Genomic DNA, 144,179 nt, shown 5'->3' with positions numbered 1-144,179 from the left:
ATGTGTGAACAGATACAAAGAAGCCGTTTTCCTTTTAGTTAAATAGCAAATGACTTAAATGAAGGCTTTGGGGGTAGTGTTTGGATATCAGAGCACAGAGTTTCATTAGGACATGTGAAGTGGTAAGAAAAGCCCTTTTATCATCAAAACTTGTAAGGCAATTTAGCTAAAATATTAGTACTCTTCATTTTCTAACTCAGGCAACCCTAGTACAAATAGGATAGACAGCTATCAATAGCTATGGAAATGAGGTGACCTGCCTTGACATTTGTCCAAAAATAACTGTCTTTTCAGAGCAAGACAGCAGGTACTTCATTGTAAGGTTACTTCTCAGGAAGCTATGAATTTGTCAGTTGACATGAACATGTTGTGACCAATCAGGAGAGCCACTGTATATCCATTTCTATAAATTCAACAGGGACACTGAGTAAGATGAGAATGTGCATGTGCCAGCTCTGAGCAGAATGTTCTACAGAGTAACTGTAACCATACTACTGTTCTAAAGTGCATTAAATAGCATTTTAACAGAGTTTAAATGCAAAAATGATCACAGAGTTCTAATGTAAGCAAAGATCCTTCAATATTAATGCTAATTGCCTTCTTTTTGTGATTTAAGGAGAATTAACTGATCCAAAATATCTAGGCACAGATTCAGAATTTTAAAAGACACAATGTATATTTCCAAAAGTTAATTACAGCAATTCACATACAGAAAAATACTTCTATATCAAATCCGAAATCTTTTAAAAATGTATTACAGCCATTTAGATGAAGATCAATGTTGCAGATTTGTGCATAACACTGAATTGCAGTCAATGGAGTAAAAACCACAGAGAGCAGATAGATGCCTTTTGTCGTTTCCATAGGAAGTAGCTCGGAAACTGTCATTTCTTTACTGAAAATTCAGTCAGCTAAATAAAGCGGATTATAAATTCTAAGTAGTCGAAACTGCAATTGTAAGATCTGTAAATCTGTCAGGAATATAAGCAAGCCCTTCAAATCACTCAGAAAACTTAACAGATTCCTACTGAAGACTTAACATTTTCAAGCAACGAACATTTTTAAAAAGTCTCAACATCAACATAAAGTGGTCTATAACAGCTGCTGTAAAGCTCAACATCAATTTTATGTTGGCTCAACTACTAAACAGCAATCACAATGACATCCCTTAGGAGGCATTTAAGGGCCCAAGCGAATAGCAATTTAAAAACTGAGCAGGAAATCAAAACTAATTCCTAGTCTGTTTACAAAAATACTTTTCCCTGTGTTCTTGTACCACCACCTAGTGGTTATATAGCTCTCAGTCTGGCCATCAATGGAAACCAAATAGAGAAGAGGGAAGGAAGAGAGGGAGGAAGAAGGAAGGACAGAAGGAAAAGAAGACAGAAAAAGAAAAGGGGGGGAAAAAACAAAGTGAAAGAAGAAAGTAAAGCAAATGAAAGCACAATTCAGGTCTTAAGACCTATTCCATAAAACTCATACAATGTTATCAATTTTAAAACTAAACATTATTTAGAACCATTTTGGTTTGTGCATTTACCAAGGACATGAAGATTCTATAGTTGATATAACAAATGCTTGTTCTAAAATTTCTAGAGATTTATTCTACTCTGTAGAACCTAAAGATATGTTGCCTGTGTGTGAACTGATAAGAGAAGATTCTACCATTATTTGTGATAGCTTCAATGTTATCAGGAGAGTTGTTTTCATAAGTTAGGGTACATCCATAAAGTAAAAAATGAAGTCAGTCTTCATGTCTTGTTATGGTACAATCCTTAAAATATTTAGTTAAGTCATGGTGGCGGTGGGGTGGAAATAAAAAAAAAATGTGTTTTGTTCGTTATCACGTGTATTAAAATATTTTTCTTTTATATGTTGTTGTGGTTTGGACGTGATGTATCCCCCAAAAGCTCACATGTGAGACAATGCAAGAAGGTTTGGAGGAGAAATGATCGAGTTGTGAGAATCTTAACCTAATCAGTGATTTAATCCCTGATGCGATTAACTGAGTGGCAACTGGAGGCAGGTGGGATGTGGCTGCAGGGAGTGGTTCATTGGGGGCGTGGCTATAGGGTATACATTTTGTATCTGGAGAGTTTCTTTCTTTCTCTCTCTCTCTCTCTCTCTCTCTCTCTCTCTCTCTCTCTCTCTCTCTCTCTCTCTCTCTCTCTCTCTCTCTCTCTCTCTTTCTCCCTCTCCCCCCGCACTCTTTCCCGATGATTGAGCAGATTCCCTCTGCCTTATTCTTCAGCCATGATGTTCAGCCTTACCTCAAGCCCTGAGGAATGGTGCTGGCCTTCTATGGACTAGGACCTCTGAAACCATGAGCCTGCAAATAAACCTTTCCTCTTCTATGATTGGGTTGGTCAGATCCTTTTAGTCACAACAGAAAAAAAAAAAAAAGCTGACTAAAACATGTGTACAGCATTTCTCTGGAAGAGACAAGATGTTGGAAACACTTGTCTCCACAGAGGACAGGATGGTAGGAAGTCCTGTGGAAAGGACATTTTGTAGTTTACATCATGTCAATGTATTACCTCCTCAAAACCAAATAACTTTTAAATCTAAAAAATAGCACATGACTAAATAAACCATCACCTGTGGCTTCTTCAAATAAATAAAACCTCCCCTGATGTTTTCCATTCGAAGACAGATTTGTCACATTTAATGTGAATGTAAATGTGTTGTAAATATGACATACATGGAAGCTTTACTTTTTCTCTATAAAGAGACATATAATAGTCCAAAGGGGAAAAATAGTTTGTAAAAGGCATAAAATTAAAGTGATGAAATTCTAAAACCATTTAACTCTTATACTATTACATGCTCTGCAGACCTGGGTTGGGAAAGACGTTTGTCAGGAAAGTCATAGTGTCTTAGGCCCTCCATGCTCTGGGCTGAGCTGCTCAGAACTGCAAGAAAAGAGCACTGGAAACAGCATTAGTTGCTAAGATAATCAGGTATCTAAAAGTAGAAAAGTTGAGACTATTAGAAAATGAAAAGAAGCAGGAAGGTAGAAAGGGTGTCTTCAATGGAGAAGGAATGAGATCAAGACCATCTGGATCCAGTCTTGACCTTCACAAGAGACCTCACCCCTCGTTTTCCAAAGGTGACTGCACCCATTGCCACAAAAAGGCAGATCAGATTGGCAGAACAATAAGGACCACTCCAGATTTTTGTGTTAAAATGTTTGTTTCCCCTTAGTAACATATACCATTATTTTCGTACTCCTAATTTAGCTGGTCTTTATTTATTTTTAATCTGAAGCCTCACAAAATGAGTATCTCTGGAAAGTCCTAGAGAAGTCCCTCAACACTCGGGTGAGGCTGAAGAGTAAGTGTGGAAAGGAGAAGTCTCAACAATTTTGGTTCCTAAGACCTGGGAAAACTATTGTAATAGACTGGAGAGAGCTCATGGGAACACCAAAGGGAGAAAGTCCAAGGGTGTGTGGCACTTGGGGCACCTTCTCAGATCCCTAAAAAAAGAGAATGCATGGGAATGTCTGAGTTTTATCCCATTACCTTGTACAAACTTTCTGCCACTGATGTGAATTTTCTCCTTTTGTCGATAGTCATACTATTCACTATATTTCAAAGGTCAGTATAAACCACATACTTTCTCAGATGCTAAATTCTATTAAAATATTCTTAGGTAAGTAAATATATAAAATATTCCATCTTACAAACTACAAAAAGAAAGTTGTTGGGAACTTGGCATGAAATCAATAGCACGTCCTATTAAAGTTAAAAGCTATCCTTAATTAAATTAATATGTGCTAAGACCCTAATATTAGAAAAATAAATTTTGCAAGACAGGTTTTTACTGTGTTGCCAAGGATGTCCTTAAACTCTTGGGCTCAAGAGATCTTCCTGCCTCAGCCTCTCAAGTATCTGGGACTACTGGTGTGTAACCTCATAGCCAGGTCAATATTTGAAATATTGAAAAACATTATTGAACAATTTAGAATACACGATAATCAAAAGTGAGTAGGTTCTCCTTGGGCAGAGATATGGGGAAGAACATGTCTAAGAAGCATTGAAACAAAGTGGGATAGTCCCAAGGAAAGAAGGGTCTAGTTTCACAGCTTTTACATAAAACTGCACAAAAGCTCTCTAGCATGTGCACTGATACTAGGAAACATTATAACAAACATTTCTGCATTAAACTTACATAATATTTTCAATAAATTTTTTTCAATTGGCCTTTTGTATTTTGAGATAATTGTATACCTGCAGGCAGTTGTTAGGAAATAATACAGAGAGATGTTGTGCATCCTTTACCCAGTTTCTCTTAAAAATAACAACTTACAGAAAAGTTGAATTAAAAAAAGGTTACAAAGTTATACTGCAATATCACAACCAGGATAGTGACATACAGACAGGATATAGAAGGCTTTCATCATCATAAGCGTCACTCAAGTTGATAGCCACAGCTAATTCTCTACCTTCACTCCTGCTCCCTAACCACTAATCTGCTCCCCATTACAATAATTTTATAATTTCAAGAGTTTTATATAAATGTCATCATTAGTATGTAACCTTTGGGATTAGCTTTTAACTCAGCATAAGCATAATTCTCTGGAGAGCCTCAAGTCTTTTTCTATACCAATGATTCATTCCTTTTTACTAAGAAGTAATAATATTTTTCCATCAAATGAAGCATATGAATGTACCACAGTTTGTTTCCCTCCTTTTTATTGTAGGATATCTATGAGGTTTTGAGTTTGGCAGTATTACTAGTAAAATAGCTATAATTACTTAGAACAGGTATTTGAATGAATATAACTCTTCACTTTTCTGGGATAAATTTACAGTTCATTTATAGAGTAGTTGCATAAAGTTTTGCTTTTTCCAGAATGCCATATAGTTGAGATCATACACTATGTAGCCTTTGGCTTCTTCCACTTAGTAAAATGAATGTAAGTTTCCTCCATGTCTTCTCATTGTTAACAGCTCGTTTCTTTTTAGGGCTGAATAATATTCCACTATCTGGATATACCACAGCTTATTCATCCTTTCACCTACTGAATGACATCTTTGTTGCTTCTAAGATTTTAAGATTATGAATAAAGTTGTATAAATATCCACGTGTGGGTTTTTCATGTAGACATTAAGTTTTCAACTCATTTGAGTAAATACCAAGAAGTGCAATTGCTAGAACATATGGTAAGAGTATGTTTAGTCTTTTAAGAATCTGCCACACTGTTTTCTACAGAGACTATACCATTTTACATTTCTACCGGCAATGTGTGAATGATTCTGTTTCTCTGAATCCATCACTTGATACTGTCACTTTTTTTTTTTTATTATAGCTCTTCTCATTAGTAAACAGTAATATCTCTAGTCTTAATTTGCATTTTCTAAATGGCTAGAGTCTTGAATATCCTTTAATGTGCTGATTTGCCTTCAGTATATCCTCTGGTGAAATGCCTCATGTCTTTTTTCCATTTTCATATTTTTAACACTGATTTTGAGGGTTTTTCACATAGTCTACATATAAGTTCTTTGTCAGATGTTTGCGGATATTTTATTCAGATCTGTAACTTTTTAACAGATTGTATTCCTATTCTAGCTTATTAATATAGTTGACTACCTTGATTGATTCCAAGTGTTGGAGTTGCCTTGCCTACCTGGCATGAACTCTATTTGATAATGATCAATTTATTTTCCATACTGATGAATTCTAATTGTTAATAGTTTTTGTTCAGTATTTTGGGACCTATGTTCAAGAGGGAACCATCTATTCAAGAAGGATACTTGTCCGCATTTTTTTATATTCTATCTTTGGTTTGGGTATCAGGTGATTTCTAGCATTATATAAATAAACAGAAAGTGTGCCCTCATCTCCTTTTTTTAGGAAGAGATTATGAAGAATTGATGCTAACTCTTTTTTACATTTTTAGTAGTTTTCTTGTGAAAATACTTGTACCTAAAGACTCATTCTTGGGGAGTATTTTCATTATGAATTAATTTTCTTAATAGTCATAGGGCTAGTAAAATTTCTATTTCACATTGGGTGAATTGTGAGAGTTTGTTTTTTTGTTTGTCCATTTCATGTGTTGTCAAATTTATGTATATAATATTGTTAATGGTGTTCTATGTCCTTTTGAGGTATGTAGAGTCCATAGTGATACCTCTTGCTTCATTTCTTATATAAACATTTGTATCTTCTGTTTTTCCCCTTTGTCAGTATGGCTAAACATTTGTAAATGTTACTGAATGTTTTAGGAAACCAGCTCTTTTTTTCTTTATCTGATTTTCTCTATCATTGTCTGTTTTTAATGTTGTTATTCTCTTAATTTTATTATTTCCTTCTTTCTGTTTGTTTAGGGTTAATTTTGCTTTGATTTTTCCAGTTTTTTTAGGTGAAAGTTTAGATTATTGATTTTCTTTCCTCTAGTGTATTCTAATAAAAATGTTCAGTATTATAAACTTTCCCTTTTGCCTTGCTTTAGTATTGTCCCAAATTTTTTGTTGTTTCATGTTTATGTCCATGTAGTTCAATGTACTTTTAAAGTTTTCTCCTAAGACTTCCTCTTTGACCCATGGTTTATTTCAAACTATACTATTTATTTTCCAAATATTTGAAAATGTCATTGTTATCTCTTTGCTATTGGTTTCTAGTTTGATAGTATTGTGGCCACAGAATATGGACTAGGATTTCAATCTTGAAAAACTTGTAAAGTTTGTGGTATAGTTAGAGTTTGTGTAGGATATGGTTTACTTTGGTATATAATTTGTATGCCTTGTGGGCACCTGAAAAAACGTGTACTCTGCTTTTCAGTGGGGTGTTCTACATTTGATTAGATCCCATTTGTAGATGGTGATAACTTCCCCCATATTTTGGATAATCTTCTATCTAGTTATATCAGTTGGTAAGAGGGAGTTGAAGTCCCCAACTCTGTGGATTTATTTATTTCTCCCTCCAGCTTTATCAACTTTTGCTTCACATATTTTGCATACATCTCTTTTGGTGCATGCACATTTGCAGTTTTTACTTTGGGGGGAGTTAGACTAACACTTTAACTTATTATACAGTGCCCCTCTGTTTCTGATTATTTTCTTCCCTCCAAATTGATTTATCCAATATTATTATAGTAACATCTACTTTTTTTTAAGGTTAATGGTAGCTCAGTGTGATTTTTTTCCATTCCTTTTCCTTCACCTTGCCTATATCATTGAATTTTAAGTGAGTTTCTTATAGGCAGTAAATAGTTGGATCATGTTTTTAATGTGCTGTACCAATGTTTGTCTTTTACTTGGTACACTTAGAACACATATTTAGTGTAATTATTGAATATATTAAGACATAAGTTATGTCATTTGATTTTTTGTTTTATTTTCCTTTTCCTGCCTTCCTAAGAGTTACTTGAACATTTTTTAGAATTACATTTTGATTCATCAACAGTGTTCCTGAGTGTATGTCTGTGCATGTCCTTAGTGGTTGCTTTAGGAATTACATGCTATGTGTATACATAGGACTAAACACAGCCTACTAGTGTTAGCTTTTGCCAGTTCAAGCCTTACCTCACTTTAGATCTCTGGACCTGCCTCTCTATATAACATAATTATCTTAAATATATCCTCTACACACATTTAGGGCCACATCAGTCAATACTTCTGTGCATCAACTGTCAAACAATTTAGAATACTTGGGAAGTAAATTCTATTTTATTGCCTATATTTTTGCCTATGGGAAGTACCAGAACTGGAACCACCTGTTGCTGCTAAGGCCAGGAATAGGTTAAGGGCATGGGTTTCTGAAAATAAATGTACTGATTGACAATTAAATTTCTGTAATCAGGAACTAGACACCTAGTCCTTCCACTTGACCCTGCAAAACCAGTCATCATTTCTTATCTTATAGGTGCCGCAGGAATAATAGCTAGGATATGCTGAGATGTCTATGGAAAATTATTAAACAATTATTATTCCTGCAAAGTAGCAGGAATATTCAAGTCTTCCCCTCTCTCTATGCTCAGTTCTCAAATTTTAGCAAATAAGATTTTATTCTCAGGCTGAAAACTGGAAGAATCCTCTGGTTGCTAAACTAAGCATGAAAGAAAATCCCAATACAATCCTGTACACAGAGAATCTCTAGTCAGCCATAGGGACTGACTCTGACACAGCCAAGAATCATCTGGCACTGAAGGAAAGCTTCTGATGGGAAAGACAGAAACAAAGAAAACACACGGGAAAATAAAAATATTAGAAGAATCTGGGGCATCACACTACAGTGTAAGATACCCTAAAAAGGAACATTCAGAGAATAAGAAAGAGTTCTTGAAAATTAAAAACATGACAAATGAAAGTCTTAATAACAAGTTGGGAAGTCATGTTGAGGATGTTTCTTAGAAAGCAAAACAAACAAACAAAAACAGATACAGCATGAAAACAGGATGAAAAAAAGAAAATAAGAAAACCAAATTAGAAGTTTCAACATCCATTAGTAAGAGTTCCAAAAAGCTACAGTATATAAAACAAAGAGAAGAAAATATTAAATAATAAATAGAGTGTGATTCAGGCTTTTACTGGGGGGATGGGGGCCTGGAAGTGCTGTTTTGACAGGGTAAAAATGAAACCGACAGATTACCTATGTGCTCAGTTCTATTAATAGGAGTTTTAAAGATCTAGCAAACAGTTTGGAAACAAGTTAACCAGAAGAACATAGAAAACAAGTTCAGGAATAAAATTAGGCAACTTTTAGAAGTGAAGAGTCCTATAAGAAAGAAAATGTAATTATGCTACAATATATCATTTTACAGTGGAAGACTTTAATAATGTAGCACTGAATATATTTTTAACCCAAATATGACATGATTTGAGGGGAATGGAGTAAGGGACAATGGAAGATGGTATGGGGTGGGGTATAAACTTCCATCCTCTACAGCAGAACCCCTTTTTCAATAGATAATGTCACAAATTAGAAATACAAGAAATAGTATTAGTTTGTTATTAGAATATAGAATTAAAAACCAGAAGAAGGAGCCAAAGGAACTGATATACCTAAAGGAAATGGGAATCAGATGTGTGGGAGAGGTAAACAGAGGCCAGGGAAATGGCTCACAAATTTAGAAGTACTATTTTACTTTAAATACTGTTGTTATTTTGCTTAAAAGCTAATTTGAAAATATAAGCAACAGTGATAACAATGTACAGCAAGAACATGTGAGCAATACAGAAGTGTATTCAAAAAATTAAGATTTGGGGCTGGGGATATAGCTCAGTTGGTAGAGTGCCTGCCTTGCAAGCACTAAGGCCCTGGGTTCAATCCCCAGCACCGCAAAAAAAAAAAAAAAAATTAAGATTTAACCATGGTCCAGGGTGACATATTTCTCTCTATCTACAAAGATTCTAGTGTATAACTTCCAGTCATTTTTCTCTGAACCCCCAAACCGACAGAAAATGAAAAGCAATACCTCTGGGCTGGGCCTGTAGCTCAGTGGTGGAGTGCTTGCCTAGCATGGTGAGGTACTAGGCTCCATCATCAGCACCACATAAAAATAAATAAAGGTATTGTGTCCATCTACAACCAAATATATATATATATATATATATATATATATATACACATAATACACACACACACACATAAAGCAGTACCTCAGCAGTAAAGTAGTTGTAATGGTTAATTTTAAGGTCAAATTGGCTAGGCCAAGGTAGCCAAAATTTGGTTAAATAGTATTTTAGATGTTTCTGTGAAGGTATTTTTGGAATGGAATCAACATTTAAATCAGCAGACTGAATAAAGTAGATTCCCCATATAGTTTTTCATTGCTGTGACAAAATACCTGAGAAGATTAACTGAAGGAAGGAAAGATTTGTTTTGGATCATGGTTTCAGTCCATAGTTATGTGGTGTCATCAATATGGGCCTGTGGTGAGGCAAAATATCATGGACCACATTGTAGAGCAAAACTGCTTCTATCATGATGATCAAGAAGTAGAAAAGGGAGTGGGAAAGGTAAGAAAAGGTCCAGGATCAACATACACCCTTCAAAGACACACCTCCACTGACCCACCTCTTCCAACAAGGCTTCACGTTCTAAAGTTTCAACCACCTCCCAATAACACGACCAGTTGCAGACCAAGCCTTCAACACATGAGTCTTTGGAGGACATTCCCGATCCAAACTGTAACTCCATGAGCCTCATTCAATCGGTGGAAGACCTTAAGAGTAGGTAAACTGAGGTCTTCAAAAAAAAGAATTCTACCTCTGAACTGTCTTCAAATTCCAAGAGCAACTCTCCTTCGGGTCTGCAGTCAGCCAGTCTACGCTGCAGACTTTGAACTTGTCTATCCCCATAATCACATAAGTTAATTTCATAAAAACTGTCTCTCCTCATATGGTTTGATTCTCTCTGGAGTGGTATTTAAACAGTAGTGTTTAAAGACACACAGAGAATGGACGACTGAAAGAAATGAGTTTGAACTGAGTAATAAGGAATATGCTCTAAAGAAACCTTTAGACAGAAAATGGGAAGATTAACTGGTTAAGTGGTTTCCATGGCCAGAGCACAGAGGAAGGCGTAACAAGCCTCATTAATATGAGGCATATTAGCTGAAAGATTTAAATTTTACTACTTTAGAGCTGACATTCTGCCTGTAATTCTTACAGTAAAGGAGCTGCAATTCTTTTAGTCAAGTCAAAAATCAAGGAAAAATTTTGGAGAATATAGTAGCAACTAGTAAGGAATCAGACTAACTCACTTTCAAATCCCTGAAGAGTTGGTTTCAAATACCCACTGCCTTGAATTTGCTGTATTGTCTTGGACAGGTTATTTCATTTCTCTAATCTTGTGTTCCCACATCTATCAAAATAGGGATAATTATACCTCTCATATGGCTATGGAGATAATTAAATAAGAGGATGTATGTGAATATAAAACCCACATTATGTTGGACAAGAAGTCGTTAAAGAATAATGAATATTAGTTGCTTCTAGGGAGCAGTTTAAAGGACATCAGGTCTTAAAATGACTCTTTCTGACAAAGACAGTTTAATATCTCCCTCTCAATCACAGGGGAGGGAATAGGTAGAAAGGAGAGAGGAGGTGAGGAAGAAAGAGCACTGATCACCCAGAAACCAAATAACAGCCACATGGAAAGAAAATGTGGGTGGAGTGTTCTCAGTGGGGAGGTACAGAGCTCCAGCTACAGGAACAAGAAAGCAGAAACTGAAATAATTTTGTCTGTCATCGTATGGGTGATGAGGTTAAAATATTAGAATTTTAATGCACCAGAATTTCTCTTAGGAATAGAACCATGTTTTTTTCAGGAAAATACGTTAATTGGTCACTTCTTCCCCACATGGTACAGACTATGGGTGTTAACAGGAAATAAGATACCATTGGAGGCTCTGCAGAAGCGAGAGTTTTCTCATTTATTTGTTTTTTCCTCTCTGGATAAAAGGAGAGGAAATGAACAAAGGTCAGAGAAAAGGAGGGAAGAAGTCAGCAAGATAAAAAAAAAAACACCTGGGAGGAGGCAAGATGAAGATTCAATGAGCCTTCAGGTAGGAGAGTACCCAAAGGACAGGAAACCAAGGGTGCGGGCTTTGGTTAAGCTGAAGAAACTAATGGATGCTAAGGGCTCTCATCTGTTCATTGGCACTTCTAGTCTCAGGAACAAACCTTTTGAAGTCCCCAGCACACAAGGTGTTGTTTGAATCCCTTAAGTCCCAAGGAACCCACTGGTTTTCAATGAATTTACTTTTCAAAACTTATTCCTTCTCAACACACATATTCTCCTACAACTACTTTTAGGCACCTCATCAACTAAATGCATTCTTCCATTATCATCAGAGGTATTTCTACTGTCTTGCCCAATCTTCTGCTCCTTAATTTAATCCTGTACAAGGTTTAGTTCAATGGCCTCTTCTTCCAGGATGTCTTCTTTTTTTTTTTTTTTTTTTTTACTATTTAAACAAATGGGATACATGTTCTTTCTCTGTTTGTACATGGTGTCAAGGCACACCATTTGTGTAATCATAAATTTACATAGGGCAATGTTGTTTGATTCATTCTGTTATTTTTTCCCTTCCCCCCACCCCTCCCACCCCTTTTTTTTCCCCACCCTCCTTCCTTCCTCCATTCTTACCACTCTCCTTATCCCTAACCCTAAACCTAACCCTACCCCTAACGCTAACCCCTCCTACCCCCCATTATATGTCCTCATCCGCTTATCAGTGAGATCATTCATCCTTTAGTTTTTTGAGATTGGCTTATCTCATTTAACATGATATTCTCCAATTCATCCATTTGCCTGCAAATGCCGTAATTTTATCATTCTTCATGGTGGAGTAATATTCCATTGTATATATATGCCACAGTTTCTTTATCCATTCATCAACTGAAGGGCATCTAGGTTGGTTCCACAATCTGGCTATAGTGAATTGAGCAGCAATGAACATTGATGTGGCTGTAGCTCTGTAGTATGCTGATTTTAAGTCCTTTGGGTATAGGCCAAGGAGTGGGATAGCTGGGTCAAATGGTGGTTCCATTCCAAGCTTTCTGAGGAATCTCCATACTGCTTTCCAGAGTGGCTGCACTAATTTGCAACCCTACCAGCAATGTATGAGTGTACCTTTTTCCCCACATCCTCGCCAACACCTATTGTTGCTTGTGTTCTTGATAATTGCCATTCTAATTGGGGTGAGATGAAATCTTAGGGTAGTTTTGATTTGCATTTCTCTTATTACTAGAGATGTTGAACATTTTTTTCATATATCTGTTGATTGCTTGTACATCTTCTTCTGTGAAGTGTCTGTTCATTTCCTTAGCCCATTAGTTGATTGGATTATTTGTATTCTTGGCGTAGAGTTTTTTGAGTTCTTTATAGATTCTGGAAATTAGTGCTCTATCTGAAGTATGAGTGGCAAAGATATTCTCCCACTCCATAGGCTCTCTCTTCACATTACTGATAGTTTCCTTTGCTGAGAGAAAGCTATTTAGTTTGAATCTATCCCAGTTGTTGATTCTTGCTTTTATTTCTTGTGCTATGGGAGTCCTGTTAAGGAAGTCTGATCCTAAGCCAACCAGTTGAAGGTTTGGACCTACTTTTTCTTCTATAAGATGCAGGGTCTCCGGTCTGATTCCGAGGTCCTTGATCCATTTTCAGTTGAGTTTTGTGCAGGGTGAGAGATAGGGGTTTAATTTCATTCTGTTGCATATGGTTTTCCAGTTTTCCCAGCACCATTTGTTGAAGAGGCTATCTTTTCTCCATTGCATATTTTTGGCACCTTTGTCTAGTATGAGAAAATTGTATTTATTTGGGTTTGTGTCCATGTCCTCTATTCTATACCATTGATCTACCTTTCTATTTTGGTACCAATACCATGCCGTTTTTGTTACTATTGCTTTGTAATAGAGTTGAAGACATGGTATTGCAATACCCCCTGCTTAGCTCTTTCTACTGAGGATTGCTTTAGCTATTCTGGGTTTTTTATTCTTCCAGATGAATTTCATAATTGCTTGCTCTATTTCTGTAGGGTACATCATTGGGATTTTAATTGGAATTGCATTAAATCTGTATAGCACTTTACGTAGTATGGCCATTTTGACAATATTAATTCTGCCTATCCAAGAACATGGGAGATTTTTCCATCTTCTAAGGTTTTCTTTAATTTCTTTCTTTAGTGTTCTGTAGTTCTCATTGTAGAGGTCTTTCACCTCTTTTGTGAGATTGATTCCCAAGTATTTTATTTTTTTCGATGCTATTGTGAATGGAGTAGTTTTCCTAATTTCTTTCTGAAGTTTCATCACTTATGTATAAAAATGCATTGGATTTATGAGCATTGATCTTGTAGCCTGATACTTTACTGAATTCTTGATTACTGTAGCCCAGAGCTACCTTCTTTTAATGTCTTTAGGATATAGTATGTCATTAATTTGATGACATCTTTTCAGATGCATGAGTTTTAGCTAAAAAAAAAAAAAAAAAATACTCTTTAAACTACTTCAGAGAAGTGGCTAGTAAATTCAGTAAAAGTAATTGGAAAAATCAGAGTGTTATAGCTTAATGTTGTAGACAAATAATGAGTCTGCCTGAGTTTTTCAACTTTTTGCTCTGTTTTAAGCAGCTATATGTTTTAAGCAGAACTATGTTATGTTTAATAACATGCAATTTGGTTATCATTTCTTTGAAAACTTATACTAATGCTGGGACACAATGACTAATAAATATTTATTATTAAATTTCATAAGTCATAAAACATTTAATTTAGGAAGGTCAGGACTCAGCCTCACCAATGAGTCAAGCACATCTATTGTGCTTGTTTATCAAATGCCCAATAAACTCTTTAAAGTATTCTCTATTAGCACTGTGTCCTGGGTACAACGTATTTTTGGCAGAAGTCTCCAATCAACAATGGAATAAAATTATTTTGTTGATCTAAGTGTAAAAATAACAGAATTTTGGAAATGCCAAGTCATCCCCAAAAACCATTTTGCTCTGCTTATTCTTGGTCAGTTGTTTCACATTTAAGAAATCAGGGTGATTGTGGAAAGATGGGCTCCCTACAGGAAATATTTTGGCTCCTTGTTTCATTGAAGATGATTGTATTGGGGCAACACTGCCCAGCACTCCCAGTATTACTTGGGAGAAAATATTCTTCACTAACTCCATAAAAACAAAAATAAAAAAATAAATCACCCAAGATTGCCACTACAGAAATATAATAATGCTATAAAAATTGAACCTCAGCATTTGTAACACAAAATAACCCTCTAAACTTCTAATTAGCAAAGGCATCCTTTTGGTGGGCTGTCCCTTTAACACAGGTGTGAAATGCAACAGTGATGCTTAGCAAATAAAAATGATGACTTCTTCTTTCTGTGCCCCTATCTCAAAATGTACAGAAGAAAAATGAACAACAAATGATTATAGAGAAGCTATTTCTAGGGACCTGTTTTTACCTACTATCCTGGTCTCCCAGGATCCCCCTGCTTTTGAATAGCACCATACTGTAACAATGGACTGTCTACATCTTGACTTATCATTTAAAACTAGTGTGTGTAAAAATCACATTGAATGTTTATTAAGATGCAGATTCTTGAACTGCTTTGCAATTTCTGTTACAGCAGATTTGGAGCAAGGTCCAGGCACCTATGTATTAACTATCACCTCAAATGTGAGTTGCTGGACCACTGCTTTGGATCTTGTACAATGTAGGTTCTATGTTCTTTATGATAGGAAATGGAAATTATGCTGATGAATCTCCTCCAGTATTGTTTAGGACTTGGGCCAATTTGGGCTCTAAGGCAGTTAATCATGTCTGAAGCTACATATTGAACTAGGTTAAAAAAAAATTCGAATACAAAAATTTCCAGGAAGGTTCAGTATATGAACCTTGTGAACCTTATGAAGGGCTTATGGCTAGCTGGTCAGTATAGGAAAATCTGATACTAAGTTTCAAGGTCTGTGGTCAAATTAATAATTATCAAAACAACAGCTGGGCATGGTAGTGTACCCCTGTAGTCCCAGTGGCTCAGGAGACTGAGACAGGAGGACCCCAAGTTCAAAACCAGCCTTCGCAACTAAATGAAATCCTTAGCAACTTAGACCCTATCTCAAAATAAAAAAAATTAAAAAGGCTGGGGATGTGGCTCGATGGTTAGGCATTCGTGGATTCAATCCCTGGTACTGAAAAGAAAAAAGTAAAAACAGTAAAACACTTCAGGGCTATATTTTTAGTGAATTGTGTACCTGCTCCTCTTTAAATATTCAGTGATGCAAATGAGAAAGTATAACTGATAGGTTGTTGCAGACAGAATCCTTGTCATGATTATTATTGCTTTTGGTATAGTACAGGTACATTCAGTAGATCTTTTTTTTTTTTTTTGTTTCCCCAGTTGGGGCAGAGCACTAGCAGCATAAGCACAGGTCTTACTAAGAGTGGCTTACATGTGTGTTCACCAGGACATTGTAACAAAAGGCTCTGCAGTTAGATCTTCCAACACCCAAATCATGGTTCCATGGCTTTATTTGGTAACATCAGGAAAATTAGTCACAGTAAAATCTCCTATATTGGGATTTTTAAAAAGGAATCAAAGAAACCACATCCATGAATGGGCAGGCACAGTCATAGTTGAATTCTCTCTTTCCTGCATTCCCTCTGTTCCCAGTAATCCTTCCTTTCTTCAGTGATGTACAAGTCACCTGAACTAGAAGATTCAGGGTTATTTTTAAAAATCCACCTTCCACTTTGCTTCTTATCTAAATAGTCATGAGATCTGTCTACTCTGCTCCTAAAACTGACTGCCATCCACTGCATCAGGCCTCCACTTGATCCATTCTTTAATTAGAACATCATTCCCCCTCTATTCCTCCATAACCCAGACAGAAACGTGGTTTCGTGATTTCACAGTGTCACAAAGCCTCTGATTACTCAAAACCTCACAGGTTTCTCCAGGGTTACAAGGCAGCTGAGTGACACAGTGCTAGGCAAGACTGTGATCCTGTGCTTCTTGGTTACTCCCTACAGCTGTGTTCCTTTCTCCCTGGGCAACTGAGGGAAGGAGTATGATCAATACCCAACCCTGCCCTCTCAGGTGCCCACTAAGACCATCTGCACAAAAAAGAAAGAAACAGAAAGCCCATTGCCAGCTCACCCTTTGGCAAAGATAATCAACCTTTCACAGGTATCACAGACTAGATAAAGTGAAGTCATTGTTTTAGTCTGTTTATTGAAGGGAATCAAGATGCAAATGATTGGAAATGTAGCTTAATAAGAAATAAGGAAGCCTAGAAAAACAGAATCTAGAGACAATTTCAGAGAAAAAAATTCTCTAAAACAAAATAACTGAAGAATGTATTTAAAGATGAGTAACATTTCAAATGATTTACCTTAAAGAATAGTTACCCTAAGTTTCTTACCTTTGTTCATACAAATAATTTCTAAAAGTTCAACAAAGACTACATATCACAAAACTAGTAACACTTATTAAATAAATGATTTCCAGAAATCAATGTATGTGTTGTGATGGATTTATATTAAAGAGCACGATTAGGCAAACTATAATGTGATCATCAAAAATCAAGGAATTTGTTGCCGCCTTCTTGATGCTGCCAATTCCAAGAAGTAAGGCTTGAAGTTTTGATGTTGATTATTGAGAGCACAGTTATAAAATTCATAGTGGCACACTTAGAACTACTGGCAAAGGAAAAGCAGGGTGCTGAGGCCCAGAAACAGGATTGCTGCATATGGTCCAAAGCCTGTCCTCAGAAGCATTAAACATAGTTAGGACTTAACAGTGATTAACAGATTTATTCAGACGTGTGCCAAATACAAGGTAGTTTCATGAGGTTATCACAAGAAGATGCTCTGGGATTTAGACAGAGCCATGGGTCCTTCTGCCTAAAGGATGACAAGGTTTTTCATGACAAGGTTTTTCATGACACGTTACCTGACTGATTGAATCTTTGATCTTCCATAGCATTTTGCTTAAGTTGATCTATGGTTGGAAATGCTTATGCCAAATTAAAAAAATAAGTCAGTGATAAGCTGAGAAAGTTTCAGTTAATCATGAGATTCTGGCAGAAAAAGGACTGGTCAGATAGTTAAAGAAAGAGAGCTCCATTTACAAAAATAGAGGCTTTAAAGAGTTGTTTAAAATTATGTTTTTATAATCATTATCCCATTTGATTCTTACAACCACTGCATGTAATAAGTATTGTTACTTGCATTCTACACATGAAAAATTTAATCCACAGAAGGATTAAGCCATGGACCCCAGCTTAAACAGTCAAAGCAGAATGGAGAGCTTACTGTTAACCACCACCCTAGATGCCAAGGCTTAATCAGCAGCTTCACCTAAGCAAAAGTTGTCTACTTCTCAGAAACTGGAACAACCAAACTCTTAAAAGGTGGAGGATAACTATTAGATCATTCTTCCTCTCAAATAAAACTAAAGAATTAATCCAGTTAAGTGGATTACACTGTAAAAAAAAATTCCATACAAATTAGATAAAAACCAGGATGGGGACGAACAGTGTTCTTAAGATCTAAACTAAAGTTGTACTTTCTAAAAACAAACTAGAGATGCTACAATATAAGACCTGGTTAACATATCTTTTTACTTTAAACTAATAAACTATTAGTTTCATATCTATACCCCACAATACCACCACTAAATGCAAAAATGAATTTGATGACAAATATGTTAGTATATATCCCCTCAATGTCACATTTTAAGATATGAATTAATGCTTCTATAGTCCAAAATTCTGTCTTTCTCCCACAGGAAATGCTATCAGGAAGTGAGAAACACCAGGCTAGAAAGCAGAGGATACAAAACATGGTGAGGTAGCACTGGGGGAGACAGAGAATCCTGAGGCTGGGCTGGGAACGGGAAGAAACAGCTGGAAGACACCTTCAGAAGCAGCAGGAACAGTGGATCTAGATGGCCCCTTGTGATGGACTCTGTGGGTTTCAAGTTTACCAGGGGGAACAAAATCGAAAATCTCAAGCTTCTGGCAGAGAAGCAGAAACAAAACAAAAAAACCTCAAATACATTTTATGCACAAAAATGTATTAGTCACCAGGCTAGATGCTGATTTTTTCTTAAATTTTATTTAAAAAAAAAAAATGCAACCTTTTGTGTCTGAGGAGCCTATTTGGAATCCAGGATGAGAGGCACACAAGATCCTCAACAGTTCCTAGCTATGGAGGGGTTACAAACTTGCAGGAAATGGAAACAGGGAAGTGTGGTTTCAGGATACTGAGGGGGTTCACTGTCTCATCTCAGTGTTCCTGTGAATACCTAATGGTGCAGGGGTGGAGCTCTGTGGCAGGTGGCAGGTGGCAGCCACAGCCTGTGAGTTCTGCGGGCCACTGATGGGAAATCAGACATTGTAATGGGAGGAACATGGCAGTTGGAAGATTTCTAAGCAATCACCCCTCCTTTATTTAAATAAGGGGGGAGAAATTTTGAGGGATCTAGATACAAAATAATTGTTAATGCACCTTTTTTTTTTTCTTTTGGTGCTGGGGATCGAACCCAGGGCCTTGTGCTTAGAAGGCAAGCACTCTACCAACTAAGCTATCTCCCCAGCCCCTGTTAGTGCACTTTATGGTTGGTCCCCAAAGCTGACAGTCTAGGGAAATAATACCTGTTACATGAATGTAGAAAATCCTTAATAGGAAATAACTAATAAGTACTTATTGAGCTACTATGAAGTCAGACCCTGTGTGGGGGCCCTGGAGATGTAATAAGAAGCCTTGGTTCTTGCACTCATATGCTTCAGAAGTTCAGGCAGGGAAAATAATGCAATCAAATAGTCACACACATGAGGAAATAGTAAGGTACAGACCTAAGTGACTTCTATTAGGGAGTCTGATTATACAAAAGAAATTGGTCAAAGTGGGAGGGCATGGAGGAGGTTTCCCATTTAGAATTTTCACATGGTGACAGTCTAACTTGTAATTGAACTATCAAAATTGAAAGCAGTAACTTAAGAGGTTTTTATAGGAGAAAAGAAAAAGGTGCTTTAGATAGATCTGTTGAGAATTGTATTGCTAAGTAGACCAGCCACTAAAAAGCAATATTTGGTGAATCTTATTATACTTTTTATGTAGCACATGTTTATATGAACCTGTGGTTGCTGAGCTGTTGCTAATTCTAATACCCACCCACCTGTGGCATGGGGGTACTTTATTAGTTGTTTCCCAAGTCTCCGATGAGGGAAGCTAATTTTCTTAAATGTATACTGACTAAAGAGAAATTTTACAAATCACAGAATACTACAGCTCAAATGGGATGGCTCTATATTAATGAAAGGTATTAAAATTTCTTTTTAAAATGCACAAATATGTAATCTCCACAATATGTTCAAATATGTTTGCAAACAAAAATTCTACATAATTAATCTTCCAGGCAAATTATCATACTGCTACCTGAAGGTCAAGAAAATCTAACTGTATTTTTTTTTTCCCACAGTAACAGTAATAAGAACGATATATTCAAAGGCACTGAGGAAGAGAGAACTGATTAAAATTGAGAAGAAACTGGAGATAAAATTCTAAGTTTTGTATTTTAAGCTATTGTAAAAATAAGACTAAAAATTTATTTTCATGCTAACTTATTTCACATTAAAATATTTCCATATTTAGCTCCATCTTTATCATTTAACAAGAATGGAGTAAGTATTGCTCTAAAGAGATAAGAACTTTTTTCAGACGTTTGTCCTAGTTGCTTTGATATGTTTTTTCAATACATTTCCAGGTTCTTAAAATATTCCTAAGTTTTAAAAAGTTTTTCAAGAAAAGCCTGTAACATTTAAAACAGTATCATTGCCATCTTTTGCTGAATATCCTTATGCAAATTCTTGGATTTCTAACAGTTCAACCCACCAGAGTCAAAAATTGATTAAAATGATTCTGAAGCCCAGAGCCTACTGAAGTTCCTTTCTTTATCCTTCTGATAGTAGGTAAGTCATCAGAACATCCTGATTTCCTGCGTGTGGTTAAGTTTACAAAGACAAGAAAGATATCACAGCTTAAATGGTTTTGCAGGCTATTACTTTTAGCAAAATAAAAATGCTGGCTCACCTTTCAAGCTGTGGCTGGAGTGCTCAGGATTTCTATTCGCTCTCCTTCAAAATCCTCACTTATTCAACAACTCACTTCAAACAGGGCAGAGGTATTACTTTTTGTCAGCTAAATAGCTTCATAGTCACTGATAAAACTATTGATCTTTGTAATATCAACATTAAAAGGATTTCTGAAGATGACTGTATTTTAAGCCAAAAGAATGAATCTCTAATGGTAAAATTCTAAGCACAGTTGAGAAACCAGTAAACAAAGGTTTTGTAGGAGCTGGAGTTTTGAATACTCTACAGATATATGAGGTAGGTTGGTTTGGTCTTGGTTTTTCCACCTGAATTCTTTCACTTAGATTTAACAAGAATTGAACAAAGAATTCACTGACCTACCATCTAGATTTGCTTCAATGATGTAACTCCAGACTAGTGTAAGTTCAGTATTTTAGGATTTTTAGCCAAATAACATTTTAATGGTTCTGGGTATCTAAGGGTTAACCTTAAGTATTTGCCTGGTTGTGGTGTGTTGATTTAGAAGATTATATATGCACCAGTCAATCCTATATCCACATTAGAGCACCTTTAAAAGTCCTGAAATTGTAGAACACTTAATCCTCCATCCACCACTCACAAGTCTAGAAGTCCAGATTCCCAAATATGATTACATGATGGAGATGGTGGCAGGGAACACAGATGATTTTAAAGTTTTCAAGACAATTCTAACACAGGCCTGACTTCCTCAGCTGATAATCACTAATCAGGTGTACAAGTTTTATTGTCCACTAAGTTTTCATACATGATTCAACATTGGCTTCACTGTCATTTGAATGAGACAAAAGCATAAGTTTTCTTTTATACACAAAAGATGTTATAATTTTATACCTCAATTTGATTCATGCATGATTTGGCATACAAAAGTTTCAAATCAAAACATAGATCTAAGCATGCAAAAGTCAAGTTATTGTAGTTTTGGTAATCTCTTGAGCTTTGCTGGTAACCCTTTAGACCTTACACCATTTAAAATAACACAGATGAGGATGGTTATATTTTAAAGACTTCAACATTAACTTTACACCTAGAATGCACTAAGTGCTATAGCAAACAGCCTTCTCAGATTAAGACATTAATTTATTTTCACTTAAAACTTAAAGGTTGAAAATTTGACTCTGTCCCTGTGTTGCTGCTAGATTAAGCCTTGATCTTTATGATTTAACTGAAACACTGGTAAGCAAAACAACCATTAAATCCTTTTTCTTACATTTGTTTTCAATATACCTGGTTTGAGTAATTCCTTCTAAAACTGAGATTTATTGTAGCAAATTTGCACAATGTGGACAATAAAGAAGAAAACATTGTTTCTTTTTATTATAAAAACAATATTGTAGAGTTGAGTTTATAGCTCAGTGGTAGATCACTTGCCTAGCATGTGTGAGGCACTGGATTTAATCCTCAGCACCACATATAAATAAATAAAATAGAGGTATTATGTCCATCTACAATTAAAAAGATACTTGAAACAAACCCAACATTGCTACATCAAGGACCAATTAAATTTACCCTAATTTCTTATCTGTGTATTCAAAAAATTTTTATCAACAAACATTTTTTACATTGTTATAACCTGTGTATGCAACTTAGGGAAAAATCACTACTTAAATTCTAATATATAGGATTATATATATATTAGCTATAGTGTAAAACATGCAATGTGAGATATGTACTATAATCCCCAAATATCTAAGAATTTCAACCGTCCACTCCAAATCACACTTTCCTTTTCCCCTTGAATAAATGAACCAAGATGGGGCTCTTGTTAGTCTGATTTCACAACCTATAAAACCTATAAAGCAGTACATACAGAAAATTATAATTGTCTTGGTTGGTTAGAGGTCTCTGTACAATCATTGTAAAATTAAAGGGTTTTCCCCCTTTGGTATAAACATCCTCATACCAACAACTAATTATTTCAAAGGCTCCTAAATCATACTCTTTTAAAAAATATTTTTATTAGTTGTTGATGAATCTTTATTTATTTGTATGCAGTACTGAGAACTGAACCCAGTGTTTCACACATACTAGGCAAGTGCTCTACCATTGAGCCACAATCCCTGCCCCTATGTTCTACTCTTACTGAACTTGTTTTATAGGGAAGGTAGGTAGTTCAAATAACAGGCTTCTCCAAAGAGAAAATGCACCTAAATATACTACAGATACCAGAAGAGGAGCAGGATATAGATGGAGTATCTTGTGGTTACAGAAATATCAGTCTGCATCCTACCACAGTGATCTCGGGACAGTCACTGTGTCCCTACAATTCTGATTACTACAATATGAATGCCATATTCCATCTCTTCTGGGGATATTATGGCAAAAAAAACTAGAATATATGTAATAATTTTGAAATCTTCAGATGAATGGTACCATATTTTTAAAATATTTCTAATATCCATTAGGAAAAATAGGACTTATTTCTAACCAACACCGCTGGTTAGAAATTGATAATGAATTCACCTTTCCAATAGGTTTAAATACCAGTTCTGGAGAGCATGCCGAACTGGTTTCATTTAGTAACACACTGACATCTAGTGGAGATTGATGGTGTGCTATGGATTACCTTACACCCCAAAATAACCACAGTTCTGATGGGGGTAGAGAAAAAAATAAAAGCACCTTTTAGTCTTTATGCAAAGCATCAACAAGATACAAAACAAAAACAAACAAAAATATCCACAAAGGTGCATTTTCTGTATACTTCAGTTCTTCTTGATTAATTACAAATGTTTTTCTTGTTTAATTCACCAGACATAATCAAAATGGGGTGGTGGAGGTGGAAGAGGTGAAGCACTATTTAGTATTGTGATTTAAGAGGTCCCCCCAAACCTACCCTAACTCAGAATTTTAAGGAACCAATAATGTGTAACTATGTGCTTACCTGCTCTTGTACTTCAACAGTGACTGCAACAAAGGTGGAGGAAAGGGAAAAGGGAAGGAGGGGCACTGAAAGAAGGGGAAGAGGGAAGCAAGCCTTACAGGTTTCCCACCACATCCCTTGAATTGATTTCTATACCTTTGTGTAGAATTTTGTTAATTCTGGAAGAAAAGTTCCTTTATGCAACTAACTGTGTAAGTTTTTTGGCATGTCACTAAGCACTTATCTAAACCTGCTTATTTAACACACTGTATTTACTCTGGAATAAAAATGTAAAATAGAATGTTTCTACTACCCTAAGCTTCCAAACTATCTAGCACCATCAGTAAAAACACAGCTTCTTTCGGTCCCATCCAAAGGTAGCAGTTAATAAATGGTAAGTGACCCCAGGAGGAAGGCAACTTAACACTTACATATTTAGTTTAGCATGATTAGAAAAATGTTTTAACAAATATTTATTAGAAGACTGCCACAATCATGATATCTGCTACAGTACAAATTAAAACGAGGACCCTCCTCCCCCTTTAGCGAACCTGGGACGCACTCAGAGTACAGGTATCTATTTGATCTACTTCCTTGTTTTCTACTGAGCTTCAAATACTGGACGGAGCTTCTTTACAGCATCATGTAATAGCTTCTTTATTCCAATGAACAGGAAAGGCTGAAGAGGAGGAATTCTGGAAGCTGGAATAAAGAATTCTTTTTTTTTTTTTTTTAAATACAGCTGTGTGTTTTAGCCTCTGGTTCTGGCAGACCCTTTTCCACCACAACTCTTCTGAGGGGGGAAAAAAAAAAAAGGAAGAAAAGAAGAAAAATGAAAACATTTTACTTCTGGTCTTCAGGAAATATGGAACTAAAAGAAATCCTCAAAGACTAGGAAATTTTTCTCATGAAGAACATATATAAGTTTGTTCCCATCACATCCAATATGCTTCTAATTCTTAACTCCTTCACTCTTTCATTGATGTCTGGGAATCAGAAGAATTACCTAGAAATGATTGGACAAGACCAGTTCCCAAGCTGAAAGTCCTAGAAGAATCTTAAGACAGCCACGTTGCTTAGTTACAAACAAAACATCCTTAAAACAGTATTAAACAAATGTGTAACCATTGTTGGTGTTGTTAAATTTTTAAAAAGAAATATACTCACTCTGTTCTTCTTGGCAATTAATAAACTTCAATCTTCAGAGCCCAGAGACAAAAACGAACAAACAAAAAAACAACAAAAAAAGATGCGACACAACCTATTAGCACAAGCAAAAACAATGTTCTAACAGTGAAGTTTCATGCTGCACTCACTCAAACATATAATTATCCATACAAATTCACTGTATTTTACTGCTTAAAAAGTCTTTCCAAGTATTTCATGCTGCCTGTTTTGCCACTAAATAAATTATTCCCTCACTAAATTTCAACAATGTTGTTCACTGCTTTTAGTTCAATTATATGATTGAGAAAATTCAGGCCAAGAAGTAGAAAAAAATTCCTAGTTGCAAAAAAGCAAATAAGAGAGATTTGAAAGATTATTATATGATGCTGTTTAAATTAATTAAACTAATTTGACTCTAGAGTTTAGCATACTAAAGACTGAGAAGTCAGAATTGAAATATCAGTTATCGGAGTATTTTACTCACAAACTATTGTGATAAATCAGTAGTCCCTAAATATTCTAAAAATACACGTGAAATTTTAAAGTTATCCTTTCTCTGTTTCAAGAGGAAGTGTCGAAAACATGACATGGCAACCCTTGGTAATTAGTTTCCATATATGTATAATATGTTTTTATTGGATGATAGGTTTTATTTTAGAAATGGTGATTTAAAGCTTCCTGGGAAGGCCCTCAATTTTGGCACTAAAGCTACTATCCCGACTGTGAAGAATAAGCAGATTTCAGTGATTTTTTTCAGAGAAGTCTTCAGTCATTTTGGGGAATGTGGGTGTGTATAACATGTTGTACTAAATCAGTCTTCTAGTTTCATTCTCCCAGGATGTGCAGCTATGTTGTAGACAGGAACTGAGTTTTCCAGGCATGTTCAAAGCTGCAGATGCTAAAGAGGAGGCGACTATTAAAAGATCAACCATGGTACATTATATAAAATGAATCTAGAGATGTGGTCAGAGTGCCTGTGCACAATGTTTAATCTCAAAGAGAATTTACAATAACACTACAGAATCAATACCAAAAGTTCTACAGCCAGAATGCACCGCTTTCTATAAAGACCTTGGCTTCCCTGGAATGTTTAAAAAAAAAAAAAAAAAAAAAACAGAAACAAGACTGACTTACAGAATCTGAGGAAACTTTATTGATCTCTTTATCCTTTCAACATTACGAGAACAAGCAAGGCAATATTTTTAACCCAAGTTCAAGGGAGTAAACCTTTTTCCAAAGCTTAAATAGGCTGGACGTTTTCCCCACAGCATAATACCCTGCCCATAAATCAACCCTCTTCCTCCTCCTCCATCACTTTAACAACCGCAACTCAAGAGTACAGAATGGGAAACTTTTGCTCTTTCTCTTCAGGAGCTCCCACTGGAGTGTCTTGTTTTCTTGTGGCTTTTGGCTTCCTATATTTATCACTTGTGTTCCTCAAATGATAACCAGGGTTATCTTAATCCTACTTGGAAAATAAATTAAGAGAAAAAAAAAAAACATTTCTAACTAATCACTAAGAGGGTTCTAACAAGCTGCAAGTAAAAAGGAATACAAAACAATTTCTAATTTTAGTCAATAAAATGTAAGATTTCAGAGACACTAAAGGACTTTAGAGATACTATTCTTGTAATCTTTCAGCTAGCCTTAAATAAAGAAATGCTGTTTAAGCAAAGTGCCTGAGAAGAGGCATTAACCAAAAGGAATGAAATGACCAATGTGTGATTTAAAACTGTTCCTTTAAATTCGTTTCAGTTTGAAAGGACTCCCTTTTAAGCTTAGCTAACAATTAACTTTAAACCCAGATTGTTTTGTGCCCATGTTTAAACATAGTCAAATACTTTATTAGTTTTAATGGAAACATCACTACAATAAAAATAAAAACAAGTGGCACCATATGCCAAACTGAAACATACATGTCCATGCCTGCAGTGCCATTTTATTACAGTGCTTAGGTATAGTTAATGTTAAGCTAAAACACTTCCAAATACTCAAATCCAGGGGGAAAAAAAATCAAAGTACAAAGTTGCCCACTCATCACTGAATTATTTTGGACTGAACAGAAGGCTCAGTTTCAGCACTGCCAAATGCTCTTAGGCACAGAAGCAATGCACCATCTGTCTTGAAGCACAAGTGCATCAGTTCACGTTTAAAATACTGGTGTGCCTAGCAAAGAATCTTGAGCAATCCATTTTCTGATGCTTGACTGAAAATTAACATGGGCAGCAACAAGGTTACATGAACTAATACTTTGAACTGATGGTAACAAAATAAATTCTAAAAACTTTGGTGCATCAGTGTGTTGTAGTCCTGTGAGAAGAAAGCCTTAAAGAAGTCAGTGGTTTAAGGAGTGTTGGTCATTATTGCTGTCTCTGAGAAAAAATTAATTTTTTTAAATGCAGACTTTTTTTTTTTTTTAGTTGTAGATGAACATAGAACCTTTATTTTAGTTATATTGTTGCTGAGGATTGAACCCAGTGCCTCACATGTGCCAGACAATTGCTCTACCACGGAGCTACAGCCCCAGCACTCTGAAGAAACATTTTTAAGTGATAGATGCAACTGCTGCTATTGACAGTGACACTGGTATGTCACTACAAAACAAGTGTATCTTAAATTGTGCCTTCCATAGATGCTGCTTCATCATGCAGCACACTACAGTCATGCAGTGACAGAAAGCCAGGTTTCTAAGAAATAGGGACTTGAATTTGGTAAAGAATGGGCAACCACTGAAGTCTGTGAGCAAGCAGACTGTCCTGGCAGAGCTTACTCTGGGAAGATGAATGTGATAGTTGTGTGAAGAATGGATTTTAAACAGTTCCTGTAGATAAGGGATATCCAAGCACCTGGATAAAATAGGACTGGAGGAAAAGAACAAAATCAAGACTCGAATGCCTTTACAAATCAGGCAAATTTAAAACAACTTCCACCTATCATTGTGTGAAATATTCTAAAGAATACTGTTATAATCAACTTATCTTAGGAAAGAACACTCATGTTCTGTAAGTTGAGGAGGAAAAGTTTAGCTTAAATGTGCAATAATCACAGCAAAAGTACTGTCTCAAATTTTTCTCCTTTGGTGCCAGCTCCAATCAAGCTTGGATCTCATCACTCCCAACAAAACTGTGCTTGTATGGGTCACCAACTACCACCCTGGTATTGCTAAGTAACATGGTTATTCCGGTCCTCGTCTTATTTACCAGATCATTCATACTTCCATGGAAGTTTTCACTTCTATCCTAGATTTCCTTTAACTTTTTCACTGTTCTTTCCTGGGTTCCTTGCTAATTCCTCATCTCCTCAATATTGCAGTGCTAAGACCTCTTTCTTCTATAGCAGCACTCAGTCCCATGATGAGACTATATACTCTCAAAGCTATAAATGCCATTTACTAAAGTCCCAGCCCTGGACCAGAACTAATTCCTGAATCAGATTTGTATATCCACTGTCCTGGCACCTCCATTTCAATGTTTAATAGGCATTTCAAACCTAACCTGTCAAAAACTAAGTTGTTAATTTTCTCCCAATCCTGTTCTATCCCCAAGTTTCTCAGCTTATGAAAACTATACCCTTCAATTTGCTCAAGTCATACATGTGTGATTCCTTTTTCATGCCAGGTAGTCAAACTATCACCAAATCTTGTTAGCTCTATCTTCAACTGGAACCTTATCATTTCTTACTACCTACATTACTGCCACCCAGGTTAACATCCCCACTCTCTCTTCCCTGGATTACTACATTAGTCTCCTGATCTCCTTCTTCCCAATTCCCTATCCTAACCCCAACCCAAGTCTCTTCCCTAAGAGTAATATAATTGTAACTATACCTAAATCCTGTCACTTTTTGGCTAAACATACACTGATGGTTTCCGTCTTATTTAGAATGCCAGTCATACTCCTTACAATGGACTACAAGACCCTAAATGATCTGTCCATCTGCAGCCATCCTGACCTAGCCTTCCACTCCTGTCCTTGTTGCTCACTTTGTTCTTTTTTGAATGCATTAAGTTTGTTCTTTACATGGAATAGTCTTCTCATTTGCTATTCCCTCTGCCTGGAATACTCTTCCCCTATTTGGCACATCTTTCACCCAACTGAGTTCTAGACTGCTCTGGTGAGGTCTTTCCTGACTACCCTTTTTTATAAGTGAATAGCAACCTCTCCTTTCTCTCACCCAGCACATACTCCCTATTTCCCTTCCCTGCATTAGTTTTCTCCATAGCGTTTACCATCTAACACACATATACACAAAATTTAGTGACTTTTTTTTTGCGGGGGAGGTCTGCCTGTACTTCAAAGTAAGCTCTACAAAAGCAGGGATTTTTGTGACCTCTACTCATTGCTAATCCTGTAAAACAGTATTTGCCAGAGTATACAACTAGTAACTTATTGCATGACATGAAATGGATCCTTTATTTCTAGGGCTTACGATTAAATTAAGGAGATGATACATATAAATAAAATGTAATACATTTTTTAAAAACACTGTCATGTAAAAAAACTAGAGAAGAAACTGCCACATACAATGGACTTGAGTTTGCTCAGCTGGTTTTTGTATGAGTGAGAAAAATGAGTATTTAGAATTATATTTTGGAATCAGGGAGCTCTTACGCAGACACCTTTCAGTTTTAACTATTGGCACGAGAACATTAGGCAATACAGAAGTGATCCTTTAATTTTTTCTCTTATTCCATTTCCCTTTCATTTCAGAAGCTAGTAGTGGGGGAAGGGGACTTGGGTGATAGTTCAATAAATGCCTTTCAGCACTCCAGGACAGCCCCCTCCATACTATCATATAATATGCTAGTTCTCGTTTTCTAAAACATTTATCTTAGAATTTCCTCAAAGGTCATCAGTTTTTATTTTTCCTATTTCCCTAAAAGCATACCATAAGCAGATATAGTCATGTGCTATTTAATGATGGGAATACATTCTAAGAAAAGTGTGGCTAGTCAAGTTCATCATGGTACAAACATCAGAATGTACTTGCATAAACAAAGATAACACAGTGGTCTATATGGTCCACTGATCAAAATGTCATTATGCAGTGTGTGAATGTACATGTATTTTGTTTGCACCATTTTTCTTTTTTACCAATAAATGGGAAGAGAAGACATATATCAATTTTAAGAGGATACTAACAATAATGGGAAATTCTGTCAACTTTGTAGGACAGGAGAATTCTGATATATTTACAAACTTTTAAATAAATTTTAAGATTCATTCTCCATTTTAAACAAGCAGACATTAAGTAGGTTATATGAATAAACTATTGCTAATTTTCCATATTTCAGTTTAGCAGGAATATAGGCAGCACTGATCACATACAGAGCACTTAATCAGGATGATGGGGAACTAAGAAGGCATGCCTGTTAAGCTTCACATAGTGTCTGGACAGCATTAAGGCAGCTTATTCTCATGATATAATAATCAGTCAGCAAATACACATTAGATACTGGAAAGGTATTGAAATACAGAAATGAAAAGTATGGATATTACCTTATCAGAGTTCATTATCCAGAAATAGTGAAAATGAATATAGTAATATGCCAAAATGCAAGCTACAGACATTGGGTACCAAGAGTATTTTGAAAGACAGTAATTATTTTAAAAGCATCAACTAGTGTTAAGCATGTTTTAATATTATAACGATTGGGTAAACTTACCAAACATTATACTAATATTTTCATTGCTAAATCAGCAGGGGCATCTGTTCAATTTCTCATTCAACATCCATTTGTAATGGATACACATTAGCAAAGATGTGTTCTCTTCTGCTAGGAAGAGGGAAAAATCTATCAGGACAGAAAAATGATGAACCAAAAGAATGTGAAAATGTATTCATATTTGTACATACCACACTGCCCGAAAGAACCTTTCAATTGGCACTTAAAATATGTAGAATAAACTCACAATGAAGATCAGTTAAGGGATTATGTAGTATATATGCATTATAACCCCCTTCTATTTCCCTACTACTTCCATAAAAAAGAAAAGAACGGGAAGGAAGGAAAGGAAGGAAGGAAGGATTGATCAATTCTTGGCTTTAGGGCAAACATTATCAAGGAGGGCACCTGGCTTATTGCTGATAATGGGAAATATGCACATGCTTGCTTGATTTCTTTTTATTATTTCTGATGTTTACTGTAGATGGCATCTTAAAAAAGATCAACAAACATAAAGGTAAATGAGAGCAGAACAAGAGGAAGGAAGGTGTCATTTTGAAAGTGGTCTTGAGATAAATCTTATGGATTTGTGGCAAAATCACAGCCTTTAGTGACCTGTTAGGTAGATTTGCATAATGACTTTAGCTTCACCAGATTCAATAAGATAACCTATAGAAATGGAAACTCTAAAGTGAATTTAAATTTATCTAAATACAAGATACTGATAAAAATTAGATTTGTCAATCCCTTTTATTATGTCATAGTTCTGTTTATTTCAGAATATACTCTGGACCAGCCCCTGCTCCCCAGCTCTGCTTCCTAATCACAGTTAAATCACTACTTATGTGTATTTACGTCAATGATGAAAACTAATAAAAGGATGTTTAAACTGTCCTTGGGCCTGAATCTGGGTCATCAACTATTTAAAAACTTTTCCCCCCAAAGCTTAGTGCTTCTCTCTCTCTCCCCAATATGTTGAATATATCATTTAAAATTCACCTTAAGACTTCCAGTCTCCTAAACTACTGGACGCACACATAGTTGACAGTACAAAAGATGGCAAACTGAAAAAGAGAATGCTGGAATTCTAGAAGTAGTACTCATAAGATGAACAGAAAAGAGGAAAAGTGAGACTGGTGTGTATTTGCCTTAGTTAGATGTGCACAAACCTCCAGAGCATCATCCCTGATGCTGTCTGACAATGATCAAGGTTTTAACATGATTCATTACTGTTGACAATACAGTTACATAAACCACTCTCAGCAATTCATTTTATGACTATCAGTCAACTGTGCAGAAACACTCCATTACACATTGGATGGATACATACTTAAATCATCAAAGAACTTTTTAAGAAAAACCTGATAAAAGTAGAAAAAAAACCTGTGTTTCACTTCACATAATGTGTATCTACTAAACTGTAGTTATAAAAGCTTACTTGCTTAGGTATGAAAAATGGAATTTGTACATTTTATTTACCTAGAATAAGAAACATTAACTGAAATATAATTAATAATGTAATTACTATACAATCACTTTCTCAGTCTTTAAAAAAAAAGTGTAATGATGTGAAAAAATAACTGATGTTTCAGGTCATAAGTCTGTCCAAAGACCAAAATATAAATGGTGACTAAAAATGTGTAAATGTACTGCACTAACATGACTATAACTTAGGTTAGGAGTTGAAATTGACTTAAAATTTTACTACACATTCTTATACTGTTTTAAGAATATACTTATGAGTGTTCATATAAGCTAGTGGGTTGATTCCAACTTCTTAAGTAGACATTAGAAAACAATACCTCAAATTCTTGTTAGAAAAGGTAGTACACATACGGGTCAAACTGTAATCAAACATCCCTTGTCTCATTTTCAAATTTTAAAAAAAGGGAAATTAGTGACATTAAAAATATTATCTATGACAAATGTCTGAGGGAAAATATTAAGAATCCTACCTTATATTCACAGGAAACAAGTTTGATTTTTTGTTAAGTTTCCACTTGAAATTAAAAGGATATAGTAAAATGTAAACTGCAGTTCATTTTGTAAACTTCAGGAATTATAATTAATTAATCCATGAATGTCCCACTTTTGCAGGAAACTGTTAAGTGTGTATTCAATAGTAAGCTGTAATGTTATAAACAAAAACTCAGCCCAGTGACAGAACATGGGGACTGTACCTCTGAATAGAATTGGCTACAAAATCTTGAGCAGCAAGTTATTTAACTTGTCTGTGTATCAGTTCCAACTCTGCTGAATGAGGACCATCAGTGTCTACTCTCCTAAAGTTCTTCAAGAATATTAAACAAGATAGAGCACATCAACCTCTAAACTATACTTAGCACACAGTAGTACATTATTGCCCAACTACTCCAAGGGCACATGATCATAGTGCATACACTCCAGGTTCAATAGGATACCTGGTGTCACTGTCTTTCTCAAGGACTTCTAAATTACATTTGGTCTTGTAAATCATAAAATTTGATTTTAATGGGTAAGAAAAAGTTTGGGTTTTGTTCGAAATATCACAATTTATATCTATAGAAAATTTCATTATGAAAATATTCCTATGATAACCTATATAACTATGAAGGAGATCTATATAGTTTTTTAGAAATAGAGAATGAGAAAAAAATCAAAACTTTAAGGCAACCTATGACAGGAAACCAAATGAAGTTTATTATTTCTTGAAAATATATCCTTTTGATTATCTTCTCTCAAACTTAGAAGAATGTGCTTTCATGTTATAGGCAGGTTGATTTATTAGAACACCTAGATACTATTAGCACCCATTTAAAAATGTAGACAGTCTCTGAAAAGAGAAAGAACAAGCAGAACAAAAATTTATGAGACTAGAATTACTGAGTTTGAGGGATAACAGAAAACAGGGAAATTAATTCAACTCATATTTCATATATGAATAAACTAAAACTCAGAAGTATACTATTCACGGCCACAAAGGTAGTTTGTGGGAGAGATACAAATATTTTAAGTAACCAATTCCCTCAACTTTGTCCCAGGGCAAGAAAGCAAAATAGGTTGGTGGTATTCATTAGATATATAGTAACCCAAGAAAATCCAATCCTAGTATCTATCCTCAAACATCCTACTATGTAGCATGATGAAAGATTTTCTAGAATCTAAGAAAATGTTTACTACTGTAGAACACAGAATGGACAATCTTGGTACTAAGGAAAAACTACTTTCTAAAACTCACCCAGTTGATAAAAATCCTTCTGTTTACAAAAAAGGTCTCTACTTTCATTACACTGATGTGGACTCTATTAGATGTATTAGCTTTTGCTTAAAATAGTCAGAGCTTAGAAGCTCTCAAAGACATAAGCCTCAATTCTTCAAAATAGTGCCATATTTTTTGGGGGGTGTTTCTTTGTAAAAGAATAATTTTGGGGTATGGGATATTTAAGTGAAAAACACATATGTAAGTTAAATTTTATGCTACAACTTCTACCGACAAATACTCAAGTAGGAGTCCACTATTCTTAGTGATGGTATATGCAACTATATATGTTTTGCTTTATTATCTGATAGCAACGTATTTTTTAAGCTAATGATTCAACTCTATAATTTTAAGATGGTACTCTATTACCATATTGAGGACTAAAGAAAATACTTGCCCCATATACTACAATCTTGATTATATAACCAAAGATAATTACACCAGTCATGGGGGAGGTGTACAATTATACTGTTTATATCACATATGAAAAGTTTGATAATTATAAGCTTAATAATATACTTAATAATTATGACTAGGAAGAATGAAATTAAGTCAAAACTGAGAAATAATGCTACATCTGCACATGAACACAGTTCTCTTTTACCTTTACGGCAGACAAGGATTTTGTGTCCAACTCTGCCTCTGGCTATATTGGTTGGCCATGTGTCATAGTAAGAATGGTAATGAACCATAAAAATTCAAGACCAGGATTAAAAGGAAAATGTACCACAGAATAGCTATCAGATCAAAGTTATTATCTGACAATACTGCCCAATGCTGGAAAGAAATCACCATTTAGAAGCAAAATATTCTAGAAGATATTTCCAGACTTCTGAGTGAGCCACAGTTTTGTTTTCTTTAGCTCAAATACCATATTATCAAAGTTAACTTCATGGTTTAAAATTCAGTTTTGTATATTTAATTTCAATTTATTGTCTCATTAAGGTTTAAAGGAAAAATTCTACACTTTTAAGATTTTAAATGCTTTCAATTGAATAATTCATTCATTTGCACTAGTCTTTAGTAGCCCATTTTCATATTCACAACTTTATTTCATCAACAATCATCTCAGACACACCTTCTGACAAGACTGACTTGAAACATTACGACAGGAAACTGGGCCTTCAGGAGCATGTTTATTGTGTTTGAGATGATACATCAGTGCTCTCTGAGCTACAAAGGGTAAAAGGAAATCCTCTCATTACAAACTGACAAAGGTAAAAGGTAAAACATTTTCACAACAGCATGAACCACATACTCAGAAATAGATCTGGGTTTAATACAAATGACATAATTCCTAGTCATCTACAGCTACTTTTATAACTTCATACAGATAATGAATTAGGCTAAAATGCACTATAATATTTGGTAGACTTCAGGACCAGTATCCTTAGTACATCACAAAATACATTTTGATATCCCAAAGAAGCAAGACTTGCAAGTAGGCGTTTTAAACATAACTAATCTACAGCTACAAAGTTCTACTCTTGATAGCATTTACCTTTTTGGGGAGTCTCCCAGTCTCCAAAGGATAAAAGCAGAGAGTAGAATCAGTATAACATATACACAGAAGTCCGTATTGTAAAGGCTATAAAGATTTGCAGCACAGTGAGAAGATGCCTTCTGCTCCTTCACACTGCATACAAATTATGTGAATTATGTTGCGTATCTCTTGGTCCACTGTCTGGCTATCCTGTCATGTTCTGCTCTGTTGGTCAAATACTGAGTGGCTATGCTTCCAACCAGAGGATCCGCTGGAAAAGTGGAAACAACATTAAGATATTATGTGGGGTCCTAATAGTACAATTCTAACATTAAAGTATTTCAGCAGCATCTTTATGTCTAACATTATATTAAGGTAAAACATGTCAGCAGCATCTTTATACATAACAGATTGATTTCTGAAAGAAAAATGTTTAAGGTAATATGTTCATATGAATATATTAATATTCAAATTAGGAAAGATTCACTAAAAATGAAATGTTGAGTTAATAGATATGATTTTCATAAAAGATACGCCTTTAGTATGCAAAAAATATTTTGTAGTCTTGGCATTTTATTCAACAATAAAAGTGCAGTAGTGGTTGTATTTCTGGTTTATTATGGATATTAAAAATCACTTTTACACAGAACCCTGATATAGAATATAATGCTATTCAGAATGAAATTTTCCTTTATTCTATACAATAATGATACTAATCACTGTGTATATCTCCATTTAAAAACATACTTGCCATTTTATTTTAAATGAAATTTTGAAATAACTGTATCTGAGATGTAAATCTTTAACTTATGGTTTGAATTTTTTAATGTATACATAATATTTGAAGTGTTCCAAATGATAGTGAAGTAAGACTTAAAAACTGCCTTCCTGACTCCAAGTACTCAAAATTTTCTCTCTAGCAAACAATTGTTACTTATTTACAATATTTCTTTCCAGAGATTTTATATGCATTTAAAAACATCTTGAAGACCTTCCCCGGTTGTTAGTACATATAGAGCTGCTTCATTCTTTCTAATAGCTGTATCTTCTACTAACGGATGCTCAGTTTATTTCTAATCTTTTGCTTAATAGGAAATATAAAAACATCCACCTATTTATCCACCCCATACATCTAATTGTTGAACCTAAGGTAATAATAATAGCCTTTGGTTACTTATCAAATATTTAAAAAGGGTTAGCAATTTCTTTAAATAAGACCAAGCATTAAGATAACATATATGAAAATTCACGTCTGTATACCAAGTTAGTCACCCAATTAGATATTTCTGAAAAAGTTACACATGACATACTTATAATGTCTGAGTTCATATAATCATAATTTAGTCCAGCTCTCTTATCAGCTATCATTTTAATGTCCATTACTACTACATTTAATATAACTCATTTTAATCCAAAAAGGGAGAGAGAAAAAGCCCTTCATTATTGAGTGGTTAAAACTCATGGAAGCAGGAAGCAGAGAAAAGGAGGCAACAGTGTCAAAGACACTGCTTCCTTCCTGACAGAAATCCACTGTGTATAGAAAGGAGAAATTCTATGAATGATGGTGAGAAAATAATTGTGGAGTGGCATGCCATTTACGAACTAAATGAAGTCAGAAAAACTTCTGACCTACTCTAATGGATATGGCATTCATAATTTCCTCATAAAATGTTTTACGATCATTTTTCTACAAATAGCATTTATTTCTTTATCAACACTTAAGCTAACCAAGAAAATGTACTAATTTTTGTTTATGCTTATTAAGATTGCTTACCAGGGTTGCAGTCTGTCAAAAGGGAACAAATAGACAGCAAAACCTTTGAAATAGTCAAAGCAGGACTCCAGTTGTCTTTAAGGATGTCCAGACAGATGACTCCCTGACTGTTGATGTTGCAGTGATAGATTCTCGTGCGGAAAGTAACCTGGGTACAGTAACATTAAAAACAAAGAAAATGAATGCTCTGTTATCAACTAAAATTCCATGCTTCATTATCAACTAAAATTCTCACCAGTAACACACCATAGATGATACTAAACAGCAAATAATTTAACTCTAGCTAATCTTAAAACAATAACAAAGTTAAATAGTTTTGATTCATTTGAATATCTTTGTTTTCACCAGATATAAAAGGAACTGTAATGATTTTAAAAGAAAGTAAGCAACTAATCAATTAAATCTAAAGAAATGATATGGTAATTCTATGCATGTATGCACACACACGTACAGAAAGTGAGGGAGAACAGACATGTTTTGGTGCCAAAATGGGAGAAAATGATGAAGACTTTTCCTTAACATAAAAGTTACATTAATTTCTTAGTGGAAATGACCACTATCCCACACATCAGAAAATAATGAAGAAGAAAGTTGAAGATTTTAATGAAGATTGAGAAAGTTGATAAAACCATCTATATTACCTGACTTTCTATTTCTCAGTCTTTCATTTCCACAACTGGTTTACTGTCTTGTTAAGACTAAAACATTAAAATAAAATAAGCACAGTTTTTAGCTAATGGATAAAGGAAACTAATAAATCCCTGACATGTGTGAGAAAAAAAAGATAAATTACTGGCAAGTTTCAAAACAACCAAAAAGATAATTAGGTAATTCATAATCTATAGTTGTAGATTATCTCATACAACTCAAAATTATCTCATAGAACTAGTAGTGTACTATGAACTTCAAAATGGAATCTGGAAAGAAAAGCCATTGAAAAGAATGAGGGAGAGAGAGAAAATAAGGGAAAGGGGAGAGAAAAAGGGACAAGACACAAACACACTCTCGAAAGACCGTTGGCTAGCGAGGGAGGAGGAAGGAAACCAGCTCCTCTAGAACTGCTCTAATACAATACATAGAAGTTATATGTGCACCTAGAGATCTAAAGTACAGCTAGTCAAATTAAGATGGGCTAAAAGTGTAAAATACATACCACGTTTCAAAGACTTGGTATCAACACAGAATGTAAAAGATCTCATTAACAGTCTCATATTGATTACATGCTAAAATGTCAATATTTTTATTTACCAAGTTAAATAAAATATTATTAAATTAACTTTACTCTTTCTTTTTATCTTTTTCAATATGGCTATAAAAAATTTAAAATTACACAGACAGTTTTACATAATGTTTTTATTAGTGCTGCTCTAGAATTTGGGAGAAATATACATTCAGGTCATTAACAGATGTCTACTTAATAGATAGGAAAGTAGTTTACAAATACAATTAATATTTTCTTTCTGTTATTAATACTGAATAAACAGAAGAGTATTCACGAAAAAGAGATAATTAAATTTTTATTATTTTTCATTAAGTTCAACACCTTATGTAAACTTCAAAAAGAACAAGTACAGTAGAATGTTCCTAACACTAAGATAATACACAAACCTTATTTGTCTCACTTCTCTAACTACAGACCTCAAGAATGCTTAATACTATATATCACAGCAAAAAACCCCAACATTAACAAATTAAAATACTGCAATTTCAACAAATATTATTAGTATACTAAATTTATAAATAACCATTAGCCAAAACAATTATGACAAATTATATATAAAACTGTATTCTGAAATTTTTATGTCGGACAATTTCTATTTTCCATTAAAAGGTGATAAGAAAAGTGTAAACATTATTTTAATTTAGTTAATTTTCTCAACATAATAAAATTGTATAAAACACACCTTGCTAATAACTTCCCCCCTAATTTTGCTAACATTTTAAACCAATTTCCAATATGAAAAACTAAGCATATAGAAGTACCAACTATTTATAAATACAGTCCTGAGGTTTGCTGAGGTTTTTTTTTTTTCCATAATAAAACTGAATCACTGAATGCAAATTGAGCAGCTAGTAGATACAATGATATTAAACAGGTCAATCTAATTTGTATAGTTTGTGGTATTATCAATCTTAAGGTTTTCACTCTATTTAACTGATTCAGAAAGATGGACTCTACAGACTTGGGTGCATTTAAAAAGGCAGCAATTTCAAGATCTTACATTCTAATAGGATCACACACAGTGCAGCACTTAAAACACTGATAGCCTTAAATGAGAGTAAGGGGCCTTAGTGTCTGCAATTTGGGGTAAACACCACTAGGGAACTAGTATAACTTTGTAAAATGATGCTTATTTTAAACACTAAATATTTTTACACAGAGAAGTATTAATTCACTATGTAAATGACAAGCTGTATAGGGAATTTAAAGGAACCATGTCAAAAAGAAAAAACATTTCATCATAGACTTGATAATACTTTTTCCTAGCATGTTGGACATTTCTGTAACAAGGGCAAAATTATGTTCAGGTTTCTCATGATTTTCACCCTTAGGCTAGATCATTTTAGAATGAGCCATCACAGGAGGAATCCATTCAACCTATTCAAGTAACTGTTAGGTCTTATGCTTTCTAGTTTTTGCTTACCTATACAGACAAAATTCACATTGTTAAACTACTACTTCTTGGAAACTGTTAAACATGCTTTTTCCCTGCCCCGCCGCCAGTCCTGGGAATTAAACCCGGGGCGCCCTACCATTGAGCTACAGTCCCACCTCATTCGATTTTATTTTGAGACAGGGACTTGCTAAACTGCCCGTATGGCCTCAAACTTGGGATCTTCCTGCCTCAGCCTCCTGAGATGGTGGGATTACAGGTGTGCCACTCCCATTTTTATCCTAATGTATTTCTTAAGGAAGGGTCATAGGTTATTTTTGCTCATATCATTAATCCTTTTATTTCTGTACAAGGTAGAGTTCTATTAGTATGAATAAAATTGCATAACCAAGTGAAAAAAAAAGTATAGCTTTATTTATAATTAATAAACCCTCTGTTGAATATGAAGGTGCCTATAAAAGAGTTTTTAAATCTTTGGTTCTGTGAGCTTCCCTATCAATTTGCAATTAATATATTTATTATTATACATTCAAATTCTCTGATAACCAATTCTGGAGAAGGACAAATATTAAAGAATGTACTTCTAGGTTCTTACCTTTGGTGGCTTAAATGGATAATCTGATGAAAATGTGATATCCAGAAAAAACACACCACCTTCATATACAGAACCTGGTGGACCAAGTATGGTTGATCTCCACTCATAAATGTTATCTCCTTTAGGCCCAGCACTATGTAAAAGAAATTAAAATTTATCAATATGTACTTCTATAATAAATGCATGCCAATATCTTAAAACCAACAAAGTTTAAGTTAAAATAATTTGTAATTGAGAGCAACAAGGGATAAGTTGTTTCTAAGTCACTTCAAAGTAGCCCTTTTCACATAAATCTTCAGTGTGCATTTTCTAAAACCAATCTCTTATGAACCTCAACACAATACTTTAATCTACAATTTGCATTATGAAGTTGTCAGCTATCTCAATAATATCCTTAAAAAAATTTTTTTTCCTCCAAACACAAGAACCAGTCTTGGTACCAATTATATCCTGTCTTTGGAATCTTCTAATATGGGTTCCTTCAGTTTTTCTCTTTTGTAACTAATATTTTTTTACATAATATATTCTGATAAAAACAAAAAAAAACTCTTATCACTTTAGCTTGTCTGGGGCTTCTTTGTGACTAGATTCAAGTAATGTTTTCCTGTTCAGAGTAGGATAAAAGTGATGTGTCCTCAGAGTATCACATCCACAGGCACATGATATTCACCTGTCCCTCACGGGTAACGTTTCATCATGAAGACAAAGTGCTGTCCAATTTCCCTAATGCTTAATCACTATCTTTACCCTGGAACCAATAAGTAATCTTTGGTCAGGTACTTTAAGATCATGCAAATATTTTGCCCTTATCGAAATTTCTCCCCTAGAATTCACACCTACTTCTGAACTCTTTGAACTTTACTAAAATGGTGGCACAATCACTTTTCCTCACTTGATGCATTACTGGTATGGTCTCATGGATTTCTGTTTTCTTCCAATGCTTTATCATTATTCACTACTGTTTTTTATTACTTTGATGCTCGTATTTGGCCATTGGGAACTCCTTCATTGACTCCTTCCAACACGCCACCATTACTTTCTGGTTTAACAAAACATTCCAGGCTCCCAGCACTGAAATCAGCTATTTCTTCAGGGAGCCCTGGTTTCTTTTAGGTGAATGTTGTTAGGAAAGTGCTAGATGACACTAAGTCACAGTTACACTTTGATGCAATGTGCTCAACACTGTAATTTTATAAAATACAAATAAAAGAGTTCAAACAAAATCTAAACTCAGAATTACTTGTGGAAAGGCAACTCTAATACTTTCTTACAGACTTCTGTTTATCTCTAATCATTACATCACAAATTACCTTGGCTTCCTAAACATATGTATGTATAAAGTTTTTCTTCTTTTAAAGTACTTATCATTTTAGAAATCCAAGTCCTACATAAATCAAACTGGCATTGATAAATCAACCATATTGATGAACAACAGGACATTAGTTAAAATGACTGAACTAAAATACTAATTCTGTAAAACATACATTATAAACTGTGAAACCTCAGGTAAGCAATACCATCAATTATCAAATGTGTGCTCTGATAAATGATTCACACAAAAAATGTACAAAATTTGGCTCTATAATAAAAGGTACAGGTTGTTTCAACGATCTATCTTTAAGGCAGATATATATGGAACCATAAAACCTGACTACTGTGGCCTATTTAGGGAAAATATTTATTTGAAAATAAAAAACATTTTATAGTTTTTAAATATACACAGCAGCTGCAACTAACTATAATAATGGCTCATTATTCTGTCATTTGAGAATCATGTATACTTCCTACAAGTGCATATTAACTATAACAACATAAAACTGAGAACCAATTTTATGAAAGAAAGAAGTTTACTTCAACCTCAACCAATGGCATTCCTTTTCCAAGTTAACATTTCACTTGGTGATTCAAGGTAATCATTATAAAATTAAATTACAGTGTCAGAGCTTTTACCATCACCAGCTGCTCTAGTAAAACATTTCTAAACAACACCTTTTACACACTAGTAATACTAACAATGTTAACAACAGTTTACTCCATCTTTACTATAAGTCAGACATTGTTTAAAAGAACCACAGTACATAATTAACTTAATTCCCCTTACAAACCTTTGAAATGGGTAAAATATTCCTATTTTCAGATAAGGAAACTGAGCACACAGTTAAATAACTTTCCATATACCTCAGAGTTATAAAATGACACAGAATTTGAACAAAGTATATGAACTAGTCTATATTTTCCTCTAAGGTTTTAAAATATTTCCTATAAGTACCCAAAAGAGATTGTTCTCCAAAGAAACCAGACTGCCTCAGAGATATTTTTCTGTGTTATCCTTCAGATAGCTGGACAGAGGTAAGTTGGAAGTCACTTAATTTTAACGATCTCAGAATTCTTGACTGAAAAGGATGCAGCTGAAGCCAAAATCCTCCCTTTACACTTGAAGAAACTGTAACACAGAAAGTATAAGATCCATGTTAAATCCCTTCTGCTAGCTGGTAGAAGAGCTAGGATCCTCATACCAAAATTAGTTCTTCAACTTGCTTTCTTCCCACTTAACTTATGTGTCACAGGACATGGGGCACATTTAACTAAATTACACCAAGATATTCCGTGTGACTTTTCCTGTTATATTGAAGTAAACTAAGCAGAATATAACTATGCTACTGCAATTCCTTTACAGTACCCCAAAATATCTAGCCTAATGGGAATGAGTTAATATAGCCTTGTGTTGGCTACCTTGTCTGGAGTAAGGGACCTCCCTCTTCATTCTGGAAAAGGTACCATCAGCTACTCAAGGCCTGGGGAGAGTGGGAGATGAGTAGAAAGGGATATGGGGTAAGAGGAGCTACAGGACTGACTTCACTCTATCCTAACAAAGCATTTTATGGACTAACAGCTGATCTGCCACTGAGGTCTCATAGGAGTAGAAAATGAGAAATAAAAATGCTAAAAAGTTTCAAGACAGGAACTATTCATACCTTTTACTGGTTCCCATTCTCTCTCTCTTCCACAAAAGCAACATTCCTGCAACCCTGTCACTGATCAACCACTTTTCCCTCTGCTGAATCATGTCCACAAGAGTCTGACAATACCTTTTCTCTAAGGTTTAATAACTATTTAAAAAAAAAAAAAAAACCCTCTATTTCCCAACCCCTTCCAGAGTCCATCTCAATTATCATTCCTTTATAACAAAATACCCTGCAAGTATTATCTACCTGCTATCTCCCGCTTCTTTCTTCCTGTTTTACTTGAATCCAAACAGGCTTTTCCACTCCATCCCTCCATCACAAAAGAGCTCTTATCCAAGGTCATCAATATCCTCATCATTCCAAGATCAATTTTCAATCCACATCTCACTTGGTCCATCACCGTTTGATAGAATCAATCATTTCCTGCTTGAAAATTTGTTATGTTGCTAGAATAACATAATTAGTTTTTTGCCTAACTTTCCTGGCCCCTCCTCATTTTGTACTGCCATTCATTATTTCCCCAACCTCCAGATATTGTTAGTCCTTCAAAGCTCACAACTTGGACCCTTATATTTTCTATCTACATGTACTCTTTTTGGTGATCCCACACAATTTTATTCCCTTCAAACATGCCAGCATCCTCTTAACTTTTATTCTGAATCCCAAATTATGCACCTAAATACTGACTTTATTTTTAAATTTAAATATTTAAATCTAATAATTTTTTAAAAGTACCACATCTCAAATCAAATTCCTAATATTCCAACTATAATCTTTCCTATTTCCTAATGGTGTGTTCACTCGTAAAACAATGGAAGCACTGCTTCAGTTAGTTATAATTTGCCACTGCAGCCACCATCTTTTTCACCTCTTGTTCAACTGGCTGAAGCAATGCTGTTTTCTCCAACACACAGGTACACTTCTACCTCACAGCCCCCACATCATATTCCCCAAGGTACCCACATAGTTTAGTCCCTCATCAACTGCAGGTTTCAACTCAAAAGTCACATTCTCAGCAGTACTCCCCTGACCATTCTGTCCAAAATGTCACACATGACTTTCACACACTTATCCTGCTTTTCCTCCAGAAGCATTTATCATGCTCTAACATATTTCTATCTTTCTTACTGTCTGTCTCCTCATTAGGACACAAGCTCCAGAAACATCAAAGTCCTGGATGGGGATCTTTATTTTACAGCAGGCTGAACTTTGTATGCCATCAAAGTAATACATGATTTCTTAATAACACAAAGTGAATGAAAGGTGGTAGGATCTGCCCAATGAGACAGAAAAGGAAAATGTCACAAAGTGAGTTTATAAGTAGTGGTAACAAAAATAAATATATAGAGGATAAAGCTGTTTTTTATATTAGTTTCATAAGAAAGGGTAAATTTATTTAGTAATTTACTTCACTGACATTGCAAAAGTAAAATTCATTCTAGTTCTGGATCAAACTGTGAAAAAGACAAAATAACAACACAGTTTACTGAAACCTCGGTATAAGCTAAAAAGGAAAGATCAATTACTAAATTGCATAACTCAATTTTTTTGTTTAGATATGATTCAAGTCAATGAGAAATATCTTTATTCTGCTATTTTTTCCATGCAAATCATTTTCCTTTTAAACATCTTGTTTACATAAACTATTATATCGAAGCAAAACGTAAAAGTAGGTAGAAAGTATAGATAAAATGACAAACTAACATCTGGGAATATTCTGCCACCAATGACTCTTACAGTTAAGTGATATTTCAAACATTAGCATCATTAGGACTAGCACCTTACAAACTCCAGTTCTGCACTGCTTGAATGCTAATTTGGCAATTATTTTTCCTACTAAAGTCATAAAACACTCTCATTCTACAGCACAGCAGTGATTTCCTTTAAGAACTTTCAAATACTTAAAAGTGGGTTCATTTTTGCAAATATACTTTTTTCCCTAACACAATGCTTTTTGTAAGTCCAAGTTTTTAATACTGTACTAAACCAAATACAGAGATATATACTAAATACCATACAGGCTGCATTTTTATCCGTAAGGCAAGAAGTCTTAAGATGAGTCGAACCAAAAGCAAAGAGAAAAGAATATATAACAAGAACTTAAGACATGGCATATTTTTGGGTGAAAAATGTGGTGTAATAGTGAGCACTTCATTTTAAATAAATTATTTAAATGAATATTCCTATGTACTATTTTTTGAAATGGAAAAAAATTTCAGTGATACAGTTATTCTTTAATGAATGGGGCTGATTTTAAGATTGCAAAAATAAAGTTTGAGCAAAGATGATATCGATATAACTTTAATAGCCCTTATCATTTTGACTAAATTTTAAGACAATATGTCTACTGGTAATAAAAATAAAAGTAGTAAATAGATATTAAACACATCCATGCATAAGAACAGTAAATCTTGTCAAGATATCAGTTCCCTCAACTTCATCTATAAATTCGATGCAATTCCAACAAAAACCCAGCAAGTTATTTTGTGAATATCAAACAAACTGATTGTAATGTTTATGTGAAAAGAAAGTCTCAGAACAGTTAACTCAGGAAGAAGAAAATAAAAGAGGAATGACAGTACCTAACTTCAAGACTTAATATCTACATAAGACAGTATAGTACTGGTGAAAAGAAAGACCAAGATAACAGAATAGAAAGTCTGAAAACAGACACACACAAATAAAATTAACTCTTTTTGTTTGTTTGTTTGTTTTTGCTATGATGGGGATTGAACTCAGGTCCCTGCACTTGCTATCCAAGTTCTCTGCCTCTGAGCTATCCTTTTTATTTTGAGAAAGCCTAAGTTTCCCACGCTAATCTCAAATTTGCAATCCTTCTGCCTCAGTTCCCAAGTAGCTGGATTATAGGTGTGCATCACTATATCTGGCTTCAGTTGACTAATCTTTGAGAAGGGAGCAATGAAGGAAATGAAGGAATGCATTGCAAGGCAATGCAATGAAGGAAAGACAACTTTTTCAATAAATGGTGCAGGAACAACTGGACATTTACCAGCAAAGAAATGAATCTAAATATTGACCTTACATCCTTCACAAAAATTGACTCAACATGGGTCACAGATGTAAGTGAGAATGCAAAACTATAAAACTCCTAGCAAATAACCTAAGAGAAAAGGAAGATGATCTTGGGCATGGTGATGACCTTTTAGATATAACACCCAAAGCACACAATCTATGAAAAAAATAACTGATAAGGTGGACTTCAATATAACAAAAAAACATTGATCTGCCAAGAAAAATCAAAGAATAAGAAAAAGCATAGACTAGGAGAAGGTACATGCAGAAGAGAAAACATATGCAAAATGAATATGATAAAGAATTCTTATCCAAAATTTACAAAGAACTCTTAAAACTCAATAAGAAAATGAATAATCCAATTAAAATGAACAGACAAAAGACCTGTACACCTCACCAAGACATACAAATGGCATGTAAACACATGAAAAGATGTTCAATGTCACCTCATAACAGAATTACAAATTAAAACAACAACATAACACCACTGCATATCCATTGGAATGGCCAACATCCAAAACCCTGACAACACTAAATGCTATTAGGATGTAAAGGAAGAGGAACCCTCATCCATTGCTGGTGGGAATGCAAAATGTCTAGTCCCATTTTTAATGTGTGTGAATATGCACTTTGTAAGATAGCTTGGCATTTTCTCACAAGATTAAACATCTTATCAGATGATCTAGCAATTACTGTATTTACATACGAGCTGGAATTTTTTTAAAGCCCCAAGTTTTAAAAATTTATTTTTTAATTATATATGACAATGGGTATATTTTGACATATATGTATAAACATGGAGTACATCTTAGTCTAATTAGGATCCCAGTCTTTTGGTTGTACATGATATGGAGATTCACTGTGGTGTATTTAAATATGTATATAGAAAAGTTATGTCAGATTCATTCCACTGTCTTTCCTATTTCTGTCCCAAATCCCATCCCTTCATTGCACTGTCTAATCTACTCAACTATTCTTCACCTATTCACCCCTTGTGTATTAGCATCCACATATCAGAGAGAACATTTGATTGATCTTTGTTTTTGGGGGGATTGGCTTATTTCTTTAAGCAAAACAGTCCCCAGATCCATCCATTTACCAGCAAAAGTCATAAACTCATTCTTTTCTATGGCAGAGTAATATTTCCTTGTGTGTATATATATAAATATGTGCCATATTTTCTTTATCCATTCATGTGTTGAAGGGTACCTACGCTGGTCCCAGAGCTTGGCTATTGTAAATAGTGCTATAAACACTGATATTGCCATGTCACTGTAGTATGCTGGATTTTAAGTCCTTTGGGAATACAATGAGGAGTGGGAAAACTGGGTCAAATGGTGGTTCCATTCCACGTTTTCTAAGAAAGCTTCATATTGCTTTCCAGAATGGATGCACCAATTTGTAGTCCCATTAGCAATGTATGAGTGTACCCTTCCCCCCAACATTCTTGCCAACATTTATTATTGCTTGTATTCTTGATAACTGCCATTCTGATGGGAGTGAGATGAAATCTCAGTGCAGTTTTAACTTGCATTTCTCTAACTGCTAGAGATGTTGAACATTTTTTCATATATTTGCTGACCATTTGTATTTCTTCTGTGAAGTGTCTACGTAGTTCCTTAGCCCATTTATTTGGTTTTTTGGTGTTACATTTTTTGAGTTCTTAATATATCACGGAGATATGCTCTATCTGAAGTGCAGGTGGCAAAGATTTTCTCCCATTCTGCGGGCTCTCTCTTCATACTCTTGATTGTTTCCTTTTCTGTGAAGTTTTTTAGTTTGATACTAATCCATTTACTGATTTTTTATTTTATTTCTTGTGCTTTAGGAGTTTTTTTGAGGAAGCTGATTCCTAAGTCAACATGGTGGAGTGTTGGGTCTACATTTTCTTCTTGTATGTGTAGGGTTTCTGGTCTAATGTGTAGGTCTTTGAGCCATTTAGATCTGAGTTTTGTGCAGGGTGAGAGAAAGGAGTTAAATTTATTCTGCTACATATGAACTTCAGTTTTCCCAGCACCATTTGTTGAAGAAGCTACCTTTTCTCCAATGTATGTTTATGGCACCTTTGTTTAGATAACTACTTATGTGGGTTTGTCTCTGTTTCTTCTATTCTGTTCCATTGGTCTTTATACTTTTTGGTACCAATACCATGCCATTTTTCTTACTATAACTATATAGTATAATTTAAGGTCTGGTATTGTGATGCCTCCTGCTTTGCTTTTCTCACTAAGGATTGCTTTGGCTATCCCGGGTCTCTTATTTTTTCAACTGAATTTCATGCCTGCTTTTTCTATTTCCATGAAGAATGTCATTGAAATTTTAATGGGAATTGCATTAAATGTATATAGCACTTTTGGTAGCATGGCCATTTTGATATTAATTCTGCCTATCCAAGAACATGGGAGGTCTTTCCATTTTCTAAGGTCTTCTTTAATTTCTTTTTTTAGTACATGAACTGGAAATTTGTGTCTACACAAAGACCTGTGCATGGCATCGATGCTCTCAGCAGCTTTATGCATAACTGTAAAATTATGAAAGGAACCAAGTTATTTGTTATGGTTTGGACATGAGGTATCCCCCAAAGGCTCCTGTTAATGCAAGAATATTCAGAGGTAAAAGGATTAGATTATGAGAGCTATAAATCAATCAGCTCATTCTAGTCTGAATGGACTTGACTGGGTGGTAACTGTAGACAGGTAAAGTGTGGCAGCAGGAGGTATGTCATTAAGGGCATGCCCTGGAAGGCCACTATTGTCCTGCACCTCTCCTCTCTGTCCTCATCCCTGCTACCATGAATGGAGTAGTTTCTCTCTGCCACACGCTTCCCCCATGATGTTCTGCCTCACCTTGGGCCCAGAGTTATGGAGGCAGCCATCTATGGACTGATACCTGAAACTGGGGACCCCAAATAAACTTTTCTTCCTCTAAGTTGTTCTTGTCAGGTGTTTTGGTCACAATGATGAAAAAAACTAACTAAAACAACTAACTAAAACAATGTCCTTCTGTAAATGAACAGATATAGAAACTGTGATAAAATCAGATGATGAGATACTATTCAGTGTTAAAATAAAAGGGCTATCAAGCCAAGAAAAGACATGGAGGAACTTTAAACGCATATCACTAAATCAAAGAACATACTGCAAAATTCTAAGCACATAACACCCCAGATGAGACAAAATCATGAAAATGGTAAAAAGATTGGTGGTTGCCAAAAATTAGGGGGAAGAAAGGGATAAACGAGAGCAGCACAGAGCATTGTTATGGTAGTGGACCTATTCTGCATGATATAAGTGATTGTGTGTGTGTGTGTGTGTGTATCTATCACTGAACATTTGTCAAAATCCAAAAGTTGTACCGCACCAAGAGTGAACCCTAAAGTAAACTAGAAATTTTGGTGATAAGGATATGTGTCTAAATAGGTTCATGGATTATAATAAATCTACCACAGTGATGTGGGATGGTAGTAGGGAAGGTTGTACATGTGTGGGATCAGAGAGGGGGTAGTGGGAATTCTGTATTTTGCACTAAATTTTGCTGTGAACCTAAAGTTGCTTAAATAAATAAAGCAATCTTATTAGCTCAAAAATACAACTTCTAAAGAAAACAAGCAAATACAGAACAAGTAAATATTTATGTATTAAAACAAGAAGCAACAAATGTTTCTCTAAGTGTGGGTTTATAAAAGCAGTTTCTAACTCACCAAGGTGTGTGTTTCTGTTATTTGTCTTAAAACCAGGTATTCTGAACTTCAGACACATTCTAACCACAATAATATAAATAGTGGTTTCAATCTTGGCCAAAAAAAGTTTACTTAAGCTATTTCCCCCATAACACTAAATGAGTTAATGCATACAACACTGCAAATTCCACAAAGATACTAAAAAGTAATGTTTATTTATCATGGTATCAGACTAAACATTTTAAAAATACATAACAGTCCCCTCAGCTGGACCTGTATGGCCCCAAATTCATTTAGTTTCCAAGTATTCTAATTCTGGCCCAGTTTTTGGCCTATTCTTTCAAATACAGCTTTATAACCAAGGGGAAAAGAGGGGAAAAAGAAAGATTCTGGTCACAAAAAAAAAAAAAAAAAAGGCAAAAAGAGATGATTATTCTTGGAGAATTAGGGTGCTGAAATGATTGAAATATGGAAAATAGAGGGAACAGGATTATAAAAGTGATGAATAGGTGTGCTCAAAATCACAGAAGCAAATGAACACCCCATCCATCAGTCTAATACAGGAGGAAAGTCAAGACAAAACGAAAAGCAAGATAGAGAAGTGAATTGCAAGCATGAAAATGGAGAAAAGGAGATTCTCCTGGGCTAGAGACAAGGCAAAGAAAATAAGGAAAGAGACATCCCCTGCCCCAACAATGGGTATTCTCTTCAACAACAATGATGAAAACTAGGTTTTAATGACTAGGAGCAGAGATCTGGGAGGTAAACAAAGGAATTTCTGCAGTTGTTAGGAGACATATAAAAAGGATTAATCAGTGTTAATGCTGGAGTTCAAATAATATGTGAAAATCAAATATTCTCAGTTACCTTGATTATTTTGCAGTTTGGGCACTGTATTAATTTTCTTGTAAGATGTGGATGTATCAGCTAACTTTCTTTATCACAGCTCAGGAAACAAGACAATTCACTAACTACAAATCAGTCATAATTAAGTAAAATCATGCAATTTTTACATTGAGCCAAACTATATGGAGATGACTCAGTGATTCTGAAATCTATCTAGTGTCTATAGATTGCATGCAAAATTTTTTATGTGGAAACTGTATTTTAACTTGCATACAGATAACTGAACATTTTAGATTATCAATCCTCTAAAGAGTAGCAGAGAAAACAGTATTTATAAAGCTAATTAATTTATTTATTGTAAATACATATTCAAAAAGAAATTCCTAAATATAAAATGTTATTACTCCATTAGACTGGATTAACCATTATATAAGTTATCAGAGTTGTACACATCTTCTTTTGAAAAGAAACTTCAGAATTGGTTCATAACATTTAAAAATGGATAAGGGTAGAAATTAAAATCAATCACTTGGTATCAATAAAATAAGCAATACTCCTAACAATGATATACCTGTTCCTATAATGATACTATCACCTAGTATCTTAGCATGAATATTATGGAGGAAGGGGATGAGAATTTTTTTTTATCCCCCAGCAATACTGATTTAGTTGATCTGTAGTGGGTAAGGTGCATGAGTATTTCTAAAAATTCTCTTAGAAGACTCTAGCATACATCTAGGCGGGAGAACCATTTCTCTACAATACAAAGTAGATCTCAGAAAATTTTAGAGATTTCATTCATTTTGAATATATTCTCCAAACACTTTGCTATAAAATTTGAAGTAAATTTTTTAAAGCTAAATATTTCAGAAATCTCATATAACACATTTTTAAGTAATCCTGAGACCAAAAAAATCATTAAAAAATTTAGAAAATACTTAGAAAGAATCGACAATGAAAATGTTGCACTTCAAACTTGAAGAATATTTTAAAAATCTACTATGTATTTGTTTTTGCTCTTCTATAATTATTCTTATTTTTTGGTTTAACTAGATGATTAACTAGATGATTAACTAGATGATTTTATTATTAACTAGATGATTTTATTTTTTGATTCACTGTACACAAATGGAATAATTTTCATTTCTCTAGTTGTACATAAGCTAGAGTCACACCATTTGTGTAATCATACATGTTCAAAGGGTAATGTTTGTCTCATTCTCTTTCCTTCCCCCACCTCTTCCCATCCCTCATTTTCTTCTGCACAATCCATCCTTCCTCCATTCTTTCCTTACCCTTTCTCTCCCACCCCTATAATTTATCATCATCCACTTATCAGAGAAATCATTCAGCCTTTGGTTTGGGGGGATTGGCTTATTTCACTTAGCATAATATTCTCCAACTCCATCCATTTACCTAAAAATGTCATAATTTTATTCTTCTTTATGGGTGAATAATATTCCATTATGTATATATACCAGTTTCTTTATCCATTCATCTATTGAAGGGCATCGAGGTTGGTTCTACAATCTAGCTATTGTGAATTGAGCTGCTATAAACATTGATGTGGCTGCATCACTGCAGAACACTAATGTTTAGGTCCTTGATATAGACTGAGGAGTGGGATAGCTGGGTCAAATGGTGGTTCCATTCCAAGTTTTCTAAGGAATCTCCATACTGCTTTCCAGAGCAGCTGCACCAATTTGCAACTCTACCAGCAATGTATGAGTGTATCTTTTTCCTCTCCAACTCCTACTGTTGCTTGTATTCTTGATAACAGTCATTCTATTTGGGGTTAGATGAAATCTTTATCAAGTTTTTAAAATGTAAACAAATAGTGCATATTTATGAATACATACATAAATAAGTAAAAATATGTAAACTTAAATTATGTACAAAAAATACAGGACTGTCTCTACCTGTGGGGAGGAAGAAGTGGATAGAGACTGGGGAGGAAACATAAAGAAACTTCAACTACACAGTTTAATTTCCTTTAAAATATGTGTTTGAGCTAAAATATGTGAGGATTATCAGATTATTAGTCACATACTTACTTCTGTACTGACATGAAAACAAAAAATGTTTCAAAGTGCATCAGAGCTCTATTTCATTATAAGCATAAGTAAACTAAGAAGAAACATTTTATGAAGTGCTTTAAAAAAGTAGAATCTAACTTTTATTATTTTCCCTCTCTTCCCCATATTCTAATTGGTAAATATAAAAAAAAGAAAAACACTAAAACTCATCTTGTTACCTCCCTGCTTTGTTCAATAGGGTTCTCTCAGGGTCATAACTCCTAAAATGGGAGGAATTAAAATGTAAACAAATAGTGCATATTTATGAATACATACATACATAAATAAGTAAAAATATGTAAACTTATTGACAGGCACTCATATATCTTGACCCTTGATCTGTGAAGAATTTCACAGTAAAAAATATGAAGGGCCAGGAAGGTTAAACGACTTTCCCATGGGTATATGTAGCTAAGATTCTCTTTTAAAATGTCTTCGCCAAACTGGGTACAGTAGTGTATAACTGCAATACCAACAACTCAGGAGGCTGAGGCAGGAAAATCATTAAGTACAAGGCCAAGTTGAGTAACTTATCAAAACTCTGTCTCAAAATTTTTAAAAAGAAATTTTTTAAGAGGGCTGGGGTATAGCTCAGAGGTGGAGCACCCCTGGGTTCAACACCCAGTACCACAATCAATAAATCAATGTCTTCATCATAAATATTAAAGCAGTAAATCCAAATATTTTAATTACTCAGCTTCTATCCCCACAAAAGTTAACAGCTTCAAAAATAAAAGTATCTGATGATCCACACTAAAGGTGATTCTATAATAGCTTCTAGTACTAAGCACTTAAAAAAATAACATATTAATTGCTTCATATAATTCAGATTATTAACCTTTCTGCTCCATCTCTGTATTAAATGTCTACTTACAATAATTCCTCCCATTTTAGGAGTTATGACCCTGAGAGAACCCTATTGAACAAAGCAGGGAGGTAACAAGGAACTGTGATCACCACACTGTACTGGTAGTAAAGCAGATTGTTTTTGTACGATTTTTGTTAATCAGATTCTAACTCCTTTAAAAGAAAAAGTTTTAAAACCACCTCTTAACTGATTAACAACTTTTACATAAATGACTACAAAAATTCTTGTGTAACCCACTGGCCCTTTTGTAAATTATAGTGACAATTCATGAAATTATGGTTTTTAAGGCTTAGTCTTTCCAAATATTGAGAGAGTAGCAAATAAAAAGATTTCCTCTTTCTGTTCATCTCTGATGAGGTTACCTCATGGTTTACAGAGATACAAGCAATATTTGTTTTCATGGTCTTTTAATTTAGACAATTAAAATTGGATTAGATTGAACACATTCCTAAAAAGGCAGTGTGTGTATATCATATATGCACATAAATAATTTTACAGTTCGCAAAATCATGTTTACAGAAGAATTAATGAATATTTCCAGCAGTTAAGAAAATATATAAAAAGACTGATGAACTCAAAAAGTATTTAAGGCACCTGCCTAAACATTTTTAATGCAAGGCTTTCTTGATTCAGTAATTACCAAATCGTCGACTTCACAACTACTACTATAATGTTTGTGCTCTATGTTAAATTCTCTTATGACATTCATCATTCAAATGCAGTCAGGTTTATAGTGTATAATCATGGGAAACACTCTGCAAGCAAATAAGAATACTAGTCCAGACATTTATTTATACACTTGTATAAACACAGGTGAAAACATTTCTAAAAGTACAATGAGACACAAGATGAAATAAGTTTTATAAACATCCAAGTTCAGTTAGTTGAACAATATTTTGAACATCAGCAGGTACCAGTCACAGTGAAATTAAGTATACATTGTTAGCCTAGTGAAATTAAATATCAATATCAATAAATAAATCATCTTCAGCTAATACTCGGTTCAAAATCTTACACTTAAGTCCCTCATTTTCAATATTCACATGCACTGTGGAATGTAATACTAGATTTTACTAAAATACTTACACTCAGAAAGCTGCCCTGTCCAGCACATCCCTGACATCTACTAATGGAAATATCAAAAATACCTTTTTTCTCCTAGCATACTCAACTTTCTCTCAGCTGACGCCTACTGAGTTCTACCTTTACTGGGACACAGGAAGAGACAAACAGGAAACAGCTATCAATGAGTTGTTCACTTAACAAAGATATTAATAGTGGTTGGAATTTTGAAACATCTCTAGCATACAGAACAATTTCATTACATTAAGTATATCCAATACTAGATAGACATGTTCAGTGAGCAAGACTGGAAACCTAAGCAGCCTTTTTAACATTTGTCTAAGGGAAATCTCTATTTCTATATTTCTCCTTAAATTCCAAACAATTGTTTTGCATGTGAACAGTTATGACTCTTGGAGTGTTTTGAAAAAAGTTCCATTTCTCTAGGTTGAAGTAAATTAGGAGTTCATCATGCATACAGACAACGGGGGGGGGGGGGGGGGGGGGGGGTAGGGCACAGGGAAATTGCAAGGGAAATAACACAGGGAAATAACTCTAATAACTAAAAAGGTAGACCTAATCATCTGCTAGTAGTTCCCAATTATTTTATATTTCTACTTCCCTCCCCCAGAATGATCTTTTTTATAAACCTGTGAATTCTGATGAAGAGAGACATTAATCTCTACTACAATCAATCAGGAAATGGTACTGCTTATTAATCCATACTGGGTCTTGTGAACATGAATTCACCTTGAATTAAAAAGAGGTATCTAAATTTCTGCAATCTGCAAAATACAGTACTTGTTAGATTCAAAGGAGAAAACAAATTTATTCATTAAAGATTTGTTGAATCTATTTTGTGCTTGGCACCTGCTCTAGAAATGTTGCAATGGTCATTGCCTTCAAAGAGATTATAGCCTATTTGAGGATACAGATGTTAATTAAATAAATTTACATAAAATAGAAAAATGTGACAAATGTTACTAAGGAAAGGTATGCCTTGTCAGGGAAATGTGACCTAGTTAGGGAGATCAGGGAAGATTCAAAGGAAGCAATGCTTGAGAATATATTTGAAACACCCAGTGGGAGTTAATTAGGAAACAGTGAGAGGGGAAAAAATTGTGAAAAACTGAACAACATATGCAAATGCCCTTAGGCAGTAAGGAGCAAGGTGAATAGCAGTGCCTGAAAATAAGGACAATGTGGCAGAAGCAAAGAGAATAGCAGGAGGTAGTGCATAGGGAGAAGGAAGTGATGAGCAAAGCAGTGACAAATGTCTCTAGGGGACCTTGTCAGATTTGTATAAAAATATTTGTCTTTAATATAAAAACAACAAGTGTATTAGTCATAACACCAAATAGAAGACCTATGTAGTCATTTTATAATGAAATACCTGAGATAATAAACTTCTAAAGCAAAAGGTTTACTTTGGCAGTTTTGAAGGTTCCACTCCAAGACTGGGAGAGCCAATTGCTTTAGGTCTCCGGTTGAGGTGCCAGATGGCAATGGCAGGGAGCATGTGGCAGGGTAAACTGCTCAAATCATAAGCCAGGGGGAAAAGTCAGAAAGAGAAAGAAACTGGAGTCTCACAAACCCCCTTTCAGGGCATGACTCCAATGACCAAAGAAGCTTCCATAAGGCCCCACCTGCCAATGAAGTCACCCTGGGACCTTTCAACATAGAGACCTTTGGGTTACATTTACAGAAACCACAGGAGAAAGTAATCAAAAAGGTTTTAAATAAGAGAGGGTCATACTATTATTTACATTTTGGAAAGCCTCCTCAGGTTGCTGTGCAGAATTTGTTCTACATGCTAATCAAAGTGAAAGATGACAGTAGGCTAGACTATAATGGTAAAAGAGATAAAAAGTATGGAGCTGAAAGATTCAGAGTACAAAAACAAAATCAACTAAACTTACATGTTTGAAACATGAAAGGTCAGAGAGAAGAGGGCATCAACAATAGCTTGTGGTTCTGTGGACTGTACAACTGAGATGATATATCATTCAATAACATGTGAACGTGAAAGAAGATAGCTTTGAACGTGATGGGATTAAGAAGTCTTTGAGATATCCAAGAAATCAAAAATGTCAGCGAGACAAACACACTTACAAAAATAGGTGTTATGTTCCTGTGGGAACTGGACTGTAGATATAAATTTATGAGAACCTGGTACATGGGTAGTAATTAATGTACCACATGTGGCATGGGACAGGCTAGGGAAAGAATGTGAAGTGAGAAGAGGAGATGATGTCTGAAGTAGAAAACTTTACATAAGACAAATACATGGCAGACCTGTGACTGATGTAAAATAGAAGGAACCCCCCCTTCAAAAAAAGGATATTAGAGTAAACACAGTAAAGCAGAGGAGCTATGGGAAGTAAGAGCTGGGTTTGATAAGGGTGTAACAAACTAAGGAAGACTTCAATGGTAATATGGGGTTCATGCCAGTTCACAGTTACAGAAAAAAAAGTCATTTGGAATAACCTAAGAAACAGTGAGTAGGAAAAAAAAAAGAAGGATCATATACATCAGTAGATATAAATGTTCCTGATAGTATAAGATATCTGCATGTGTAAGCTGGCTATATATATATATGTGTGTATATATATATATATATAAAAGCTGGAAATATATATAAAAATATATTTATATATATATATATATTTTTTTTTTTTTTTTTGGAAAAATACAAAAGGAAATGCTAGTAGTTACCTCAAAGAAGAGTCTGGCATACTCTAGTAAAAAGGAAGCCTACTTTCTAATGTCAACTGTTTCTACTCTGAATTGCTTTCTGTGTTTAAAAAAAAAAAAAGAAAAGAAAAGTTATTTAATTTTTAAAAAATGAGAGTAATAAAACACTCAAGAGTGTTATAGAGGAACTGAAGAAAATCTAACTATGAAGGATATTAGAGTGAATGTCTATTACATGCTCTTATATCCTAAATCCTAAAACTAGAATTCCAAGAAGAGAGATTTCTTCTTTTTAAAATAACACATATTAATAAGAGTTTTTTGGATATCTTAACTAGAACTATAAACACTTTCTTAGGTAACTTCCTTCTCATTCTTTACACACTAAGGTTTAAACAGGCTCCTTCAAAATTTAAATCATTTTGCCAATATACTGTAACTTCATTTGACAGCTATCTCATTTTTATTTTCTACTTTATATTTAAGACAAACTCTTGTTGTAAAATACAACTGAAAACATATCAAACTCTAAGTTTAGTTTATCAAGAAGCCTAAACTAAACATGAACTCTAAAAGCACTGTTTGTATATCAGTCTTTTACTTTATGTTTTGTTTTAGAGTTTGATATGTGAGGACCAGATATGTCACTCTACCAGGAATTATTTCTGTTGTGTGCTACATTTGTTTCAAATTTAATAATGCCTAAACAGAACTCATACCACGCAAAAGATATTCAAAAATTCAATAAATCTATTTCTTGCTTAATCATCTGCTTTGTGGAAGATCTTTTCTCCTCAGTAGTTAATGAAATTATAAAACTTCATAATATAGATAGTGTACACAGATAATATGTGAGGTATTTCCATTAATTGTGTTAATGATTCATTCTTGTGATATCTACTGAGTACCTACCATGTTCTGGGCATTGTTGGATATTGAAAATATAATGATGAACAGAACAGATGCAGTCTCTGCCCTCACAGAGATTATACAAATACTAACAACACAAAATTATTGACATAAAGTAATACTAGATAAATGCAAAGCCACTTACATCAACTGGTAACCTCCCAGAGAATAATACTTAACGAATGGCTCCTGTGTGTTTTTCTCCCTGACATATCTAGGGCAAGGCTATACTCCCATGAATTAACACTTGTTCACTCAAATAATAAGAGAACGGGGAAGGAACAGGGTGGCAAAAATCTGCAGGTGATTCTAATAGGAAACTTCCTTTACCACTACTAAGAAAATGAATGGTGTTACTACATTTGAAACCAGAGACCTCAACCTTGGCTCCTAAGTAGAATCATATATGGACTTTAAAGAATTACTGAAATGGTCCACCCCTGCCCCAAGTTTCTTATGTTAAGTCTGGGGTGTGCCTGAGCTTTTATAGAGGTTTAAAGACTCATCGGATGATATAATGTGAAGCCATGATTCAAAATTACTCAGGGAAGGAGATCTAACATAGGGAAAGAATGGGAAAAGAATGAAAACCAAGTATTCCAATCCTCAGACATGACATAATTACCTAGTCTCTGAAACTGTTACTCCTCCTGGGCAGAAAGATGTAACAAGCTATAATGTTTTGCCAAAACTCATTATCCTCTTTGGATTGTAGTGAATTTATTAAGGTAATGCTACTCTGTTGGTCTTAGCCAGGGGCATACCAGCCTCCTTGGAAAACTTCCCTATTATTATCTCAAAAAACTCCAATGAGTTTTTTACTAGCCTAAAATCCTTTTAAATTAATTGATCAAATTAAAAAAAGGCTTGACAACTTTTTTACTCATAGTTCACAAGTAATTTTGCTTATATCAAAGTAGAATAGCATGTCAGTTTAAGGTCCTTGCTCTTCCTGCTTAATGCATTTTTGCCTTTTCTTTCCCTTTCTGCTTATAAAGCAGAAGCAAACTTGAAAGCATAAACAGGAATAACAATTAGGTAAAATCTTAAACATACAATCTTATTAGACATCTAACTTTAAGTTCTAATATTAAGAAATTTCTAAGTAATGGGAAGATAAAAAAATATACCATTAATTACATTTAATTAATTCCAAAATATTAACCAGTACACATCAGTAGGCATTATGAATGTTATGCTATAAAATACTTTTTAAAGTGAAACTTAACAGTTTGAGACCTGTAACTTTCAAAGTCCTGTAAAATAATACCAGAAAACACTGGGTAATGAACAATTTTTATTTTAACATAGTGGTTAAGATAAAAATCACTGAAGGATTTCAGTAATGTGTTTTCATCTACAAACATATAAAACAGCAGAAAGTTCACTGAGATCAGAAATGCATGAATCTGTGTAACACAGAACACTTCTATTGGCATAATAGTGGAATTATGCCAGAAATTGAAATTACAAATTGACTATTCCTCAGGATGAAGTCTTATAGAACACACAATGTCCTATTAATGTAAATATGCATCCTATATTACCTTCAGTATTCTCTAGCACCACTAAAGGTCTCCCCCTACCACCTTCATTTCTATTTCTTATGTTCTACCTTTGTCTTTAAGGTCAGTTTTTAGCACATTACCTTTTGCTATATATGATGCCACAGACATCATCACACACTATATATATATATATATATCACCTTGAGATTTCTCCTGTTTCATATAAAGTACATAATGTCAGTTTCTAAATCTTTAGTTGTACATTGTGTATTTTGCAGTAGGCAGTCTGATTCTTCAAGTACTTGCTAAACATTATCTTGTCTGTCCAACTGTAACCCAAAACAAAAACAATCAAAGTAATTTTTAAAATAAAACCTGGCCCTAGCAAAGACCAACAATTTAGTACTTAAAGACAGCAAAAGTGTGGAAAGACAGTCATCCTCAAACATTACTGGTGAAAATAATACAAATTCTTAAAAGATTCCTCATCACATAAATCACAAACTATTTGATCAAGTAAACCTAATTATAAAAAGCAGTCCTAAAGGAATAAATAGAGAAGGGAATAAAGGGTTTTGTATAAGGAGGCTCAAAGCAGAACAGCAAAAAACTTAAAATTCCAACAAAATGGTAACAGTTAAATCTTTTTTGGTTTACGAATCAACAATGACATAGTTATTAAAAACCAAGATTCTGAAGACTAATGATATGGGGAAATGTTCATAACAGATTAAGGGGAAAAAGCAGCTCACAAAATTGTAAATACTAGTTATTCAATTGTGTAAATATGTATATATAACCTATTTTAAAGGTGGGTAGAAATATTAATAGTGGTTATCTCTACATTGATAGTTGATTTTTATTTTTTTGCTTTTATGCCTTACCAAATATTCTACAATTATTACATATTTATTAACAAATTTTTAAATGGTACTTTGAGTTGTTTCATTCATATAGGCATAAAAATTAGGTTTAAGTCTTCCTCCTTAGCAACCCCCATATTCAATCATTTTTTAAGTCCTTTAGAATAATCTTTCTTATGACACAGAAGAAAAGTAATAACTGTACTTGAAAAGTCTGGATATCACACAAGACCTAAAACCTAGTTTCATTTACCGGATTTGTGACAGGTAAATTATGTAACTGTCCCCCTTTCTGAGTGTGCTGGCACCTAGCTTTATGGATGTAGTGAAGATGGTAGCTTCACTTCCAACTCTAGTACCTGACCTGGACTGAATTATGAGCATGAAGAATTGAAAGGCATTTAAAAATTATTTAGCACTTATTCCACATTTTATAAATGTGGAAACTGAGGCTGGGACTTGCTCAAAGTCACAGAGATGGTATGTGGCAAAACCTGAATTCTAACCTGTTTACTGACTCCAAGTTCAGTACTGTTTTTTGTTTCTGCACTGTTTCAATGGCATCCTTGGAAAATACCTTAATTCTTGGTGACGGCATTTCTTTCTACCTCAGTGATCATTGCTGTCTCTTTCAATATTCTTGATCTGAATTTAAGTAATAAATAGAAGGCCCTCCCCAAAGCCAGACATGATGTTTTTCTTTTTGAAGTTACCTAGTACATTCTGATGTTTAGCTTTGTGGTAGGCCACACCAATGAGGGCCAACTAGAAAAGCACAGCAGCTTGAGATCAAGTGAGAAAACAAACATGTTAAGAGTCATAGAAGGCACAGAATAGTAACTTAAGTTTCTCAACAGCCTTCAGTTTACAAGAAAAGACAGTGATATTCAGTATATATTCTGTTTCCTAAAATCTGCAAATTCAGATATTAGAAAGCTTAGAATATGAAAACTTATGGGTTAGACTAAAGAGACATGACAATTAAAAGCAATATGGTATCCTAAAATGGGATCCTGTAAAAAAAGACATTAGTGGAAAAAAAACTGTTAAAATGTGAATAAAACCTAGAATTTAGTAGTATTTACCAACCTCAATTTCTTAGTTTTGATAAATGTAACAAAGTTTCACAGATATTTCCTCATTTAGATGTGTTTTTTCTCATCTAAAGGATGGGTGCCACATGATGTTTACAGAAAGTAGGTCAGAGAAACTAAGGTTTGCCTGGATGACCCCCTCCACTTTGTGACGGTGGAGATGAGGTCTTCTGGCTAATATTCAAATGCACTTCCAAACCACAGCACCTCTTGTTAGCTTGGTTATCATTCAAGTCACCAAGGAAAGCATTGACCATTAATGTAATTCTTGACAAAACTTTACTGCAATTTGTGGTATTAAGAATCCTTATGTCGTACAGCACTCATAAGGAACAAAAGAAAAGAACTGACATGTATTCTAACCATTAGTATGGAACTACACTGATCATCTATATTAAAAAATTTTAGTCAAAGCTTTTATTTGTTCATTGTCTCTAAGAGAAGAGATGAGGGTTTTGGTTTAAGTGCTATTTGACACTCCATATAAGGACTAAAATCTACTTGGAAAAAAGTCAGTCAATCTTTGAAGAATTACTCTTCACTTTATATCTAGAGAAATGTGCTGAAGCATCAGAAGAAACTTATAAAAGCCTACTTAAGAAAATCTAAGTCCTCTATTCTTCTAAGGTAAAGAATATTTCATTTACTACACAACTCTTTATGATCCACCAACAATACAAGGGGAGTAATATTTTAAAAATCCCAAGGCCTCTATGTCAAATGACATTTTAAACTACAATTATTTTTAATATCATAGCTATTGAAGTGACTTTGTCATCAAACTAAAGTTTTTTTGTATTTTTAACCTATGATTCATCTGAAAGCTCTGGCGCTTACCCACTTTCATCCTTTGTATCTTACACTAAGTAGAAATAACATTTTATTCTAACCCAAAATTCAGTCTATCTTTTTTTGGGGGGGGGAGTGGCACTGGGGATTGAACTCAGGGCACTCAACCACTGAGACACATCCCCGGACCTATTCTGTATTTTACTTAGAGACAGGGTCTCATTGAGTTGCTTAGCCCCTTGCCATTGCTGAGGCTGGCTTTGAACTAGGATCCTCCTGCCTCAGCCTCTCGAGCCACTGGGATCATACAGGACTGCACCATGGCGTCCGGCTACATTCTATTTATACATCCCAGAGCAACTAGCATGTTTACCATATAACAAGTTACCCAATAAATGCTTGTTGAATAAATGTCAAGCATGATGAAAATGTATCACAACACAAAATTGATTCTTTATAAAAAATGTTTCCTATCCACTAATGTTTGTTGTATGCACTTAAGCTGGTCACTGAAGCTCTGGTATGGATAAAAGCAATAAGATGTAAGCTGATTAAATTTACAGATATAAAAAAAGAAGACTAAATGTATTACAGTGTAACATACAGAACTAGAGATTTCAATGTCCCATGGAAGAATGAAAAAGGCTTGCATCATCAATGCTCAACAGACTATACCAGAAAATCTGAATGACTAAATGTAAGGCAATCCTCAATTTTCCCACTAACAAGATTTGAAAAAAAAAAAAAAAAAAATTCTCCCATACATTATATGTCAGGGAAACAACATGGATGGTCTAAATAATGGTCTAAAACCATTATGCTAAATAAAGAAACATAGTCACAGGTCTACACATTATACACTTCAACTGACAGGACATTCTGAAAAAGGTAAAACTACAGTACCAGAAAACAGGAGATTAGCAGTTATCATGGGCAGGGGTATGCAGAAAGGAGATTGACCTGACCACATAAAATATCTATTAGTTTAGCTGCAGGTTATTTAATATCACCCAGTAAAACAATAAATTAATTTGTAACTAACTAATGATTTTTCCATAATCATGTTTCACCAAAAATGTACTTCATTCTTTTAAATCAGTCCTTATCATTACTAAGTTAATGAGATACAGCATCTTCTTTTTTGCAACTGACATTGTCATCAGAACTTTTATCACAGGGGCTGGGGTTGTGGCTCAGTGGTACAGCACTTGCGTCAAATGCACAGGGCACTGGGTTCAATCCTAAGCACCACATAAATAAATAAAACAAAGGCAATGTGTCCACCTAAAACTAAAAAAAAAATTTAAAAAACAACTTTTATCACCGCCCAAATTACAATTTGTACAATCCTGAAACAAATGTTTTCACTTTACCTAAAAGTTTCTTCTATTTTCAATGTGACCATTTACTGAATCCTTTTAAAAATGTTTTAATCCGTTTCATTGTGGCATGATGTATTTATAATAAAATTCACCACTGTGAACAATTTGATAAGTTTTGACAAATGTACACAGTTCTGTAACATCACCACAATCACGATATAAAACATTTCTATAACCTTAACCAAGTTTCCTCCTGTTCCTTTATAATCAATCTCCCGCTCTCTAACCCCTTACCCTTGGCAAGCAATCATTTTCTTTCTAACACTAGAACTTTGCCTTTTCTGGAAGGTCCAATCTGTGCAAGTATACAGAGTGCAGATTTTTATGACTACATCTCCATCTGCAATAACCTATATTACAGCGTAGATCTAGACTATCCCTCAAAGGTTCATGTATTGAAGGGTTGGTCCCCACCTGTGGCACTGCTGGGAGGTAGTAAAACTTTAAGAGGTGAGGTTTAGTCACAGGAGGTTGGTCACGGGGGTGTGTCCTTAAGAACAAATCTTGTCTCCTGCCCCTTTGTGCCTCTCTCTGCATCCTGGTAGCCATGAGGTGAGCAGCTCTGCTTTACCACTAGCTGCCCACAATGATGTTCTGCCTTACTAAAGGCCCAAAGTGAATGGGGGCAAGTGAATGGGAACTGAAACCTCTGAACAGGTGAGACAAAATAAATCTTTCATCCTTTAAGGAGTTTTTCTGGGATATTTTGTTACAGTGACAAAAAGCTAACATCCTATTTCCAAATCAGATCACATTCTGAGGTACTAGGGGTTAGGACCCAAACATACCATTTTGGGGGACATAGCTCAACCCATAACACTAAGCCACATGGTAAATACATATTTACAAAAAACTGCCAAACTGCTATACAAAGTGGCTATTCCATTTTTGCCTTTTCAACAGAAATGGATGACGGTTTCAACTTAACCCAGGGGTATGTTACCACTTTCCCCCAACACTTAGTATGGTCTGCTTTTTTGTTTTGTTCTGTTTTGAATTTTAACCATTCAAGTCAGTGTGTAATTATATTTCACTGTGGTTTTAAACTGCATTTTCTGAATGAATAATCCTTCACTGAAGCCACATCTGTTCAAACCCTTTGACCCTTTGAACTGATTTATCTCACAATTAAGATGTTAAGAGTTAATATATGTTCTGGATACAAATTATTTCATCAGATACAGGTTTTACAAGCATTTTCTCCCAGTCTGTGGTTTACCTTTTCATATTCTCAAGTTTATTTTGATGAAGTTCAATTTACCAATTATTTTCTTGTACTTTATGCTTTCTGTCTCATAAGACATTTTTGCTTAACTCAAAGGCATAAAAACTTGCTTTTATGCTTTATCCTGTAAGTTTTACAGCTTTAGTTCCTACATTTAGATTTAGGACCAATTTTGAATATGATGTGGCAAACAAGGTCCAGTATTTAGCATATGAATTCTCGGTTATACAAGTACATTTTGTTGAAATATTCTCCCTTCTGCATTAGTTTGGTATTTTTTCTGAATACCAATTAACCATTTGTGTGTGCATCTTTCTCAGGTCTCTCTGTTCTGTTACCTGTGATCACTATGTTCAACCACAGGCCAATAACACACCATGTTGATTACGTTGCTCTGGATAGTTCATCTCAGAATCAGGTAGTGAGCCCTCCAAATTGACATTCACCCCCCAAATTAGAATGTTCAAGATGTTCTCTGATGTGATCCAAGTCCTTCATCCCTATTTCAATCAGAAATTTGGTATTTCAAAGACACCACTTAAGAAAATCAGTATTTTTATTGTTGAAATAATGTACTGAGTGGACATCTACCACACTGGGGTACTACTTCAATATACGGCATTCAACATCTCATAAAATATATCTAGCTTTTAGCTATTGAAGAATGAAAAGTATTCATTAAAAGCTTATATATCTATTATGTAACCTTCTTCCTGCCCCCAGGGCAAAAATCCTAGGAACATGGAATAAAAGAATGCATTATATTAATAGGAATAATACAGTAACATATTACTACAATATATATTTAATATATTAGCAAGTGAGCAATACACTATTACTAATAAGAGTAATATTATTAGCACTGATAATTATTTTAAAAGTAACTCATTATTTGGAACATCCCCCTGTTCCCCTGCCCAGTAGTGGAGACTAAACCCTGTGGTATTTTATCACTGAGCTACAAACATCCTCAGCCCGTTTTATTTTTTAATATTTTGAGAGAGAGTCTCACCAAGTTGCCAAGGCTAACCTTGAATTTGCAATCCTCCTGCCTGTCTCTGGTATAGGGAACTTATTTCCTTTAATCAGCAAAATGATTATTTCCATGACAATGATAAAGGCTGGGCTTAAGTTCAACAAGAAAAATTAACAGAAGGAAGAAATACTGTAACCCCAAAAGAGTACCTTGGGAAAAGGAATATATATATATATACACACACACACACACACCCTGACATTATACAAAGTGGAATACAATAGGCACCTCAGAAATCTCTTAACTTGTAAGTTTCACTTGTCAATGTTGAAAATGTTGTTGGGGCTTAAACAGAATGTATATAAATACTGAAATAAAGTTACTTTGCCATAATGTATAGGAATTAAAATTTTAAATACCATAAAGCAAACTAAGTAGTTTGAATGATTTATGATATATCTTATCATACATAATAAACCTTTCAAAACGGAGTGTGTCATTTATCTAGATAGAATTACCAAAAACATCAGTTGTCTTACTTTTCCCCTCTCTCTAACCTTTCCTAAATTATATTACAAAGCAATTCTTCCTCTGAAGATGTTATTATAGTCTTTAAATATATTAACTTTAGGTTTTTCCATGACAATGATAAAAACTGTGTTACTGTTTAGATATGAGGTGTTCCCCAAAAGCTCCTGTGTTAATGCAGGAATGTTCAGTGGTGAAATGACTAGATTTCTGAGAGCTATCACCTAATCAGTCCATCCTAGTTTGAATGGACTAACAGGATGGGTAACTGCAGGTGGGTGGGGCATGACTGGAGAAGATGGGTCACGGCAGGGTCTGCCTGGGAAGGGCTCATTTTTCCTGTGGACACTTCCCCTGTTTCCTGGCCAATATGCACAATGGCACAGTGCTCCTCCACTATATCCTTTTGATATGATGTTCTGCCTGGTCTTGGGCTCAGAGTAATGAAGTTGGTTGACCAAGGAGGAAACAGCACCAAGTTGTTCTTACTGGATATTTTGGTCACAGTGATGAAAAGCCGACTAGCACAAATTATATTTAAATTCAAATTCTAAATTTTTCTATTACTCAAACCCTTTTATCTATTGAAAGTTACATTTTGTCCTCTCAATACCTTTTTGAAACTTTAAATATAAACAGAAATAAAATACAATTCAACATACATACTGAACTTTGTGATGGGCATAAAATAGTATTGTGACATGCTTATTTCAGAAAATTTAGATAGTGTACTTGCCCATAAATTTCAGTGGTTCTGAATCAGCTAAGGAAAGGGGGGGTACACTTAAAAATTATATTCTGTTCAACTCTACTTTCTTTTTATGTCGAAATTATGGTAATTAAAAAATCTTTATTCTTTTGAAGACACTATATTTTTCATACTTAGAAAAGAAATTATCAATTAACTGAGCATGAAGGCACATGCTTGTAATCCTAGCAACTCAAAAGACTGAGGCAGAAGGATCTCCGAAGTTCGAGGCCAGCCTCTGTACCTTAGTGAAAACCTGTATTATGGTTTGGATGTGATGTGTTCCCCAAAAGCTCACATATGAGATAATGCAAGAAGGTTCAGAGAAGAAATTATTGGATTATGAGAGCCTTAACTCAATCAGTGAATTAATCACCTGATGGGATTAACTGAGTGGTAACTGAAGGCAGGGGGAGTGTAGCTGGAGGTGGTAGGGCACTGAGAGTGTGGCTTTGGGGTATGTATTTGTATCTGGCAAGTAGAGTCTCTCTCTGCTGCCTGTTCATCAAAGGAGTCTCTTCCCTCCACTACACCCTCCATGATGTTCCGTCTCACCTTGAGATTCTAGGAAAGGAGCCTGCTGTTTATGGATTGAGACCTCTGAAACCATGAGCCCTCAAATAAACTCTCCCCGGCCCCCGACAATTGTGCTGTTAGGTCTTTTAGTCACAGTGGTAAAAAAGCTGACTGAAATAACCTGTCTCAAAATTTAAAATTTAAGGGTAGGAGATATAGCTCACTGGTAATGCACCCCTGGGTTCAATTCCCTGTACCACAAGGAAAAAAAAAAAGATCAGTTAAAAGAACATAAAGAGTTGACAATAAAAATGGGAAATGAGAAAGACTTAGAGCTACCAAAAAGTAAACAAATACAAAATTACTAAAAGACTCACACTGTTTCTTCTAAACTTGATTATCTTATCTATATTATGTACCAGATTTTCTTCAAAAGGACTCAGATAAATAACACTCAAATGATTTTTCTGTAGTCTAATGTATACAAAAGGACAGCAAACAATTTTATCAGAGTAGAAGCCAACTTGTGAAGAAATAAATATCACAATTAAGAATTAATGTTAAATGCGTTATTTTATACAGTTGCTACCAGATGAATAAACCATATTCTATTTTTCTTTTCCTGTGAAATAATGATGTTCGCTTATAAAATTACTTCAACAAAAAGTGCATTTTGTCGGAATTTAGACTTCTTCCAAGTAAAGCTGGATATAGAATCTGCTCAAAGAGGCATTTCTAGAAGCTTCTTCACAGAACTAAATCCTCAGAAGAATGATCAGCAGCAGCTTTTGATTTCCAGATTTTGCTAATACAGAACCCTCCTCCCTCAAGCTGGGTTCCCATTTCAGCAAAGAACTCTTAGATGATAATAACAGGTTACACTGCATTTCCACAATGGCATTTGTGAGAGCTTGGCAAAGTTTGAGTGAGACAGAAACAATGGCATTTAAAAAGTTACTACGGTGGAAACATTTAAATCAGTACAGGAACTGATTAAGTTAAACTATTACACAGTGCTTGATGTTGTATGAGAGGGAGTTAAGATAATAACTTAAGACTTCTGTAAGCAGACAGAGTAAAATTCAAGGGAACCATGAAGAAAGAGGAATAGTGTATGTTCTCCAAAAATGGACCTAGAGGAAGAATGTAATTGAAAAAGCAGCATACACCAAAACTAACAAATCAAAAACCTTCACCCATCAAAATGGTGAGAAAGGGGGATAGGAAAAAACGGAAAAAGAATAGATGGTAGAAATGAGTCCCTATCATAACAACATAACATCTTCAGATGGTAAAACTGAATAAAAACATACACATTAATAACAGTACTTTTAAAAGATAAAAGTTATAAAGGTAAATGTTTCAATTTACTGAAAAATAATTTGAATCATGCTTCACATAACAGTTTCAAGATATACTGCTACAGCAGAAATTAGACAAGTACCCACACATATTTCTCATCATCATCATGTTTTAATAAGTAAGGCTGGAAAAAATTAAGTATAAAATATTTGAACTACACACTTAATAAATCTGATGTGATGGAGACATAGAAAACCCTATACCAAACAAATATAAGACACATATTTCTCAGGCACACTGGAAGTATTTAAAAACCCAACAATAAACTATATAAAAAAGCAAGTCTGATTGAATTTTTAAAAAATTAATTATCAGGGAAACCACAAAAGCAGTACTTAGGAAGTAAATTTTTCAATTTTAAGATTGCTTACATTAAAGAAACGCTAAAGATTGAGTTAAGCACCCAATCCAAGGATACATACACACACACACACACACACACACACACACACACACACAAAGAACAACAAAATAAGCTCAAACCAACGAGAAAAGAGATAACAAAGGTAACAGTATAAAGGTAAGACAGAAAAAGTAGATTTACACACACATTCAAAAATCATGCAATGGGTACAAGTTTTAGAAAAATATAACTTACCAAACGAACAAAGTAAATACTTCTACAGTTAATTGGAAAAAAAAAAAAAAATTGGTTGATTTCTTTCTCCACCTCACCCTAAATACAAAACCATATTTTACAGAAGAACTCCATCAGATTTCAAGTTGGAGCTTATTCCACCTCGAATTCTTCTGTGAACCAAAAGATTTCTTCTCTGAGGCCAATATAACCTTAATATTTTAAAAAGCTAGGAAAAAGAGTTGAAAGCCAATCTCACAAACATATGTAAAGTCTTACTGGTAACAAAAAAAATCCAAAAGTTTATATTAAAAAGAACATATCATGATCAAACTGAATGTGCAAAATTAATTTAACATTAGAAAAATAATACAAATGCAAAGCATTGTATTACCAGATTAAAGCAACCTGACTACTTTTCTTTAGTAAACAAAGTATTTGTTAAACTTTAACACCCTTAATGAAAATTTTACATATGACCACCACCAAGAAAAACCAAAGCACCTTCTTGGAAAAACAGAAAAAGAAAGGGATTCACTGAATTGATAAGCAGTCATCTTTCTAACATCCACACAAAATTTTTTTTCTTTTTTTAAAAAATTTGTTCTAATTAGTTACACATGACAGCAGAATGCATTTTGACTCACTGTACACAAATGGAGCACAACTTTTCATTTCTCTAGTTGTACAAGATGCAGTCACACCATTAGTGTAATCATACACATACATGTGGTAATAATGTCCATCTCATTCCAACATCTTTCACGAAATATCATTTTTAAAGATGGAAAGGTTCTACCACTCAGTTTAAAATTCAGAACCAGACAGGAAGTTCACTTATGACATGGTTTTTCTGAACAGAAGAATCAAATATGAAACAAAAATAAAACTTTTTTTGAAGACTTATTTAGAGATGATAAAATTGTATATTAAAAAATATCGAAGCAAATTATTAGAATTAGTAAAAACATTTAGGCCATTTTTCTAGATCCAAGACATCAATTTAAAATTAATCTCCATACAGCAGAGCAGAAATAAACAATTTTTACATGATGGGATTTACAATAGCATAAAAAAAAAATACTGAATACCTAGGAATAAATCTAACAAAAGACAAATTATGCTTACATGAAGAAAGTTAATTTTTTAAAAAGGGATGATATGCTATGTTTATGGACAGGGAGAATAAATATTTTATACAATTTTACTTCTCCTTATTTTGACGAATTCAATAAAATTCCAATTAAAACCACAAAAAGAGCTTTCCAAGTTACTTGATGTTTTAGTCAACTTTTTTGCTGCTGTGACTAAAAGAACTGACCAGAACAACTTTAAAGGAGACAAAGTTTATTTGAGAGTTCATGGTTTCAGAGGTCTTAGTCCATAGAAGGCCAGCTCCATTCCTCAGGGCTCAATGTAAGGCTGAACATTATGGTAGAAGAGTGTGGCATAGGGAAGCAGCTCACATAATCAGGAAAAAGAAAGTCTCCATTCAACAGAAACAAATATATATCCAAAGTCATACCCCAATTCCCACCTCCTCCAGCCACACCCAACCACTTCAATTAATCCCATCAGGGATTAATTCACTGATTGGTTAAAACTCTTACAACCCAATCATTTCTCCTCGGAACCACCCTGCATTTTTGCACATGTGAGCTTTCGGAGGACACCTCACAATCAAAACCATAACACCTGATAAACTGCTTCTCAATTTATATGGATGAGTTAAGCAGCTTGATGAAAATGTAGATACTTCCTCTCCCAGATATCAAGACTCATTGGAATTACAGTAATTAAAACCACCTCATATACTTTGTGTAGGGGTAGGCAACAAGGAGCCCACTATAGAACCAGGCAAAAAAAGAATCATGAAATCACAGAACTGGCACTCTCCAATCATTGGAAGGAAATTCGATGAACAGTATTAAAACAGTTATCTATTTGGAGAAAGAGGCAGCCAGACCACTACTTTACACAATCAATTCCAAATAGATTTAATAAGTATGAAGGGTAAACCTTTAGAAACAAAATATAAACATTACCTTCAAGACCCTGGACCATGACAAAGAGATGCTAACCATAACATGAAAAGTGCTAATCATTAAGACTAATAAATTTAGCTATATGATAATTCAATTCTCTTCACCAATATATCATAAAAACACAAATCATTAACAAAGAGAAACTATTTACAACACAAAATCAGAAAGTACCTGTGCCCAGAAAACACAAGAGAATACATAAAGAAAGAAAAGCAAAAATAGTGAGGGTATTTGGGGGGGGGGGGGAGGGGGGGGCGGTGACACAAAGCAAAACCAGAAAACTCAACAAAAATGAAAACAAGATAAACAAAAAAAATGTTCACTCTCATTATTAGTTAGGAAATATAAATCAGGAGGAATCAAAATGCTCCATGAGAGACTGCATTTCTCTTTTATGGGAACTGAATTGAAGTTTAGTTGTTGCCTGGGGTTTATTCATTGTCTTCTTAAATTAAAATAAAATAAAACGAAACCTCAGATTACAAAAAAATTACAAAACAATCTACAGAACATGTAATTTATATTATAGTAAAAAAAAAAATCCTGTTTCTATAAGAATATCTAAAGTATAAACCCCCATCATTATTTTCAAATTCTGACTAAATCTTCTGAAAGGTTACCAAGTGTTTTCTCAAAATTTCCTGCTCCTTTAATTAAAACTAAATATTCATTATCCTAATACATCTGGATCCTACACCCAAAGCCTCATCAGATCCATCATTTTATTAACTACTCTGTTGATCCTGAAGTTTACATCAAGTCAAACTGCTTCTTGGTATTATTCAAAATTAAGCAGACTTTTTGAACAAAATTAGGAAAATGTTTTTACACATTTTAAGTAAAACATGGCTACATGTTTATATACACATTTCCATAAATCAATTTCCTGCTCTTTAGAAAATTATTTACATATAAAGCTGAACCATCTCAGGTGGTTTTAAAAATAAAAAAAAAAAAAAAGGACTGGTGTTAGAATTCAATTACACCTTACAATTCTAACACAGAACTAAGTAGGAACTCAAATTTTCTTTGTCTTTTAAAATCTATCAGATTGTCACTAAAATGATTCTTCACTGCTAATATATGAAGATGTGATCTGGAAGATTATTAATAACCAGTAACAATTCAAATTCAGTATTAATATAATAGACACATATTTCCCTGTTCTGAAAAAAAAACTTCAGTAACAGCATGGTGGTCACTTAAAAGCAGTAGTGATATGTGAAATTTAGCAACTATGATTAAAGGTACCTCAAACAACTTTTCCAAAACATATCCTTAAATGACATGTCCCAGGCAATTATACCTGCTTTCACAATAATTTCAGAAGGAAAATACAAAGCTATATTTTGCCTAACAAGGCTAAATATATTTTAACATCACCAATCAGGGAGACAATAATGTGTTCAATGACAACATCAATATTATAGCACTGTGAGAACTATTTTTATTTACAAATAAAATACCGGTAATAAAAGTGAAAGCATTTCTAGAAAGTAAGCCCACTTTACTATCTTACATATTATTAACAGCAGGGTTTCTGGTGTATTTAAGAGGCCGTCTAGGTCAGTGAACACATTTAGGAATTCAAATACATTGGTCAGAGAGAGCTTAGAAATTATATGATATTTTTAATTCTCTGAGAATACAGGTTGAATACCCTTTTTATAGGATGGTTGGAACTATTTTGAATTTGAGATTGTGAAATATCTGCATATATATATGATAATCATTCATATATACATACATATATATATATATATAAAATGAAATATACTGGGGATTAGACCCAAGTATAAACACAAAATTCATTTATGGTTTACATATACCTTATATACATATCCTGAAGGTAATTTTACATGATATTCTAATTCACCTATATTTTGACTATAACCCATCACATGTCAGGTGTAAAATTTTCCTCTTGTGGTACCACATAAGCACTCAGAGGTCTGGATTTGGGAACCTTTTGGATATTGAGATTAGGGATGCTCAACCTATACTTTGAACTCTGGTCCCAGAACTCACCCACATATAACTACCAAAAGACATAAAAAGTCTGACTATTCTACCAAATAAGATCATGAAAATTATTTTGATATTTGTTCTTTTATTAATAGAACTGATGTGATATGAATATAATAATGTAACAGAAAAAGCATACTTTTGAAATTACTACATTTTAATCACTACAATTCAAGCAATATTATCTAAGCAAAAAACTGACATCCTTATTTCATTTATAGAACTCTGGAGAACTCTAGAGATCACAAGCAAGGACTGGAATGATGCATCTACATGTTAAAGAATGCCAGTAAACACCACAAGCCAGAAGAGGCAAGGAAGAAAAGCTCCACATTTTAGAGGAAGCATGCCCTGCCACACCTTACAATGGAGAACTTCTTTCCTGCAGACCTGTAAAACAACAACTTATGTTCAAAGTCATCCAGTTTGTGGTACTGTTATAGCAGCACTAAGAAATGAACATGTCAACTTTCCTACATAAACTAACAGTATATAGACTTTAAAAAAAAGAAAAAGAAAAAAGAAAGGAAAAAATTACTGGGACATTATGCCCTTCAATGAAAATACATCTTTGATACAATTACAGATGAAGTTCCCAATTCCTGACATTTCAATAGCTTCTTATTATTCCTTCAAAATGAAAAACAAAAATAAAATTTATTCTGTGCTTTCCAAGTAACAACCTGAAACAACAAGTTAAAAATGCCACTGACATTTTTAAAGTTTGAAAGTTTATATTATGGGGGAAAGAGATTAATGCAAAGTTAATAGACCTCTGAATGACATTTATGGGCAGCAATTCTTGAGCAACAGCTGAGTATATTCCAATGATTTAATGTCTGCCAACCAACAACTTCATGAACTCACATTCTCATAAATTTTAGACCTGGAAAGGAAGGTAAGAGTTTTATTATTTTCATCTTCCTCATTTTTACAATGAAATATCTGAGACCAGAGAACCTAGATCTCTCCTTACACCCAGTCTAGATAACTGGGTAACAGAAAATCATGTTCTCCTATATGAAAAATATGAGCTTTTCTAGACCCTCCAGATACTAAAGAAAACAATTATATGTTTATTACTACACTATGGCCATTCATCTAGATACTACCAACTGTATCAAATCAAAGATGAAGAGTCTACCTGGACTGGAAAACCACAATGAAGAAGCCTGAATTCATCCTTATAATTAAAATGAATTTCTTCTTCAAGCTCATTAAAAGATCTAGTAAAAGAACAAGGATTAGAAATTAAATAATATCCAGGCGTTAGCAAATAAGGGCACACAGTTTTACCTCTACTCTTGAGTCCTTTGGCAGAAAAGCTAATCAAGAATGAATCATCTGCTCTGAAATGTATGTCTGTGCATATATATAAACAACACCCCTGTAGATACACCACATAGTACATATGCCATGTCTTCCTATGTCAAATATATATGTATATATAGATGAAAATATAAGCTACGTGTAAACACAGGGGCATGTATATCTATTATATATGCACATACACATCACCAGAATAGTTTCTCCCAAGAGGGGCAAACACTCTAAATATAATGATCTGTAGATTTTATTGGTAAACATTGCTGTTGTAATATACTCCTTTTTTAAGAGTTTGAACATTTTAGAAGAAATGGCCAACAAAGTAGCAAGAGCAAAGCAAATGAACATCCAACAGGCATAAATAAAATAAAGGTTTAATTGTGTAGGTCTCATAAAACTAAGTACAAACTAAAACATCAGAATTAACTAGGCTAATCTGAGTAGAAAAATAAAGTGGAAGTAAAGGTAATGTGAAAAAGAAGGGAGAGAAAAGTAAGCCAAACCTGAAGACAGAAGCAGAAAAACGATGGCTGTCATGAAGACAGGATTCCGCTAACTAAGAAAACCTACAGTAGCAGTATTTCAAGTGAATTACACTCATTAAAAAGCAGCCTTAGCCAGGGTGGTGGTAGCAAGACTGTAATCTCAGCAACTCGAAGGGCTGAGGCAGAAGAAACACAAGTTCAAAGCCAGCCTCAGCAATTTACTGAGGCCTTAAGCAACTTAGTGAGATCCTGTTCCAAAATAAAAAATAAAAAGTAAAAGAGGTTTGGGATGTGGTTCTGTGGTTAAGTGTCCCTGAGTTCAATCCCTGATACAAAAACAAAACAAAACAAAACAAAAAAAACAGCCTGAACCTTCTGTCCAGTAGTTATCAAAGCATCTTGTTTTAGTAGGGAACTAAAAGATAAGGCAAGCCAGAAGAATATTGGACGTAATTATTATTCACACACATTTAAAAGAAGTTTCACACTGCTATTGTATGATACAAGAATAAATAAACAAAATATCACACTTCTACTCAAAATAGATCAAGGGAGACTCCCAGAGCTGGAAGGATGATATGTACATATTGTCATCCCTTGGAGAAAACTGCCCAGAATTATTGCATTTGTAGTCCAGTCTTACGAGAAAAACTGCAGGCTTAATACTCTAGGGAGTCTATGCTTGGTTTTCCATTCCACACCCCCAATTCATCATCTACTGGTCCTAGTCTCAGATGCATCCACTCCTAAGTTTTCATATGAACCCCACCCCCATCACCCCTTGGGGACGGTGGAGACTTTCTTCTCTTTTCAGGTTTTCATACTAGTTTTTTATTTAGTTGTTTTTTTAATTATCAAGTACTTTCCTTCTGAAATAAATACAAATACATGAATACAGATTTCAAGAAAACCGTAGTAGTGACACAACGATAGAGCAACAGTTGCTAAAATGGTATAAAAATTAAACGAACTTTGTAACAAACAATTGATGCCGTTAAAAAAGCATCATTTTGAGGGTCAAAAGACTTCAGATGGAATTTTGTTTCCTTCAATTACTAGCCAGTTAATCTTGTTAAATTACCTAAACTGTTAAATGGGTTTATCACAAGCAGTTCATAGGGTGATTGTAGATTAAATGTCAAGAATTAAGAAAATTATACATTCACATAGTTGGTGTTCAAAAAAAGTGAGTCTGATCATAGCTATACCTATAATTCCACCATTTTACTGATGAAGACAAAACGTTATAAAGGAAGTAAATGTTATGTGTCTTATCCTGGCTCCCAAAACTAAATCAGTGGCAGATTTGAGATTAAAACTTCATCTCCCAACAGAGTCCACTATATTATTCATCACCACCTATTTCAAAATCTGCCTTATATTGTGCCATGGGTAGCATGTGGTTATTTACTTTTCTAAAATTTCCTCTTTAACACTATAAAGCTAGTTTTAGTAGGACAAAATTTAATCTTTGTTGTGAATTATTCTGGTCGTGTTCTCGTTAACACCATGGTGTATGACAAAAACAACACTGGCTGGTGAGAAAAGGACCCAATTTCTAGTTTAGGCTCTTACATATAGCAGTAAATTACTTGGAATACTGACAAACTTTGTGAATCTCATCTATAGTATTTGAGAACAGAACCATGGGATCCCTTAGCAAGTACACTCTGGTCCAGACTTCTGTAAATTTTTTTAAGTACATCTCAATTTTCTGTTACCATTCAGCTTTGATGGAATTTGTAGCATCTCTTTTAAATATGTCTATTATTTCTTGAGGACTTCCTAAACCAATTAACTTAGTTTTCTTCAACTTATCTGTTGATATATTAAATTCAACATAAGAAATTCTTACTTTGATCATATAATGAAAATTGCTCATATTCCTAGGAATTCTAATACTGTCTTTTAATACTGCCACTAGTTTATTTTGAGAGACTAAACTGTTTCCTTGAGATTATAATCTATCATTAATTTCACAACATGGTCTCTTTTTAAAGCAAAAATCCTTCATTTTTGTTCATCCTTATAGTGAAAATTCATCACATACTATCATCTGTCCCTGCTTTGTCTTAACAGATACTGCAGTTACTGACAAACGTTCTAGATTTATTAAAACGAAAAAATTCAAGTCACCTACTCAGTTCACAAAGAACACAATCTACATAAATTTTTTTAATTAAAAAAATTATTAATAATAAGACCCATCTTATTTTGAGATGGGCCTTCCTAAGTTGCCAAGGCTGGCCAAGAATGTGAGATCCTCTTGTCTCAGTCTCCAGAACTGCTACGATTATAGGTATGCACCACCATGCCCAAAAAAGAATGCATTTTAAAATGACCTCATTCATTACATGTAGAAATGAATTAATACACTGGGCTACAAATGTCTTGTTTTTTTGACTTTTAAATAAGTATGCTTATCCATGTCCTGATTTTGAACCTATGGTTCTGCCCTTATTCATCTCTCCTGATCTTTAAATGAACATTTAAAGCCAGGCAAGGTGGCACACACCTGTAATCCCGGCGGCTCAGGAGGGTGAGGCAGGAGGATCCTAAGTTCAAAGCCAGCCTCAGCAACTCAGTGAGACCCTGTCTCTACATAAAATACAAAATAGGGCTGGCGATGTGGCTGGGTGGCCGAGTGCCCTTAAGTTCAGTCCCCAGTACCTACCAAAACAAAGAAACAAAAAAGTCCACATTTAATTTGCTGAGTCCATTCCAATATGAAAGGCAAAAATATTAATAGTTAAAGTGACAACTTTTTAAACTGGAGTCTCACCATGTTGCCCAGGTTGACCTAAAACTCCAAGGCTCAAATCATCCTCCTACCTTAGTCTCCCCAGTAGCTGGAACTGCACCATAACCCAACAACAATTCTTTACTTCAAACTCCTTTGCAGCTATTGGCCTCAACCTCTCTATTCCCCTCTCTTTGACCAATCATCCTAATTAAGTTGCTTTACCACGCATCTCCATTCTCTTCCTCGCCACTCACTTTTCACACCACTCCAACTTGTCTTCACTTCCACTTCTCTTCAAAAACAAATCTGCTTGAAGAGTCAATGTATGAATTTGGAAAATGATGGAAAAGAGGAAAGCTGCATTCCAAGTCACACAGTGGCTGGGGACCAAAGCAGTGGGTGTACAGCTTCTCAGGTAGGTGAAAGAGGGATTTCACTAAAATTCAATATGGATACTCAAAGTGACTTAGAGACTCAAATTTGGGTACAATAAACAAAGAAGAGAGAATACATTGGAGCTGACCCAGCTGCCCACCAGTGCTGAAAAAGAAACAGCAGTTGCACAGATTCATTACACAAGGAAAGAGAACACAGATTTAGTACAGAAAAACCTAAGATCAAAAAGCTGCCTATATGTAGTTGATCCAGAGGCTGCAACACACACTGGTGCTTGAAAAGCGCACTCTATCTAAACTGGCAGTGCAGAGCTGAGGAGGGAGCCATCTTGGGGCTATTTCACTATTGCAGTGGCTCTGGGAGACAGGAGATTAGAGCAAACTCTGTCACAGTATCCTGGCAGGATGTGAGTGAACAGACGCCCAGAGGACTATACCCAAGGTGATTGACTTGGAAAGGGAAAGGGGAGCCCATTTGACCAGCTGAAGTCAGCCAGGAGTCTGAGCATGCAAGACTGAATTCACTCAAGCACTAACACCAGGCAAACTGTTGTAACCAGCAGTGAGTAGAGGATCAGATCCCCTGCCGCACTATTGGAATTCTTGGGAGGTTCCCGAGAACCAGAACCACATCTGAGATCTGCTACTTTCAAACCCTAAGGGAAGGTCAATCTAATCTCTCCAAAGCATACACCACCCAATGAAGGCCCTGAGGCCTGATCAGACCTAAGCCCAACCTGCTAGAACGCCTGTCACAGAACTCTACTGGTCAGAATGAACAAAACACCAACTGAAAGAACTTCCTAACTCATCCTACCTCATATTGGTGAAAAGGGAAGCTGAGTCTTATATCAAACAGTTTCTCAATCTTAGGTCATTCCAAATGGTAGCTCGGAAAGCAACACAGAAACAGGTAAGGGTTAACAATCCCCACCTCTTGCTCTATCAATACATAACTCAAGAATTGAAAAGGAAGATCATTGGCCATAGATAGTGACAACCATGGTAGGGATGGTTCCTTCATTTTTCATTAAGAATTTTTTTTTTCCTGCATGCACATCTGTGTGCATTGTGCTGTGCTGAGTGGTTCAGGAACAGGTATACATACATTTGGTTTTTTTTTCTCTCATTTTTAGCATTTTAAAAATGTAGCTGTTTTTTCCTTTCCTTGTCTTTTGAGTGTTCAGGTTTTTTTTTTTAATTGTATACTTTGATTTGGTTTTGTGTTATTTTAATTTTTTTATTTTATTTCCCCTTTTTTCTCTCCCCCTACTAACAGAGAAATCCTATTGTTTTTTTTCCCAATACTTTCATCCTTCTATATTTTCCCCTCCTACTGTAAAACATCACCTGCTACATCTCTTCTGCAGTCTCTGCTCATTTTAAAACTGTTAACTCTTTTCTAACTTCCTAACACATTTTCTTTTCCCCTAATTAAGTGTATCTGTACTACCCTTCAGAACTCAATGGTTTATGTAACTCCTGTTCCCACCATTATTGTTGATGCAGTCATTACTGCTGTGGATGATATAGCTGGCACCCTCTCTTTGCTTTGAAGCCAAATCTAATTCATGGTTATTGTTTTTACTGTTGACAACTGCTTTACCCACCATTTCTGGGTTTTGCTGGTAATTAATGTTAAAGATGTCATAAGTAGGAACTGGGTATTTAACTTTAATGTTGTATACTGCTTGTAACTGTTGTTACTATTTCACCCAATTCTGTGAGGTGCTAGGAATCTACAAGTACACTAATAAGTTCACAGATTAGAGACTGTTGCTGATCCAAACTCAATCAAAAGACAGTACACCTAGGTCTACAAAGAACTAATAGCATTTGACCTTCAGCCAAACTTTAATACAAACAACAGAAGAATAAAATAACCAAAACTAAGAATTAGACTATGTAATTTCCAACCCATCCAAATTAGTGATCATAAACAGACTAGACAGCATAGTAGACACCTACTGTCAAATTACTGATCTAATTCATGTTTTTTTTAAATTTTTGGTAATATTCTTAAATGTTGACCCCACCATTCCTATACAGGTGGCAAATAGTATTACAGACATCAAAGTAGACACCAGACATTTAACGAACTGTACATTTGTTGCTGGCATTAGTGTCACTTCAGACTCACCCTCCAAGAAGGGTCAGAAAGAGATTCGGACACTTCAATATCACAGAATAGAGATTGTGCAGCTGTGAAATACTTACAGCTCAAGCAAACAGTGAATCTTACTTCACACACAATCTACTCCACCTGACCCTGAAATTAGCTCAAAGAAACAGGAGACAAAAGCCCCCATTCCAACAACAAGGACCCAAAAAGGAACAATCTGAGAGAGACCTCAGGTCTCACACTCCTTAAGCATCTACTCTTATATCACAGAGAGGAATTCCAGAACAAATAAGATAATTACACACAAAGGACATGCATAAAAAAGAGGTAGGTAGGGGAGTCCACCTCAATTGGTGCATAAGTCCAAGACCTCTGAAAACATGAGGGAACAGGCAAACAAATCCTCCTCCAAAATCTACAATCCTCCAACAAAGGATCCCAACAGTGAAGTGGATGGAATCCCAAAGTTTATAAAAAATGTAAAAAACTGATTATTAAAATGTTCAATGAACTAAAAGATCTAAGGAAGGAATTAAGATGAAAGGTCGCTTTAAAACAGAAATAGTAAAAAGTAACAATGCAGAAGTACTAGAAATGACAGACACAATCAAATTAAAAATTCACTTGAGGGCATCACAAACAGATTAGAATGCATGGAAAATAGCCTTTGAAGAGAGAACTTCGGGTCCTCAAAACAGGTATATGATCTTGAGTACACAGAATGCAATAAAGGGAAAATAATTATAGAACTTGACCAGAATATACAAAGAATCTGGGACAATGTTAAAAGACCAAACCTAAGACTCACTGGGATAGAAGAGAACACGGAAATACAAACTAAAAGCAAAAAGAACATTTTCAGTGAGACAGTGACAGAAAACTTTTCATTTTCCCACATCAGAAATGAGATAGACATCAACATACTTGAGTCTTTCAGAAACCCAGAGACTTATTCAAATGAGAAAGTCACCAAGACCTATCAAAATCAAAATGTCTAAAATAGAAAATAAGGTAAAAATACTATCACTTCTGATTTTTAATTTAGAACATAAGTTAAGGAGGATCTATAATGAGATATTCTAAGACCTAAAAGAAAACAACTGACAGCCAAGGTTACTAAACCCAGAAAAGATCAGTTTCAAATTCAAGGGGGAAATAAAAACTTTCCATGACAAAAATAAACTAAAAAGAATTCATGAGCACCAAGCCAGCACTACAAAGAATACTCACAGATAAACTGTACACAAAGGAACTAAAAAACAATTCCCGAATCTTCCAAACAGAAGACAGTCAACAGAAGAATAACCCAATAAATGAGAAACAAGACAGGATAAAATACAGCAAAAACTAAAATGCCAAGAAACCACAAATACATATCCATACTAACACTGAATGTTAGTGGTCTCAACTCCCCAGTTAAACAGACCAGAGGAATAGATTAAACACACACACACACACAAACTATCCACTGTGTATCAGAGGTTCATCTTAAAGGAAAAGACATTCACAGGCTGAAGGTAAAGAATAGAAAAAATTATTCCATGCATAGTGACCATGAAAATAAGGAGTAGCTATTTTCATATCTGACAAAGTAAATTTCAAGCAAAATTTAATCACAAGAGATAAAGAAGGCCACTCCATCCTGGTAAAGGGAACAATCAAACAATACTACAGATACTACAGAGCTATAATAACAAAAACAGCATGTTATTGGCATCAAAATAGACATGAAGACCAATGGAACAGAATACACAGAGACAAATCCACATATCTACACAGTCATCTGATATTTGACAAAGGTGCCAAAAACATATTTTGGAGAAAAGACATCCATTTTAACAAATGGTGGCAGGAAAACTTGATAGCTGAATGTAGAAAAATTAAACTAGAACCTATCTATCACCCTCCCCAACTCAAACTGAAATGAATCAGACTTAAGAATTAGAGAAGAAACTTACAACTACTAGAAGAAATCATATGGCCAACACTCCATCATAGCGATACTGGCACCAACTTCCTTAACAAGACCCCCAAAGTACAAGCAAGAAAACCAAGAATCAGTAGGTGGGATGCCATCAAATTAAATAGCTTCTGATAGCAAAGGAAGAGGTGTTGGCAAGGATGTGGGGAAAAAGGTACACTCATACATTGTTGGTGGGGTTGCAAATTAGTGCAGCCACTCTGGAAAGCAGTGTGGAGATTCCTTAGAAAACTTGGAATAAAACCACCATTTGACCCAGCTATCCCACTCCTCAGCCTATACCCAAAGGACTTAAAATCAGCATACTACAGAGATACAGCCACATCAATGTTCATAGCTGCTCAATTCACAATAGCCAGATTGTGGAACCAACCTAGATGTCCTTCAACTGATGAATGGATAAAGAAATTGTGGAATATATATACAATGAAATATTACTCAACCATAAAGAATAATAAAATTATGGCATTTGCAGGCAAATGGATGAAATTGGGGAATATCATGTTAAATGAGATAAGCCAATCACAAAAAACCAAAGGACGAATGATCTCGCTGATAAGTGGATGATGACACATAATGGGGGGGTGGGAGGGGGCTAAGAATGGAGGAAGGAGGTACTATATAGAGGGAAAAGAGGGGTGGGAGGGGTCGGGGGGAAGGAAAAAATAACAGAATGAATCAAACACCATTACCCTATGTAAATGATTACACAAATGGTATGCCTTTACTTCATGTACAAACAGAAACAACATGTATCCCATTTATTTACAATAAAAATATTTTTTTTTAAAAAAAGGAGTATGAACAGAGAGCCTAAAGAATTGTAGAAAATCTTAGCTAACTCCTCTGATAGGGGATTAATAACCAGAATATACAAAGAACTCAAAACACTTAACACTAAAAAACAAATAAACCAATCAATAAATGAGCAAAAGAACCAAACAGAAACTTCTCAAAAGAAGAAACACAAATAGTCAACAAACATATGAAAAAAACATTTAACATCTTTAGCAATCAGGAAAATGCAAATCAAAACTACACTAAGATTTCATCTCACTCCAGTCAAAAATGGCAATGATCAAGAACACAAACAACAATAAATGCTGACAAGGTTGAGGGAAGAAAGAAACACTTGTGCACTGTTGGTGGGACTGCAGACCGAAAAGCAGCAAGATTCCCCAAAAAACTAGGGATAGAACCACCATATGACCCAGCTATCCCATTCCTTGGTATTTCCCCAAAAGATCTATTATCTTCACTCTGCAGCAATACAACCATCTCAATGCTTATAGCAGCACAATTCACAATATCTAAATTATAAAATCAACCCAGATGCCTGTCAGTAGATGAACAGAGTAAGAAATGATGGTGTATGTATACACAATGGAGTTCTACTGAGCGAGAAAAAAGAACAAAAGATGGTATTTGCTAGTAAATGGATGGAAATGGAGAATATCATGCTATGTGAAATAAATCAAACTCAGAAACTCAAAGTTCTCTCACGTATTCTCTCATATGTGGAAGCTAGAGTAAAATAACGGAAAGGGGGAGGGAAGGATAGGATAACAAAGATAAAAGAACTATCAATAATGTAGGAGGAGGAGATCAAGAGACAGACCGGAGGGATGGGTAATGAATTCTTAAAAGACCATGTTTTGTCTTTTATGGTAGGGAATTTCACCTTTATGTACAGGTAGAATGAACCAATCAAATATAAATTAATAGATGAATAAAAGGAAGTAGAGTAGAAGAAGCAGAACGGGAGAGAAAAGGGGGAGGTCAAGAACTGTAACTGAATTACATGCATGTATATGTTTGTCAACATGAACCAAACAACTATATATATAATTATAACGCTCTACTAAAAAAAAAAAAAAGTCAATGTAATTCATAAGGTCACAATGAATGTTGTAAAAAGGAGGAAAAAAAAAAAAAACTTGCTGAAGTTACCTCAAAAAGGCCAAATCTGTTAAATGCTTAGTCCTCTGCTTGACTTCGATAGACCCTTAAAACAATAGGTTTCTATGAGATATAACTTCTTCCATTTTCTTCCAACCTTAAGCCAGACATTCTCGGTCGTCTTTGCCAGGGTGGAAAACTCTAGTCAACCAATTAAAAAGTTCACATTCCTCAAAGTTTTTTCCCCCTTTATTCATCTTCTCAGTTTACATTCACCAAAGTGAGCTTTAGTCATACTTATTGTTTTCTTTACACTGGAATTATGAATTATTTCTAATGCAGACTACTTCCCTCAGCTAGATCAGCAACCTTCCATTTCCACTGAATGCCTCTCAAGTAATTCAAACTCATGTTGTTCAGAAATGAATGTAAACTCCCACCCAAGCTACCACAATTCTAAACATTAAAAACAAAAACTTTCATTTCCACATCTCCTAGGATTTCCTATTCCAGAGTATGATGATACCACATTCACTTCATTACTCAGGTCAAAATCCTGAGGGTAATCTCCAATATTTTCATCAATTTCACCATCCACATCTTTCAATCAATAGATTCTGTCTATCTTTTGCATTTATCCACATCTTTCCATTCCCATTTCCGCCACCATCATCTTCCTAGAGTGCTAGATGCATGTTAACTGGTTTCCCACCATGCCCTTTAGTTCTATCTTCTACAGAGACTAAAGTTTTCCCAATACAATCATACCAATACCTCTAGTCCAATGGCTCTTTCAGAACCTTGCCAATTCCCCACACCAAGAGGCCTAGTCTATTTTTTCTCTGTTTGAAGCTGTGGAGCACTTTGGACTCATTTCACAAACAAAATGCAGCAGAAGTGATGCTGTATGACTTCCAAGACTAACTCAGAAAAGGCAATGCAGTTTCCACCTCTCCCTTTCTCCCCACCAAATGCTTGCTCTTGAAACTCAGCCATCAAGTTTAAGGAAAACCATGTCACACAGAGATAACCCTCATTCTGCTGCCCTGACCTCCCTCAGATCACTTATTCTGGAGGAAGTTAGCTGCTATGTTATAAGTTAGATAATAAACTTCAGTCTAATGTATGATGCCATTAAATGGTCTTTAGTACCCCCAATTTGAAACCTAGATTATAGTTACAAATATACGTATTATTTTACATAGTAATTATGTAATTATAATATTAATATTATATATTGACATGTAATAATATATAATAGAGAGAAATACAGTAAATATGCATATCTTCAGCTATTGGCATGGACAGAACAAAATGCACTCATTTAAGGTTTACTCCATGAGACTCTAAGATCCCCTGCCAATGACTGTGTGTGAGCCATCTTGAAGACAATATAATCAAGTCTTCAGAAAACTACAATCTACTGATACCTTGACTAATTTCGTGGAAGACTCTGAAAGAGAACTACCCAGCTAATCCTCTCCCAAATTCCTGACTCACAGGAAACAGGATAATGCTTTCTAGTTTAAGCCTCTAAACTAGAGTAATCTGTTAAGTAGCAACAGATAATTAACACAATTCCTATGGTCCCCTATCATAACAACCAATACTTTTCCTCTGTTGCACTTAACGTATTTGCAATTTTTAAAAATTAATATTTACGTCTTCCTGACTCCTTTTAAGAAATGAACAAAAGCCTCACTTGTTCACTGTATATTCTTGACACCAAGTAATGTCGAAAACATAGGGGATTTATAAACAATGAATGAGAAAAATCAACAATTGCCACTATCTTTAAATTCATGATTATAAATATGTTAGATAATAAAACTTAGTCTAATGTACAATGCTATCAAAATGGCTTAATACCTGGACTTCAACTTAGATTTTATTTATTTTATTTATGAATGTTTTGTACATTATTTGTTGTTTGCAGTACAGGGAACTGAACCCAGCAATGCTCTATGCACTAAGCAACATCCCCAGTTCTTTCTATTTTGAGACAAGGACCCACTAGTTGCCCAGGCTAGCCAACCTTGTGATCCTCCTGCCTCAGCCACTGAAAATTTCTGGGATTACAGGCCTGTATCGACACACTCTGTCAAAACAGACAGAGAGAGACAGAGAGAGAGAGAGACACTAGCATATGTGTGTGCACTTCTTAAACTATTGGCATACAGAGCACAGTGCCCACATTTTACTGGATGAACCTTCCCAACTGGGTTCAGACATAAAGAGATTACTGTGTTATTATTACATGTTAAACATTTTGTGTCCTTATCCTTATTGACAAGGTGTGGTTTTCAGATTAAAAATCAATTACTAACAAACTTGATTCCACAAGTATACTTACATACATGCATGTATACACCCACCCACCCAGACCATATTTCTTTTACTTAAAGAGATATTAAAGTACCTAGCAAAACTACCTGAGAAGTACTGTAAATAAGACATTACTGATTCAAACGACAATTGTTACTGACAAATACCCTATCAAATGAATACAAAAATTGTTTAGGTCATAACTGAAAATTTACAATAGACACCATTGCTTGTAATAGATTAAACCTAATGTAATCAGTGTTGCTAATCTTGTTAGTGCTGTTGCAAGAAACATGAATACTATTCAAAAACACCTTTTTTGAAAAGGATAAATATATGGAGCTAGTGATCTATCTTTGTTCCCTCCAACAAGATCAATTTTTCCCTTCCAATCCAGGAACCAAACATCTCCTCAGTTAAGCAAAGTAAAATTGTCTTTCCACATAAAATGCTAATTTAGTTTTAACACTAAAGTGACAGGAAAACATGTTATAGTCTATGGAATCCATTTTTTGTTGCTAACACTCAGGGAATTTAAAATCAAATAAATAAAAATCATTGAAACTACTGAAAGTTATAGTCAATCCTTAGCATATGCTCTTTCTAAAAGCAGTTAAAATCAGGACTCGTTCATTCATTTTAAAAATCAAAATAAAAACAATAACCCAATTTTTATAATACTATTTGCCAGAAGATCTCAGTGATTATATTGTTATAGTTCACTGAAGGCTGGCATTTAGATGAAAGATGAAGAATGGAAGAACAATACCTAGCAATTAATACAAATGACACTTCTAAACCATGGTTCCTATGAAGTCACTGGGTTCTTTCTGAAAGAAAATTTTACTTTTTTTGACTGAGGTACACTAGAACGAGCAAGGGGTTTAGCTATGGTTTGAATACTTGTCCCCTCCAAAAATCAGGCTGAAATCTGCATGCCCTCATGACAGTATTCAGGGGGTGGGACCTTTGAGAGGTAACTGGGCTGTAAGGGCTCCACCTCATGAATGAAGGCCCTTATCATAGAAGTGGGTTGTTATAAAAGAATGAGTTCTACCCTTTCGCTCTACAGGTACTTTTCTTTCTCCTTCTCCCTCCTCCCAATCTCCAATTCAAGAGATGACCCTATAAGAAGGCACTGGCCAGGTGCGAGCACTTTGACGCTGGACTTCTCAGTTTCTAGAACTGTAAGCCAATAAATTCCATTCATTATAAACACAATTTCAGGCGTTCGATAAACAGCAACAGAAAAAGGACTAAGACAGAACTAGAGCCTACAGAATTAAGATTTCCTCTGTTCAGGCTCTTACCCTACCTGCCACCACCACCAAAAATGTCAATCATCCTGTCACTAAAATTTCTCCTCAATTTTACTAAGTGACAGGTTGGTAAATCTGTAAAGGTCATATCCATCGTAAGGTGTAAAGCTGAAGCTAGAAAGCCACCAGTAGGAAGTTTTAACTAAAGGCACTCATTAATAAAGAAATCAGTAGGTTCTGTTTTGCAAAGAGGTATTCAAAGTACATGTGCAAACTAATCCAAGGTAGATTTGAATGCTGCCGATAAGTGCATCCACACAGAGGTAAAATGAAGGAAAGGAAGAGAATATAGTATAAGCCAGCAGGAAGTAATGTATCCAATCTTCTACAGCATCATACCTCTTTTTAGCAAAAAAAAAAAAAAAAAAATCCTCCAAAACTGGTTTTATCCATCACAGTCTCAGTTACTTTGAAATCTCATAGGAAACTGTTATGCAAATGTAGAAAAAGGAGAGTATGAGATAAAGTTCAGAAAAAACGAGCTACTGACTTCCTTTTAAATTTAACCATAAAAACAATTTCATATGTAACTTCTGAAGCCATTTTGTCAACTACAAAACAAACACCAAAATCTAACTGAAATATTGCCAATGTAGAAACATTGCATCAGAGCAAGGAAAATTTTCAGTCTGGTATAAGTATTAAAACCCTGCAGCCAGGCATGGTGGTGCACAGCTGCAATCCCAGCAAGGAGGCTGAGAGGATTGTGAGTTCAAATCCAACCTTAGCAATTTAGTGAGGACCTGTCTCAAAATCAAATATAAAAGGGCTGAGGATGCATGCGACTCAGGGGTTAAAGGCCCCTGGGTTTAATCCCTGGAACCAAAACAAATGAACAAAAAACAAAACACACACCCTGCAAACTTTCTGCAGATCATCTTCCTTACTCAAAAGCATACACAAGCAGATTAGGGCAGATATGCATAACCCAAAAATACAAATACAAAAAAAAATTCCTTGAATTTCTACAGCTCAGAATATCAACCACTACAAGAGAAAGAACTAAAAGGAAAAAAAAAGGAAGCTAAAAGTAACTATGTTGAAAAATAATCTTCAATACAGGATGAAACAAATAAATAGTATTATTACCAGGTCACACATCCCATAGCAACTCAGGTTGACAGGAGTATCCAAGTTCAAGGCCATCCTCAGCAACAGAGAGACCCTCAAGCAACTTCCAAGAACCTATCTCAAAATGAAAAGTAAAAATGACTGGGAGTGATGAAGCACCCCTGGGTTTGCTCCCTCAATAATCCCCCGGTCAAAAGAAAGAGTAACATGTTATTAGCCTATGATCAGCTCTAACACTCCTAAAACTTATTTCCCTGAATGAAAATTAGAACTACATAAAGAAATGAGAAATATAGAAAAGCACAACTAATAAAAAATATAAAAGAATACAAAATATATATTTTCCAATTATAACACCAGTTTTATGGTTTGGATCTTAAATGTCCCGCAAGAACTATGTGTTAAAAGCTTGAGTATTAGTTCAGGATGCTACTGGGAATTGATGGAACTTTTTACAAGTTGGAAGGGGAATGAAGATATAGCACTAGGGGTGTACCACTGAAGGTGATATTGAGAATCCAGCCCCTTGCCTTCTCTGTTTTCTGGTCTCCACAGGGATCATGGGTGCTCCACCAAACACTCCCCACCATGATATTCTGTGACACCACAGGCCCAAAAACAACGGAGGCAAGCAATCATGGACTGAAATCTTTAAACCGGTCAGCAAAAGTAAGTCCAATCAGGTGCAGTGGTGCATGTCTGTAATCTCAGCAGCTTAGATGGCTGAGGCAGGTGGATAGCGAGTTCCAAGTCAGCCTCAGCAATTTAGCAAAGCAACTCAGGGAGACCCTGTCTCTAACCAAAATATAACGAAGGGCTGGGGGATGTGGTTCAGGGGTTAAGAGCCCCTGGGTTCAGGCCCCAGCACCAAAAAACAAAGGCTTTTCTCCTTATAAGTTGATTAACACCAAGTGTTTTGTCACAGCAACAGAGAGCTAATGCAACCAATACTGAAGAAGTTAATACTATTAAGTGGACATTCACCTTACTCTGTTTCTAGATGGTAAAACAAAACTGCAATCCAGAATGGGTAAAAAGTAGATGAAACTGGAATCTGATTACACGCACCACCTGTATAGAACAGAATAAAAGTATTTACACTATCAAAACACAAATATGTTTTAGGGTAATCAATGAAGAGTAAAAAATGTGTTACTGTCACTGATAAAGTCAGTTTACCAAGAAAAACAAGGATACCCATTTAGGATTAAAAAAAATAGCACTTATTTAGCAGATACCTTATAGGCCAGGAGACAATGAAATTATATACTCAAAGGTGTGAGAGAAAAAGTTGCCAAGAATACTACAGCCAGCAAAGACATTTTTCAGAAATGAAGAAGAAATAGAGACATTCTAAGACAAAAACGTTACCAACAAGCTGGATCTACAAGACATGCTTAAAGGGGACTCACATTAGAAGTAAAGGGATGAAAACTACCACCATGAAAACACACAAAAACACAAGCCAGAACAGCAAATACACAAAAGAGAAAAAGAAGAAAATCAACCCTATTCATTACAGAAAACCACCAAACGACAAAGATGAATAGGAAGAAAGGAACAAAGAAACAAAGAATATATAAAACACAGGAAAAAAAATATTAACAGAATGACAGGAGTATGCTTTTTACTTATCAATAACAACTCTGTATGTAAAGAGATAAAATTTCCTAATTAAAAGATACAGAATGGCTGAGTAGATTAAAAACTAAACTGAACAATATTGCTACCTTCAGAAACCTCATTTCATCATATAGAGACAGACTGAAAATGTAAGGATGGAAAGAGATATACCAAGCAAACAAGCCAAAAGTGTGTAGAAGTGACTATACTTACAAAAGAAAAATAAAAGACTTGAAGTTGAAAACTATAAAGGAGATTAAGAAGCTCACTATGTAATAATGATAAAGGGATCAATTCAACAGAGGAAATAATTAATTAAACGTATGCATACAATATCAGAGCACTCAATTATACAAAGCAGACATTATTTACATGTAAAAAGGGACATATAGACTCTAATACAGTAATAGTTGGGGAACTTCAATAACGTATGTTCACACATAATGTCCAAACAAAAAAGTCAGCAAAGAAACAATGACATTAAACAACTCTGTAGACAAAGGGAACCTAATAGACATTCATCCAATAGCTGCAGAATACATATTTTACTCATTAGCACGTGTAATACTGTGCAGGATAGACCGTATGTTAGGCCAGAAAGTCTCAAAAAAAAAAAAAAAAACCACTGAAATCATATCACTTATCTGACTACCATGGAGTAAAACTAGAAATCAACAAAAGGAATTTTTTAAGTCATAGAGATATCTGGCTACTGAAAAAAAAAAAAGTCATTGAAGAAGTCAAAAAGGAAATTAAAAAAAATTCTGAGAACAAATGAAAACACAATATACTAAGATCTATAGGATACAGGGAAACCATACTAAGAATGAAGTTTATGGCAATAATCACCTACATAAAAAATGAAAAGATTTCATATAACCTGATGATGCAATTCAGAACCAGAAGAACTAGAGCAAATGAAACTCAAAATTAGTAGAAGGAAAAGAAAAATGAGATCAGAAATTATGATATTAGACATTAGAAATAAATAAAATAGCTTAGAAATAAATGAAACAGACTTTAAAAAATACAAAAGATCAAAGAAACAGAGTTGAGTTGGGTTTTTAAAGATACAAAAGTGGCAAACCTTCCACTAGACAAATCAAGAAGGGGAGGGACACATTATGAGGGATACCACAGATATACAAAGGATCATTAGGGACTATTATGAACAACAATAAGTCAACAAACTGGAAAAGGAAGAAATGAATAAATCTTTAGATACATATACCCTACCAAAATTAGTATGGTAAGGACCCTGAAAAACCAATATATATATATACACCAAATACCAAGTACTGAGATTGAGTTAATAGAAAAAAAAAAAAAAAATCTCCCAACAATGGCTTCACTGTGAATTTTACCAAACTCTTAAAGAACTAGTGCCAATTCATCTCACACTATTCCACAGTACTGAAAGGGAGTTTCCAACCATTCCATGAGGCCAGCATTGCCCTGATATCAGAACCAGAGAAGGGCAAAACAAAAAAAGGAAGCTACAGACCAATATCAAGGATGAAGACAAAACACCAACAAACTGAATTCAGTAACATAAAAAGAGTATATACCATGATAAATGGAATTTACCCGAAGGATGCAGGACAGTTAAATATATACAAATTGATAAGCATAACACATTACATCAACAGAATAAAGGATAAAAAAAGTATGATCTTCAATATACTCTCAAATGGTATTCAATAAAATTCAACATCTCTTGTTTACAGATGGTATGAATTTATACATAGAAAAACCTAAGATTTTAACAACAACAAAACCACACAAACCTGTTAGAAATGACAAATGAATTCGGTAAGATTGCAGAATTCAAAACCAACATACAAAACTCAATAGTTTTTTTTTAATACACCAATAACAAAATTGCTAAAAAAAAAAGGGATCAAGAAAGCAAGCCCTGCCACAATAGCTATCCACCCCCACAAAAAAAAACCCAAAAACTAGGAATATATTTATCCAAGAAAGTGAATGAGTTCTACAATGAAAATTACAAAACACTAATTGCATTTGGGTGGTATCACTAAAGGAAGATACCACCGAGGGGAAAAAAAAAAGACATTTGGTGTTCATGAATTAGAAGAATTAATGTTATTAATTATTAATCATACCACCCAAATGCAATCTACAGATTTAATGCAATTCCTATCAAAATACCAATGACATTTTTTACAGAAACAGACAAAACAAAGCAAAATTTGTATGAAACCTCAAACAATTCCAAAGAGCCAAAGCAATCCTGAGCAAAAAAAAAAAAAGAAAAACCAATTCAGAGGCATCACAATACCTGACTTGGAAGCACACTATATGAGGTGACAGTAACCAAAATAGCATGGTACGAGCATAAAAACAGACACAAAGACCAATGGAACAGAATAGAGAGCACAGAAATAAATTCATATATTTATAGTCAACTGATTTTCAAAAAGCAACACACATGGAGAAAAGAAAGTCTCTTCCATAAGTGGTGCTGGGAAAACTAGATAGTCATATGCAGAAGGAACTAGACCTCTGTATTTCACTATATACAAAAGTCAACTCAAAAAAGACTTAAATGTAGGACATGGAGATATAAAACTGCTGGAAGAAAATACAAGGGAAAAGTTATAGGACATTGGACTGGGCAGACTTTCTGGACACGATCTTCAAAGCAGAGCCAACAAAATTAAAAATTAACAAATGTCATTACATCAAATTAATAAGCTTCTTTAAATCAAAGGAATCAATCAACACAGTGAAGAAACAACTTACAAAATAAGAGAAATATTTGCAACTATTCATCCAACAAGGGATTAACATCCAGAACAAATAATGAACTGAAAGAACTTAACACGGACAAAAACAACAAAACAAGAAACCCCTTCAATTAAGCCAGTTAAAAAATGGGTGAATGATCTGAATAGACTTTTCTATAAACAAGATATATAACTGGCCAACAAATATATGATAAAATGTTTGATATTACTAATCATCAGGGAATTGCAAATCAAAATCACAAAAATACACCATCTCATACACTAAGAATGACTTATCAACACGACAAAAATAATAAATGCTAGTAAGCATGCAGAGAAAGGAAAATTCTGATATGCCATTGATGGGAATATAATTAGTATAGCCATGTGGAAAACAGTATGGAAGTTCCATTAAAAAAAAAAAAAAAGAAAAGAAAACTACCATATGATCCAGCAATCCCACTAAAGAATATATACCCAAAGGAGCTGAAATTAGTATGTCCAGAGATACATGCACTAATGTTTATTTTCCAAGATATGGAATCAACCCAGGTGCCCACTGATGGAGGAAAAGATAAGGAAAATGTGGTATACATACACAGTGGAATATTACTCAACCATAAAAAAGAACAAAATTCTGCCTTTTGCAGTATCATAGATGGAACTGGGGAATGTTAGGTTAACTGAAATATGTCAATCACAGAAAGATAAATACTACATGTTCTCACTTATATGTGGAAACTAAAGAATTGAACTCAAGGAAGTATAAAATAGAAAAGTGGTTATCAGAGCCCATGAAAGGTGTGTGAGAAGGAGGTTTGGAGAGCAGATGGTCAAAGGGTAAGAGGATGCAATTAGATAGAAGGAGTAACTTCCACTGTTCTAAAACACGGTAGAATAACTATGGCTGACAACAATTAATTGAAATTTTCAAAATAGCTAAGCAGAAAACTGTAACTGTTCCTACCACAAAGAAATGATATATACCTGAGATGACAGATGTCCTAATTACCCTGATCTGATCATATATACTGTACACATGTACTAAAATTACTGTACCTCATAAATACGTATAATTACTATTACCAAAAATAAAACTATAATTTCAAAAAAAGCATTTATAAAGTAAGTGTCAGTGTGTTTTTTATCACCTCTTTATAATTCTAGATGCTAATAAACCTTAAAACCATATCTTTACATTTCCTAAAGGAATTAATCAACTTTTAGAGTATAGCAATTAGAAGAAATGTTCACAACACTTTGGAAGAAATATAAAGTATTTCTGAAAAGAAACTTGTACTTGTTCATTGACTTCAAGTAGTTGTATACATTAAATAAAAGCAGTAAGACAATTTAATAATTCAAAATTGGTTTTATGAACAAATAGAAAAAAAGGTCCTCACTTTTCAGTTATTTGTTTCATAATGTGCTCAATCTCTTTATATCAAAAAGATCATATTCTTATGAAAAACACCACACTGGTATTACATTAATAACCGTGGAGGAAAATCAGGGACTAGACAGAAGAGTCTAAAGGAGGAAGACACACACACAAAAAGAGCTGGCTAAAAGAAGTAACTGTCCTTTACTTTTTAACTGTTGTATACAAACAGCATCTGTTGATGCTGTCTTAGAATAACCATCTTTAGCACTGTTATAATATTTAATGCATCAAGATCCAACATTTTTCATTCAACTAATTTTATATTCCCATTTGAAAAGCAAACTGGATGAAGAAAGAATACTGTGAGACGGAATGACTTTTCCAATGATGGAAAGGGAGAGACATGATCAGAATCTAATTATTTCAAACTGAGCTCCCAAGTAACTGCATAATGTTCCCATAACTGTTAAATAATGTTCACCTGTAGAACGCTGACCTGACTTTAGCAGGTCCAATGCTCTTGGACAGTCCCTGTTACCAACCCAAAGCCCAACCAACCTAAGAGAGAATTCCTCCATCCTCCTCACCACTAAATAGTCCACCATGAACAATCCCAATCCCTCACTCTGCTGTTACCTGGAGCTGCCCACTGTGGCTTGAAAAAGAATCCTTCCTGTACAACACAATCAGGGATGCAATATAGATCCAGCTAGATCTCATCTGGAATTCTTAGAAGGCATTATTTCCCAGAAGTGAATTTCTATGCATACAAATGAAATGTCCATGATAATTTTAAAAACACCAAAAAGACCAGTGCAGTGTAGCAGTTAGGAACATGAACTTTGGAGCAAGACTGCCTGGTTTCAAATCTTGGTCCTACCTTCCACCAATCTCATGGTTCATGTGATCATCTCTGTACCTCGGTTTTCTCAAAACTGAAGGTAAACATTCAGTTGCTGTGAGACTTAGAATAATGTCTGGCACATAACTGCTCAATTAACATTAGCAGAATTATCTGCAAAGCTTTACACCTCATGTAAAAGACACATACACACACACACAAACACCTGCAAAATAACTGCCTGATAAGTATCCCTATCATATATGTCTAAACTGCAGAGACCCCATGTCACAACTGATAATTTTATCAAAACAGCCAAAGATTAATCTGAATAAATTTCAATACCCTTCAAGTCATATTTTTAAAAAGCCAGACTGAATAGATAATTCAGAACATAAAATGCTGTATTTAAATTTCAGTGTTAGTGAATACTTGGGGAACAAGGATAAATTGACTACTTCGCTGCTGTAGAAACTCTGATGAGGGTTAAAGACTATATGATATGCTAGCTGCCAGTCACATGTGGCTATTTAAATTTACAATAATTAAAATTAAATTATAAACACAGTTCCTTTTTCACACTAGTCACATCTGAAGTGCTCAATTCCCATACATGGCAGGTGCCAAACACATACTGCAGAAAGTTCTTTTTGAACAGCACTGGTTTGAACAGATTCCTGCAGCAGTATCTCCTCTGCTCTACTGACCTCTCCTCATTGCCCTGACTCCTAGTGAGTGGTGGCGAAAGGAATATGCTGATACAGTGCTCCTCCAGTGGAAGTAAAGCAGGAGACTGAAGTTTAACCCATGAAAGGTCAAAGAGATTAATTAAGTTCAGTTCCAATGTGCCTCTCCTCATTAGAGAACAATGTTTTACAGCTATTTGCCCATATATTTCCAAGTATAAAGGGGAAAAAAGAATCAGGTTTACTTAGCCAAATTTTACTTAGTTCCATACTTCCTCTCTTTTCCCCAATCCAGTCTACTGTCTTTATTAAACAACAAAAGTACTAACAAGTTTAACAATGGAAAGTAAGAGCTATGGTTGATTAAGTGGGTCATGCTTCTCCCCAAGCTATACCACCTGTATGGACAAGGAAAAGGAGAAGGAAGCAAGCTATTCTAATTAGACTCAAAAACTCTGAAAACAAGCACGGTCACTTCTTTTCTTTTTCTCTTTCAAAAGGAAGGTATGCGTACAGAATCTGACCCAAATTATAACTGCACAGTTATGAAATCATCACAAACTACTGGAAAAGTGAGTTATAACCCTCTTGCCAAATCTGGGTTAAGAGATTTGAAAAGAACTCTGACAGACTAGGGGATAAAAGAGACCTAAGAATACCTGGCTCAAAACATTACTTACTCAGAGATGCCTCAAGTTACATTAGACCATTGTTTCCTAACATTTCTAGTGCTGGATTGTGCTAGAAAGATGATTAGATTATTAGATGCTACAATTCTGCCTGGCTTTTAAAGTAATTTTATTCTGAAATTTTGAATACATTGAAAGAATTTTATTAGCGTCGTACTTCAGATTATTGTTTCAAAACATCAGTCTTCTCTGAAGTATCAAGAAGATCCCAGAGGGTTTCACACTACTATTTATTATTTGCAAAACACAAATGTTTAGGGGTTGGGTTGCCTTATAAAAAAAGACCCGGAGAGAATTACCACATCAAAATACAGGAAAATCTCTCTCTGAACTATTTCTTACAACTACATATTAATCTATAATTCCACTTAAAAAATTAAAAGAAAAACACAGAATACTCAGTTAAACTTGAACTTCAGATAAGCAGGAAATATTCAGTCAGTATGCCCCTAATATTTAGTGTGTATAAACGTGTCCCTATATATACTTGATACATATTCATACAAATTATTCAATGTTAACTACAAATCCTGCATTTTATCATATCACCACTCTAGACCCATAAGTGTTAGCCTCTGCGGAATACAGGGAAGGCAACAAAATCTGAAATCACAAACGATAAGGACAGATTAAACGTATACTGGCTAGAGACATACACCTACAAAACAAGTGAAGGCATGCCTGTGAGATTCTAATGCCTTTGACAGGTCTAATGCCAGAGCAAGAGAATCTTGTCAGAGGAACTATTCCTAGACTAGTGTCCAAGTTCGGCTCTCTCTCTGTTCCATCTAAGGCAGTCTCCTAGTCCTCAGTCCAACCACTAGTGTTTAGGTTGGTCAGATCTTGGTTTAGTTGTAACTATTTACCTGAGCCCAAGTCTTTACCTCAGGCTCTTCTAAAGTAGCTCAAGATGTCTAGCTGAAATTTAACCAATAAGTAAGCTCATTCTGGTAAAGTTATTTGAAAAAAAACAAATTAACCAAACCTTTCACAAATATCTGTCATTTCACACTCAAAAAACTAATTCATAAAAATACTTAAGACATAGATACCCAAATTATTAAAGCTATAAAAATACATCTGTTAAATGGAACAGAAAAATGTATAGTTATATAACTATAACAAACTGCTCAAAAGTTCTAGATATTAGGAAGCTATAAACCAGGAAATCATGCCAACGTCTCTAAGGTATGAAGCAGGTAATGTAAATCAGTTAAGTGAGCCACCCTAACAGAGAGATAAGGATTATGGTGAAACAGGAAGCCTGTTTCTCTAAAAGAAATGCATACTGATTTTGCTACTCAACTACATTCACAGTTACCTTGTGGTAAAGCATTTCACATGTGCACCCCCTTTTTATAGCCTATATGCTTACAGTGAAGTTAAAGTCACCTCAATCTCAGGACAGAGCAATGACCTAGACATGAACCAAATGCTCATAACACTTTACCTTCATTGTGCTCACCTCCCTGTGATTGGCTCAGTGATAAACTCAATGAGAGTGGATGGAATTAGACAATGAAAGAACTGGGGACAAAAACTCACACTGTTTAACACTACATCTCAAAATGAAGGATGTAGCTGGGAGGTAACAGCAAGGAGAAAGTATGCCAAAAAATGGAGTCAACGAAGAGGGAGGAGAGCTAGCAGATGAACACAAGTGTACTCTGAAACTGACAACACTGATGAAAATACAAGAAAGAGGATCATAATTACAGATTCTATACAAATAATGAAATTCTAAGTGTAAAACAGACAACAAATATGTCGTTGTTGGAATAAACTAAAATATAGTTGAACCACTTGGCAAAGTTCAACCACAGAAAAAAGAAAGAGTAGAGTCAATATGCCTCAATTATAAAAGTGGATACTTATGACAGTTTCAATGGTGGTGTGGATAACTGTAATTGGTTGGTTTCAAAATATTCTACTTCTAGTAGTGGTAAAAAATGGTATTAGCCTCTGTTCACACAAATAATTGATAGGTATATCATAAATGCATGGATTACTTAAAAATTTGTTAGTAATGACAAGAAAGATCTTAAAAATTTGTTGGATTTCAAAGGAGACATCTGTTTAGCATCCTAAAACTATGAATGAGAACCCATCAGAGGAATACAGTGTAATGCTCCTGGACCTACCATTGTCCAACATTAATATCAGACTTGAAACCATATTATTCTCAAACAGCAAAAACAATGATGTCAAAGCAAGCCGTGCTGTGCAAAACCAACAACATATTATCAAAATATAATGTGCAACCCTTTGTTCTAAGTATTTTGCTCTTTTCCACCAAAATTAATTGTTGAACAGGTCATGAAAGTCACCTTTTCGTGTAATGTATAAAAAGATAATGAATGTTACCAATTTCCCATTTATAATATGGCTTATGATTGCATAAAAGATATATATTATCCCACTGTTCTATTTATAGGACTCTGGATTATCATTCTTAATGATAATAAAGGATATATAAACTCTAGATTATGATTTCCAGCCTATTTTAAAGCACCTGTGTCAATTTCATTGATATATCTGCAGAACTGAAAACTTGCAACTTAATGGGTTAACATAATTATATTGCTTCTTAAGTTAGAGCTAATTATGTAAAGTTTTTTGTACAATTAGAGATTAAAAATATTAACATATTGAGTTTTACAACTACTACACATTACTATAGGCTTCAACTCTAACTTCCAAAGTGATTACTTTAAATTCTTAAAAGATATTTTAAGCCAATTAATTTCAAACTCTATATAATACAAAGGAAAGTGAAGAGAAAAGTATTGCTAAACTGATTAATGTCACAGTTATTAGTTATTATTTTCCTCAACTCTCCATCCTACCCTCAAATACACAGTTCCCCAAATATATGATTTATACCTGATACTATCACAACATTTCAGGCAATTTGATGAAAAGCATCATCTTCCAAGTCAGAGAGACCCAAGTAGGAATCCTGCTTCCATTACTTATTAATATGTTTTCAGACTAGGTATATAATTTCTCAGGCTTATTCTTCTTTCTAAAATTATAATACTATCTTCCTGGAAGAACTGATAATGAATTACCTAGAACAATATCTAGCATGCACAACAATACACTTAAAATCATATTCAAATGGGTACCAACAGTTGCAATTAACTTATATTAATCATTAAAAAAAGTATATGGTAATAAAAATGCTCAAGATGAAGTCTTAGAAAAACATTTTCTGGTTCAATTACATATTATGTAAAAACCAGTAAAATTTTTATAAAAATTTTAATAATCATGCATAGTGTTCAAAAACAGCAAAATGTATTTATGACATTAGGATGGTGAATTAAACACAATCCAAAGAAACAGAAACTAACCATACCTTATTTAAAGTCCATAATTAAACTGTTAACATCTTCAAACAGTAACATTCCTCCTGAAAATGTATTAGAAAATAAAACACAAATAACTTGATTTAAAGTTATTTACAAAGTCCTTCTGGAAATGTCCAGAATAAGAACACCACATCTGCTCATTAGCATTTATCTGAAATATGAATGTCGCTTATGGCTAGATTATCTATAATAGGACAGTTACAAATACACTGGCTCATGTTTAGTTAGGTGTTGCTATTTTTTTATAAAAGGCTCATAACAAATGATAGTTCAACACAGAACACCAATGAAGATATATTTAAGTCCAATAGAAGCTCCTTACTGAATAAATTCCACCATTTAGGAATCCTAGTTAAACGAAATATACTTCCTATCATTAAAAAATGATGCTTAGTATATACTCTCCATCTCAAAAGTAAAGAGAAAACTCTCAAAACAAAAAGTATACACACACTATCTAAGATATCAATAATAAAAAGACTCATGGGCAAAGTTGTTTCAAAACAAAATCCTCTGAAAGCAGCCTGCATTTCTTTACTGAGTATTGAGGCTTTCTTCTGAACCTTTTACATCTAATTACCTCTAGCCAAGGATTGTTAATCTTCCTTACACAAACTGGGGTGTTCCAGTTCTTGAAATCTGCACAATAAGAGGCAAGAGGAAATAAAACATAAACCATGATAGGTGGAAGAACACAGGGCAAACATTCTAATACAGTAGCCACTGTTTTACCTGTGACTATTCTTAAGCCCTTAAAAAATGGCTACTCTGAACTGAAATATGTTGCTAAGTATAAATATATACTAGATTTCAAAGATATTTTGTATAAAAAATATCTTATTGCTAATTTTTTATATTATTTGTTGAAATTAGTCAATCTGGATATCTGACTTAAAAATATTGAAATTTATTTTACATCTTATAATATTTAATGGAAATTAAAATCGAAAGAAAACCGAAAACTACATATGTGGCTTGCATTATATTTGCACTCTAAATTATGGCATCTAAATCTACGACCTTAGAGGATTTTCTTCATTTGAAATCATTCCTAAATTAGTCTTTAAAAAGAAGTTTTGTGAATTGATAAGTGCCTGCCTTTTTAAAATTCTGTATTTCTTGTTAATCTTTTCATATATTTTCATATAACATCTTAAAATGTCTTGCTAACAGCAGCAAGCAATATAAACTTTGATAAATATAAGTAATATATGAATACAGGTCAGAAAGCAACACAGCTCATGCAGCCAAAAAATGCTATACATTTGCATTAAAACAAAAACTCATTTTTAAGACGAGGTGAATGGCAGACTAAGCATAAAGTCAACCTAATCCCTAGAACTTTCTTTACTAGCCAGAAAATAAATGCTACATGTGAAAGGCTACATGTATTTTCAGCTAATACCAGTTGAGTGTTTATGATACTGTAATGTTTGACACTTGTTTTCAAGCCTTTGGATCCATGTGCAACAGCTAGAAAAGAACAGTTTAGTAAACTTTCATTATTAAAACATACAGAGATAAAACACATTTTTATAGTCACCAAATATTTAATAGGATAGTACTATCTTATTAGAAGATGAAATAAATTTAAATCCCCCAAATCAGATTTGAAAATACTATATTAACAGATTTGAAAAGTGATCTCTATCCAGATTGTTGTCCTGACTCAATCACCCATTTTTCAGTTACCCAGGTCTCTTAACTACCACAACTCAAGTTATAGAATGTTACCTTCTAAATTAATTCCTCTTTTCAATACCTTGTAAAGATTTCCTATGACCCTTACATGACCTATCCTTACCTTTAGTTTTAAGAGACCTGTTTAGGTCACTTCAGATTTCTAACCTCCTTTATTAATTTTTCGCTCCTCTTTTCTGCCTAGTCCTTCCTTTGGGCTTGAGCAAACCTACTTATCTTGTGTTATCAACACACCCTTTCTCCAAATTGTCTCTTTTGTTAGATTTCCATTTTTTGTTCTCCCACTCTGCAAGTTCACAGTGGGGGAGGGAGAAGACTTTCCTGATTCAAAGCAAACCATACTATTTCTTTACTTAAGCCATGTGAATTCTTAAAATTCTACTTCCAAAATACAAACTCTCAACTTCCTGGAGGCTATGCTGGTATCTGTCTCCTACCTTTCCTGCATAAGTGATATATTTTACCTTGTTTCCTTTCCTCACACTAATTTATGTTAAATGTGATTGTAATAATCCACACTTAGAAAACCAGAACTTCAAAGTAGTCTGTGGCCTCCAAAGCCAAAAATTTTAAGTATTTTTCTAGAGTTGGTTCAAAGCTTTCAATAAGGTTTCTCAGTAGTCCAAGGAGTATAATCCTTCCAAAGCTGTTTATAAGTTTTGTAAGTGATCCTGTAACTTCACTACCCTTTATTCACTCATAGTGAATCTTTATGATTTTACTACAGGTGAGTTATTTCTTTATACATAATACATACTCTTTGTAATGTTCTCATAAACATTTTGTCCTGTGTTTCTTTACAAAGCACAAGAGTTCTTACTATACATACCAGAATTTCAATCACTTCCTTTAACAATTTGCTTATGGATTCAAAGTTAGAGTTATTCTTCAGGGTTTAATCACAGCTAACACTGCGTAGATCCAGCAAATATCATTCCCACTGCACTCTATTCAACACAGCACAGAACGAGGTTGAATGGCACCCCTGGAGTTGTACAACATGAATGTTCTGAGACCAACTAATAACCCATATGTGTCTCATACTTCCTTTTCCTACATTGTCCAACAGTTTAACTTTTTACAATAAGATTTTCATTCATCTAAGCTTATATTATAAAAGTTCTAATTAACAAGTTCTTAAATCACTACTCCTCTATCTCAATTTCATTTAACAAATAACTTTAATCCTATGTTTTAAAAAGCTACTTTAATAGATGTTTTTAAAGGTGATTGCTTAATAAATTATCTATCTAGTCAAAAAAACTTTAAAACAATACACATGTATTCACTAGGTGCTAGAAACTGGACTAAAATAACTGCAAAAGACAGCTACTAAACACAAAAGTCTTAAGTCTAACCAGAGAAACAGCTGTAGTATCATACAATATTTTTTAATTCTATCCTGATTATTGCTATTTGTGGGTCAGAACCACTTTTTAGAATAAAGTTTTGTATTATAATTGGTTTTAATACTTTTTCAAAATGTTCTTTCATAAGCGTGCCTATTTATTTTCCCATATCATGACTACTATTCAACATTATGTGTTGCATTCACCAGGTATGTAATATCTAAAACACTCCAGAAAGGATGAACTAGGATTATTATCCACATTCCTGAGTGTCAGAAGAGATAAATAAGTTGCTCAAGTTTTCTGTTAGTTGTTGAAGCTAAACTTGAACTCAAATTCATCTAAATCCAAAGCCCTTTTATCTGAGTCATTTGGATGTCCATGATTTCAGAACAGTTTTATGTTCTAGAATTTTTTATTTTATTTTGTTTCGTTTTGGGGGAGTGAGGGGCTACTTCAACATGTGTTTATCTTTCCTTTTTCAAACTCTTCATTATAATCAGTCATTCATAATGTAACTATAATTAATGGGGCATCCCAGCCTTCTGCCCCACCCAAGAATTTAAAAGAACTGTTCACATAGGCTTTTGTTACTGCTGCTGTTATTAAAGGGAAGAATAATTAAGGAAGAATTTCCCTCTGTGTTTAAACTGTAAGTCAGCTAATAAATATCAAATGATGCTGAACATCTCTCCTTATTAGAGGGATGTGAAATTAAAACCACAATGAGATGCCATTTCACACACAAGAATTACTGTGAAGAAAGAAAAAGGTATGGTGAGATGGGGACAAACTGGAACCCTCCTACACTCTTGGCAGGAAATTAAAATGATGCAGACTTTGGGAAAAGAAGTTCAGTGTTCATAAAGTCAAACAGAGAAATTGCCATCTGACATGGCAATTCCACTGCTAGGAATGGAATACATAGGATACTGATGGTTACCCCAAAGGGGTATTCAAACAAATGCTTATACACAAATGTTCTTAACACTACTATTGACAGTAGCCAAAATGTAGAAATAGCCCAAATGATAACAAATAATGAGTGGATAAAATACACCAAATGGTTCTTCATGGTACTGTGGTATTTTTTTAAAATGCTCAACAATTTCTCTTCTTCAGCATACTGTTATGTCAGAATACCAGAAACTGTCATTCTTAGCAGTTTTATAACAAAACTTTCCTTGTGGAAAGGAATTTTCTTATAATAAGTGAATTCTATTTGTTTTACAATTTCAATAGTCTTGTTCATACTTGTTTGATGCTTGGGAATTTGAACTATATTTGCCTCAAAATGTTTTTTTAAAATATGTTATTGTACTTTTTATTCCTTTATTTATTTTTACGTGGCGCTGAGTATCAAACCCAGTGCCTCACAAATGCAAGGCAAGTGCTCTACCTCTGAGCTACAACCCCAGTCCCTCAAAATGTGTTTAGGGTAATCTTCAATCTTGTGTTCTCAAATAAAAGATAACATAGGAAATATCTATCACTTTGAAGCTTAAGACATCCTAAATCTATAGGGAAAAGTATTTAACATATAAACTATAAAATGAAAAAAGTTTTTTTTTTTTTTTTTTTAAATAACCTCATTCATGTTTTCAAATACATCATCCTCTGATTATCTGACGGAACAACTGTTAAAAGATTTTTGGACAAAAACACACGTTAATGAGATTTAGAGATAAATGGTACTCCAAGTTCACTCCATCTTCCTCTAAAGTTGCATTTTACTAAGTTTCAATTTACTTCTATTTTCAGTTGTTCACACTAAAATTTCATGGTCTTATTAAATCACTAAACACATATAAAGGATGTACAACTAAATGTTTTAGTACAAACTTCCCACACACACACACAATACTACCAATAGCTTTCAAGCAAATATAGGAGGGTGCTTAGGTTAAGAAACAGCCATTAAAATCAAGACAGAAATATGATCTTAACTGTTTTCTAGCTTCAGAGGATAAACAGCAAGTTCTTTTGCCCATGTACCTTCTACACCTCAACCAAGACTATAAGTCTCAGAGTACTGTTTTTCAAAGAATGGTAAGAGGGTCACTTGTACTTAAATCTTTAGGCATACTTTTTAAAATGAACATTCTCAGACCATACTTAGGCTACTAAATCATAATCTCTGGTTTGGATAATTGAGGATTATAAAGATCTCTTGATTCAAAGCCCAACCAGAAAACCATCCATTTTAGCATCAGAGAAAGATGATCCGATAATTATCATAAAAACTGGAAATAAAATACTTTAATATTTCTACAAAGGTAATAGATATAAACCAAGGTACGAATTCAAAGCAGGATTTCTTGGTGCTAGCCTCAACTAAGTTTTAATTTAGAGTATTCTCATATTTAATACGAGGACATTATACTAAGAACTGCAAACATAAAGAACATAAGATCTACCCAGTCCTAGCACCTAGTTCAGTTGGTTAAAAAGGTAAGATAAGAAGTCCTAAGGACCAGTGAATTAAATAATACATAAGTCTCTCAAGAGGAATGTAAAGGAAAGGCTTTGCAAACAGATATAGGATTAAAATAAGCCTTAAAGAGGATAAAAGCTATTCTAAGCAATGAGAGAAGGGAAACAAAGATGTACAGCACAGAAAATCTAAGTTATACCCAGGGACTAGGAAACAGATCACTTTTGCTGGAGTACAGGGCTTTTATACATAATGGAAGATAAAGATTGTTAAGAGCAAAATGCTGAATATTTTGATAGACAACCACTAAGATTCTGAGGAAATTCTATAACCAAAAGGCAGCTGTGATACAAGGTGATATCAGTGCCAAGCAAAGAGAAGGGATAAGATACAAGGATGAAAAAAGAACAGATACCACATATGGGAGGAAACACTAAATACTAAAAAGTAATGCAAAGAAAGAAGACATTTCTGGAACATCAAAAAAGAAGTTGAAGCTAAAGAAAAATAAGAACGGTGGGTTCCCAAAAGAAATTAAGAATATGTCATATGAACAAAATATCGACAACAAAGATTACCAAATGACCTTTCAGAAAACAGATGAAGACAAGTCAGATTACAAAAAGGTAAGAAAAATACAAGACAAAAATGTGGAGAACTGGCCAGATTCATACATACACACACACATACATCTAAATAAACTAAAGATAAATGGAAAGCCATACTGGGACTAATAAGGGGAGAAGACAGGACAAAAGTTAAATGGGCTTTTAAAATACCTCTTAGAACAGAGAAGAGGTTAAGAATCAGAGATTACAAATAAGAGAAAAGGAAAAATTCAGTTTGAGGTAATGAACTAACACAAAAATCCTATCAAGATGCCAGGTTTTCCTGTAAAAAAATAAAATAAAATTCACAAATAATAAAAAAAGCAAAGGAATACACAAAGTCACTATACATACATGTTAAGCTCATGCACAAAGTTCAAACTTACTATGAGATTTCAGAGTAAAGGGAGTTAGGTAAATTATTGGTTTTACATTAATAGTAAAAAAAATCAGGAAAATTTGGTCATAATAGATATCATAATAGACTTTACATTAAAAAATGTGTTACAAATTATTAATTATTCAAAACAAAGCTATATAAAATTAGTTTATCAAAGCATTATTGTTTGTTATCACAGCAATGTGGAATCTAGATCAGTAATTTTCAAGTGTAAAAGATAAGCCTTTCCCCAACCCCAGATATAGGAAATTGGTGGGGGGACAGGGATTGGTAGCCACAACACAGAGAGGCAGCATTTATTCAGCAGGGTCCAAGGATATTCAGTATCTCCCAAAGCAAAGCAAAATCTAGCCCACAATGCCAAAGGTGCCCCATGAGACATACTAAGCAAACAAAGTTGCTTTCTTTATAGCTAAGAGGGTGAATTTTTTAATTCAATTCTTATGATAATTTGATTCTGCTAAAGGTCTGCCTTCTACTTTAAAATATTGCTTCAGTCTAATTCAAAACGTAAGAGATCCCAGTTCCAATGAAGATATTTCAGGTATTCTATTGCTAAGAATTAATTATTTCTCGACAAATGACGAAGTGGCTAGGAGAATGTCATACGTTTAAAACAATAGCTTTAATAAATATTCAGTTTGTAAAATAACACCAAGGGCAACAGTTTAGCTGAACACATTCATTTGCATTATTTTACCACTAAATGTATCCAGGCAATTTTCATATATCTAAGATTTCCCAAGGCAAAATAATTTAACTTGAAATGTATTTAAAATTAAGAAATTCTATAAGGGAAATAATGGCAATTAAGCTAGAATACTACAACAGACTGGAACACAACAAATATGAATTAATTCTAAAAAATACTAGAAAATCAACTCATTGCTTTGAAAAGAAAAAGAATTATGCATTTATTCTGCTTTTTACTGGGTAACCAAACAGAAGATGAATGTAAGTTTCTCTTTAGAGATGTACTCCAATGGCTGATAACATCAAAAACACAGTCAAGTTTTAGATGTCTCCTAACAAAAGCACAGCACCACCTAGGAAGCAGTTTTGTCAAAAGAAAGAAGTAAAAAATTCTGCCTGAATTTGATCAAGCCATTTGAGATCTCAAATTTATAAGAAATACTGAGGATAAAGACAGACATTATACCATAAAAAAAGTAAAATAAAGACTGTAAGGAAACAGCCCAATTTCTTCAAAATATAAAAAAAGAAAATAACAGGAAACTTATAAATTAGAAGTAATAGCAACCTATCACAACATGTCTACTTTATTTGGATCCTGATTCAAATAAATTTAGGAGGGGACAAGACACTCCATTAGACATCTGTAAATTTCAACAATGACCAACTACAGAAAAATTTTCAGGTATGTTAATGACACTGCAGTAAAGTTAGAAGCAGTTTTTTTACCTTTTGAAAATGTACACTGAAATATCTACATTTTAAAACTATAGATAATGATAATAATGAGAACTGCTTCCATTTTATAGGGAAGGATGGAATGCATGGGGATACAAATGAAATTAGTCAAAGATTGGTAACTATTACAGGATGAAGGCTACATAGTTCATCATACTAGTCTGTATTCTTCTTGTATATTCCATGTTCTCCATAATAAAAAGATAACTGAAAAATTTAATAAATTTCAGCAGAAAGGAAAAGTGGTCATTTTGCAACCTGTTTATTTCAGGGTTTAAAAAAGAACAAAAATGAATATTTTTGTCAAAGTCCTCTAACTGAAATGGGGATATTAAGCATCTGGAAAGACAAAACAAAGTGTCTTTAAAATTCTTTTGAAGATGCTGGTGTAAATAAAATAAAGAAAAACTAAAGGTATACTACTAGTAAAAACTGCCACTGAATTCCATATATAGCATGTACCTCTCATTTTGTGTTCAAAGTATTCCAATTCCAGATTTTACCTCACCGTGCGTGATTCCAGGTAAATTAAATACAAGCATTTATAACACAAATACAACAAATAGCCCAATGCCCTTAGAAACTAGTGTGAAGCAAGAATAAAATAATAAAGTTAATGCCTTATGGTGCCCTCTGTATCTGTTGTTGCTACTGTTTAAATTGAGAAGACTACAGAAAGCAAAAGGAAGCCATAAAAAATATGTAGCCACAATATTTTGAGATTCCTTCTCTAGGGGACTCTGAATAAATGGATTCTTGACCTACTAAAATTTAATGTGAAAAAATGATCCATTTGTAAAGGACCTATAAGATTTTAAATGGCAAAACTACAAATAATCACCTTCAGAAAGGGAATGAATAGTGTTTATAAAAAGTGAGACACATGGACGTAAAGGGAGGATCATCATGATGATTTATAAGTAAAAGAAAAGAAAAGAAAAAGGTAACAAAATTCATGTTTCCCTAGGCCTTTCATTCAGAGCAAAAGATGTGGAGCTATACTCCCAAAAGCAATTTCGGACTAGAGATGTCTTTATTTTTCCCCAGACAAGACAGAAGTTAAACAGAATGACAAAGTATATTTGCTCTGGGACATTGAAACAGCAAAGAAACTTTGGAATGATATAACTGGTCAGAATCCCTCCAAAACAGGCAGACTAAACCTCAGACAATAAATGAACACTTCAATATCCTAAGTCCTTTCAAAGTCTTGATTGTTGCAAATAACCATAAAATTGAAACAATTATTGTATATACCAAGGACCAAAGACTGGGATTTTAAAAACTTTAATAACCCTAGAAATCTGACCCTCATTAGTGATATTACTCTTTAGGTTAATTACTACCTGCTATCACATCCAAAAGAAGTGCCATAAATAAGTTTATACTGTTTACCTATGAACCCTTATAAAACTGATGAAATATAATGAAAAACAAGTCTCAAAGTCTTATAATTTAACTTTAATGCAACATTCAGATAGGATCCAAGGCACAGATCTGAGTCAAAAAACTCATTAGTTTCACCAACCTAAAATGAGCTATCTAAACATGGCAGTTCACCCTGATAACATTAGGTCACTTTTGATAAGAGACCTAGCTCCTCTTACAAAGAGACTTCTTAGGGAGAAAAAAAAAAGCACATCCCAATATCTGAGTATAATTTTTGTATAAAATCACAAGTTTCGCAAACACCAATATTTAAATAGATTATAAAACTATATGAAACAAGATAAAGTTAAAAGGGACCTAATATACAGTCAAATTTCTGCAAAAAGTCAGATCAGTATTAAAAGATTTAACACATGCGCATGGTGCTGAGATTCCAACTTTTAAAAATCTCCTAAAATCCTGTGATTTAAGCTTTTCCTCATCAAGCACAGAAATTCTTATCAGCAGTTTTTCCCTCTTCAAAACAACAGATAGATATGGAAGGTTTCACAATAACCCAGAGAAAAAAGTGGAGGTTAATTTTCTTATAGGCTTTTCTTGCCCACAAGACAGTTCCACATAAAGAACTTCAAGTCAGAAAAGATTTACTTTGTCCACTATGACCATGTTCAATCCCTTTACTCTGTCCTTACAAGGAAAGAGAACAAGGCAGCTTCCAACTTGGGAATGTCCCCTGAAAAGAAAATGCTTCCGAATGGGGGGAAAGTAAGAAGGGATGGCACCCTCCAACCATGCTCTCTTCTTTCTTCAAAACTCACTATTGGACCTTGCCAGATGCTAAAGCCACGGAATAGTATTTTGGATGCTTTAAGAGATAAGCAAACCAATGGGATACACTTAAACTAAGCATGTAACCACAGGCCCATAATTAACTCTGAATGCTTTTATCAGGTTTTTCAAACAGTACTGTATAAAAGCAAAAATGATTACTTTTATATCTAAAGTAAACCTAAATTTATGTCCTGGATCTGTCATATATACGTATTACATAATGACATTTGGCAAGTTTCTGAACAACTCTCCAATTCTGTTTTGAAATCTAAAAAAAGCTATTTACCTCATACATTTGTTCTGAGAATTAAACAAAATATTATATTAACAGGTTACCGTACACACATGGAACCTAGTACAGTGCCAGACTAGTACTCTATTATTTCCCCTTTACTGTTTTATTGGTACCAGGGATTGAACTCAGGGGTGTTTAACCAATGAACCATTTTCCCAGTCCTTTTCTACTTTTTTTATTTTGAGACAGGATCTTCTTAAGTTGCTGAGGTCCTCGCTGAATTGTCGAGGTTCACTTTGAACTTGTGATCCTCCTGCCTCAGCCTCGAGTCACTGGGATTACAGGTGTGCACCACCATGTTCAACATTTCCTTTACTCTTAAGTGAGAGAATAAGTCACCTATTCATGGAACTATATCCTTTGTAGCACAGAAATTGATCTCTCAGTGAATCAATGAATACCCACACAATTTTGGCCACCTTGCAGTTAGTCTAGGCTGTGTGACTAATTCGTGCCTTATTTCCAGACCAAAACACTGAAATTTGGCACATGATTCTCCAACTCTCTTTCCTGGACACATGCTCCAAATGGCAGAGCTTCAAGAAATTAAGCAGCATGGATCTGAGCTAACATGTAGAAGAGATACCCAGAAGATTCCCCTGGACCCACAGATTTCATATGAATCAGAAATAAACCTTTATGTGTTAAGCCACCAGTCCTTCTAGGTTTATTTATAACCATAACACTAGCAAAATTTAATATCTCCTTTTATAGCTTAATTGTACTTAAATATTATAGGACAAAATACACACATAGAAATGACGTTTTATGTTTAAGTATTAAAGGATATCTTCCTTTCTGCGTAATTTTATATATCTAGAATGAAAAGAACAATTAAATAAGACAACTATTTTGAAAGCAAAGTAGGAAAGTAATCCAATATACACAGAAATTATAGTTTCACCTTAAGAGGACAAAGAACTCTAAAATCCCCTAGTCTAAAATTTGCTTTAATTAAGCATACAGGTTATAAAACAAAAGGAATGATCTAAAAATAACAACTGAGAAACTGAAATCGGCTATTAGGAACCAGATGAAAAAGAATGCAAAGCAAGACTAAAATACCCTTTCACCATAAGTCATAGTTCCAGTCAATGATCACTGTACAGAAGTGGGACAGGGTCATAAATACATTGGGATAGGGTCATAAATACATAAATACATTTCAACACACTGTTGAAATCCCAAAAGCTAAGAAAATCAAGTTTGTTTGTTTATTAAGGCTGGCACAAAATAACTTGATAGCATCACTAAGTACAAACTGAACTGAAACTATCTGTAGTTTCTATACATCACACTTACTATGAATATAGATAAATTCTTGATGAAGAAATATTAATGCTTGATTATGGAGTAATCAAGTAAGAAATATTAATGCTTGCTGCAGGAGATATTACATAAAATAAAACCATTACATTATATTACCTTTCTAAAACCTGAAAATTTCTGCAACACATTTCAGCAAGAACAATTCTGAAATACATCTGGCCCCAAGAGTTTGAAAAAGAGAATTGTGGACTTCTGAGTACAGAATCAAGTAACCTCTGTATTGTCTTAGTGATGAAAATAAAAACCAATTGAAGAGGGTGGCTTTCTAACCAGTGTGTAATTCAATCAATGTAAGACCTGAATTTTGGTGATTTTACCAATGGTATTTCTCTTTGATGTTACTTCAATATTCCCAGTAGAACATAACAGAAACAAACAGCCTACAGGTAGATCATACAGAGGTATTATTAAACTGGTAGAAGACCTGAAAACAATTAAAATGCTGTTATAAGAATTTCTAGGCTCAAAAGACCATAAATGTAGCAGGTATTCATGTTAGTCATTTTGTGGTTTCAATAAAAATAAACACATACCAGACAATAATGATATATGTAAAATATATCATGGGATATTGGTTAAAATATTAAGCAGACATCACTAATAAAACAGGAAAAAAAGCGAAAATCAAAATATTCAAAATTAAGGAGTCAAAGTATAGCAACAAATATCCAAAGCAGGGTTTTTCAACCACAGCACCACTGATGTTCCTTTAGACAATTCTTTGTTGTGAACTGTAGGGTATACAGCAGCATCCCTGACTTCTATACTAAATGGAGTAGACCCCTTTTCCTCAAGTTTTGAAAAGCAAAATGTCTCCAGGTATTGTCAACTGTCTCCTAGACTATGAATGTAGGGGAAGAGGCAAAAACTTCCCTAACCAAGAACCACTGATCCAGATGCAAAAGAAAGATTAAAAGTTTACGAACATTTCATCTTCTAAATTCTAATGAAATGCCCAAACATGATTCTTGTCTAAAGAAGTATGGAAAGAAAAAAATCATCACTTTTTATGCCTGTAGATCTACAACTGGTTTTATTATGTTATATCATATTTGTAGACAAGAATAGAATAAAACATCGTTTTTCATCTCAATTTGAATGTCCTTATACTCTAAGCAAAACCTGTTGATTTTCCTCATAACTACACATAATCTATCTGCTATTACAGCAATGAATTCGAGAGAATAAGGCACCAATCATTTACCTGCAGAAAAGAAAATAACGATTTGTTGCAAGTAGCTATGAAATAACCATTTAGTTTTTTAAAAAGTACCTAAAGTTTTCACCCACTTTCTACTTATATTATTCATACTGAATGGAATAGACGTCTAATAAAAATGTAACCTTTGGGTGAATGGGATATTTTCAATCAATTACTCCTTTGGAAAAATGTTTTTAGTCATTCAATGGTACTGAGTCCTTCTGCTGTACTGGCATATATGGGAGAAATAATTAGGATTACTATAATTAACAATTTCTTTTTATAAGTAAATAAAAATAATAGCTAAATAATCGTTGAATAATATTAAATATCACAATTATGAAAAAAGTAAAGAATATGAGTTATTTATTTTTTTTTTCTAATTTAAACTCACTATCTTGCCTGGAATCTCACGTTATGTTGAAGTAATTAGTAAACTATACATTATGAGTCTAAATTCACAAATACTGATATAACTGCATTCTCAATAAAATCACAAACCCTTACAATGGGATATTTTAAAGGGGGGCAAACATAACTATTACCACTATCTAAAAATTTTTATTATACTTTAATGGGCAGTCATACTCATAGCATTCTTTTTAAAGTATCGTTAACCTTATGTGTATTTTCTGGAAGAGATAAAGTATTTGCTCATTTATGACCAACATTTTTAGGCCAATTTTCTGTTTAAACTCAAGTTAAAAAAAAATGCTTTTACTAACATTAAAAACAGACTATTTGATACATACTCAATAATTAGATGATGAATTAAGATGAAACTGTTCCAACAGGAGGATGTTGATACACTGGAGCAAACACCAGCAAGAGTAAGAGCATGCTGCTAAACTGCCTCACCTACTTTTATCATGCTGTGGCTACTTTAGAGATCCAATTTATGTGGTTAACAAAACTTTCAACATATTCATTTCATCCTCACAACTCTATAAAAGGGAGATCATTTTAATCTTCATTTTACAACTGGGGAAACTGAAGAACAAAAATCCCATAACTTACGTAAGATGACACACCAGTGGTGGCACAGCACGGATCTGAACAGAACTAGGATTTTTCAAACCTTAATATGCACACAATTCAGTTGGTAATCTTATTAAATTCAGATTCTGAGTCAGTACTTCTGGTTAGGTGAAAGCAACATTCTGACTAACAATCACACCTGTGATGCAGATGCTGCTGGTCTGCAGATCATCACCTTAAGTAGCAAAGTTCTAATTTAAGCTGGACAATGGTGAGACACATGACAACCCTCAGAAAATTAGTCTTATGAGCAAGTTAAGGGTTCCCAACTTCTGGTTTAGAACTTATGCTTCTTCTTTGTTTTAAAAAAAGGAAGTTAACAAAATTTGCAAGTATTATAGTACCTGATTTCACGTTTTGCTAGTCAACATATTAATATAAACTGGAAACTAATATCTACCTCCCAATAAGGCCTTTTCCTCACTCAAAAATGATTTACAAACATCCCTGAATATCTTCTTTTAACACAGATTCAATTTAAACCCATTAATATTTAGGAGTGTGCATATTTGTACCTTCTCATATAGGAAAAGAAATCCGGCTTAAGTTAGAAATCCAGCACCTTTCTAAACTTTTGCTGTTAGAAACAAATGCTGACTATAAGAGGACAAGGAAAGATACCCTTTGAGCAATAGAATGTAAATGTCAACACATTACTGAACAATTAGGAAATGTTCGTAACACAATTTCCCTTCACACTTATTGGTGTATTGATTTTTTATACCCTAATCTAAAATACAGAATATAAAGAATATAAATTTAAACCAATAAATATATATTACATCCCTGTGTTTAAGATGCACTGGTCCACAGCCCTCCAATACTTAAATCTTAAAATACCATCAAATCATTAGAAATAACATCTTTATCAACTTTTTTTTACTATAAGAAAAAGAAATATTCCAACTGACATATAATCAGATATGTTTAAAGTCATACATTTAATTTGACAATTACATCTACACAAAGACCACCCTGGACATGTGTATTAGACCTAATTATATAACTAAAGACTATTTTATTAATTAAAACAAAGGAAGAGATTTAAGAAAAATCTCCCTAGTATGAGTAATTTTGGTTTTAGTGAGTTTTCTTGTATTTCATTCAACATTTTCCTGAATGTACCCAGATACACTTTACATTTCTTCCCTGAGGAAGAATTAACACTGTCACTTACTTTGACAAGTTTATTTAAAAAAAAAAAAAAAAAATCATACTCAAAACCATAGTGGAATCTAATTAAATAACTACACATGAAAGTAGAAAGTATTAGGTTTCAAAGGTCTCAAGCAATATGAGCCCACAAATTCTAAAATGTACTTATGAATGTGAAATCCCATATTTAATTATAGCACAAACTAATAAATCTAAACAATACAACTACCATAAAACTAAAATTCTCATTTATACAGCTATGAATTAAAAGAATATAATACCACAATCTATCATACTGTCTGACATGAAATTTTCTACCAAAATTTTAAAATGCTTCCATTAAACACTCAATACTCCAAATTCCTCTCTAGGACAAGAACTAAACCTTCTACCAAAGGAATCCAAAGACACACAAAAGCATCTGGATTATTTTACATATGAAGTATATGGAAAAAAGCCTTTCCCCAAAGTAATAAGAAACAACTTCTAGTTTCTTTCTTCTAACTTACATTTTACATTTATTTTTCTTGACTCACTCACACAGTCACAAAGAAACTCTGATATTAAAGAACTAGAGAACTTAAAGATGTCATCTGCATTAGTCAACAATCACCAAAGACTGTGACGAAGGAAAACAGAGATAAGTATTCCATATTATTGTGCACAAGCAAGCCCAAAGTTTCACTGTTTCACTAAATCACTAAATGTTAAGCATTATTTCATGAACTTAAATGAAATCTGATATATAAAGAGAAAAATATACAATAAGTGAAACTTACTTCCTATCTCACAAAGATTCTATTCCCTCTAAAATAATCCTGTGACCTTGTGGAAACAGTCCTGGGTTAAACACGTCAAGCAGATTTCTTTAGCAAATATGCCAGTACATTATTGCTCTGAGGGCATTCAATATATCTACTGTGCTCTCTAGATGTATTTTCATACAATGGTTTAAGCTGTTTGCAGAAAATCAACAGAAACCTTTAAAAATGTTTGACCTTACATGCAATTTTAAGACATTTGAGTTTTAAATTGATAGATCTTTACATCTTTTATAATGGGAAATATCAGAATACACTCTGTGAGTTAAGTGATTCTTCGACAGAGCAAATTTAACTTGATCTCCCTTTAAATGGCTACAGATTTGACACACCATTTAGAAGGTTAGAAGGAAATGGTGATTTACTTCTCTAAAGTAATACTCTTCAACAAAAATATAATCAAGTCATGTCAGTAATTTTGAATTTTCTAATAACTATGCTAAAATGGTAAAAAGTACAATTTTTAAAACATTTATTAAACATGTCAAATATTACCATTTCAATATGTAATAAGTGTGTTTAAAATTTTTATTCTTTTAAAACTTGTACTAGAGTTTCAAAATCCAGTATGCATTTCACACTCACAGCACATCTCATTTTGGACTGGCCACAACAACCCAGTCAACAGCCAGATATGGCTAGTGGCTACATTATTGGACAGTACATCTCTTAAGTAATATTTTGAGATCTGACATACCACTCTTTGTTTATACTTAGTTCACAATCACGTCTCCTTTTTGAACTGAAATAGTCGTGACTACAAATATAAGCAAAACTGTTAGTTCACTGGATAAATTAGGATCAGATCACCTTATATGAGGATCTGGTTAACACACACAATAAGAAGCAAATGGATTATGCCTTATTATGTCTCAAGCAGACTCAGAGATAGTTCTGATGAACACAAGCAAACACAATTTGCAGCAAAAGCACAAGTTAGACACCAAAACATTTTTATATCAAACCATAACACTGCCTAAATCCAGCATTCCTTCCCCTCTCATTCTCAAGCACATAACATACTTCTCAGCAAATTATTTACAATACTGCTCTCTGAATTTGATGAATTTTGCCAACCATACAGTCACCGTTCAAAAATAAATAGAACACTACATAAGATTCATGAAAAAATTATTGAGAAAAGAATTATCAACCAGCTACTTTTAATACAACTTATGCCAACTAACAATCTTAAATTATTTTGAGTTCCACTGAAATTAATTCTTCCCACAATTCCAATCCATTTACTGCTTACTAAGAATTTTCCCAAGTCATTAGGACATTTGCTTAAAATGTAAATAATTCCAACAATGCATTCTCTAGAAAAAAACAACTAAAATCATTAGCTTAGCACATAAAATTTGTCCTTAAGGCAAGTTACTGAATAAATCAAACAGAAACAACTATACCCTTGTTTACTGCATTTACATTTTGTAATACCACATTCAGCAATTTCTAAATTTGGAAGGTCAGTTCAGATTGCGCACCAGCAATAACTTTAAAGTTTAAAATTTTATAAGTTTCTACAAAATACCTGTGAATAAACATGTTCCACAGAAATACAACAGAAAAATCAGCACCATTCAAACTAATCCCAGCAAGAAGCACAAAATCAGTATATTCATAAGTCCAGAATGTATGATACATGCTAAAGAGTATTTTTCTCCCAATTTTATTTAATTCACCCAGGCAATTTTTGTTTAATGCACTTGCAAAGCTGTAAGGAAGCAAACAACTAGCTAGTCTCTTCTGCTGCACATATATACAAGGACAATACATTCATCTCCTGATATCTTTCCACAATTTGAAATCAAAACAACAAAATTTATGTCTTACCTGCAGTTAGGAGGAGGATCAAGGGTTATTTCAGCTAGCTCCTTCTGAATTCTGTTAGTGAAATGACAACAGACAAAAAGGATTTGAGATAGTCTACAGAATAACCGGGGAATTACACTGCCCTCTACCACCATGCAGTTAAATGCAAGGCTGGCTTTGCCTTCAGTAATGCTAACATGGCTGCTTCCTCTTTGTTCTCAGAGGCATAACCCAAATCCCTTAACAGAAACTTTGCAGCTTTTTTTCTCACTTGCTACTGTAAATAGGTAAGTCATTTACACCTGATTTGAGAAATAGTCCTCCACTACTACTCAACAAAGGATATAAAACCTATTTTAAAACACTTTTTACCAAAGAAATTCTCTTTTCAAGCTTATATGCAAATGAGACAAAAAAGGGAGGAGGGAAAGCTCTAGAATATTTGACAATGACTTCAAGCCACTTTTACTGTGATAAAAATTAGCAAGCTACTGCAAGAACACATTAATAATTTTCCCAATATTTTATCTGTTTTAAAAAAAGTTTAAAATTTACAAATATCTTTACCAATGAAAAACTTCCAAGGACTATTTTGGCAATCTTATTTAACCATTTGGTTTCTCTGATCTTAGGTATAGCACTTAAATTTAATAATCTTGGAGGAAAGAGGATCAGATGTATAGCCTTGAGGTAAGGAGGAAAAAGAGCATTTCTATGATTTTCTTCAAATTTAAGATGTTTTCAAAACTTGTTTAGTTTGTATTTAATATGTTACTCTCCACAAGATTATAACAAATTGAGAAGAATTTTAAATTATTTCAAAGACTGCTGCTATTCAATATAATATTCTCAAGAGAATTAGTTTGATTAATGGTACAATGGTGGTAAAAATAAAGAGTATATGAGTCACTACAAAATAACTGATCAGTTTTTATATTTTCTTTTTCCCTTAGTTGTGATCAATGAAAATCAACGAAACATCAATACTAGGTAATGTCATAAATACATTTTATGTATGATTACAAGAGTTATACTCAATACAACCACTATCACTGATGGAGTCCCATTGATGCAATCTTTTTTTTTTTTTTTTGCCATCATAGAAGTCAGCAGGAAAAAAATAATCTTTCACTAACACCCAACAAAATATTCTCCCCACTGTTTAATATTATTAGTATGTCAAGAATATCCACAAGTTTTAAGAGTAAAGAGGTACAAAGACAATGCAAGTTTTCAATAGCGAAGTGACAACTGAAATAGGTATTTTTCAGTTTTATTTGCCCTCAAAAGAACAAGAAGGGATAACTATAATTTAACTACAAAAAGTTATACCTGTTATGCAGGATTTAAAGCCTTGTCTGTAACACTAAGCAAATTTAAAATCTGCTTTTAAATACAGCCAACATCTGGCATTTGAAAAAATTTTTAAAACTTTTTTGATCATTTCCTTTCATGAAGAGTGACAGTACTGATCTCTAGAAGTGTCAATTTCATTCTAGTATGACTCATAAAAAGAAGCATCCCCAATGTACCATCTAATTCAGTTTCACCAAATTTTCCTTACCAATTCCTTAAACTGTCAGAATGAGAAAGTTCAATCTCTACTCTAGGACTCTTCCTGAAGTTACCAAAGTATAGAATAAGTTTGCTTAGAAGTATAATTTTAGTGAGGAGGTTTATAGGCCCCCTAAAGGATGACAATTCATTCAAGTACAACTGAAACTGATCATGAAGTCTTTCTGGACTACTGCTCGATGTAAAAACACAAGCATCCAATTTCTTAGAAGACAACCTGACAATGTTACCTTTTAGCACTAGTGGATAACTTAGCAGTGGTTTTGCTAGAGAGTTTGGTGTTCTTCTTCTGCTGGGTGGCAGAAGGTTTTCTTTCTTCTTGTTCTTCAGGCTCTGGAGCGGCTGGGTCTCTCTGGTCCGCATCTGAACTGCCACTGCTGGTGCTGGGGCTCTCATCATCGGACCTTTGCCTATCACTGGACATCTTGATGAAGTTATCTCTTGAAAAACTTTTAAAGAGAAAAGGGAAGAGGGGAGAAATGTTAACTTAAGAAATAAATCAACAGCATTTTCTTGTCTTAATATTAACCTAACATCATATCTTAATAAAAAGGCTTCAAAAGTGTTCACGTTTATCGTACGGCAAGGTTACTGGGGAGAGGATGAGTCTTACAACGCCAGCGTTCAGGGATTTACCGAACTCAAGTTAGAAAACCCACTCACATTTTTTTCCATTCCTTGGACAATCTATCAATTGTCTACTTTCTCAGAAGGCATGAAACAGATTTGCCAGGGAACTTAGGCAACGAGCATTAATAACATATGACAGACTGTAAATAACAGATCTCGCTGAAAACGTTAAAAAGTCACTAATAGCGTCTAAATATTTACAGGCTGACATTGGTCAGAGCTACCAAATTCCCTTTCCGAGAGGAAAACATACCCTGTTAATCGTCCATATGCTTATTTAAGGTGGCGATTCCTCCTCTATGCACGTAAAACCCTTAAACACAACACTCAGAAATTTAAAAATCAACTAACAAGCTGCCCTAGCCGTTTCCACCGCCAGCAGCGAAGATTCATCCGGCCAAGACCGAGCTGCCACCCTGGGAAAAGCAGAATCCAAACTGCACCTTCTGCAAAGCTCTCCATGCCACCAAGGTTCCTCGTTCAATTTTTACATCACGGACGGACATTTTGTCCAAAATAACGAAAAAGGGGGGAAAAGCCCGAGGAAAAACAAACAAACAAACAAAGCCCCAAGAAGTGCAACAAATTTCCGCGCCCGCGGAGGCGAGCCGCGGCCGGCGGCGGCGGCCACGCAGCTCCGCGGCCCTTTGTGGGGAGGGCCGCGCGGGGGCCGCGGGCAGCGCTCGCCGCGCCGGCCGCCAAGTGATGCGAGCAGCCGGCCGGCCCCGCCGCGGCTCGCGGACACCGGCGGCGCGGGCGCCCGGCGCGAACAAAGCTGCCGCCCCCGCCCCCTCCCCCACCGCCGCCGCCGCCCCGGCCGCCCCCCACGCGGCCCCCCGGCCCCGCCGCCTTACCTCGGCCGCCCGCCCGGCCCGCTCGCGCGCCGCTACGGTGTGGGGGAGGGAGAGAGAAAAAAACCCTTCCTTAAGGAAATGGAGGCAGCTGGGGGGGGGAAAGGGGGGGGAGGGAAAAAAAGAAGCCGAGGAGGCTCTGGCCGGGGAGTGTGGAACATTGAAAGTCGGAGGGGGTTGTGCAGTGCCGGGCTCCGGCCGGAGGGTGGCGCCGCCCAGCGCCTTCGGAAAAAAGGGGGGGTGGGAGCTCGGCTGGGCGAGGGCGCGAGCTCCCGGCGAGGCGGAGGGGACGCGGGAGACCCCCGCGCGCTGTGGCCTCCCGCCGCCGCCGCCCGGCTCGGCTCCTCCCGGCCGCGCAGTCAGCAAGTTCCGAGGCGAGCGCGGGGGGAGGGGCGGGCGCGGCGGCGGCGCGCGTGCTCGCTGCTTGCCTGGCGGAGGGGCGCGCGCCGCCGGCGCCCGGCGGGCGCGAGCTGCTCCCGCGCGCTCCCGCGCGCGCTCTCCGCGCCTCCTTTCACCCGGGGGGCGCACGCGTCCGCCCGCGCGCGGCCAGGACAAAGAGCGCGGCGGGGACCCGGCGGGCTGGCCCCTGCGCCCTTGGCCGCGGAGCCGGTGCAGGAGAAGGCGGGGGCGCGGGCGCCGTCTCGCGGGGCCGCTGTGCCGCGGGGTGGCTTCCGGCCTGGGCCCGCCTCCGGGGCGAGGCTGCCCATTGGACTACCCGCCCCTGAAGGCTGGCTGCATTCCCTGTGCCTGCGGTGAGGCCGCGGTGCACGCCTGGGCCCCCCACAACTGGCAAGGGGCCCTGGGCGTGTGGTTCGGAGACCCTGGCTGTCCTGGGAGACTGGGGACTAATGGGTGTTGCTGAGGAGGCCAGGCACACAGGCTGAGGAAAACTACCCCAGACCCCTCATGTGAGCTAGAGGAAGGGGCAGGGTAGGTCGTCGGCTTGAAGGAAGGTAAAAAGGATTTTGAGACGAGGGGACTGGCCTCTGCTTATCTTTGGCTCCCAGACTGCAACTGTCGCTGCAAAGGGGACTGCCCTTCGGATGCATTGAAACTTAAAAATCCAGAACAGTTTTTTAAAATGTCCCGCCCAAGATTTTAAGAAGTGGAGGCGGAGAATTTGGGGGGCTACAACCTGACAGGACAGTTAGCCCTGCACTCGAAACGTCAGGGCAGGCGTGATTCTGGGTCACAACGTCCACAGAGAAAAGGCTTTAATGCGGATACTAAAGGTTAGAATCGTTCCATCATCCTTTTTGCAGAATCTTCAGGTGGGCTCCAAAGTTTTTGCCCCAGGCACAAAGTAGATGGAAGTACGAAAACTTCCTGTTTGCAGCCCAGTTCTCCAGCTCCTGAGAACTTGTTCCAGTGATAGAGCCTCAAAGGAATTTGTGGATTCCTCTCCCACAAGTATCCAGGGGCAGGGGTGCTGGGAGAATGAGACACACACAGAGGAAGTGAGAATGGCAGTCATGATAAATGAACAGTTAAGGGAAAGAAGAAAAGACTGAGCCAACATACTATTTTTTCCTTCAAATAGAAAAGTTTTGGTAAAGGGTTGGTCACAACTCTAAATAATAAGTTACATTTCTGTAGCTTTCAAGAGGGAAAATCATTCAGTGAAGATTACTGGGGGTATAGGCTGCTAAATGCTAGACGCGCCAACTTCATTCATTCAGTTACTGTGATCTAAAACCAGATCTCTACTTCTGCTAGGAGTTCCAAGCCCAAAGTGAAACAGATTATTAAAGTTCATCAGGTTGATAAGAAGGAAGGATATTCCACTCAGAATGAATAGGAAGAAAGCCTCTTGTGTCTCAAGAAAGAGTATGATCTGTGTGTGGGCAAACATTTTGATTTGGATGGATTAAAGGGTACTTTGTGGGAAGAGTTTAGTGGTGAAAGCATAAGCAGAGGATTCCCCCTACTTTACACCATGTGATACCACAGCAACAGCCAGCTAATCTGGAGTTTGGGCATTGCTTTATTTGGAATGGGAAGCCGTTCTGTGTGATAAAGGTAATGTTTTAGTCAGCTTTTTTGCTGCTGTAACTAAAAGATCTGACCAGTACAATTTTAGGGGAGGAAAATTTTATTTGGAAGCTCACGATTTCAAAGGTCTCAGTCCATGGACAGCAGACTCCATTCCTAGGGACTTGAGTTGAGGCTGAACATCATGGTGGAGTGTGTGGTAGAGGGAAGCAGTTCACATAATGATCAGAAGGCTGAGAGAGATCTCCAGTCCCCGGAAACAAAATATATACCTCATAACCGCCCCCCCCCCCCAATCATTTCCTCCAGCCACACCCCACCTGCCTCCAGTTACCACTCAATTAATCCCATCAGGTATTAATCCACTGGTTAGGTAAAGGCTCTAACCCAATCATTTCTCCTCCAAACCTTCTTACATTGTCTCATGTGAGCTTTTGGGTGACACCGCATCTAAACCATAACAGGTGAATTATTTTAGGAAATTTACTGTCATAGAATTAGCCTGAAGACCCCAAAAACCAAATGCTGGTTAGAATTTGAGTGGGGTCAGGAGACTGGGAAATAAAGATATTTAGTTATGTTTTAGTAGAATCTTTTATAGAAGAAACAGTATAGAAGAAAAGTAAGAGAACTGGATTCTAATCCTCATTCTTACAAATTTTTGTGACTTCATACAAGTTAGATGTTCTAACTTAATTTTTCTTGTATGCAAAAGAGCATATAAAAGGTTGTAAGTCTTCTCTTGCTTAGAAATTCCATAATTGATTCTCTGGTGAGTTTGGAGTCAAGGAATTCCACTTCAACAGACTATTTAGGAACTACTAAATGTTTAGGACATTGGAGTGAAAAATGGGCAATACTCTTACCAAGTTCAACATGTAGGGGAGCAGCCAGAAAATAGACGGCAGAATGAGACGTGCTGCATTAAAGGAGTAAACACAATGAGTGCAGCATTATTAACTATCATTTAATAACTAGTAATTGGAACTATTAATGTAACTTGGAACTTGGCATGGAGTTATTGATCTAAAGAAATTAGCACTGGACTAAACCTGGAAGGATCAAGAGGCCTAGTGATAATGTAGATAATATAGATAACGTTTTTGGCAAAATACCTGGAACTTGTTCAATAAGTAATATTTTCCATATTGCTGAAGTTACCATAGAGACAGAGTAGACCCATAAGTTTAGGGAAAAGAGTGGCCTACTCTACAATATTAATTTCCCAGCTACCTCCATTCAGCTGACTACAGGGGTTGTTCAAATGATTCTTTCTAGTGTACAACTCTCCTTTAAAGTTACATACTACCTTGATCAGAATCAAGAAACACTAGAATTGTTTCTAGTGTGAAGTTCCTCCTCACAGGACACCTTGCTTTGTACTTATTTTATCTCTTATTTTTGCTGTCTATTCTGGAAATCAAGGATCATGTTCTGTATTCACTTCCAGGAGCATATAAATTTAACCTAATGCAAATTATTCCATAAAATAGATAATAAAAATTGTCCCATAGGGCTCCTCAAGATAGTACCACAAAGCTGACACTAGCTACCACAAGAAAATTGTTCCTTCTCCATCTCTCTTTTTTTTTTTTTTTTTTACTTCTTGTTAGGGAACAACAACCCTGAGAGGACCCTGTACCTAATTGCAACCAATATTACCATAAGTACCTCCTCTCCTCTTTCTTTTCCACCAAATGTTATGATCAAAAAGGACATTCCTTTAGTATAAGGACAGACAAGTTGGACTTGACACCTGTCTACTTTGGGAGATGTTTTTTTTCCTGAGCATTTCGATGAATCTGAGTGTTACCCAGTTATAGGGAGTGGAGGGTACACACACACACACACACGCACACACAAACACACATGAATATGTATCATCATATATGGTAAGCTGCTGAAGGATTTTCTAAATTGAGTATATAAGCTAGCATGAGGCTTACAGATCAAAACTCACCCTCAATGACCAGCAATATACTTTGCACATAACAGACATACAATAAAAACATTATTTTATTAATTTTAGGGCTTTTGTTTGTTTCCTGCCATGCAATAACTTTTCTCAGTGTCTCTTCATTTTACCCCTTTCTTCTTTTTCTGACTGTTTCTGATGCTTTCCAATTGTTTGTATCCTCCTGGCTACAAAGGTTTCTATTTCTACCCCTAAAAACTGGACTAGTTTAGTAGGAAAGAATTTCTTGTTCCAGCTTTAGTTTATAGAGCCGAATTTGTCATTGTTAGTCCCGGTGTCTTTGGACCTCCTAAGTCCAATGCACTGCTTAACATCTCAGTGAGCCTCCTTGGTGTCTTGTGTGAAAACCGGCTAGATGACAGACCAGGGACTGGATTCTGGGGGTGGGAAGATTCAAGAGCCTTGGTCTGACTTCTACTAACTCAGTGACCATTTCTGGCTTTTCTTCTTTGCAATAACTCTGAGGGAGGCTAAATATGAAAAGGGCTCATGTTTTTATTTTATAAAGAACTCATACACATAAGCTAGGCACAGTGATATACACTTTTTATCCCAATGTCTGGGGAGACAGAGGCAGGAGAACTGCAAATTCTATGCCACCCTCAACAACTTAGCAAGATCCTGTCTAAAACTAAAAAATAAATAAATAAAAAGGAATGGGCTGTAGCTCAGTGCTAACATGCCCTGGGTTCAATCCCCAGTACAAAAAAGAGAAAAAGAACATGAACATCATAGCAAACATGAAACAAACAACATGAGCATCATAGCAGTGCAAAAGACATAAACAGAACTGTTTAAAAAAAAATAATTTTACTCATTAAAAAAATTTCAGCCTTGCTAGTTATCAAAAAAGTGAGATGCCTATCACAATAATAAAAACAATTTGTAGTGATTATAATCATTGCCAGCAAATTGCTTAAGAACAAAACAGCAAAACTTTTTGTTCCAGAGGCAGCGAAAGTTGGTACAACCCTATTGAAAAGCAATTTGGAAGTGTTATCAAGAACCTTAAATATAGTCATACCTTTCACCAAATTTCCCCATTTTAAGAAATTTAACTTAAAGGGACCTTCAAAGTGTGGGAAAAATTAAGAGTGAAAAATTGAAAATGTCTAACCATAGAAAAATGATTATACCAACTGATTCACCCATACCATGAAAGTTGAAGTTATTAAAATAAAATGTATGATGAGTAGGCATAAACACAAAAACATATTGTGATAAAATGTTAATGAGGGCAGAATTTTGTCTATTTTCTTTTGCTGTGAAACCAGAATCTAATAAGACTAAAACACAAAGTAAGTGCTTAACAAATATTTTTCCAATGAATACACTTATAGTTTTATACCAACAAAGGAAAAATAATCTGAAAAGAAAATACTCCAAGCAGGGCACAATGGCACATACCTATAATCCCAGTGACTCAGGAGGCTGAGGCAGGAGAATCACGAGTTCAAATCCAATCTCATCAACTTAGTAAGGCCCTAAGCAACTTAGCAAGACCCTGTCTCAAAACAAAAAAATAAAAAGGGCTGGGGGTGTGGCTCAGTGATTAAGTCCCTCTGGGTTTAATCCTTGTACCCAAAAGAAAAAATACTCCAAAAGGTTAGACATACTTCTATTTTAGAATGACTGTGAATAACCTATTTCTTCTGTTCAATATTTTTTTAGTTTTCTTTAATGAACAAGTACTACTTTTACAAAGGGGGGAAAAGGAATAAATGCAGAGGTATAGACTTAATGAAAATAAATGCTGTTTTGTTCCAACAGTTTTTAAAATTAAGTTCTTTAATGATTTAAAAGAAAAGATGAAATTTCAAGCAAACTCTTTTGAAGTTGTCAAAATGTTAAAGTTGATACAAGAAAAAATAAAGAACATACTTTAAATCCTGAAAAAAACCATAAGGAGATTCCACATTAACTAAAATAATAAACTCTGGAAAATAAGTAACCAAGAATTAGATAATTTAATACATAATAAGTAACATTTAATATAAAACAGAAAAAAATAAGGTTATGCAATTAATGATATTGAGGTAACTAGTCACCAGTGTGGAAAAAGATTACTTAGAATTATACCTTTTATCATACATCAACATAAATTACAGATGAGTTAAGTTTTTAAAAAGTCATTTCATAGGAAAATTGGAATAATTTGAGTGCTTAATGTAAATAGAGAGTAGTTATGGTATGTTATGCTACAAAGCAATAGAAAAATGATCAAAGGAACAAACATGTATTTGTTCAGTATAAAAACTGCATCCTCAGTATGCCTTCCCCTACATATACATGTACCAACTTGAAATGACAGATTTGAGAAAAGGGTTTATACTATGAAAAACAATTAGTATATATTACATATAGTTCTGAATAGGCTTATAGTAATATCAAAACATTGTAGGTAGTTAAAGAATGTGTTAGAAATTCAAGGTTATTAAAGTGTATATAAAATACTCATCTATGCCTTAAAATTTAAGAAGTATATATTAAAATGAGGTAGTATATTTTTGCTCATAAAATTTACAAATTGAAAAACTGTGTAATGCCAAATACCTGTGAGACAATTATGAGAAGGGCACTTTCCTATATTGCTAGTGGCATTGTAAATTGATATAACATTTTTGGAAAGCAATTTGGCAATGGGTTTCAAACATCATAAAAATATTCCTACCCTTTAACCTAGTAATTCTACTTCTGGGAATCTATCCTAAGGAAATAATCCAAAATATTTTAAAATGCCATATACCTGACAATATTTATCTCAGTATAATTTATGCTATATAAAAAAGTAAACCACTCAAACTGTCCAACATACAGGCTATGCTTTAGTAAATTATGATTCATTCACTTGATAGACTATGATATATGAATATAAAATGATGAATATCATAACTATCATTTTTCATCAATTCCTCCTTGTTGATGAATTCTTTTCTGTAAGATCAGCGAATGTCCTACTTAGTTAATAAGACTAACAAAAGATGTTATACATCATTTTTAAATTATATTTTAACTTAATGTCACTTAAATTTGTCTGAGTTGCTTTAAGGTATCTCATTTGTAAAATTGGATTAATGTATGCTTCTGCTTCAGAAAACAAAATTGTAAATACAATGATTTTGTGGGAAAAAACATAATATAGATTTGCTTGTGATCCTGGCTACCTTTTTTATACTGCACAAATGGTTATCTCATTGGAAAATAGTCAATAAGGAGCAATGTGCTTTCATTTGGAGCTGCAAATAAAATAGTTCAGTTTGACAAAACGAACAAATTTACATTTCAGCAAATGTCTTTATAAATAAGAACAAAGAAACTAAATACATTTAAAATGTGATGTGTTTATGTCAAAAGGAATACTTTTTTCAAGTTTGTTCTAGAAATGCATCATAATTTATAAAATCTCTCAGAGGGATGTCTAGTAAAATGCTAAGTTGCATATGATCTTAATTTGCCTGGATTGTAATATCCAAAAATAACTCAGAGAAAGTGAACAACACAAGGTGGGTTAAAACAAAAGTGATAAATAACTCTTAGTAAGAATATACTCAGTATGTGTGAGCTGAGGTAAGGAAAAAATCCAACGTGGGCTTACCATCTAATGAATATTTAGTTCTGAAACGTGTAAGCCAAAAGAGAATGTTGAAGCACTAGACTCTTTTAACCAAGGAAACTGAGGAACTGAGACACTAAAAGACTTCCCTAAAGTTCTAACAGTAGCTCCTTTGGACAGAATTTTGGAATCCATTCCACTATACTGTTATCTCCACCATGGCATAGAGTCCAGTCTCCCAAGTCATCAGTTTATAGAGAGGTTGTCAATTTGGATGTCATCAGGAAGTTCTTGGAAATCTTAATAGTCTTTTCTCTACCTTGTCCAAAAGTGTGAAAGAGAACATTTCTGATATGGTAGTAAAATTTGGTAATACTCTTATAATCATTCATAATATCCTATTTATTTTTGATAATACTTATCACAGTTCCGTAAGTCAATACTTGTGTAATTATTTCTTTAATATTTTTCTCCTTTAACTAGAATGAAGAAAGGGTCCATATCTCATTTTTGTACCTATGACAGTACCTAGCATAAAATATTTAGTGAATAATTCCTGATGATGACTGAGTTACCTTCACATTGAAAGCTAACAGAATTCCTTCTGTTACAGAAAAGCAAGAAGAAAAATGGTCTTTTCTCATTGCCTATTATATTTATGGAAACAATTTTCATGAAAGGTACCAAAGGGCAAGCATACAGGAAATGAAAGTACCTAGAGAAATTAAAGAACAATAGATTTGTACATTTGAATAAATTAAGGGTGTTTGGTATATTAACCTAACCTCTGAAATAAATGTCAGGGAGAACAATGACCACATTTTCTCTTCACACTTCTAATAGAACCATGCTCAGAGAATGAATATTGGGCTACGAGCTTATTCTATTTTCTAAAAATACGGTGGGGCAACAAAATTTTCCTAACCTACTTAATAAAATGTCTGCCCAGATGAGATCAAGTTATGTGATCTATAAGCTAAATGCTGGCAATTAAGATTAAAATCAGTTAACCCCAGTCAATCTCAGACTCATTTGGAAGAAGGATTTAAAGGTATTGATGGAGAATAAAGCCATTACTTATTTGAACCAATTTTCTCCACTGTCATCTTGGGTTCTAGTTCTGGTTGTAATGCTTTAGTCTTCTTTGATTGGAAAAATGAAGAAGTTGGAGGTCCTTTCCAATTCTGAAATCCCAACAATTTATGTTCTTGTTTAAATGAACATTATTGAACAAACTGAATTAACTAACATGGTTGGTAGCCTTTTTTTTTTTTTTTAATTTGTTTTAAACACTAATAGTGCTTAAAGGCCAGACTTATGCCAGCAGTGATGTAAGGTCATATGTGTCTACATGAATTGCTTACCTATTAAATTCAGCTTGGCTTTACATTTTTTAATGTCTTTCTTCTATAAAGGATACCATAATTAGCCATCCCCTTTCCTTCTGTTATTCTCGCTATTGAATATATCTGTGTCCAAACCAACTATCAATTTAAATAGGAAAATGAATACTGGTAATTCTAGTTGTTTGGGTTTTGTAAAGAAAATAATTGATATCATTATTCATTTTTAATAAGGTTGTTTATATCAGGCAAGATTTCTACTTCCTGATCTGATTAATTCTAAACTTTATTTTTTTTTCTTGTCCTTAGAAAAATATCCTTTAAAAAAAAATCTGTGACTTACATTATGGCCATTGCTTGCTTACTCATACACACACACACATACACACAACTGATTTAAGAAATATAATTATTCACATATGTAGCACTTTATTTTTTCATTTAAAAAATTAAACAAATGACTTTTAAGGGGCTAGAGGGATATGTGCCAAACAAGATATACTACCATTTCCGCTCTGAAGGGCTTGTAATCTCAGAGGATAGTTAAAGAGGGAGATCCTCAAAGTCCTAAAAGAGGAGCTTCCCACCTAAAACAAACAAACAAACAATGGCAGAATTTCATCCACCCATTCTTTATATAATAAGCAGCCCCTTAGAATTGTGTTTTTACTGACCTCAAATACATTAGAGGGAAGGCCAGAAGATGTAAAAGGCAGCTTTATATAGTTATTCAATAAACAAATTGAGTACCTATTCAAAAATGTGAAAACTATTTTTGAATGTTGGTGACATGTCCTCCCGAACACACATATGCGTGTGCGAGCACACACACACACACACAGAAGGCTCTGAAGAAGTAAGCACTGGTTGAGTAGATGGAAAACAGTTCTATCTTAGGATAATTATATGGTTAAAAAGCAGCAGTTGAATTATTTTTCGCATTGTGGTAAGTTATCCTTTTTTAAAAAAGAAGATTAGAATTCAGAAATCAACCTTCCAGCTGAGATGTTGGGCTCTCTCACCCACTCCCTGCCATCACTATCCCATCACCATTGCCTCGCACTCTGCTGGAACTCAGTAAATATTTGTTGAATAAATATAGCAAAAACTTCTGTAGCACTTACTTTTATGCTCTATTTTACATACATTGACTCATGTAAATATACTGTTGTTACATGTTCATGTTCTAGACAAGGAAACTGAGACAGAAAGAAAGCAACATGCATGAGGTCACGTGACTAATAAATGATGAACTTTGACCCTGGAACCCAATACTCTTGGCTATTATGCTGTGCCACCTCTGAAGAAAGAAGTGACATTCCAAGTGAAGGGATGGAAAGGAGGAGAAGGAACTAATAGCATCATTGGCCCTATAGTTGGCAAGGAAAAGATTGGGACCTCTGGAAGAGGCTGGGGATGTTGACAGCCAGTGAAGAATGAATAAGTGCTGTGGTTTCTGGAGACCACAGGGATACTTTGGAATAGTCTTTGGATTGTGGGGTTAACAGAGACTGTCCGATAAGGAGAAGCAGTAAGGAAGCTCCAGTAAAAATTAAAAATGACGGTGGTCCTTCTGGGCATTTTTTTCTTCTACCAATCTCTGTCTAGTTCATTCTCTGCCTTTATGCCATTTTGTTTTCCCTTCTCTCTACTATCCCTTTTAGCCTGTTACAATGTTGACCTAAATTTTAAATTATTGTATTTGTTAAATCAAATATATATAACATCCTACTCTCTCTCTCTCCACTTCCATTAAAAGAAAACAGCTGAAGTTATTTCAAAATCGTTCCTTACTGGTGTGGAACAAGTCAGTGGCTCTTAACAGAATAAAAGTCTTCCAAAGGGGAATAATTCTTAAAAAGTAAGAGATTATGAAAAGTAAACTGTGGTACTTTGGCATTTCAGGATTAGAAAAAAAATGGTTAAATATTAAATAATAAGTGTTTCTTATTGAAATCTAAATTGCTTTACATTTAAAAATATCCCCAAATTAGAATTTTTTTAAATAATAGTTTTGGTTGTCCATGGTCCTTTATTTTATGTATTTATATGTGGTGCTGAGAATCAAACCCAGTGTCTCACACATGCTAGACAAGCACTCTACCACTGAGCCACAGCCCAGTCCCCAAAAATTAGAATTTAGGAACATTTAACATTAATTAGACTCTTCACTTCTTAACGGGAACAAGAAGTTCATGTGTGCCTAATGCAGGTTGAAGAATAGTTTATAGAATTATGAAATTGCTTACTCTCTGTAAAGAACATAAGATACTAATAAATTATAACTGTGCATTAACTATGTGAGTATATAAAAATATTGGTCATTTAAGGTTGTTGTCTGGGGAAAATTCCAAGCATCAACTGGCAATCTGTGCCTAGTCTGGTGTAAATAATATTTGAATAACAACTCAATCTGAGTATAATTATTCTAGTAAAGTTTGTATATATATGTCTGCATACACATACATGTATATGTGTGTGCACAAGTAGTCAGTTTGCTACAAAAACATGCACCTGCTTACTAAAGACACTGCAAACGAGGATCGCAATTGGAGGATTGAGACTGCAAATGAGGATCACGATTGGAGGATTAGCAACCACAAAACTTGATGAACTCACCTAAGTTGTGTGTTGCAAATATCAAATAATTAAAACAGCTATCAGGGACTGATATCAGGAGCATATGCACAGGCTCTGTGTTGCCTGAGCTAAGTAACTACAGTGTGTTTTAATGTAGTATGTGTGATACAAAATACAAACAAAGGGATCCCATTATAAGAGATTGATTGGGGGTGAGGGAAGGTGATATGATATTCATCTCTGTACAGCTTCTTAAAACTGATTTATTGCAGTGGCTTGTGGAAGTAACAGATGTTTATTTGAATGAATATTCATTTGCTAACATCAAGTCCCAGTAGATGACTCTTTCCTCTTAAGAGGTCATATTTTCCTCTTATGCAGTGTTTACTATTGCAGTTGCCAATTGTCTATTTAGAGGACATAACATTAAGGAGATATGTAAAGTGAAGTACTGAAGGATAATGATGTAGAATCTGAACCAGAGGTAAATATGCTAATTAGAAACAGCAATAATGCCAGATATAAACATCATAGTGACTTACCTTATATTTCCTGACAGCATGATGATCACTTCTCATCAACCAATCATGAATTCTCTGTTAAATTACCTTATTAGCACACTGCTTGAGCTATAAAAACATTTATTTAAGATAAGAAAGAGCATTACCAGGCTGGTGATGTGGCTCAGTGGTAGAACAATTATCTAGCATGCATGAGGCCCTGGGATTGATTCCTCAGCATTGCAAAAAAAAAAAAAAAAAAAAAAAAAGGAAAAGGAAAGAAAGAACATTACTAAGAAGTGAAGTGACTTCTTTAACCATAGAACCCAAATGAAGAATGTTGTGAATAATCTTTAAAAGTTATAAAATTCTATATTGAATAGAAATTATCATCATTTGGAAGCCTGTCTGCATTTCTACACTTGTACATAATATCTCTTTCTCCCATGTATACTTTTCAAGCAAACAGCAACAGAAGAACTACAAATAGCTCTTTCTGCTTCCTGAGGGTGTGAGCTGCTTCCTTCTGCCACACCTCTGCCATGATGTTCTGCCTCACCTCCAGTCCCAAGGAATGAAACCAGCCTTCTGTGGATTAAGACCTCTGAAACTGACCCGCCAACATGGGCCGCGTTTGCACCAAAACTGTGAAGAAGGCAGCCGGGGTTCTCATGGAGAAGTACTACACCCGCCTGGGCGACGACTTCCATACCAACAAGCGCGTGTGCGAGGAGATCGCCATTATTCCCAGCAAGAAACTCCGCAACAAGATCGCAGGGTATGTCACACATCTGATGAAGGGGATTCAGAGAGGCCCTGTGAGAGGCATCTCCATTAAGCTGCAGGAAGAGGAGAGAGAAAGGAGAGATAATTATGTTCCTGAGGTCTCTGCCTTGGATCAGGAGATCATTGAAGTAAATCCTGACACTAAGGAAATGCTGAAGTTTTTGAACTTCGGCAGTCTCTCCAACTTGCAGGTCACTCAGCCTACTGCGGGGATGAATTTCAATACGCCACGTGGAGCTGTCTGAATCTTTCTGCTATGCTGTAATATTTTCAATAAACCTGGGACCAAAAAAAAAAAAAAAGACATTACCACCACTAGAGGAATGCTAAAGACTTTACCCAGAGACACTGAGAAAGATGGCCGGAGGGCTGGAGGGCATCTCAGGAGCTGGCAAGACCACCCCTCTCTCAAGCCCCAGGGAGGAAAGGTGAAAATTCTCTTGAGAAGAGACCAGTGGGGCACCCTTCTTGCACGAGGGGGTCTAGGAAGTTTTTTTCAACGTGCTCAGCCACCCAGACCCTCCGAGGCTGCAGCAGCAAGGGTTCCTGGAGGCTTGGCTACTATTCCAGATGGCAGCAGACCTTGGTTTGAACCACGTGGGGCTGGTTCTGCAGGAATGCAGGGTGCTGGAGTTAAGGGATCATGGAGGCTTCCACCAAGATTTCCAATGAAGGCCTGGGAGGCCAGGCAAAGTGAGCAGGGTCAGAGTCCCTGCGGGCCCCGCTGAGAAGTCAAAGTGTGGAGAGGTGAGGAGGAAGTCGAAGCTGCCGGAAACCCCCAAAATTAAGAAATGCTAGTAACATGGGACATCATCCTAGGAAAGCCGCAGGAAAGGAGCAGAGGCAAGTCAAAAGAAAGGCCACTTGAGCTGTGAGGAACAAGGCCACAGGGGCGGAGCTACGCATGCCATTTGGAGAGAGTAAGTGCAAAAGGACGGGAAGCAGACCTCAACGGATTCAGAGAAGCCTTTCTTCCTTTGCGGACTGGGGCACCCTTGGGGCCAATTTTCCAGATGGGAAAATAGCCCTCAGAGGGGATTTTTGGTTTTACAGGGTGCAATGATATAATCGTTGGAAGCTGTGTACCTGCAGTTTTGACCGTTAGGGGCTAGTCGTACAGGTTAAAATTTTAATTTTAGGAGGGAAGTTGTAAAAAGGCCAAAACTCACTGGGGAGATAAGAGTCTGGATCCTGAGGGATAAGTACTCAAATCTTGCCCATTGTCATTTAGGACTAATTCACCATGGGGGAAGGTCAAGGTTTAAGACCCAGCATTGGGTGTTGCCCCTTTCTCCCAGGGTCCATTATCAGGAAAGAATGCTCTGGGAGAGGTTTGCAGTTTGGCCAATTTCTCCTCCCTCCTTCCAAGCCTCACCATCCCTCCCTTTTCTTGAGGAGCTGTCTTACAGAACATTATTTTCCATAACGCTTCAGAAAGAATATCAAGATGCCATGTGCTGCAGGTACAGGACATGGAGTTACACATCTTGTTTGCCCAGCTGGATTTTGGTCTTGCTTTGGTCCCATCCCTTCTTTCTATGCCCCTATTTTTGTAAATGGAAATGTTTACTCAGTACCTTTATATGTTGGATATTTGTAAATTGCTTTCAATTTTGTAGATGCTCACAATGTGAGACTGCCTTGAGCCTCAAAGACTTTGGACTTGAACTTTGAGCAATCTCAGAACTGTTGAGACTATGGGAACTCATGGACTAAATGTATTTGCATTGTCAGATGGTTGTGAGCTTTTGAGAGATAGGGGCAGAATGTTATGGTTTGGATGTGAGGTGTGCCCCAAAAGCTCACATGAGAGACAATGCAGGAAGGTTCAGAGCAGAAATGACTAGGTGGTAAGAGTCTTAACCCAATCAGTGAATGAATCCCTGGTGGGATTAATTGAAATGGTAGGGTGTGGCTGGAGGAGATTGGAATCTGGGCATGACTTTGGGTATATATATTTGTATCTGTTGAGTGGAGACTCTGCTTCCTGAGGGTGTGAGCTGCTTCCCTCTGCCACACCTCTGCCATGATATTCTGCCTTACCTCCAGCCCCAAGGAATGGAGCCAGCCTTCTGTGGACTAAGACCTCTGAAACCGTAAGCCCTCAAATAAACTTTTTCTCCTTAAAAAAAAAAAAAAAAAAAAAAAAAGAACTACAAATAGCCTGTTACAATTGTTTGTTTCATAAGTTCATGTATTGAGGCCAGTTTATCATACCTAAAGTTATTTTGGCTCTGCAAAAGATTATTTTGGCAGAAGTTTTATTAGTGTGTCAAATTGTCTTTTAAGAAACTTGGCTAGGATTACTGCCTAAGATGGCAAGTTATAAATTTCAAACCTTATTACTGCATGCTCCCAATCCCCTCCCCCAAGACAGTAGTACTATTGGATTTTCTGGTGCAATGATCCAAACATAAATTTGTTACAGAATTCCATAAACAAATAAAATAATTTTAGGAGCAGAGTTATAATGAGATAATGATCTGGCTTTAGTTTCTGGTCCATGAAATGCCAAGTATATTTGACAGCATAACTGAGTCTCCATTATCTATGGTGTTAGAAGAACAGATATACATTGAAATCTGTAGCTAATTCAAAAGCTATTTGAGGTGGGGAGGGAAGGGTTAGTGTTAGGGTTAGAGTTAGGGTTAGGGAGGGGGGCAAGTATGGAGGAAGGAAGTACTGTATAGAGGGTAAAGAGGGGTGGGAGGGATGGGGGGAAGGGAAAAAATAACAGAATGAATCAAACAACATTACTCTATGTAAATTTATGATTACACAAATGGTATCCCTTTACGCCATGTACAAACAGAGAAACAACATGTATCCCATTTGTTTACAATAAAAAAAAAAAAAAAAAGCTATTTGAGTCAGCCTTCTTTCTCAAACTTACAGATGTGTTTTCTATTATCTAACTGTTTATATTAGTGGGTCTCAATTTTGGCTGCACATGATCATTATCTTGGAATGGTTGGAGAACTTAAGAAAATCCTGATGCATAGGCCATACTGTAGATCAATTAAATCATAAACTCCAAAGTTGTACCCAATCATTAGTGTATATTTTAAAGTTCCCATTGATTCCAATAGATAGTGAACTTTGAGACCACTTCTTCATCTAACTCATTGGTAGGGATGCCAAGAATCAGTCGTGGTAAGAAAATGTCTATTTGCTGAATTAAAGAGTGAATGTTAGGGACTGGTGTTGTGACTCAACCCCAGTAAAGTGCTTGCCTAGCATGAGTGGCACTGGGTTCGATTCTCAGCACATCATATAAATTAATTAATTAATTAAGGGTCCATCAACAACTAAGTGTATGTGTGTGTGTGTGTGTGTGTGTGTGTGTGTGTGTATTTAAAGTGAATGTTAGTGATTGTTCAGATTATTGTATCTCAATGATATGTGGAAAGAGATTATAAGGTATTATTTCGTATTGATTTGAATATCATAACTTCAGTTACATCTATGAGAGCAAGTTTTCAGATGATAGAAGTATGTATTTATTAATACTTATATACACTAGAGAAGAAGTTGCCCAGTGTTCTAACCGACAATAGCTATTTTGTTTGTGGAGTTTCTTCAATAACTATTTTTAATTCATGCTTTTCTTTTTCAAAGAAGTGATATACATATGTGTGTACATATATATTCACACACATGAGCAATATCTATACATATAGTGTGCACATTGCTGTTTAGTCATGATATTGAATATATGATTTTTAAATAGTAGTTGGAGATGGCATGTGTCCTTGGGAAGTTGATTTTAGGCATTTTAAGTTTGGGAGAAAAATCAAATCTACATTTTGTGCTATTGTTCCTTAAATAATGTTTATTTTCTTACAGTATGTTTTCCTGAGGTGTCTTATAAGAATTATCCAGTAAGACAGATGAATTATAGAACAAAGAGAAAAATTCCCTCTAACTTAATTTTAGTAAATTGAAAGCAGTACTTATTTGCTTAGATGTAATGTATGTAATTAATAATAGACAATATAGGGTAGTAATAAAATTCAAACAAATGAGGGCTCAAAACTAGCTCAGCTCTTCTTAGCAATGTTTCCTAAAGCACATCACTTACTTAGTCCAGAGACTGACTCACTTTTTTCATCTATAAAATGGACATATATATATTTATATCTTTTATGTAAAGTTATTAATTGTGGGAAATTAAATGAGGAAATGTTGGTAGAGCCCTCATGATAGCATCTATCACATAGTAAGCCTTGGAAAAAATGTTTTCTATCTTTAATTAAGTAGTTTTGCTTGTTTGTGTGTAACTACCTCATACTAGACTTTTGTCATTTGTGAGGGCTATAGGAAATCTTTCCATATTCTTACATTTAGGTATGAAATAGCAAAGAGAGTGTTACTTTCTGCATGGGTGCACTTAGCTATCTGAATTGAGTGCTTAATCCACCAGTAATTTCATTCACTAACCAAAGAACCATGTCCTGTGCACCAGACAGAAAATGTGCAATATGTATCTCAGCAAAGCTGACATCATCTCTCATCACAGACCGCCTCAGCTACCATGGAAGGGTGAGAATCAGGAATCTTCATATTCTAAGGCTCTCCCTATTGTACATAATATATAAATATATGTGATTTCATTGATTCTAATGTGCATTTTATCATCTCTAAAATCAGGATGTACCATCTAATAAATGATGTTTTAAATCACTCTTAGCCAGGCAGCATTTGCCTGGGACTGCATGACCTTGTCCATTGCTCTTTATATTATGATGTATGATAAAAATCCTAGCCCAAATAAATTTAGGAAAATTATTTCAATAAATATAAAATAAAAATTCTAAGTAGCAAAAAATATGGCCATATTTTAACTGGTAGTGATTTTTCTTCCATAGCAGCACATTAAATAATGTTGCATCTTTGAATTAACTCTTTAAATTTGTTGTAATTTATGCCAGTGTTTAGCTGATGACAAATTTTCTTAGAGGCAGAATAATGATGTATTTTAGAATCAAAGTTTCAATTTTGTGTCATCTGGAAAAAGTACATACTAATTTTTCCTAGTCATTTTTATCAAGTTGTTGACTGTGTTAAAGAACTCAGAATTATTAATATAACTAAATGCAGTTATCTATTAAGCTAGGTGTTAGACATTACACATATTTAGACTGTACTAGATTTGGAAAGATGATTATAGCTAATAATTATTGAGCACTTACCACATCAAGCATTATTCTCAGTTCTGTACATGTCCTAAGACTTAATCCTCATGCAGCCCTACAAGATAATTAGTATATCTATCCCCGTTCATTTTATAGATCAAGAAACTAAGGCACAAGAGGTCAAAAATTATCCAAAGATACATAATATGTGTGGAGCTAGAATGTAGATAAAATGTTATCCCACTTAGACACTATAGTCACAAATGTTTGTCCCTGCCCTCAAGTAACTAAGTCTAACAAGAAGAAAAAATACAACAAGCAATTAAGTTTAAGGAAATTGTCATAATGGAGTTAGATATAAAGTTCAAGGGATGTGCAGGAGAAGGATCATGTAAGTTAGTTTGTCACAACATATTTGTGTGTAGTTATCTAATTAATGTTTGTCTTGTTAACAAGTCTACAATCTCATCAAAAGGCAGGTCTTAACAGAGTGCATAACACTTAATTGTTTTCATTTTCCCTCAGGAAGAAAGGAAGGCTAAAGAGAGGTAATATTTGAGTAGACACTCAATGAATGTACTGTACGGATTTTGTAAATTTAACAATATGCTTCAAAACCTTTATGGTAGACACATAAGTTGGCTCAGCAATTCCAATACTCCTAATTTGTCCTAAGGAACTTTATTTGTATTTATTTATATGTGGTGCTGAGAATCGATCCCAGTGCCTCACACATTCTAGGCAAATACTCTACCACTGAGCTACAACACCAGCCCCCTCACCCGAAGGAAATAATAAAAATTAAGGCATATCAACTCTAATACTTTTGTCCTAGTTACTATCAAGGCTAGGTTTGTTAATGTAGTACATCAAATAATGTACCTCTTCCCATGAATAGGTAGGGGTATGTGTCCTAATCCCTGAAATTTATGAAAATTTCAGATTACATGGTGAAGGGAAATCAAGGTTGCAGATGGCATTAAAGCAGTTGATCAGCTGATCTTGAAATGGGGAGATTATCCTAGATTATCAAGGTGGACCCAGTTAATCATAAGGATCATTAAAAGTGAAAGAGGGAGGCAGACGAGTAGGGGCGGAGAAGGACATGAGGCGTCAGAAGGACTCAGTTTGCTGTTGCTGGCTTTGAAGATGGAGGAAGGGGCTACAAACCAAAGAATGCAGAGTCCTCCAGAAGCTGAGAAAAGCAAGGAAACAATTCTGCCCTCAGCCTCCAAAAGGGAGCCGTCTCCTTGAGTGAGACCCGTCTCAGACTTCTAATCTACTGAGCAGAAAAATAATAAATTGTTGCCCTAAAATCATAGTAATTTGATACATCAACAATAAGAACCTAGCATAGTTAATAAAGTAGAACAATTTTTGCGACTGATTGATTTAGGTGAATAGTTACTAAGCTTATGAATTGAACAGCAGGATTTCAAAAAAGTGTTGGGGCCAATTGTTTTTAATTTTGCTGCCTTATTCCAAATTTACCGCTTGAAATTATTTTTTAAACTGCATATTATAATATGCTTTTATAAAGGAACAACAACATATAAAAGCAAATAATTAAATAAATTTAATTTTGAGAAAACTCATTACATTGTCTTTATTTTTCTCACTTCATCCAAGGACTGATTAAAAAAACAAACCAAATCAAACCAAACCCAACCAAACAACAACAACAAAAAACACATCCAATACCAGTACCATGCCCTGATCAAGCATTTGGGAACCCCTATACAGGGCACATTTTGTTAATTTCAGAGCATGGATTTTAGTGTCACCAAAAAAGATGAAAATTGGTACAATAATAACAACAATAAAAATCTTCAGATTATAAATTCTTAGTCTAGAATTCTTGGGAGTTTGGAACTTTACACAGTAATAATTTATTTTGTAATTGCCTTTCTGTGATTTTTTAAATTCCTCTTATTTTTTTTTTTTGTTTTTTGCCATGTTTCTAAAGCACATTGTATTAGTTTCCTATGACTGCTACAACAAATTACCACAAAACTTGTATCTTAAAACAACAAACATTTATTCTCTCATAGTTTTGCAGGTCGAAGGTCTGAAATCAATCTCCCTGGAATGAAATCAAGGTGTGGTAGAGCCATTCCCTCTTCAGAGCCCTAGGCAAGGTCTTGTTCCCTTGCCTTTTCCAGTTTCCAGAGCTGCAGCCTGGCGTTCCTTGGCCCACGGCCCCTGCTTCACCTTCAAAACCGAAAGCACAGCATCTTCAAATCCCCCTCTCTGCTGACATGGTCTCATAGCCTCTCTATTGAGTCAAACCTTCCACTTATAATAATAAGATTTAGGGCCCACGAAAGATAATTTAGAACAATCCTCTCATTTCAAGAAGCATGATTTAAACATATCTTCCAAGTTCTCTTTTGACACAGAAGTAACAGTTGTAGGTTCCATTATTTAGGACCTAGATATGTTTAAGGGCCATTATGCAGCCTACCACAAGTATTTATTTTATATATACATTATATAGCTGTTACATTTATTTTAAATTTAAATAGGAAGATTTCTTTTTTTAGAATCCTCCTGAGTTTCCCATTAAGGTTGTGACAAGTTCTATGATGTCTAGATTTTAGAAGGCCATGCTTAGAAAAATCAAGAAAGGAGGGTCATAACACAATTAAATGGTTTTGATGAATATAGTAACCTATGTTTTCTGCAGTGTCTTACAGAAAGCTTTCTCCTAGGCAGAAGAGTATAAACTATGGGTGAATATTCTACATTAATTTTGAGACATTCTTTGAAAATTCTGGTACAGAAGTGACACTCAGATTGCTAGTGCAGAACAGGCAACTGAGAATCTCTCAACAGATGCTCAGTCACCCCCCCTCCCTTAAACTAGCAGCTTATTTCTGAGATCAGCTGTCGCTGAGGAATATAAAAATGTAATTTAAGAGAGCTTTGAGGGCCTCTTCTTCCCTTCTACTGAATTGCTATCAGACAACTGGAGGATCAGGTGTACTGTAGGGAAAAAACAAAACAAAACAAATAGGAAAACCCAACTGTGGGACTGACACTGGTGTCCCCTTCAGGCCATTGCCACTGAGGTGCAGTAAACAGGATCTGAGTGACCCTGACCTGCCCAATGCCCAACAAAATGCTGAGGAAGAACTTGGGTAAAGGGAGTGTTTGTAAGTGTCAGTTTCTAGAAAATAAAACAAACACCTTCTTGTGTCTCTAGAAAAGGAGAGAAACACAAAATCAGAGGTATAAGATTCAGTTTCAGGCACTGTGGGATTCCTAGGTACCTGAAGGTGGGTTCCAGGACAGGTGGAAAGTATAGAACAGACCCAGCCATGGGCCATCTGTCCCATATAAACCAGAGCAATTACTTTTATCTGGTCTACTTATTGGGGTCTGTGTGAATTTTTAATTTTAGGATTGACTCAATTACTTTTTTTGAAAATATAAAAAAGCAATTCTAAAGAAATATGAATTATTTTAGCTTTGGGTTTTGTAAACATATACACTTATGCATGCAGCAAAGGCACACAGGAAAAGAGTGGTTAGAATTAACCTGGATGAAAACTCCAGCTCTAAAACTTGAGTTGTGTGATACTGAGCCTGTTTATTTCAACTCTCAGGTACAGACTGATTCCTGTATCTGTACAATTGTGAAAATAGTAATTGCCTGCTTTCTCACAGAAGTTTTGTGAGCACTAAAAGACATCTTACCAGTAAAAACTTGATCCCTTTAAAATCAGGAACAGGTGACAGCATAATAGCTTGTGCTCAGTATTGAGTTGGAAATTATAGCAGCATAAGAAAAATGAATGCAAGGTGTAAGGATAAGAAAAGAACGAATAACATTTTCATTATTTACTGACAATTATCAATATGAAAATGAATGGAAAAAAAAAAAACTTCAACAGAGGAGTATGATAACCTAACGATTAAGAGCACAGACTCTGGGACCAATTAGCACAGCTTCAAATATTGACTCTGCCACTTACTCTCTGTTGGACTTTGGGCAAGTTTTAAATACTCCCTAAGCCTCAGTTTTCACATGTGTAAAATAAGGATGGTAATAGTATCCACATTATCATTGTTGGATTATTATGGAGACTGAATTTATATGTGCAAACACATGGACCTCATGTAAGTGTTGGCTCACATTATCAGCATTTTAACCAAATTTTTAGAGTTAGTGAGAAAAGTCAACAAAATGGGTTAGACTTCTATGTATCAGTAAGAAATAATTGAAAAAATTATTAAAAATAATTTACTTACAATCCCAACACATTACATAGAAATTTAACAAGTATGTGCAAGATTATGGAAAAATTAAAAGAAATAACAAATAAGTTCTAAATAAATGAAATGGAATACCATATTTATGGATTATAGATTCAACAGTGTGAAATACCAGTTCACTTCAAATGATCCTATCTTTGCAATTCCAATTAAAATCCTGACTTTCATCCTGCTGTGGTACTTGAGAAACCAATTCTAAAATATGTCTGAAAAAGCAAAAGACTGGAAGTAGCCAAGACAATTTTGAAGATGAACAAGTTGAGAAAAATGTACTCTACCAACTCTCAAGACCAAGAGCTATATTAAAACAAGGCAATGTCAACATAGGGATAGACAAATACTATTTGATATAGACAAAGATGAACAAGCTACCTGTTCAGAAGGGGAGAAAGTAAGTAGATCCAGATTCCACTCAGTA

The 144,179-nt window shown here is 34.9% G+C and overlaps 2 protein-coding genes across 6 annotated transcripts; one reads left to right on the top strand and one right to left on the bottom strand.

Annotated features, from left to right (window-relative positions):
* Window positions 1–34,633: 34,633 nt before the first annotated feature.
* UBE2E3 (ubiquitin conjugating enzyme E2 E3) lies at window positions 34,634–122,229 on the bottom strand. 5 transcript variants are annotated; one of them, XM_079134441.1, is made up of 7 exons: window positions 121,623–122,009; window positions 121,022–121,184; window positions 120,369–120,587; window positions 118,585–118,635; window positions 39,984–40,116; window positions 36,774–36,921; window positions 34,634–35,270 (listed from the first exon to the last, which is right to left on the bottom strand). In XM_079134441.1, exons 3-7 carry the CDS (start codon window positions 120,560–120,562, stop codon window positions 35,173–35,175), a joined length of 624 nt encoding a protein of 207 aa, XP_078990567.1. In that variant the 5' UTR covers window positions 120,563–120,587; window positions 121,022–121,184; window positions 121,623–122,009; the 3' UTR covers window positions 34,634–35,172. The 5 variants fall into 5 exon arrangements, with proteins under 5 accessions (XP_078990567.1, XP_078990569.1, XP_078990568.1 ...); XM_079134443.1 differs by having other exon boundaries at window positions 121,120–121,184; XM_079134442.1 differs by lacking the exons at window positions 121,022–121,184; window positions 121,623–122,009 and adding an exon at window positions 122,048–122,229.
* An 11,951-nt stretch (window positions 122,230–134,180) lies between these two features.
* LOC306657029 (small ribosomal subunit protein eS17-like) lies at window positions 134,181–134,626 on the top strand. Its single transcript, XM_079132683.1, has one exon. It carries the CDS (start codon window positions 134,186–134,188, stop codon window positions 134,591–134,593), a length of 408 nt encoding a protein of 135 aa, XP_078988809.1. The 5' UTR covers window positions 134,181–134,185; the 3' UTR covers window positions 134,594–134,626.
* Window positions 134,627–144,179: the final 9,553 nt, after the last annotated feature.

Source organism: Sciurus vulgaris (genome assembly GCF_902686455.1).
Source record: "Sciurus vulgaris genome assembly, chromosome: 3".
Lineage (NCBI taxonomy): Eukaryota > Metazoa > Chordata > Mammalia > Rodentia > Sciuridae > Sciurus > Sciurus vulgaris.
The sequence above is the reverse complement of the archived record's forward strand: the minus strand, read 5'-3'. Positions and strand labels throughout refer to the sequence as shown.

Bases quoted from the DNA above. Each gene is read 5' to 3' on its own strand.
- LOC306657029 (XM_079132683.1), top strand. From the start codon at position 134,186: ATGGGCCGCGTTTGCACCAAAACTGTGAAGAAGGCAGCCGGGGTTCTC.
- UBE2E3 (XM_079134442.1), bottom strand. From the start codon at position 120,562: ATGTCCAGTGATAGGCAAAGGTCCGATGATGAGAGCCCCAGCACCAGC. The intron at 40,117-118,584 runs GTAAGACATAAA...TCTTTTACATAG, and splicing joins GATCCTCCTCCTAACTGCAG to TGCTGGGCCTAAAGGAGATA. The intron at 35,271-36,773 runs GTAAGCAATCTT...CCACTTTTCCAG, and splicing joins TTTGACAGACTGCAACCCTG to CGGATCCTCTGGTTGGAAGC.